This window comes from Ixodes scapularis, unplaced genomic scaffold (assembly GCF_016920785.2).
Source record: "Ixodes scapularis isolate PalLabHiFi unplaced genomic scaffold, ASM1692078v2 PGA_scaffold2__306_contigs__length_199485367, whole genome shotgun sequence".
Taxonomy (NCBI): domain Eukaryota; kingdom Metazoa; phylum Arthropoda; class Arachnida; order Ixodida; family Ixodidae; genus Ixodes; species Ixodes scapularis.
Window position 1 is genome coordinate 10,899,062 of NW_024609857.1, and position 121,896 is coordinate 11,020,957.

Sequence of the window (121,896 nt, forward strand, 5' to 3'; positions counted from 1 at the left end):
GGCATTCCTAGCTGAATTTTCCACCGACATTCAGCATATCAAGGGCGTCCCCAACATCCCCGCCGACACCGACAGTCGCGTCTCCGCAGTTCAGTACGGCGTGTGTGACCTTAGACAACTCCCTAATCTACAGGAGAGTGACGAATAGCTCCGTAACCTTCGGACTTCCCCAACCTCCTCTCTCCATCTTGAGGACGTTTACTTCTCCGACTTGGGCACAAACATCGTTTGCGACGTCGACCCTGTGACCGGACGGAAACGGCCTTATCTGCCCTTACCACCTCGGCTTCAGATCTTCAACAACCTTCATGCTCTCTCGCACCCAGGCATCCGCGCTTCTCAAGATCTAATCGCGGAACGATTTGTCTGGCCTGGCATGAACACTGATGTCCGCGCGTGGGCACGAGCATGCATTGCTTGTCAGCAGAGTAAGGTGTCCCGGCACACCATCACGCCTCTGGCAAAGTTTGCACTCCCCGACACGCGCTTTGCCACCCTTCACGTGGACCTCATCGGACCCCTACCGTCATCGCAGGGCTACCGGTACCTCCTAACAGTCATCGAAAGTTTCACGCGCTGGGCGGAGGCTTGTCCCATCAAGGACATCACTGCCGAGACTGTCGCCTCTGCGCTTCTGTCCACCTGGATCGCCCGCTTTGGAGTTCCCGCCGAAATCGTGACCGATCGCGGACGCCAATTCTAATCGGCCCTTTTCCGAAGCTTGACAACTCTTCTTGACATCGCTTACTTGAAGACCACAGCCTACCACCCGCAGGCAAATGGTTTGGTTGAGCGGTTTCATCGCCATCTCAAGGCCTCCCTCATGGCCCACGCCACACCAGATAAATGGGCGACGTCTCTACCCATCGTCCTCCTAGGGTTGCGCACAGCCATAAAGGAAGACCTCGGATGTGCCGCATCACATCTAGTTTATGGAACATCGCTGCGCCTCCCAGCTGAAATGGTCAGCCCTACCACTCCGATCCATGGTGGCCCCACGATGACTGCAGGATTGCCTTACGGTGAGGACTTAGCCCGTCTGTTCGGTGACGTGCGCGCTACACCGACGCGGACACGCCAGAGCAAGCCTCCTTTCTTCCATCGCGACCTGCACAGCAGTGGCTACGTGTCTTTGCGCGTCGACAGCGTCCGCCGTTCGCTCCAGCCACCTTACATTGGTCCCCACCTCGTCGTGGCACGTGGCGAAAAAACATTCACGCTGCGAGTTAATGGCCGCTGTCCGTTGACCGCCTCAAGCCGGCATTTGTTGAGAGCGATACGATCGCTCAGCCGGCTGATCTTCCCAGCGTGCAAGCCACTTCGAGCTCAACAGTAGCACCCGCGACTCGCATCAAACACTCCAGGACAGTTCACTGGGACGCCTCCGTCTCCAAAGATCTTCTTTTTTCAGTGGCGACAGCCACTGAGAAAAGAATAAGATTGCGTGCAAATAAAACAAGAGATGAGTTCGATTTTGGAATGCGTCAGACGTTGTCGCTTTTCGTTTGTCTTTTTCTACAGAATCACTCGGAATTAAAAACGAGCATCCTGTATTCCGCCGACGTCCACAAGCAGTTTAAAATACTTTATAAAAAGTAAAAACAGACAGACGGTTCTTCACTCTAAAAAATGTCTGTGCGTATACTTTCACGCACAACAGTCGGAGAACCAATCAGCGCAACTTACGGAGGCAGCTCAGCGAATGACGATGCCGAAACGTATGTTTAGACCAAAAAACGCACTCTGAGTTGTGACATTAAGCAATGCAAAACGTCATGCTTGCATTGCTTAATGTCACAACTCAGACTGAGTTTTTTGGTCTTAACATATGTTTCGGCATCGTCAATCGCCGAGTTGCCTCCGTAAGTTGCGGTGATTGGCTCTCCTAGTGGTGTGCGTGAAAGTAGACGCACATACATTTTTTAGAGTGTTGACGATCTTCATGTTGATGGTGCTTCTTACATGCTTACCGGCGGAAGGTATTCGTCCATTGGTCTGTATATTTTTAGCATACTTCGTTTTACATTAAATGAAGTCTGACCGCAATGGAGCCAATCATGCAGTTCCAGAAATGCATCGCCATGGCGTTCGTCGTCTTTGGTCGCCTGCCATCAAAAGCTAAACCAATTACGCCAAAAAATACACAGGATAACGCCGTATTCACTGTGTGTAATTGATTTAGCTGATGATAAGAAACGTACAAATACGACGAGCGCCAGAACGATTTATGTTTGCCGCTGCTTGATTACTTCCATCGGGTCGTAGCATGACGGAGTCGCGAAGTTGTTCTATCCGGCAGTTCACTTCAGCACTTAAATCTGCGCCTTCGGTCACGCTTTCTTGCGTATGTTTTGCCGCGAGATGGAGACGTGATGTTGCAGCTTACCAGGTACTACAAGAGGTCGTTCCTCATGTCTTCTACGCAAAAGGAAAAATTTACGGGGCTGCAGGGGATCGCACGAAAAGGTGAACCGTTTGCTCTTCAAACACGGAGCACTCGAGTGTCGCTGTCCCTCGAACTAAGACGTTCTCAAGAAGACGTTATCGCGGGGGTATTTCCGCATTATCGGGTGCAACGGCCCCGAAGTTTGAAAAACTGGCTGCTTCTTAGCGGCTCAACGATATAGCGACGGAACTCGCCGGTAGCTCCCGATATTCGCAACCTATAGACGCTTTCAAGCGGCTGTGCGTGTCCGGAACCATAACTGACCTTCAGTTTTTGTTCCCTCTTACCGCTCATTTACACCATACAACCGCGTTCGCAACCGCTTTGCGAACGCGGATCCGCTTCCAGTGTGAGTGAGCGGTTATTCCGTTCGCTTCACTTCATAGCAGGACAGGTAATTGCCATTTTAGGTGTTACTGTGTCCTTCTCCCCAGCATAAGCTGGGGAGAAGGACACAGATGAAGATGACATTAAGGTCGTCTAGGACGACCTCAATGTCATCTTCTAGGACGACTTCGACGACGACGCCTAGAGGACGATCCTCGAGGTCCTCCTTGAGGTCGTCCTAGATGTCGTCTTCTTGGCATCGTCCTAGACGTCGTGAAGATAACGGCTTCGCTGGTCCTCTATCTCCACGTGAAGTGGAAGGGCTCTACAAGTTTTGATCATTTTTCCCAAAAAGATTACCTGAAAACATCGCTTGCCTCGTCAAACGGTCCTTGTAAAATTCTAGAGAATTTCTCGGGAAGGTACTTGGCATTTGTTTCAAGTTCAAGCATTTTAATCGGCCCTTGAATTCAGAAATGCAAGACACGTACATATCGCAAGCGTTTGAAATCAGTCGTTTGTTATTTTTTGTATTTTATTTCTTAGAAAAAGCTATATCAGAAGACAAACAAAAATAACTGCCTCTCGTGCGGTATCTATACGCTACAAATTACAACACAGTTTAAACAAATAAAAAAAAAAACACACAACAGAATACACCTTATTATCTGACCATAAGTGAAACCACCCTCTATGTGTGCGGCAATCGAGTGTGCTTGCTTTTTATTTTACTTTAGTTTTTATGAGTACAATAACAATGAGTGAAAGAAACGTACATCCAGACATTAATGTGATCTCGATACTGAAAGTTCTCAACAAAATCCGTATTAAACCGAAGTAAATATGTGGTTTCTTCCAGGAAGCTACTAATTAGTTTCCTATTTTTCGAATATCATACGCCAAACAAGTTGAGTGTGAATGGGGCAAATAGAAAAGGCAGAAACAACGCAACAACATCAATTAAAAGTAGCCGTATACTTCACATCACTGAGAGTAAACAGACACTCGTTAATTTCTAACGTGAAACGTTCTTTGGCTAGGTGTTCGTCATTTCGTGAAGCCCGGATAAAAGCGTGGCCGCGAGGCTCGACACTGATTGGTTTGCCGGTGGGAGAGGAGGAGTGACGTGTTCGACGCTGATTGGTTAACGGGAGGTCATGTGACTAGGGGAGTAGTCGAGGAGGAGCACGATCCCCTGTGCGGACTGAGGGAAAGGAACCCGAGAGATGTGGCAGGCTCTGGAAGATCGCTAGGTTTATCAGCCCGATTAGCGGTACTATCACTCCAATTTTAAGAACTACTAGCCATAAAGTGCACACATGGCACGCGCTAAACTATCTGATGATGAGCGTCGTGAACGTAGGCGAATGGCGCCTGGAATCTCCGAGTATCACCAAACGTTTGTGATGTTAGAACGCTTCACGCATAAAACACAATTGCCTAGCAATTTGCCATACATTTTAATTCACACTCATTATCAACCGAAAAAAAAAAAAAAGTCAATGTTGCGTTTGCACGCGCACGAACGTCCAAGAGCTGACACTGATAATACGTTTTGCTCCACTGTTCGTTTCTGCAGACTCTGTGAAACGAATAGACTGCAAAAAAGCGATTGAATTCGCTCGGCGGCGTTCGCTCTATGGTCACCGAGAACTTAAGAAAGGCAGGGTGGGGCAAGTTCCGGACACCTTATGATTCCTCCGTAACCAATCGGATCGCGGCATTGACCGATAGGAACGCCGAAGAACCAATCACGAAGCAAGAGGCAGGAACATAGTAAGCCATGCTCTGCATTTCTTAGGCTCTCAGTGACTCTCAACTCGTCCTTAAAAACGACAACCGGTTGACCAATGAGACTTTTAGAGAAAGCCACTGACCGCAGTCTTCAAGTGAAACGCCTTCGCTCATTAATCGGGCGAATATTGATAACAAAAAACGAAGAAAAAAAACGTGTTAGGTTGTTATGTTTTATTTCGTAGTGAGTGGTCAATTAGTGGGTGATAAATAAAAATGAAAACGTAGAATACTGTTTTTTTTTCTAATAAAACAATAGTGCAATTAAAAGTGCTCAGTGATAACCAAAAGTGAAGTCGGTCACACAAATTATTTTTTCTTTTTTTTCTGTAAAAATGTCAAAAACGCCCCCTTGGTCAATTGTTGACGAACTTTGATAATTAATTACTGGCGATCTACTTGGGCTACATTAATATTTTTTATGTCCACGGAGAGCCCAAAACACTCGCTTTACAGATATTATAAAATGACTCGGTTTCGTAAATTATCCTTTGCGGAACGTTTACGTTAATATTATGCGAAACCCAAAACGTACCATTTTTGAAATCAATTTTCTCAAAACACCCAATTTTAAGTTTTTTTTTTATTTTTTGTTAAAATGTAGATATGATAGTTGTCTACACGAAAAGCAAGTCGAGAAAGTGTTTTTGTTTGTATGTTCCATATTTAAGCGTCAATATCGTACAAAAACGTGTTTTTACGACTCGCAATGGACTTGCGAATTGCGCGCCTTTACAAACAGTAAAATATTTTTTGCCCTTTTTCAGCGTTCCCACATAAAAATGAAATACAGTAGTTTCACCCTGTTCTATATATTGATTATTTAAACTTTATTATAGGCGGCAAGCTACATTGGAGGAGTTCAAAAGAGAAAGCAACACTTCTAAACAGACCAGCAGGCGTCGTAAATTTTTAATGTGTAGAAATCGGCCGGGGGACGTCGTATTGATTCGGGGCCTTCATTGGCCTGCATGAACGTCCCGCCCTTTCGGAACCAGCAGATGTACACGACCTTTCGCGCTCGTTGTGTTAGATAGGACGGCCCGTGACAGTAAAGCGAGTAGCGCACCCTGTGTCACGAGGAGTGAAATGGTACGAATATGTCGTTGACGTGGCGAACATCTCTCTCCGCGGAGATCCGATAGCACCGAAGGGTTATCTTTTTTGGAAACAGCAAAGCCCGGAGACTGACATTAAAAACGAGCGTGTTGGTAAATATACTTGTGTTTATTCTGCCCGGAGACTAGTTGGGTCGAAGTCAGCCTCCTTGTCAACTCTATAGCCGTTTGTGAAGAGTGGCCTTTTCCCGAGATGAAAAGTTAGCGCCGGCTGACGTGTTCTTTTGAAAAAGGGAAGGAGAAAGAGAAAGTTTGGGTAACTGCAGTAACTACCTCGAAAGCTCCTCTCCCGATATGAGGCTTGAGGCATGTTACGTCACGGTTACCTCTTCGCCGCATCGCTGCTCGAATCTATTCTTCACTTTGTTCCGCACAGCCACTGTTCCGCACAGCCGTCGTGGATGTGCGCAATAGAGCGAAGAACAAATTTGAGCATCATTTGGACACCGTCATCCTGCCAGGCTTCAGTGTCGTGGGACTAGACTCGGCATTGGTCAGTTAAGACTTTTTTTGTGTGTGTGTGTTTCTTTGCCCCGCTGAACTTTGTTTCTCGGGAGCGGTTTTGCTGAACGTTTTTTTTTTTAATGTTTTATGACTAACTGTTTGTTAGCATTGTTTAGTTGGGTTTATTTCGTCATGGCGTAGCGGCCTGACGGTGCTGTAGAGAGCGTGTTCGCACGCATTCGGTTGTGTCCCGTTTAGGGAATGCCCGGAGGAGTTGGTTTTTGTTCTTGCCATGTGCGGCTGAGGTTTTTCGTCTTTATTTAATCTTTGTTTCTTTGTCTTACCTTTACGTGTCGTCGACTTCTTTGTTTGACTCTCCCCCAGGCGTGGACCTATCGCCTTGCCACCGCTCGAACCTAAATCTTTTTCTTTTTTTTTAACACATTTTTTGTTAAGATGGGGGTTGGGTAATTTTATTCTTATTTATTTATTTTTATTCCCTACCCCTCTCCGTGACACTTCCCCGTGTGTTTTGGATCGTTTCTGTGTCATCACTTTTGTGTATTACGGAAGTGAAAGGCTATTCCCTGGTGATCTGTGCGATATGTGCGGTGAACAAACCCTAGCGTTTGGTTTCGGAAAGAATTGTATATAATATATCAATGATGGGGTGACTTTTTATGTCTTAGTAATATGAGAGCTAATAACTAGTCATGCTAGTTTACAGTCAAAGGTTTATAAATTGAAACAATACAACGGCTGCGCCTCTTCGATATTGAAGGTCAACTAGGCCTGCTGATTTGATTCGATATGTTTCTCGTGATTTCCTGCTCTTATCAAAACATAAATAACTATTCAATACCGCGAAATACGTTTATAATTAATTACAAACGCCGACAAAAATTCAAGAAAAGGTTTTCACAATTCATAGAAACGCACGGGTCGCTATGTCTGATTTAGGTCTTGCAAAACGAAGACGGCTTTTTTCCGATATTGAGGCTTAAATATAAAACATACAAACAAAATACACCCTTTCTCGACTTGATTTTCGAGTAGAAAACTACCATATCTACATTTAAAAAAAAAAAGAATTTTAAAAAATGTTTTTTTTTTGTTTTTAGAAAATCGATTTTAAAATTGGTACTTTTTGGTTTTCACATAACATTAACATAAACGTCCCGCAAAAGATATTGTATACAGGTGAGTCATTTTATATTATATATAAAGAGCGTGTTTTCGGCTCTCCGCAGACACAAAAAATATTGACGTAACCCAAGTAGATCGCCAGTATTTAATTGTCAAAGTTTGTCAAAAATTGACCGAAATGGCATTTTTGACATTTTTATAGAAAAAAAGCAAAACGCCTAAAACTATTTCATAGTATTAGAGCGTTTTAAACATTCTCACAGAGTGTTTGATAAAAGTTAATATAATGTGGACTGAAAATCCACGGCGAGAGATCGAGCGAAACATCCGACCCACGACGGATGTGAAAAACACTGCTTTCCGCCGCGGCCTCTTTGAATATTCGTAAGTCGAGAAGAAAAAACCCGACGGACTTGAGATTTGTGGCTACTGCGTTTTTAGAGACGACGCCATAACATATATTTTTTTAGCGAAATTAAAAATTCGACCCTTTTTGCCTGCACGATTTGAAATGAAAACACCCATTATATATAACATAGCATATAGCGATCAGTCAATTGCGGTTACTGAGTGCTCTGTTGTTATCTTCCCGAGCATACTGTAACTCTGTCAGGCACCTGAACGACCAACCTCGGTCGCGCGGATCTTGTAGAAATTAAGATTTCACTAAAAGGCGCAAAATAACGCCTTCGTGTTCCACCGCTAAAACGACATTCCTAAGGTGTAAAAAGCTCAAGGTTTCGTTTCGATCCGTAGGAGAGGGACTTGGGTGAAACAAAGACGAGAGGTTTGAGGGGCGTATTTTTTGGCCGGAGTCACACTGCTAATACTTAATTCATAAGACACTCTGCAGTCACTGTCCGAGGCCTTCCTTTTATCACATTGGTCATGCACAAACTGTTATTAGACATGTTCGAACATGCTTGGAAAACACTTCAGGCTGGAGTGAATACCGTTTTTTTGCTTGATGTTCGAGCAGTGTGTGACTACGGCTTTATGGTTTCTAGTCGAGACGGCATGGCTAGGATTATAAAATGGGAACGTTATGTGTAACAAGCATGGAAGAATGAAGCCACCGTGTTATGCCGTCAACACCGTCAAAGTTTACGGTGGGACGTCTCTCTTATGTCCGTCCATGAAAGCAGAAGAATACGACCGAAAGGCTCCGAACGTACTAAAACATTATAATGAACGTACTCCACCCCCCATCCCCCTTTCCCTTTAAAAAGGTTTTGCAGATGCCCAAAGTGTTTGTTGCCTCATCGCTGGCGAAAGACGAGCTCCTGAGGCTTGGCTCTCAGGGACAGTCCCAAGACTTCGTCGAAGACAAGTTTGGGACCGTTTGGCGGTGGCTCGACGTTGAAGTGCTGCAGGAGCGTGGTGAAGTAGATGAAGACCTCCAGGTTGGCGATCACCTCTCCCGGACAAGACCGCTTGCCTGCGATCAATCGTAAATACAAGTGCGGGAGATGGACTGGATTTGGATTGAACCTTGTTTTTAGAAAAAAATAAATAATATAAAAAAAGTTTTTTTTTTAAAGATAAGTAATTATGTATCTGTTTCATATTTTTGACGCTGACTCAAATCCTTCTATATGAAAAGAACCTGATCATTTCTTGCTCCACGTTCACACTGGCAGTCGAACCGCGTTCGCAAAGCGGTTGCGAACGCGGTTGCTTAAAGATTCAATGCGCTGTAAACTGAAGGAGAGAAAAGAGCACGTGGTGACGTCAGAACGCCGATCTCTGATTGGAATGATTAGTGGGTAGACCTAAAGCTAGCTAGCTGTCTTTGTCTTCACTGCACTCGTCGAACATGTTCGAATGCGACAGTCAAACGCCAGGCGGCGGCGTTCCGGGTTCTATAAGGCGTTCGACGAGTGCCGTGGAGGCAAAGGCATCTAGTTTCAGTTTTACCCACTCATCCTTCCAATCAGAGCTCGACATTCTGACGTCCGCGTGCTCTTGTCTCCTTCTCTCCCTAACTTTCTTGGCGCATACAATTTCGCGCGCGTTTGATTTTGAAAAAGAGAAGATCCGCTTCGCGCTTGCGATACGAGCGCCAGTGTGCATGCACCTTTAGCGAACGGAATCGTTCTGGTTCCGTAACTTTCGTAGCTTAAAAATTTTACAGAAATAAATGTGAATTTTTGTTTTCTGGATGTGCTTCGCTATGAAGAAAAACAGCCTCGCCCCCCCCCCCCCCCCCCCCCACACACACACACACACGCGAGCACACGCACAAACACAAACACACACACATGCACAAACACACAAACACATTTCCGATCGTCTACAGAGTGGCCAATGGAAGCGGCCAGCCTACTCACCGTACGAGAACGGGATGAAGCAGTCCGGCCTCACTGCCCGGGTGCCACCGTCCACGAGGAATCGCTCCGGCCGGAAGCACTCCGGGTCTCCCCAGAAGTCGGCGTCGTAGAACACGGACCAGAAGGATGCGATCACGATGCTGCCCTCAGGGATCACGAAACGGCCCACGGCAACGTCCTTGCTCGCACTGCACGCAGGAACACGTATACCAACTTGCGAAATCAGAGGCAAGGACAAGGACAAAAACAAGGAAATCGGAGGCAAGGACAAGATAATCAGAGGCAAGGACAATGACAAAGAAATCGGAGGCAAGGACAAGGTTATAAAATATTTAAAATGCTCAATGGGTGACCGATTTTTGCTTTTCAGATTTCAGATAAGCGGAAAACTGAACCCGCCATTTCCCGGGCACTAGTTTTGCAGCAAATCTCTTCCCCGTAAAAAAAAAAAAAAAAAAAAAAAAAGACAGGAAAAAGAGAAGCCATAGTCATTTGTACCATTTATATCACATTATTCCATATGAAGGAACAATATGACCCATTATATGCACTTTTCTTAATCAAGAACGCACAGGTCGATTTGACCTTTGACCATGGTTGTCTACGATGTATTCCCTGACAGATTGCACACAAGTGGCATTGTTTTCTCCAACCTGTCTTTAGTAATTTTCCAAATATTAATATTGCATAAAGTACATGTGGCGCGCACCACCGGAAATATGGTACGTGTTCTATGCTTATAATACGCGTATTATGTAAGACAGATATCGTCCTCACCCACTTAAACACGTAAAGTTTGCCAATAAAAGTACCTAATTCTTTTTTTGTATGGTTATTTTGTATGGCATTACGTGATATGGGTCACAGGGGGCGCAACTTTCTCAGGAAGGTTATTTTATTAACATAGTTATCGCCCGAATAGCACACATACAACGCTCTCCCATACGCAGCCTGAACTAGGCAGACTCAAATTTGGGGGCTTTACGTGCGAAACCAACGAAGGGCACCTGGCACGTCCCAGCGGAGGGCAGGAATTAATTTCAACCGCTCGGGGATCTTTTGACGAGCAACTGAAATCTCGGTTACCCCTTCTCCGCAAAAAGGCTGCGCGGTCTGCGGGCACTACGGCCGGGATTCGAACCCTCAACTAAGCAAACAGACGGAACGGGATCGAAACTTTTCATTTGAGTGACTATCGAGTTTTACAATAACGCACCCGAAAGCTTTGTGTATATGTAAAGAAATACTGTCGTTGCCTTGCTCCTATCCAAAACGCGATATGGATTTGGCGTATGCGGAGTAGCGACGACACTCTTTCCTCAATAAGTAGCTCACTAGCGCATCAGGTTGAGCGGGTTGACGGGCTTGCAGCGCATCACCTCCCACATGAAGGCCTGCGTGTAGGGCATCTTGTTGCGGTCGCTCCAGGCCACCTGGCGGTCGGTGCCGCCGACCACTTCGTCGATCTCCGCCTGGATCTTCTTCTGGCGTTCCGGGTACACGGCGCTCATGAGCAGCAGCCAGTCGATGGCTGCTCGTACCGTCTCGCTGCCAGCGCCGAAGAACGACGCCACGTTGCCCTTCAACAGGTTCCCTGAAAGGGCGCCACATCCCATTCATGAGGGCGCCACTCTTAAGGCCCGTTCACACTCTTGCGACCGAGTACGACTGAGAGAGACGAGATTTCTTACAACTTCTTAAATGTTTCTAGAATGAGGGAACACACTGACATTGTGGCGCCATCTATGCGGTGACCCTAGAACTGCATTTCACAAAAGCGAAGGTTTTGCGGGATTTCCGAGGTCAAATGTGCGTAATACCCATAGAAAGGCTCGTTTATAACATTGACAAAAGTTTTTCGAGCCAAGAAAGAAAGGATAATACGCGAGAAATAAAAAAAAAAATATGCCGGACCGCCGAGTTTACACTGCTTCCCAATAGATGGCGCCAGTGTGTTCTCTGGTTTAAGAAGTTTTAAGGAACCCAGGTTTAAGAGGTCGCAAGCAGTCGCAAGAGTGTGAACGGGCCTTTAGGATCTGTCTTGTATTCCTACGAACAAACGATGGCCATTGACAAGGTGAGGTCTCTATAGTTGGTGACAGGTTAAGATTGAATTGGAAGCTCCTCCCACTCTTTCCAGTTTAGCAGAGCGAACGCTGGAAAGGAGGCGACCTCCTCTCCAGCGTTCGCTCTGCTAAAGTAAAAAGGGTTCGCAGCAGTATCCTTTCCCCTAACTCTTAACCTGTCACCGACTATAGCGCGATCTTCCCAGCTTCGACATTGCTTCTGCGTCTCGTGCATCTCAAGCGCCCGCGAGCAGCCAAAGCACGGCGGAAGGCATGGAGTGTGGGCTGGAGGCCGGAGGTTCGAAAGAAACGCCTTGCCGTTCTCATTCTGTCAGTGACCATGAGAGTAGAAATTCAGAAATTTCTCAGTTTCTACCCACATAGTTTTCGATAGCTCACATGGTCTCTTTTGTAGCACGAACGTTTTGGTGCACAGACGTTTCGGTGCGTGAACATTTCGGTGCACGGACATTTCGGTGAATACACAATCAAAATACGATATTTTTTTTTCCAAAGACTTGTGAACCGCTAAAAAATGTGACCCCACGAAATAGCCGGATAGAAAAATTATCCTGAGGTAATATATTAATTTCAATATTACTTTTATACCAAACTTGGGTTACGGAAATGCACATAAACAAATGAGAAGTTCACAGTTTATTGATTTTTCTGTGGTTGCTGTCTGGTCATTTACATTTTGATGAGTTTCAATACCAGTTGTCTTTCGAAGCTTGCAACTCAGCAAATTACCGTTTTTTACTCACTAATGGCGAATCTTGCGGCGTGTTGACCGGGTCCCCCACAAGGTTATGCGAAACTAGTTTTATATATGGTTTATATAGTGACAGGAGTTTGTGTAAGTTTGGCTAGTGTTGCGTTTTTGAAAATTAACTCTAGAAAACCATATTTTAAATGTGGTTTCATTTAACTACTGGCACCAAATATTTGGCCAGTAACCCTACTTTTTAATTGTACAAACTTGATCATTGCCTTGTTCTACACTCAGCCATGGTTTCAGGTTCGCACTTTTAATGATAATAAAAAATATGTATACGTTTTTGTGCTACTTTGTAGTTCTTAGAGTTATGTGGCCACACCAGAAAAAACAAAAACAGAAAAAAAATGTGAGCCGAGAACGTTGCTTGAAAGTTAAAAGTTGCTCTCAATGGGAAAGTTGCAAGCCGTTAAAACAAAAAAAAAAAGAGTAAAATACAGAGACAGATATAGAAATTTAATTGTAATACTAAAATAAATTCAAGGCACATAATTACGCCGAAATGTCCGTGCACCGAAAAGCCCGTGAACGGAAAAGGCCATACACTGAAATGTCCCAAAAGTCCATGCACCCAAAAAATCACACCGAAACGCCCTGCACCGAAATGTCCTTCGCCGAATCGTCCGAATCCCAGACACTAGATGCCCATTGGGGCTGACTACCTTGCCGTTGACTAAACAAACACTCAACACACTCACTTTCAGTACGCTTTTGCGAGCGTGCGGTTTTATAACTTCGGGACTCTCGTCCATCTCTCGCTTCCGTTATAGATGGAGGTTTTTTTATTGCATTCGAGGCGAATGACGCGTGACTCCGAAGACAACGCGCAGCAAATGTGGTCCGAATCGGGTTGCGCCGTGTCACTCCCACAGTCACCGACAACTTAAAAAAAATGCAGGGCGCGGCCCCCGAATCCCGACCATCTCATCCTTGCTCAGCAGTCAATGAGATTGCGGCATTAAGCGCGAAACACATGTACGACGAAACCGTCCGATCCAACTTCCGACCACGCAATACGACGGCCGAAGGCGTGGGTCTTCAACGTTCTCCGATGCTACGAAAACCCTCGCCCTCCAAGGTCATTCCGGCAGTCCGCACCTCAGATCGGAAGGTTTCGTCGTACATGTGTTTCGCGCTTTAGTCGACGAAAACGCCCAGGAACCAATCCCGAAGCAGGACGTGCAAACGTATACTTCCCCATGCTCTGCGTTTCTCACTACATCTCAGTGACTACAGTTGCCGTCGTGTTTTTACCAATTGTACTCTGAAGGCTATGAATGGCTATAGGGGCTACTCGAATTCGAGACACTATTCGTACATACTTTTTTTTTCATTTAAGGCAAACAATACAGTTGCGCGGTTTTGTTCTCCGCGCAATGTTTTTTTGTTTCACCTTCACGAGTAATCCACACCCTATACGTATCGAGTATGCTCATTAATAAAATAAAACACGCCTAGCGACACCTCATCAAACTTCAGTGGCACGTTGTACGCCATAACTTATCATCTTATTGTTATGAGTACGTTCGACTAGTGAGTTAATCCAGCCTCTGAAAAGGGCTGTAACGAAACGTTTCCCTTTGCATCGCACGTGCAAATTAATCTATAACTTGTCATTGTTCAGTTTAGGAATCGACATAATGAGACTTAGAAATCACTAAATGATTATCCAAACGGCTGCTTATATATCAAAAGTAAAAAAAAAAAATATTAGAAAAGCATGTATCTTTTCATACTATAAGATATATATATATATATATATATATATATATATATATATATATATATATATATATATATATATATATATATATATATATATAACGGGCATGGTGGCGGGAGGCCGAAGGCGTGGGTATAAAACTGAGAAGAAAAAAAACCCTTAGTGAAAAACAGCAACAACGGACGATGTCGTCCGTTGTTGCTGTTTTTCACTAAGGGTTTTTTTTCTTCTCAGTTATATATATATATATATATATATATATATATATATATATATATATATATATATATATATATATATATATATATATATATATATTCATATATATATATTCATATAAAGGCAACGTACTTGTGAATGTTTTCTGGTCGCCTTCCTGATTCCTCATTTCGAAGATAAATCCATCGATGTAGTCCCGTACTACGCCATCTTGGCACCTTTCGTGATGGAAGTCAATCTCTGACCTGCGCAAAAGAAATCCTAGGGTTATGCCAAAATAAACAATACCTGTCATGTCGACAGAAAACGCCCGGGCATAACTTTGCGTGCACGTTTCACTTGCTAATTTCCAATTACTGATTGATAATCTAGATACGTAAGGTGTTGCTTCCAGTTCAGTGTCAACCAATCAACCAGTCAGATATGTTCAATTATTGAGAGGCAAGCAGAGGAACCTCAGAGTATAAGCTATTTTAAACCTACATTCCTTGAGAAATCGCTTACTCTATATTTAAAACACACACATGTTTTTTTATATTAGTGCCTGTGCATTTTAAGAAGTGCTTGAGCGGCAGTAGTGGTTGTATTGGTTTTATTTAAAGGGTCACTAGCAACCCCATCAGTGACATTTTTTTTATTTGCTTATGGGTTTAAGGGAATGGGGGGGGGGGGGGGGGGGTGTAACTATCGAGATTCTTGTATAGCGAAAAAAAGTTTAGGCGTGAAATGTGAATGCGTTGAACTATAAATACTTTAGGATGTAAGTAGGTTAAAAGCTGAATGCGAAATATGGCAAGATGTAAGTACGTTAAGATGTACGAGATATCAGTACGCTGGAATGTAAGTGCGTTAAGATGCAAGTGCGTCAAGATGTAGGTACGTTCAGATGTGAATACGTTAAGATGTGAGTTCCTTATAATATAAGTACGTTCAGGTGTAAGTACGTTAATATTAATGTACGCAGTTTGTGGAGACCCTTTGCCTTGGCCTCCACGGGCCCGATGCCGAAGCCCACATTCCCCGCTGGAGTGAACACTTGTTGACCCGATCATCGTCTCCAGTGCCGAAACCGACATTCTACAGCGCAGAGGACAGCATGCCCCAGTCGCCAACCGTCGAACATCCGTTGAGGTTCGTGTTACAGTACCGAGCCGAGATTTCTCGCCGCACAGGCGCCATGGCGCTCGCCCGCGACTGTGGCCTTAAATGGCCATGAGATCCTCGATCGGAGCTGGAGGGGGCCGGACACCATGGCGTCGGGCTGGTTATTTAAGGAGATAGTAGGTGGGGATCCGGACAGTTTTGACTTAAGAGTCTTCCCTGGGAGCCTTTATGGAGAGCCTCGATTTGACGGTCTCCGGTTAGAGTCTTTGTTAGGGGAGGCCTCACTAAGGGAGCCGAGAAGCTGCTGCAGCACCCGGAGGGAAACAGTATTTGGGGCGACGGCATGTGAGTTGATAAAGTATTTTACTGAACTTGCTGTGGTGTGCCATTTCCTTGGGATTGACTGGAGCTTGACTTCATAGAATCGGGCGTAGTATAATGTGCAAAGGTCCCAGGAGTTCTACTCACTCGACAAAGTCCTCCCTGCGGGCCAGGGCATCTCGGAGCCTCTCGCAGGCGCCGAGTTTCAAGAAGACCATCAGGTTGCGCAGGCAGGGAAAGAAGTTGATGAAGGTGGTCTGGGCGGCTAGAGCCGGGACGATCTCGATCAGTTTGTCCAGGTAGATCCGGTCGGGATCCGAATACTCGAACCTCCGGCCAAACATCAGGGCCGAGATGATGTTGGACGTGCTGGGCGTCAGTAGGGTTGCAGGACACACGGGCTGGTTCTTCTTATCGCGAAACTCCTGGAGCAGATGGCCCACTTCGTCCTGTGCTTTGGAGGCCAGGAGTTCGGACGTGGAGCCAGACGGGTTTGAAAGCCAACCTACACCGTAACCCCCCCTTTCCTTTGCCCAAGTGCGTGAGCGGTTAGAAACAGATGCCAAAGTTTCAGAACTAACATTCTTCTTATTCATAAGTAGGGTTCGGAGTTTTCGGTTTAAACCGATAAAAACCGACAAAAGTACGCCGAATCCAATTTCGGAAATTCGGTTTTAACCGAAAAAGGTCAGTTTTTAGGTTCGGCATTTTCGATCTAAACCGATAAAAACCGATAAACGTCCGTCGAATCCATGTGACAAAATTCAGTTTTAACCGGAAAAGGTCACTTTGACCTTCCGGTCGTACCGCAGAGCCGTGGCGAAAAAGTGGAGACAGTAGGGAATTGTAGTAGTCCGTTTCCGCAGCCCGCTAAGCACCCTGATAGCGCTCCGTAATCTGCCACAAGACCTTGAACTATGCAGAGAAGGCTGGCGACGCGCATGCGCAGCTGCGGCGTTTTCTTCGGGGATACCGCAGAGCCGTGGCGAAAAAGGGAAACGACAGTGTCTATCGAAACGTGTCCGAATGAATGGGATACACGGATGCCATCACGACGTTTTGGTTTAATGTGCCCATCATCGATCGGAACGTGAAGTCCGAAATGCCCCATGACTTCGCTATGTACGAGCGTGTTTTCAAACTGGTTGTAAGGAAGACTGACTTGATGCAAGCTCTGCATGTTTTGTTGTACTTCAAAACGTCGCACTGTGTCTCTTTTGGTGGTCACAATTGGTTGATTGGCTGATTTTGGCTCAGGCAGCGCTTCATCTCCTTCAGCCTGCCAGTGTCCAGTGTTAGCGTTGGGCATTCTCGAAGCTCGGGGTCATATTAGCAGGGAAGAAAGAGTGCGCATCAACAAGGAGAACCTGGAGAAGTACAGGTGTGTGTGTACTAAAATAAGATTACATAATCCTGATGTACAGAGGGTGAAGTTCCACGATTTTGGGCATAAGCTTCATATTTGACTTGTTTGTACTTCTGTGTTTTTTCTTGCTTTTTTTTTACAGTTGCAGACATTTTCCAAATAAAGTGTCCCTTTCTTTTTAATGTATCTGTGCCATTATTCTTTCAGTGATCACAAATATCAGAGCTACAAGGATTATCTGATCCGGTGTCCGTTGGTGTTTATTTTATATTCACCGAAAAAAGTCGATAAACTTTTGTGGGCATAAATATACGCCGAAAAATACCGAAAATTGAATTTTAAAATAAGCACCGAAAAAAGTACGCCGAATTTTGAAAAAATAGAAACCGAAAACGCGAAACCCTATTCATAAGTTAAAGGTGCTTTTTTGATAATATCGATTCCGTCGGCCGTTATTTTCCCATAGAATAATTAAGAAAATCACTTATAGACCAATACGCGGCTTTGACGTCACGCCTCTGCGGTGGCGCTGTTGTCGCCACGGCGCATGCGCAGAAGCTTCCCCTCACGCATATCTGGTTTCTTCACTCGCGCAATGCCCACACCGGGTGTGGGGAAAAGCGGGCTTGTTTGTAAACAGTGTGTAGGTCTATAACGTCAGAATAGTTCTGAAGCCTTGGCATATGGTTCGGACCGCTAGACCTTTGGGCGGGGAATGACGTACACTGATGCGCAGTCAATTTATTCTTATTTTTTTCATTTGCGGTAAAAACAATTTTTTGGTGCGGTATTTTTACAAAGTTTTACAGTTTTTCAGGAAAAAAAAACACCTTAATTTTCACCTTTACCTTGAATGTTGCCTTCCATTTTAAGGACAGACTTTATTTTACCTGAAACACACATGTGACTTCGGTGGCTAACCGCAAGCGTGAAGTACGAGCGAGTTCCAATAAACCATACAACCGGGCCCCATCTTCGCTGATCGTTTTCACGTCTGAATCGTCTTACGAATCTATTTCTCGAGAAATTATAATTTAATTTTTCAGAAGCATGTGCACCCATCGTATACGTAAGATAATTCGAACCTGTAGCGTGGTACACTTTAAACAAATTACAAGCTCGCTGATTTTCCCGTGCTATTGTCCGGGTATCAAACACCAAGTCCTAGTGCTTGGTCTCCCCCCCCCCCCCCCCCCGAATGACGAATAAACAAACGCGCTTTCACACGCACATTAAATATGTAATCAACCATCTTTCACATATTGCTGGCTTGACTCTGTAGGTCAGTACGTATGCCTCACGTGAATATGCCTTTCCATGGCCTGGGTTGCGATGCCCAACTTCTTGAAGAGTCGGAGCGAGAACCTTCGTTGCTCCTTCCACAGTGGTCCATTCAGGACGGCCAAACCTGCGACGTATATAAGGACAGTAAAATTAGCTGAAAACAGGAATGCTATCCGCAGCTCTCAATAATTCGATCAATTTGAAAATGAACAAATATATTCGGCGTTACGTAAAAAGGATTAAAAAGCTATATTCTGAATCTGAAGACGTAAAGGACCTAATGAATATTTAGCACGAAAAAAAAAAAAAGGAACCTGCCGGTAAAAACGACACATACACTAAAATGTGTAGTGTCTCGTATGTGTCGTTTTTACTCGCAGTCTCAAAATTTTTGTCATGCTAAGTTATGTTCGATCGTTTCGCAATAATTCAATACTCAAACGTCTCAAATATATAAAGTCCATTTAATAAATATGTAATATAGTGATACAGCGAAACCCGTTTAGAACGAACCCGCGTACAGCGAATTATTGACGATATCGAACTCACGAAAAATTTAAATAAAAACGCATGTAAAAAGTATGTTTTATAACGAACAACACATTGGTTATATCGAACTTTTCACCCCCGGGAAGGCTTCCAAAAACGCGAAAACAATCGTCTTCTAGCCTGTCCCGTCCCCCAAAAAAGAAGTAGGAAAAAACGAAAATTCCAAAAGCTCGAGTTGCGAACAAAATTGAGCGAAGAGAAGTGACTCAGAAGAGGAAAAGGCTAAAAAAAAATTTAAAAAATACAGTTTGCACGCACGCACAGAAAGAAAAAAAACTTTCCATCCCAAAGCGTTTGACCACGAAGAGAAGCGACTAAAAAAAAAAAATAAAATAAAAAACAAAACTGCGCGGCATGCAAAAAAAAAAAAAAAAAAACTTTTTAGCACGTTGTTAGAAGGCGGAATGAAGAGATGAGAAAAAAAAGAGTAGCTCTCGCCTTACAACGAACTCATCGTAAAAATTCGTTGTAAATGTTTTTTTTTTTTTTTTTGCTATATCGAACTATTTGCCATATCGAACTGATCGTAGCGCTTCCTGCTGTTCGTTATAAAAGGTTTTGACGTAGATATATAGTGTTACCCTGAGATGGATCTGAAGGAAGAAGAATGAACGAAGTCAATACTATTAAGAAATCAAATTATGGCTGAAAGCTTTCGTTTAATTCTATATTCTTACCAGTCAAAAATGTCTCGCTCCTGCGGTATCAAAGAGTATTGTCGTTTTGAGGTCTAGGTACAAAAAAAGATCACTTTTGAAATGTATATTTTAAATAGGAAAAAATGACTACATTTATTATACTTATTTCTTCGCTTTTCACAGTACTTCAACACTGCCTTTAAAACCATCTTGATGTTCAAAGTCATCCCAGAGACTTCAAAGTTTTATATCGAATAAACAAAAAAAATCCTGAAGTACATAAATCAGCTGAACTGAACCTCGCAACGCTCACTCGCAGACACTCATTCGATACAATATCATTCCTTTTTAACTATATCAGTCAAAGGCAAATAGTTCAATCACTTTGCAGTAAACATTGAAAGACTGAAACATTAAAATCGTTTAATAAACAAAAGAACAACGTTGCCGCAAGATGCGCAGGTTTTGTGTGCAGGTGGAAGAGATTCGAAGCACTATCCCCATCATCTCTCTCGCGATCAACGCAATCATTTAAACACGATGCCTGATCGCTTCCTCCCTTCACCCCCCTGTCTATCGTACCTCAAGCTGATTGAATTCCTACCCTGGGACTCTTTGTGAACCATGAAAGGGAACTCGACCGGCCTGTTGAGTAGACTGTCCTGGCTCAAGGCTTCCTTGATGCAGGTGAAGTCGCACAGGAACACCACGTATCGGCTGCCCAACGTGACCCTGCAAGATTTGCCGAAACAATGTACAGCGTCTTTCCCCCACAAAATGTACAACGATTTTTTTATCAAAAAATAACTTCACAAAAAGAAAAAATGAACTCTTGCAAAGTTTTTTCACCGAAAAATTAAACGACGCATCGCTGTACCGTCCAAATGTTGCGCTAGCGGTTCGAACCGAATGCCAAATTTTCAGAACTAACCTTTATTATATTCAAAAGTTATAAGGGATTTCCTGAAAAGTTGGTTTGGGAAATGAAGCCTGTACTTATAATTTTTGAATAAGATGATGATTAGTTTTGAAACCCTGGCATCTGATTCGGACATCTAGAGCTACACTTGGGCGATTCGACAACGCGCAATCTATCTTAAAAAAAAGAAGAATTATTTTTTTTTTCAGGGAAGGTGGAGGCTACTTTTTTTTACCATAAGACCAGAGATGGCAAAAGTACTTTCAAGAAGTAATTAAATAACGTAACTATTTACTTTTTTAAAACAGAGAAGATATAATTAAGTGAAATTGCAAATTACCCTAGACAAAATGTAATGACATTACATTACAATTACTTTACAAAAGTGATAAAATTACTTTGACATTACTTTTCAATACCTTGAGGCAGTAATTCGTGCTAATGTTATTCATAGTATATATACCCGAACTCCGATTTTTTTGTTTACACCGTAGCGTGCCTCATGTGCCTCAACGTGAACCCTACTGAACAGTCGTTCCGCTGGCACACACGACGGAAGTGTTAAACAGGATGAATAACTTCTTCTTTAGATGTGACTCAAAGACAGGCGACTCGTCGGTTTCGCTGCTCATTAAACGGTGAAGGTCTTTAGCTAAAGGAAATGGTAATACGATTCTGTCTTTCTAATTTTGACGAAGTTATATTCCGTGTCAGTAGCTTATGCCTGGCCATGGAAGCACGTTTTTATGAAAAGTCGTCATGTGAAAGGTTTCCTTTCCGACTCGGACGTAGTCTAATCCTTTGCTCCCAAGTGCACTACCCTAGGAAAAAAGCAATTTGTATGAGAAATTTCTTGTGTCTAATAAACACATATGAGTCATAAAAGATATATAAGAACATATAAGAACCAAAAAGATTCATATAAGAACTATATAAGAACTTATAAGATATATAAGAACTATATAAGAACCATATAAGATATATCATAACATATAAGAACATATATAAGACTAGGTTGCTTACGTATTTTACTGAACGTTTACAACTACTCATTTGCTTTGCTGACTTCTTCTTTCATCCACTCATGACTTGCCCCTCAAACGTTGGCCGGCAGCAGGGATGGGCAAAATACATGCAAATATGTATCGAAATACAAATACAAAATACTTCGTCAAAAATGTATTTAATTACAAATCTAATTACGTTTCCAAAAAAGCATTTAAGTACAAGATACAAATACAACCAAATGTATTTGGTCTCCTCCAAATACTTTTCCAAATACATTCCTCAAAATTTGCGTCAGCGACTTCAGGTCACCTCCAACGGGTTTCTGGGTTTCTCATTTTAATTTTGCATCGCACACTCGGGAGTGAGTATGCGAGGCTCTAGGAACGCAATAGAAATATAATCACAAAAAAAGAATGTAATCAGCTTGGACGTAGTAGGTGAAAAGAGTACAGAACTTCAAGCAGCTTTTTTTTGTCGATTATATCTTGGTATAGACCAACAAAGAACCGAGACGACCAAGACGCGCAGCATTAGTTAGATAATTTTCTTTTGTTGCAACTCGCACCAGTTACGAACCTGGACGACCCGCGCATTTAGAATGTTCCAGCATCACAAGTTGTCACAGGCACTTATTTAGCCAGTCTGCCTGTGAACGTCGATTTTGTCACTATTCTTGCCCTGGACTAGCACCGTAATCACAAAGTCACTAAACGCCTGTGCTTGATTCAGAGACACTGCATTCGGTGCAGAACGTAGTTTTCTTCCTGCTCTGGACAGTGACAATAAATTTGAGGGATGTATTTTCGCCCACAAAATTGTATTTAATTACAATTGTATTTGAAATACCCAAGTTTTAGTATTTAAATACACACGTCAAATACATTACCCAATTTGTAATTAAATACAAATGCAAAATACACAAAGTATTTGAAATGCGTATTTCAAATACTTGTATTTGAAATACTGCCCATCCCTGGCCGGCAGTATCTTTAAAGTAAATAAAATAATATAAGAAACTTTTAAGAAACTTCTTACAAGTTTCTTATATGGTTCTTGCATGTTCTGATATATCTTATTTGGTTCTTATATGCTTCTTATATGGTTATTATATGATATTATATATCTTGTATGATTCATATGTATTTATTGGACACAAACAGTTCTCATACAAATCAAATTTTTCAATAGGGTAGTTGCGTACCCGCGCTTTCCTCCCGAAGAGTATTGTTCTAACACGCCTGAAGAGGCCTAGTTATGGCGCGTTGTCACACAAAGGATCTGGGTGTTTGCTGGGTCACGGCTGATTGATTCCGAGAGGCCCTGGCTGGTCAGATGCGACGCCAGTTGAGGAAAAGGATGGCCCGCGAGCTTCGTACTTTCCCAACAACCGGGTAACGAATCTGATGGATGCTTATTATCGGCGAAACTCCCCAAGGAAAGACAGAGAGGCGTACCGCGAGCGGCACCTGCTTTACTCGCTTCCCGTATTTGCCGACTAAAACCGTCTTTACTTGCCAAGGCTACGCGCCGAACGTTCCGAGGCCTTGACAAGGCATTTGGAATTAACTATACAGGGTGTTTCAGAGAACGCAGGCCAAATCGCTCCTGCAAAAACTACTTTTCACAACGAAAAGAGGCTTTTGGCGTTTTGGTCCTGCGCCAGGGGCCCATTTAAGAAAATTATCGAAGTCCCGGATAATTAACTTGTTAATTATTTTTGCGTAATTAACTTTTTTAATATTGTGTTTAAGGGCGTGGTTTAAATTACAAAATTGCTCAGCATCAGCGAAAACTACTAAATGAATAAATTGCAGAACGATAGAAGGCACGCGAAGCATTTTACGGCTTTCTGAAAAACCGCACAAATTCGACGGGTGTTTACGTTTCGGTTTGTTATCGGAGCGCATCTCCGCCCCGACGGCACCGCGCCCCGCGAAGAGATAGTGCAACCAACCTCTGCTGCGCTGTCATCGCGCGACGCAGCAGAGTCTGGTTGCACTATCGCTCCACGGGGCGCGGTGCTGCCGGGGCCGAGATGCGCTCCGATAACAAATCGAAACTTCAAAACCCGTCGAATTTGTGCGGTTTTTCAGAAAGCCGTAAAATGCTTCACGTGCCTTCTGTCGGTTCAGTGCTTTTCGATGATGCTGAGGAATTTTCTAATTTGAGCCATGCCCTTAAACACAATATTAAAAAAGTTAATTAGGCAAAAATAATTAACAAGTTAATTATCCCGGACTTTAATCATTTTCTTAAATGGGCCCCTGGCCCAGGACCACAACGCCACAAGCCTTTTTACGTTGCGATGAGTAGTTTTCGCAGGAGCGATTTCGCCTGCGTTCTCTGAAACACCCTGTATATTACAGTCGCTTGTTGTTTTCGGTGGTCGAAACTTGCGGTTTAACCTAGCTTGGCGAAAGAGCAAGAGGGCTGGGGATCTGCGTGTCCTGTCCTCTCAGGTTTTAAAAGGTGTCGACCTCACTGGTGATGTGCCCATCGCATAGGCTGTTCACCCCTAAGCTGACAGTGCGGTGGGAGCTACGTGCTCGTTGAACCACTCGAACGTCTATCTTTTGCCCCGTTACCACACTCTCGTTCATACCCACGCGTAGGTAAGGGGTCAGGTGATGAAAGGAAGGTTATTGATCGGTTCCGATGAGCTCGTAGCTCCTGCCGCGCTGTCAGCTTAGGGCTGAACGAAGAAAAGTACCCTCATGATGGCGTCGGTTCTGATGACGTGGCTCCTTGAATCTATCTTATCCGGAGTTCGTCAGCGGTGGCCTTCCGGTGGTGTCTCCACACGAAAGCTGTTTTCCATCACCTTCGCCTTTCGAGCCTGCCTTTGTGCGTCCGTTGTGTTCCTCGTACGAGGCTTTGCGCTCAGATGGCGGTTGTTTATTAAGGCGAAAGCCTTATATGTCTCATCGTTCAGTCGACCTTCAAAGTCCAGGAGCGAAAACACGTCGGCGACATGAAAGGTACCTAAAGTCCGTGGTCAGGAAGCGCGCTGTCTTCGGAGGTTCGCTATCACGTTTACATCGGCGCTTGGGCTTTCACCTTCAAGCCGTCTTAGGGATGACATAAGATACCCTGTGAATTTTTTACTCTAATGTCTTTTTGACGATTTTAATCATGCAAAATAAAATTTATTTTTTCTTTCTCTAAACTCGCAGACGAACCCTCTTATAAGAAATTTAAAAAGTAATGAGTAACTTTCTCGAAATTACTGCCTCAAATTAATTTATTATATTACTAAATTATCAGCCTAGAAAAGTAATTACATTACTCATTCCCACAAAAATTAATTTAATTTCTGTAATTTCATTACAGTAATGCCTTTACTGCCATCTCTGCAGAAAACATATCTCGCGAATATACGAAAAAAAAATCACCGAGCAATTATTAACAGTATGAAGCGGTTAATTGTTTTGCCACGAAGGCAACGACAAGAGAAAGCGCCTTTTTACAATGTTATCTTATCGTGCGCATTTTGGTTACAAGTATCTGTACCAACACAGCCAGTCTCCGGCGCTATTGGAGGAAAGACCGCCTGCTGTAAGCACCACCAGGGTTGAGCAGAAATACACTAAAATGTATTTGGAAATACAAACACAGGGATACATTAAAATATTATCTAAAATACTGATACTAAAATGTACCTGTAAAAATGTATCGCGATATGTATCCGAAATACATCTTAAATAAAGGCAAAAAGTATTTGGAAATACAAATACAGGAATACATTTTAGGAAGGGCAGAAATACAAATACAGAAATATTTATACTGCTATACATTTTTCAAATTTGTTTGAGACGCCAACTAAGATGAAGCTTGAAGTTTGAAGTGGAAGTTTTTCATCCCGAAATTACTTTCCCATAGGCTTGGCACTTTGCCTTGAATGTAGTGGTTTTGGACGGCGAGGAGTCTTTAATGGGCTCAAAAAAACGTTCCATCAAAGACTGACTGCGGTCCCTTCCCTGGAATCCTGTTTGTCTGACGAGGGATGCGAAAAGATTTCGACCTCTAAATAAACTCGATGTCACCCAAAATCCCATCAAAACGTCACAACGCCCCCAATAAGGATGCCCCTGTCAACATTGATCCCATGACGTCACGGTGGAATGAACTGGTATTCTTTATCTGTAGTTGTGGCCTTGAACCAGGCACGTGGCCAGGAGGGAAGGAGGGGGCGGGCATGGGGCCCGGCCCTTCTCCTCGTTCCCGAAATCTTCCATTTTACTGGAGCCTCCTCTCCTCCCTCCCCCTCATACAGCATTTGTTCATGGACTCCTTCGAGATGAAATGGGGAAGGGGGTTCTTCTTTGTCGTGCCTAGATGAGGTTAATCCAAAGCACAGTCATCTATGCCGCGGCAAACCCTGGCCGCAACAATCCGTACACAGGAAACCAGGTACTCTCGACAGCTCGACTGTCAAAACGTCGCCGAGGGCATTGACATTCTAATGCTTTTGTATCTTCTAAAGAGTGTAATACTCAGGCTCACTTTGTAGTGTGAAAATATCTTAGTTTGCATTTCACTTCGTGCAAGCGTAACCCGCCGAAGGCCTTACCAGCTGTTTGAGGCACAATAAAACATAGATCGTGCAATTCTTAATTTTTTTTAGATGTTTAGGGGTAAAAAGAAAGTGTGCAACATTGGTGCAACGTAAACGAGTGACGCACGGGCGGACAGAACGACATTTTTTACGTAAAAAAACAACTCAATAATTTTAGCTTTTTCGGAAACATTTTTGATTACTTGTAATGACAGAAAAAATGAAAGCCCCTTTGAACTCACTGTAACATCGAATTAGAGCGCAGCTCTTGTGGAGGAGGAGGAGAAAAGGGTACTAAGGAGAGCGCATACCCCTCCTGCATCCGTTTCACCTCCTCATCCTGCTTGCTACTCCTCCCTCCGAGTGGCGTCGGCGTCGCCGTCGCCGCCAGCATAACTGTGAGGTCAGGTGACCTCACGGGGGTCACGTGATGTCACCGATGGTCACATAACGTCACCGGGGTCACGTGACTTCAGGGGGTCACGTGACCTCCCCGCGGTCACGTGACCTCACGGGAGTCACGTGACGTCACCGGGGTCACGTGACCTCAACGGGGTCACGTGACGTCACGGTGGTCACGTGACCTCCCGGGGTTCACGTGAGCTCACGGGAGTCACGTGACGTCACGGGGGTAATGTGACCTCACGGGGGTGATCACGTGACCTCACGGGTGTCACGTGACCTCACGGAGTCATGTGACGTCTCCGGGGTCACGTGACCTCAGGGGGTCATCGACATCGTCATCGTCAACCGGTGGTTACGCCGACGGCGACGGCGACGGCGACGGCGACGGCGACGGCGACGCCGCTCAAGCCGGAAACGGGCGTCTAAGAGCTGCGCTCTAAAAGGTAATTGAACTACAGCGGACGTCATCGCTGAAAAAAAACTGTTACATTAAAATGAGATTGATAACGTGTAATCAGTTACTCGTAATTGTTACGCAAAAGTCTGCGTTTGTATGATGTATGAGCTCACGGCTTAAAGCGGTACTGCGACAATTTTCTGAGCTGCCGCAACGAACTATATTTCGTGCAACCCCGGTCTGTACCCTTTAAAGTATGATATTTAACATCGCGAAATTCAGAATAGTTGTGGTGAAATATACCCGCGCTTCTTAGTGCCGTGACGTCAGTGGCAGGCAGGCTCGCCAGTCAAGCAGGCAATCTATAAAACTTGACTATGCCGAGCATTTATTTTGTGTTGCTCCGCAGGCGCTAGAGCGAACTTCCAAATCATTAATTTTACACCACTAAACTGCTTGCCATTTAGTCGGGGACAGATCCTACCGTTCAAAAAGTGGACCCCTGCTTGACGCTGGCGTCAATCCTTCGTTGTTGCCAGTAAAGAATTTCAGTATGAAAAACACGATGAGGACTAATGTTGTAAATTCTATATTTTCGCGAAAAAAAAATGAAAGTTGTTTACAACTAACTCCCTGTAACGCCGAATTAGAGCGCAGCTCTTGAGGAGGAGGAGGGAAGGGTACTGAGGGGAACAGTACTGAGGGGTCCCGTGACCTGGGGGTAGCGTGGTCTTGGGGGGAGGGGTCACGTGGCCTGGGCGGGGTGTCAGGTGACCCTGGGGGGGGGGGGGTCACGTGGTCTCGGGGGAGGGGGAGTCACGTGACCCCCGGGGGGGGGGGGGGGGCTCGCGCGGTGCATTATGGGAAATTTACCCATAATGCACCGCGCGGTTACGCCGACGGCGACGAAGACGGCGACGCCGCTCAAGCCGGAAACGGGCGCATAAGAGCTGCGTTATAAAAACATTATTTTAGCCTAATATTTGGGATACTATTCCAACGATATATATTGGCGTCTTTAGGAAATTTCCAGAGAAATCGGGGACCATGGAGAAAACGCCGGAGTTCCCCATTTTAGTATTAATGCAATATACCAACTGCCATCATTCATTTCTGCGGTACCTCAGGTAAGCTTCGTCAACATATTGTCGCAGGCGCGTCTATACAGCTTTCCAATGATTCTGAATTCACAACCCAGAGTGTGATTTTCACAGCTCAGCACGCACGATTTCATGGCTTCGGAAATCATGCAAAACACGCATGATATGTCTGAACGCTGAAAATGGCACCTGGAATGGTCAAAATCTTTGGACGGCGCATTCATTCAGCGTGGCACTCACCCAAACACGGGCCCGTACTTGTCCTTGAGCGCTTCCACTCCGCGATGGCCGTTCTTGGGCATGAACGGCAGGTAACCGACGAAGGGGAGGCCGTAAGGTCCCGGCGGCAGACCCTTCTTGAGGTTCCTCTTCAGCTGTTCCCAGAAGTACTGGACAAGAAGGACCCCGAGTCCCGCGACGCATCCCGCAGCCAGACACTTCCAGACGATGTCCATCATGACTCGCTTTCACTCTTCAGTGAGACCCCCAGGACCGTGGTGCGTCTGACTCCCTGCAGCTGTGTCAGTGGACGACCAAGATTATATCGGGCCAGCGACTGCGAAGCAGGAAAATAAGCGCGTCGTATACTGCGCAACGGAGGGCTCACCTCGAGATGATTGGACTTCGCCAATAGGAGCAAATGACCCTGCTTTCCCAAGCGCAGTGACAGCCTTCTCGATAAAGTGCTTCTGACGAAGTTTGCATGATAGAAGTGGACAATCGTATCTACAAAGCACATTGGTTTTACCTAAAGAAGGGCAAAAAGTACAAGGACGAGGAAGTAAACAGACAAGAGCGCACTCTCAACTGGTTTCTATCTGTGAAAACAATCATATATATAGCTTCGAACTAACACATACTCCCTCCTAACTTTTGTTTAACCCCCGTAACCTGCCGTTACGGGAGTTAAACAGAACTTTGAAGAGAGTATGTGTCAGTTCGAAGCTATATGTATTTGATCGTTTTCACAAATAAAAACGTTGCGAGTGCGCTCTCGTCTGTTTACTTCCTCGTCCTTGTATTTTTCGTGCTTCTTTTGGGTGATCACGAACCAACTGGCCCAAATTGCTGCCTTATTGGTTTTACGTTTGTTTTTTGCGTCACTGTGCCGTGCAATTCTACATAAGTGTGCCTCGATTTTTTTTTGCGTAACCATTACTGTTTTCTTTTTTTTTTTTTTACGACAAGCTATTGAAAGGCTGTAGATTTTCCTGTTTTCACCGGAGCACACCGGCAAGCATTCGTCATTGTCAAAAGAATAAAAATGCCTAAAACTGAAAAACACCGATAAACAGCCAGTGTCGTTAAAAATACAAACTCAATAAAAAAAACAAGCAGCACCGATTTTTAGATATTTTTGCTCAAGTTAGAATTTTTATGTCAAAACTCTCGTCATCTTGAACTTGAACTCATAGTTTTTATCTGATATTCTCACCAATAATAAACCGCTTGAGCCTCCGTTTGAAAAAGACCACCAGAATACACCGATGCATGAAATATAAACACCAGAAACATCTGCCGATTTCTTTGATGTATAATCACCCGTGGAAAATGTATGGCGCACAGCAATAATAATAATAATAATAATAATAATAATAATAATAATAATAATATTCAATCAGTCTTTATTGTACAGTGCACAGGAACAACCCTGAAGTCTTAATGCTGGTACACTGGTGGATAAAAAAAACAAAACATTGTTCACATCTCCGCAGAAAAGAAGATACATTTTTAAGCACAGTGCTAGACCGTAAAGGGGTAATTAGTAGAATAATATTAAAACGAGGCAGTCGCAGTAGACACGGAACATGAGACCGACGAGTGCACCACCTGAAAGCACGCATGGAGATGGCGATATTCAGTCATAAAAGAGCCATTCAGCAATGCTCATCCTGCACGGGGAAGTTTTTAATAGAAAAAACGAACGTGCTGTAGTATAAATGGAAAATATCAAGTTTTTCAGAGTTATGATTCAAACGCTGTGCCATTCTAACAAATTGGGTTTACCGGACTGAACGTTCCAGAAACATAAAAGATAACAGAAGATGAGTAGGCACACGTGGGACCCTAACGCACAGCTCAGATAACAGGCTTGGAGAATTGATGAGTCCATGCAGCGTTTTAAACAAAAATAGTAAGTCCGCGTTCTCCCGACGACGGTGCAGGCTAAGCAAACCAACACGCTCTAACGCAGACTCGTATGTTAAACAGTGAACATCCTCCTTTATGTAGCGATGTTTAAAGAGAGAAACAAACTTGTTTACAGTATGGGCTAGGTTCCCTAGGATCGTGTCCGGTATGTCGACACAAACCTACCTGGAGAGCTACCGCCATCTATAGGCGACGGCGGCAAGCACACAACCAGTATGGTTTCTGCCGTCGCTCGTAGATGGCGGCAACTTTTTCAGCTATCATAGAGGAACTGATAGTTGGGCGCGTTGGTGGGAATTGTTCGTAGGAAACAGGGCGAAAAACAAAATACGACGACGAAGGACACGTAACGAGCAACGCTGGTAACGAGCGCAGCGCTCGTCACGTTTGTTTCTTCGTCCTCGTCTGTTTTGCGCGCTGTTTCTTACGCTCTTATCAGTTTCGGTTTGAACTCACGATGGGTCGGCCGCGAGCCCTTTCGGGGAAAGGAGACAGGCTGCGCAGCAGCGCGAATGGGTCCGCAACCGCCGCAAAGCCGCTGTCGCCTCGACTTCCACTGCGTCCAGCGCTTCAGATTCCCTTGGCAAAGAACATATCGCTCGCCTAGAAATCCGCCGCCGAGAACAGAACCAGCGATGTAAAGGGCGCCTGCGGGCCAACACCACGGACGATGATCGTGCCACGGAGGCCAAGCGCAAGCGCGAGGCCTGGCGACGACTGCACTCCACGCCGGCTGAACAGTTCCCGGGTGCGACGGCGAGGTTCCGGAGGGAGTTCGTGGAGAACCCGTTTGGCGTCACGTGTGCCTTGTGCGACCCATCGGCTTTTGCCGATGGGGCGAAAGCCGATGGGTGGAAAACGCGGCGGCGAGCCGTTTTGGTCCAGAACCTATTTCTGCCGCCGAACGAGGCGTTTCGCTGACCGGAAGTGACATTCTTGCGCAGCGCGACGCTGCCTACGTCACGAGTACGCGTTCTTCCGGGAGGAGCGACGCCCGGGAGAGAGAGCCGAGGCGGGAACTTTTGCGCCTTCTCGTCATATTTGACGAGATGTTACGGGAACCGCTGCCGCAGCTGGCGCCGCCGCCGCCGCTCGAGGGAAATAGATGTAAACGCAACCCGCTCGTCGCCGCCGCCGCCGGGAGCGGATCCGCTCCCGCGGCAGCGGATTTCTTCTCAGGTGTAAACCTACCATAAGAGCTGCGCTCTAAAGGAACGACTTGGTTTATGGTGGAACACACATCTTCTTTACTCTGTAAAGGACATCATCTTGGGGATCGACAGAAAAGTGACTCGGGTAAAACCGAATAGGAAAAATGCTTTCAATTATCGCTGCTGATAGTTCCTTGCGTGTTACACTAAATAAATATTCTATTGAGAAACGTGTGTTCAAGAATGCAATCGTGCCCGCAACCTCTTTTAGGAAGCCCCAAGGTCTTTCCTGAAAGGAATCATCACTGGATACAATTAAATAATTTAAGCCTGTGGCCAGTCGTAACTGAAGAACGGTATTGGGAAAGGGATGGTCGGAATTCTTAACGAAAAAAAAAAACGGGATACTAATTGCCGAACAAATAGATGACACAGATTCAGTCCACCTGCCTCAAGGGGAAAAAAAGAGGTTGTTCCTTTTGAGAGGCTCCCACGACGAACGCCAATAAATGTCGCAAACATTCGATGTAATTTTAGGGTGTTTTTACGCGCACAATGCATCACCTGAAGTACTATCACGAACAATGCGGAGGGCAAGTTCGTCTGCTTCTTGCGCAGGGGGTAGCGGTGACGTCAGAACGCCGAGCCCTGATTGGCTGATCGCGACCCCCTATCTGAGCGTCGTCTGCTCCTTTGCAACGTCGTCTGCTCGCAACGTCGTCTCCGTCTGTCTTACCTTTCCGGCGACTTTCGGAAGCGCAGAGGCCAGATTCACGAAACGATCTTACGCCAAAATTGTGCGTAAGACAAAAATTCGTATTCACGAAACGAAATTTTCGTAAGTTTTGCGCAGGTTACGACGAAATCCTACGGCACCTCTGAAGCTGTCTTACGCACTTCTTACGATCAAATCAGCATGGCCGACAGCGTCGCGGTCGCGACGACCCACGGACGTTTATTTTCTACCTGCGCTTTTGACGCGTCCCGACTTCAAGCAGCAAGAAAAAATTAAGAAGTACTTGAAACAGACCACGACGAACAAGAACGCTGGATCCACAAACACCCAGGAAAAGCTCCAACGGCCTCGATTCCACCGAACGCGACCAAACGAGCTGGGCAGTTAGGCCTATCGGGCGCTCCGCGACTCGGCGACCGTCTGCCCACGACCGGCTGGCGTGCTGAATGGAATATGCCCGCACGACCCTTGTGAACCCTTCCCGTATTATACTTTGATCGCTGACCTCAATTTTACATTAAAAGGTCAATTTTTTCCTCTTGTTATCTCCTTGCTTCCCGAGGCAACGGTGACTCTCGCCGGTGAAAAAGCGGTGAATCTCCGACAGACGCAGGAAAGGTAAAGCAGCCATCGCTTTGACTAGCAGACGTAAAGCAGACGACGTTAACTGCGCCAACCCGCCGACGCCGTTAAAGAGTGAGGGGTCTCGTCGCACACGAATGGAGGGAAAAAGTATTTGGGAGAAACTTGCGGACACTAACACGCTCACTCTCGGTTCTAAGCAAACAAACCTCGGCGCCCCGGGACACCTCACCAGTGAGTCCTTTGACTTCCCTCATTGATGCGCGTCTGCTAGTTTTAGACAAAAACAACGTACCGCTCGAGTTATTTCGTCTGCCCTCTCTTAAAGGCGAAGTCGAGTTCGCTCCGAAAGTCGCAGGAAAGGTAAGACAGGCGCAGACGACGTTGCGAGCAGACGACGTTGCAAAGGAGCAGACGATGCTGAGATAGGGGGACGCGATCAGCCAATCAAGGCTCGGCGTTCTGACGTCGCCGCTACTTCCTTTATCATGCGCAGAAGACGAAGTGAGCCCACTTACGAGGCGTATATGAGTGCGACCACCGCTCCGCGTGGCCCGAGGGGAGGAAGTTGCCGAGTGGGCTAACGCGTCTCAGCTCGGAGCGTGGAGCGAAAGCTTGCGCTGGGAACCTCCTGGGTTCGACCCCCGCCGCCCCCGCCCGTTTCGATCTGGATGAGTTTCGTACCGGCACGCGTTCGTGTGATCACTACTGCCTGATGCACGTTAAAAATCCCAGGTTAGCGGTTGTACCGCACTGGCCAAATTTCTCATCAACAGCTAAGAGACCGATTACCCGTTGAGGCGCATCTCCATCAAGGCTGTATAAACATAAAGAGCAAGCCAATTTTTTTTTTTTTTTTCGCATGGCCCGGGGTATTATCAGTGCCCCCTAGCGATTGCTCTTTGAAGTATAAGTGCACATTGCGGTCGAGACATATCGTCTCTAGCGATCGCCGCACCACTTTGCACTTCCGGGTCATCTGCTAGCGAAAAACGGTCGGCGAAACCGCGAAGCTGTTTACCAATGACGAAGCGCATTTTTCGCTAGCAACGTGCGCCAGCAGAAATAACTTGTATAAGTAGATTATCCAAATTACTCCGATAACAATACCCGATGCTTCTGCGACGCCTTTAAGCATACATCATATTATCGGAGGTATCAAAACAATAAACTAAGACTGCCTATATTACTTCCTTCGCGTGATTCTTGCGAGAGAAAAGGACCACCAACGCGCACAGGCAAAAAGATAGCGCGGTACGAGCGTGGGTGATAACTTTCATCATGAAAAACAGCGCGAAAGAAAAAAACGACGGGGACGTTTTGTGCGTTTCTTTTACGTCATCGTCGTTTTTCTGCGCTGTTTACCGTGATAAAGGGTATCACTCACGCTCGCACCGCGCTAACATCTTGCCTCTGCGCATTGGTGGTCCCTTTGCTCTCTCAAAACTCACGCGAATGAAATAATAGACAGTTTTAGTTCATTGTATTGATGCCTCCGACAACAATATTATGCATGCTTAAAGGCATCGGTCAAGTATCGGGTATTGTTATCAGAGTAATGGGAATAATCCACGAAAACATACTAATCAAATGGATGACCCTAAAAATATCTATCTAAGTTATTCCTGCTGGCGCACGTTGCTAGCAAAAAAAATGCACTTCGTCATTGGTGAATCGTTTCGCAACTTCGCCGACCGTTTTTCGCTAGCAGACGGCCCGGAAGAGAAGAGTAGCGCGGCGATCGCTAGAGACGATATGTCTCGACCGCAATTATTTCAAAGAGCAATCGCCAGGGGGCACTCATAGTACCGCGGGCCACGCGGAGCGGTGTTCGCACTCATATTGATCGTGACAGTACATACATTAGCTTAGACACTAGGAACATGTTGCACACATTTGCCCTGGTGAGCATGGAGATGTCACGTCCTTTTCATGCTTCAACTTTCCTCCTCAGCGAGGCTTCCGTTGACGTCCAGTAGGATGAGCCACTCCTTCGCATGTCGTGACCGTGTACGGCTACAAGTGCCCACCCGTACCGGAGCACCTACCGAGGTTGAACGTGGTGGAGGAGCGACTAGTGCGCCTCGAAGTCCGTTCGTGAACCTTCTGTGGTTGACGTGGAATAGCAAAGACAACCGGGGACGGTATACGGTTGTCACATGACTAATTACCCAATCGCACCTTAACCCTTACATTTATAAATACTTCCTTTCCACCATAGCACAGCTTCGCTGGTCTTCCTTTTTTACGAAAGTGGAAAGGCTGAAAATTTTTCCAAATTATGAAAAGGAGAAGATCCAGGCTGGCGTAATAAGTTCCATTATTAGCGACCATTTGCCCATGTTCACGTTCGTCGACAAGGAACAAGACATGCAGATGGGACGATACTATACCATTTCAAAACTTTACACCAGTTACGCTGGATGGGTTTAGAAAAAAAAATAATTTCCTCAAATTTGGATGATATATTCAACGCAGTCGACTTAGATACTGCTTATAACATGTGTAAAGAAACATTCAAACAAATCTACGATGATTGTTTTCCAAATAAGACTGTGAAACCAGCCAGAAGGGGAAGGAAACCGTGGATGACCTCGGTACTTTTTGAAAGGGCACGTAGAAATTTTAAACTTTTTGAAAAATTTCGCGCAACTCGTGATCTAATGGTCCTAGCACATACAAAGTAATATAGACACAAATTGACTAAATAAATTCTCACAGAATTTATTTAGAATTTATTCTCAAAAACAGTCTGACTGTACGTATGGGGGCACAAGGCTGTACGACTGTACGTATGGGAGTACAAAGCTGTCAAACTGCAAGCTGTAGTGTGCTTTATTCTGAAATCCTTTCTTCTTTTTTTCACGGGGAAACGCGGAAAGGGGCGAAGGGGGGGGGGGGGGGGGGGGTGTCCCCTTACGAGGGATCCGCGAGGCGCACTTGGACCAGCAAAGAGCCGCAAGCGGCTCGCGAGCCGCGGTTTGGCCACCCCTGGTTTTGACCCTTTCAAAGCTGTAAATAAAAAAGATTTAGGAAACTACCGCCCTATATTCATACTGCTAATGTTCCCAAAAAGTAAAAAAAAAAAAAATTATACATACTTGTACTGTGAATTTTTGCGATGCGCTCTTCCTTATTACGGAATGCCAATTCGGCTTCCGGAAGCATATATTAACCGAAACAGCATTACTGACTCAAAAATAATTTATGCTTTAAAACTTTGAATACAATGTTTGGATGCTAGGAATATTTTTAGATATCAGTAAAGCATTAATTGTATTAAATATTTTATTCTGCTTGATAAAATGTTTGCATATGACATCCGCGATCTTCCATTTGACGTTATTAGATCATACTCACAAAATCATTGACAGTTTGTTGAAATTGGTAAGTATAAATCATCTCATTTAAATATCACATCTGGAGTTCCGCAAGGTAACCTCCTTAGACCACTTTTTTTTTTTGTTATACATTAACCATAATGTAAAAATTGATTGCAGTTGCAAATATGTTTTCTATGTGGCTGACACGAGCATATTATTTCGGACACACGCGAGGATAGTTTTATAAACAAAACTACTGCCTTTCTTTTCAAACTAAAAGCGTGAGCTGATATTAACGGCTTGCATATTAAAGTAATGAAAACCAAAGCTGTCATGTTCCACCTATGCGGTTTAAATAAGAAATTTTGTAGCCCCCTTCATTTCGGGACTTCATATATGGAGTTTGTAAAAAGCATTAAAACAGAGTAATTTTTTTTTAGATATGTTATAGAGTAATTATATAAAATATATTGATTTTAAGTGAAGTAAATATGCAGGCATTTTAAGCAAATACAGACTTGTTCTCTCAACAAGTGTAAAAAAGGTTCCGTACAACGCAGTGTCTAGCGTCACGTTCGACGGAACGCGAAAAAAAAATTTAAGTTACTTCCGACGTAACTTTACCCCAAGTTTTCCAGTTACGTCGGACGGACGTAACTTTAATTTTTATTTTGGGTTTCTTCGGACGTAACACTAGAGACTGCCTTTATATAATTCGTTGATTTATTCTCATTTGTGTTATTGCAACCTAGTTTGGGGTAAGACATCCTTTCCAAATATTAATACAATACAGATACTACGAGAAAACTTAATAAGCAATATCAAACGCTTCTTACACTCATTCAATACACGCGTCATTTAAATTATACAAAATAATTGGCCAGCACCAAAACATGGACGCTATGATTTTTTTTTCAACTTTCAGATTTAAAAGAAAAAAGTCAATACTACTCATCCAGACATTACCCTCGTTAACAAATTACTAAGTCTAGAACTAATTATAGAATGCAGACTAGTTCACACTTTGCCTTTCTTGCTAAACGAATATTTCAAGCACAACGTAGACATAACCGAACTCGTCAAGCTACATTTCTGCAGCTTTTTTTATCCGCCCCCTATTCACCCCATGTAATTGTGGTGCAAGCTACAATCGTATCGTATCGTATCCGTGAAAGATATATGGCAACCCCGGCTTGGCGTACCTCAAGTCAGCCGAATTTGGTGACATGTTTTGACATGTGTCTGCTATGAGAGCTTCCAGGTCCCAAAAAGGTGGTGTCATCGCTGACGGTGCTTTAAGATGAAGCGGCACTCCCTAACCCCCACCCCAGGCTCCTGGTCGTTGTATATAGGAGCGAGAATGGGTAGAGTTGAGAGGTAGAAAGGCAACAGATCTCCCGTTAAGGGAATGTCGAGACACACAATAACCTCCTGACGACAACATTCTAATGGTTCCTCAAAACTTAATCCAGGAACTCCCCCAGCAATGCCACTTCTGACTTCTTGAGCACGCCTACCCTTTAGATTTACTTCACTTAGAAGAAATATTTTTATCTGATTATTTCATAACATATTATCAAAAAAAAAAAAAAAATGACTCCGTTTTGATGCTACTTACAAACTTAATGTATAAATGTCCGAAATGAAGGGGGCTACAAAGTTTCTTATTTAAAACACGTACAAGGAACGTGACAGCTTTGTTTTTATTACATTAATATGGCCGCTCGCGAAGGTGGCTAATAGGCAGCGTGGCCGTGGCCTAATGGTTATCGTGCTTTCCTTCCATGCTAAGAGCCAGGGTTCGATTCCTGGGAGCTACGTGCCTTTTATATTCTTGCAATTTCGTGTTCCGGTAAATTCAAGAATCCTGTTGCTTGTTCGAGGTACGAATGTTCTACGCGCCAAACCTTCTACGCCGATTCTTCCAGCATCCCACGCCCGTGCATAAGGCTCCGCGTGCCGAGGTGCGGTCGGTCTCGCCCCAGCGTTCAACTCTGCTGTTACGCCGACTTCGACGCCCGCGACGCTCTGCTGTTTTCTTCTGTTCCCTTTTTATTCTTGGGCACAAGTTCGCCCCATTAAACGTTTCAGCTTCCCCAGTTATTCTTTGTTTCATCGCCTGTTCATTCGTGACAAATGAAAGTCGTTAATCTCAGCTCACGCTTTAAGTTTGAAAAGAAAGGCATTAGCTTTGTTTATAAAACTACCGTCACGTGTGTCCGAAAAAAATATGTTCGTGTCATCCGCATAGATAACATATTTGAAACGGGAGTCAATTTTTACAATATCATTAATGTATACCAAAAACAAAATAAGAGGTTGTTTAACGATGCTACCTTGCGGAACTCCAGATGTAATATTTAAATGAGATGATTTATGCTTATAAATTTGAACAAACGATGTTGTATGATCTAATAAGTTCAAATGGAAGATTGCGGATGCCCTATGCGAACATTTTATCAAGCACAATGAAATAATTAATACATTCAAATGCTGCACTAAAGTCTAAAAATATTCCTGGTATCAAAACTTTACCTTCGAAGTTCTGAAGTATCAATTATTTTTCAGTCAGTAATGCTGTTTCGGTTGATTATGCATCCGGAAGCCGAATAGGCATGCCGTAATAGGGGAGTGTTTATCGATACAATTCAAAGTACGAGTGTGAATAATTTTTTTTAAACTTTTCGGAAACACTAGCAGTATGGATGTAGGGCGGTAGTTTCCTAATTTGTTTTTATTTCCAGCTTTGAAAAGGGCTAGAAGTAAATTCAATCACTCGTTGCATTTTTTAGGGAAAACACCACAAGACAATGCAAAGTTGCTGATGTACGTTAGACATGGTGCAATAACTCCAACCAAATAATTTACCGGTTTAATTTGTAATTCACCTGAATCACTGTTGTTAAGACTCGATATTGAAGAAGGGACTTCAGCTTCACCTGCAGGGTAGAGGGATAGTGAGTCCGGTATCTGCAATATGTTATTTGACGCCTCAGTGTTATAACTGCTGCTACAAAATTCTTATACAAAATTTGAGAACATTCCTAAGGAGCATCGAAAAGATATTTTTGCATGATGTTGACGAGTGTGCCAGGGTTCTGTGAATAACGTTTTCACATTCTCGACCTATCTGCACAACATCTGCGGACAAAATCGACAATCCTCCCATAATCTTGAGCTGTATCAGAGAAACATCTGCCCTCTAAGTGTTGCGGTTATGAGTGCGTCTGTACAATCTACTCACTGCAGCGTTTACTGGAGATAGCGAACGATAAATCCCTCGATGGAGCCAACAATCCTTTCAGATAACTCTGATATCTTTCGTTTGTCTGACAGGTAATCATGGTCCAAAAGAATGTCATCCTCATTCATGTACACCCGTGAGCGATATGAAGGTGAAGAGCCCCCTCTCGTTCTTGACGCTCCTGCAAATTTTGGAAGAAACTCTGTTCCAGAAGAGGGCTAGAACGCAAAGTTTAGACCCCAAGCCACATACCATTTGAGACGTTCAGAGTTAATATAGCTTTAGGGAGCCGTAAAACAGGCAAGAAACCAAGTAAGGTGTTCACCTTCATATTGCCGGCAGGTGTACGTTTGGAACTCTCCGCGAAACTTCTTCGAAAAGTATACCAGTTTATGACGTCAAGATAATTTTGTTGTACTGAGCCGCTTGCATGGAGAATCTTACCGACGTTCAAGAGGGGGCCAGTTGCTGGAAGTTACATCACGCACTTCATTTAACACAATTCATTCACATTTCATTTAGCTCTTAAAAGCACAGGCAAACTATCTTGAGGTTGGGTTGTTGTTGCATCCTGCACTAAACCTAATAGCCTAAAAAAAAAGAGAAAAAAGCTCCAGGTGTTTTGGTTACTTTTTGTGGGTTGGAAAGTACTTAAGCAATGACGTTTTGTTTTAGTAGATCAGGGGTCGGCAACCCGCGGCCCGCAAGGCGATATCATGCGGCCCTCGAAATGCTACCAGAAAAGACCCCCTGCCCCCCTCCCCCAGCACACACACACTCTCCAGGACCAATGGCGCAAGAAGTATAATTGGTAGCAAATGTGGTGTAATTGAGCGCATTAATTTCTGAATGGCACACCCGGGGGTTAGTTCATTATTCACGTTCATCTATCGGCAATTGTTGTGCATCAGGGTCATGCATCGGGAATCAATAATTAAAGTATGTCGTATCTGGCATAAATGTCGTCCGTATTCACGACTTGTATAATGCATCGTTCATTTCAACAATTTCGTTGCACACAGAGGCTCACTATGGGGCTGTCCAGTACTACACAAAAACAGCAAGAGCTTTGCTATTTTCGTTTTTAGCTTCGTAATAACGTCCTCGCAGAGCCTTGTTTTTCCTGATTGGGTGTGCGACTTGACATTGTTTTGTAGCGTGAGCTACGCTGGCCGAGGTTGAGCAGTTTCGCGTGGCTGTCAAAGAGCCATGCTGCGCAAGCGCGAGGAGCAGTGACGTCACACTGTGCACAGCTGGCGCGCGCTCCGCCGCCGCCGCGCGCGCCTCACCGGTCTGCGCATGCGCGAGGAGCAGTGACGTCACACGACACGCAGCTGGCGCGCCGGAGCCGCCGCCGCCGCGCACTCCGCCGCCACCGCGCGCGCCTCGCAGGTCTGCGCATTCCAGAGGAGTGACGTCATAGCCGCGGCAGACGCACTGGCGCCGCCGCATTCCCAGCTGTGCGCCACCGTTGCGCAGTAGCCAAGTCTGACGCTGCACCGGAGCCGCTTGATAGCGCCTTTCATTTTGTGCGCATAAGCTCACGCTACGTATATCCTGGCAAAGCCGAGCTAAGCCAACGCAATTTTTTTTAACTGATTTCTCACACCCCGGAAAGACATTCGCATTTTCTAAATTTTATTCTCAAGATAGACCTCGGCCAAGCTAAGGAGGATTATGCGACGAAATTCACTGATCATTTAATCCCCAAAGAGATAATGGGTTGTAGGATGTATTTCCAGTGAACGACTTCGTTAAGGTTTACTCTGGCCTTCCTGAATCAAAGTGTTCACATCTGCGAAAGCCGCAGCAGCTTTTTGCAGTGCATTATACATCGGCGAAGATATTTAGATGGATACCGCAAAGGCAACCAATCATGTGTTTGCGAATGACCCAGAACCACCTCCAAAATGTTTTACGGCTTTCAGTTAGTAGCTTTAGTGTGAATGTTTGTTTCGGCAAGCAATATGGAATACCAAAAATTTTACTGAGAGGGGGCTGAGAAATTGAAAGTTACGTGTGCCTAAATCTAGAAAAAGTTTGTACGTAACATTCACCTTGGGGGACTATTTTTTTTATTAATTTGCACCTTTCCCCTCCCCCTTTTAATGCGCAAGTAGAGAGCCACGTTGCTCTCCACCTACGCATACCACCAGGAAGTAACCAAGTGGAAGTTCACGTGGCCATTAATTCAAACGACCATAAGAACAAACGCCTCTTTCGCAGCAGGCAGCGAGTCATTGTTATTCTCTTCACCCAAATCAACGTTTTTTTCTCTTTTTTTTGCCCGTTTCATTCAACGCGACGTCTCACCGCCATCGCATCCACTAACAAACTGCATAAAGTCGGATACCCAGCTGCTGCATTTTGTGAAACTTTCATCTGCAGAGCTGTGTGGGCTTCTTTTGAAAAGCCTGCGGATCTATCTATGGTATGATACAATTTTTTCTACGGTCCTTGGATGCGGTAGGCATGTATCGAAGGCTTGTCAAGCACATTTGCAGGATTTACACGAATAAAGGTGCAAAGAGAGAGCAAACGCCTGCAGTTCTCGGTAAAAGGAGACCGTTTGTGGTTCCTCAGTCATCCTTGCAGCTTGACGTTTCAACAGGTCTTTGTTTGCTCCATCGAAGCTCCCAAGCAGTGAAAGGTTTTATCACTCACGATGCGATTCTTTGCAAGGTCACTAATGACGTCTTGTAACTGAGTAATTTTTTTCGTTAGACGTCACTGGGATTGTTGAAAAGCTTTAATTCTCTTCTTGCTGGCTGTTTGTAGATTGCAGTAGCGCGTAACCTCCCTCGGCAAAAAGGCTTTCACAAGAGTGTCGTGAACAGGTTGTGCCTCTAAAGATGCAGAGTTTTGTTACACTTCCATTATATTATTACTGTTCCAGAATGCAGCAAGTTGTTTCTGATATGGTTAAGCGTATACTTTTGGCTCGAAGCTTATGCCGCAGTTTCGCGGTGCATGTAATCGCGATAAATAATTGCCAGAGGCCTTTACACAGGCTTGCTCTTTCTTTTTTTGTTTTCTAAAACTTTTCACGCGATATTAAACCGACGGAAATTTTATTGCTTTAAAGATTCTATAACTGTATGCTGTACACTTTCCACCGGCGATTGTTTCTAGTGTTCATATTTATATGCTTCGGTGTATTCTGGTAATCTGTTTCGGACGGAGGCTAAACGGTTTATTATTGGTGAAAAGATCCGATTAAAACTATGAGTTCAAGTTGACGATGAGGCGAGTTTTGACAAAAACTATTCTAACTTGGTCAGAAATATCCACAAATCGTTTTTTTTTTTAATTTTTAAATCGAGTTTGTATGTTTAACAACAACGGCTGTTTTTTTAGTTTTAGCCAATTTTATACTTTTGACACCAACAGATGTCTACCGGTGTTTTCGGGTTAAAACAGGAAAGTCTACAGCCTATTTAATAGCTTGTCGCCAGAAAACAAAGATTGATGGTTACAAAAAAAAAAAAAAAATCGAGGCACACTCATGTAGAATCGCACGGCACATCGACACAAAAAACAAACGTAAAATCAATGTGCTTTATGACCGAATATACGATTGTCCACTTCAATTAATACATCCAAACTTCGTCAGAAGCACTTTATCGAGAAGATTGTCGCCGCTTGCGGGAAAGCAGGGTCATTTGCTGCTATTGGCGACGTCCAACTATCTCAAGGGGAGCGCTCCCTTGCCCAGCACATGCCGCGCTTATTTTGATATTTCGCAGCCGATATAATCTTGGTCGTCCAGCGACGCCGTTGCAGGGAGACAGACACACCCCGGTCCTGAGGGCGTCACTGAAGAGTGGAAACGAGTCATGCTGGACATCGTCTGGAAGTGTCTGGCCACGGGATGTGTCGCAGGACTCGGTGTCCTGCTGGTTCAGTACATTTGGGACCAGCTGAAGAGGAACTTCAAGAAGGGTCTGCCGCCGGGACCTTACGGCCTCCCCTTCGTCGGTTACCTGCCGTTCATGCCCAAGCACGGCCATCGCGGAGTGGAAGCCCTCAAGGATAAATACGGGACCGTGTTCGGGTGAGTGCCCCGCCGAATGACTGCACCACCCAAAAATGTTGACCATTTCAGGAAAGGACAGCAGGTCGGTGCCCTTATAAGTCTTGAGGCGTATGACACGTGTTTTGCATCATTTCCGAAGCCATGAACGCTTGCTGGCTGAGCTGTAAAAATCGCACTCTGGGTTGTGAATTGAGAATCATCGGAAATGCGAATAGACGCGCTTGCGAGACTATGTTGATGAAACTTACCTGTGATACCATAAATGAAAGATGGCAGTTGACATATTGCAGGAATAGTTCTTAAATGGGTACTCCGGTGTTTTTTTCAAGGTCTCCAATTTGTCTGAAAATTTCCTAAACAAATCAATATGCATTGCTGAAATAGTATCGCAAATATTAGGCCAGAATAATTTGTTTTTATCGAAGTTATCGCATTTACAGTTTTAGTGCTCATCGTGTCTTCCGAACTGAACGTTTCTACTGGCACCGACGAATTGACGCCAGTGACAAGGAGGGGTTCCTTTTTTGAACTGTAGGATTTGTTCGCCAATGATAACAAGCAGCATGATTGTGTCAAGTTAAGGATTTGGAACTTCGCTCCAGCACTCGCGCAGCAGCACGAAATAAATGCTCGGCATTGTCAAGTTTTAGAGATTACCTGCTTGACTGGCGAGCCTGCCCGCCACTGGCGCTATGGCATTAAGAAGTGCGGGTATATTTCACAATAATGATCCTAAATTGCGTGATATCAAATAGGATACTTTAAAGAGTAAAGACCGCGGATTCACAAAATATGGTACGTCGGGGTAGCTCAAAACAATTGCCGGAGTACCGCTTTAAGCCGTGGGCTCGTGCATCATACAAAAGCAGACTCGTGCGTAAGGATTACAAGTAACTGATTACTTGTAATAAATGACATCTTTTGTAACTTTTCAACGCTTCAGTTTTTTGCCTGAGTTTACGTTCGCTGTAATTCAATTACTATTCTTCTGTATCCTTACAAGTAATCAAATATTTTCTGAAAGAGCTAAAATTATTGAGTTACTTTTGTACGTAAAACATCGAGCTGTCTGCCCATGCCTCACTCGTCTATGTTGTACCAACGTTGGACACTTTGTCTTACCCCTAAACAACTATAAAAAAATTAAAGACATTTACAATTTTCTGAAATGCCGAATTAGAGCGCAGCTCTTGAGGAGGAGAGGGGGAAGATATGAAGGGAGGGTATGCCCCTCCTCGCCCTCCGTACCCTCCGTACCCTCCCCTCCTCCTCTCCTGTGCCTCTCCCATTTAGCGGAAAATTATCGATCGATTTGCCGCTAAATTTAGCGGAAAATATTTTATGCTAAATTTAGCGGAAAATGTTTCCCGGGTTGAATGGCGCCGCGTGTGACGTCACGAGGCTAAAATTTGAAACATGTCTGCTTCATATACATATGTATGCTTCGAACATATCTGCGGACAGTTTTTGTGTTACTAGTGTGACAGGCCCGTCACACAAGGAGGAACCGCGCCTTTAACAGTGACAGCAGACGAACCGCGCTTCCGAGAATTTGGTACGCAATTACCTTAATAACCTCAGCCCCCTTTTCGGAGATCTCGCTGCCTGAATATCCATCGAGAAGGAAGATCCAACGAGCCGAAAGATCCAATTAGTCACGTGACAGGCGAGCAGGTATATCCATCGAGACAGAATGTCCAATTGAGACGGAATGTCCAACAAGTATGAATATCCAACGCGACGGAAGATGCAACCAGGCCTGAATGTCCGTCGCGACTGAATATCCAACGATACGAATATCCAACCAGGTCTGAATGTCCACTGAGATTGGATGTCCAATGTGTTATGTATATTTTATTTTTGTAGTTTTTCGATCATATTGCTCCCAAATAAATAATCATAAGCCAGGCCCTTTTTTTACTGGCACATTTTTGTATCCCATGTGAAAGGGCTTGCTGGAATTCTCTAAAAATATATTTATCAGTGTAAAGATCACATTCACAAGATACGTGAGCTCCGTGCCAGGATGGAATGGGAAATAGTTTTTTTTTCTTCTTCTGGTGTAATTATTTTTTGGTCAAAAACTCGTTGTACGCTTCTTTTTTTTTTTGGGGGGGGGGGGGGGGGGACACGCTGTACATTGTTTCGACGAATCCTGCAGGGTCACGTTGGGCAGCCGATACGTGGTGTTCCTGTGCGACTTCTGCTCCATCAAGGAAGCCCTGAGCCAGGACAGTCTGCTCAACAGGCCGGACGAGTTTCCTTTCAAGGTTCACAAAGAATTCCAGGGTAAAGATTCATTCTGCCTGAGGTAGGATAGACAGAGGCTAGGGTGGGAGTTTTTTCTAGCCGGTCATACTCTGAGCTGCTGCCAACAGAAGGGGACGTAGAGACGAAGCGATGAGCGATGAGGCATCATGCTCAAATGATTGCGTTGGTCATGAAAGAGATGATGGGGATAGTGCTGGGTGAATTTATTCCACCTGCACACAAAACAAGCGTTCCTTACGGCAACGTTGGGAACCGATAAGGCAGCTAGAAAAATGCGTGCTGTCTTTGCATTGTTCTTTTGTTTTTTGAACGATTGTAGTCCTTCAGTCCTTCAATGCTTACTTCAAAGTAATTGACCTCTTTGTCTTTGATTGGTATAGTTAAAAATGAATAATATTTTATATAATGAGTGTCTGCGAGTAAGGGTTGCAAGCTCCAGTAAAACTTCGAAGTCTCTGGGATAACTTTAAACATCAAAATGGTTTCAAGGACATTGTTGAAGCACTTTGAAAACAGTAAAAATAAAGAGAATAGTGTAGTAATTTTTTTTTCCTATTTAAATGATGCATTTCAAAAGTGCTCAACTTGTTTGTACATAGACCTTAAAAACAACATTACTCTTTTACACCGCTGGAATGAGACATTATTGAGAGGTAAGATTGCATCTTTAAAAGCAAGCTTTAAGTCATAGTTTGATTACTTCCTCGTATTAACTTTCTTTAATCTTCTTCTTTCAGATCCATCTCAGGGTAACGATCGATCACTGTATTGCATATTTATTAATTTGACTGCATAAGTTTGCGACGAATCAGTATTGAATTATTGGGAAACGATCAAACATAACTTAACATGAAATAATTCCGAGACTGGGAGTAAAAAGGACACATTCGACACACTACACATTTTAGTGTATGTGCCGTTTTTACCGGCAGGTTCCTTTTTTCGTGCTAAATAATCATTAAGTCCTTTGCGCTTTGAGATTCAGAACATATCATTTTAATCATGTTTACGTAACGCCAAATATGTTTTCTTTTTTCAAGTTGTCCAGTTTATTGAGAGATCCGGGTAGCATTCCTGTTTCCAACCAATTTTACGCTCTTACGTCGTAGGTTTGATGATCTTGAACGGACCAGTGTGGAAGGAGCAACGAAGGTTCTCGCTCCGACTCTTCAAGAACTTGGGTATCGCAACCCAGGCCATGGAAAGGCATATTCACGTAAGGGATACGTACTGTACAGACTTCGGAGTGGTGTAGCTTACGGCTTACCCCAAAAGGGAATGCCACGCACTCAGTCCCAGAGAAAACTCCAAGAGATAATCACTGTACCAGAAATGCTAATTTAGTAGGGAATTTTAGCAAACCGTTACCGTGTTTTACGTACCGCACTACTGGAGCCTTTGAAGCATGATTTAAAGCATGCCTCAAAAAGTTGTCTCTAAGAACGAAAAAAAAAAAGTTTTCGCTGGACTGTTAAGTTAGCAGTATGTGAAAGATCGTAGAATCGTAGATTACATATTTGTTGTGCGTGTGAAAGCACTTTTGTTTATTCGCCATTCGCCGAGCACTAGGACTTGGTGTTTGGTACTCGGACAACTGCCCATAAAATGCGGCGAGCATGCAACTTGTTTAGAGCGCACCAGGCTACAGGTTTGAATTATCTTGCAAGTAAATACAATTAAAAAAAAAAGAAAAATTGTCTTTAAGACGACCCAGATGTAAAAACGATCTGCGAAGATGGGGCCTGGTTGTATGATTTATTTGAACTCGCTCGTACTTCACGCTTGCGGTTAGCCACTGAAGTCACATGTGTTTCAGGTAAAATAAAATCTGTCCTTATCGAAGACAACTTTCAAGGCATACGTTGTACATGAAGAGGTTCTTGTATTCCTGAAAAAAGTGTAAAGCTTTGCGAAAACACCCCTCTAAACTTTTGTTTTAACGAAAAAAGAAAACAAAAACTGCGCATTGGTGTACTCTTATTCTCCGCCCAAACGTCTAGCGGTCATAACCACATGCCAAGGTTCCAGAACTAACAGTGTTCTTATTCAGACGTTATAAGGGATTTTCTTAAATATTCAATGGGGAAATGACGGCCGGCGGAATTGAAATTACCAAAAAATCACCTTTGACTTTTGACTAAGACGACTGTTAGTTCTGAATCTTTGGCATCTGTTTTGAACCGCTAGAGCACTTGAGTGCAGGTTGAGGCGTTCGGCAAAATCCAGTTTATTTAAAGCAAAAAAAAAAACAATAATGGGAAAGGGGGGGCGGCACATTCTAGATTGGCTTTCGAACCCGTCTGGTTCCACGTTTGAGCTCCCGGCTTCCAAAACGCAGGACGAAGTGGGCCATCTGCTCCAGGAGTTCCGCGACAAGAAGAGCAAGCCCGTGCTCCCGATGACTCTGCTGACGCCCAGCACTTCTAACATTATCTCGGCCCTGGTGTTCGGCCGGAGGTTCGAGTACTCAGACCCTGAGCGGATCTACCTAGACAAACTGATTGAGATAATCCCGGCTCTGGCCGCCCAGACCTCCTTCATCAACTTCTTTCCCTGGCTGCGCAACTTGATGGTCTTCTTCAAACTCGGCGCCTGCGAGATGCTCCGAGACGCCCTGGTCCGCAGAGAGGATTTCGTTGAGTGAGTAGAACTTGTGGGATCTTTTCACCTTATACTACGGCCGATTCGATCAAGCCACGATTTAGTCGTTACCAAGGAAGTCACACAACAGAGCAAGCTCAGTCAAGCACCTTATCAACTCACATGACGTCGCCCTAAGTCTTGTTCTCCTCCGGTGGCGTCTGCAGATGAACCGCTCCCTTCATGAGGGCTCCCCCAACAAAGACTCCAACCGGAGACCATGAAATCGAGACTCTCCGCAAAAACTACCAATTAAGATTCTCAAGTCAAAAAAGTCCGGACACCCCCCCCCCCCCCCCCCCCCCCCCCGACCCCCTTGTCTCGCGCCCCCTCCCGCTCCAATCGCGGATCTCAAGCCCGCATTAGGTAACGGTCACGGTCGAGCGCCACAGCGCCTGTGTGGCGAGAAATCTCGGCTCGGTACTCGAGAAGTGCACATATCTCACATGGTTCTTTGGTTCACACTAAGCTGGAAGCAACACCTTACGTCTCTAGATTTTCGATGAGTAATTGGAAATGAGTAAGTGAAACGCTCACGCAAAGTTGTGCCCGGGCGTTGCAGCTTTTGTCGACATGACAGGCATTGATTGTTTTGGCATAACTTTATAATTTTTATTTGCGTAGGTCAAAGATTGACTTCCACGACGAAACGTACCAGGATGGCGTAGTACGGGACTACATCGATGGATTCATCTACGAAATGAAGAAGCAGGAAGGCGACCAGAAAGCATTCACAAGTACGCTGCCCTTTCCTTTCATATATATATATATATATATATATATATATATATGTAGCCGTCGCAACAAAGTTTGTATTAAAAACTCCGACAAACGCGGTCCATTGTTTTATATTTACCCTACTTGACCTAGACCTACGTTTCAAGCCTGGTAGGCCCTTCGTCAGTCTGTGAATGACCTACCAAGCTTGAACCGTTTCTCTCTGCATACACAGCTCGTGTTTGGCGACCTTCTTGATCTAGAAAACTATCTCCTCTTTAAGGGCAACTATGTTTTGAATGTATTACTCTCAGTGTCTTCTTTCCCTCCCCGTTGCTGTTTATATATATATATATCTATATATATATATATATAAAGAGAGAGAGATAGATATATATGTGTGTTCTTCATCTAGTAGTATGCAAAGGTTCCTGTCAAGACCTTGCGTTTCTAATAAAAAAATATTTATTTTATTTTTTATATATAAGCAGCAATTTCGATAATCATTTAGTGACTTCTAGGTCTCATTATAACGATTCCTAAACTGAAATATGACAAGATCTAGAATACTTTGCCCGTCCGATGCACAGGGAAACGTTTCGTTATAGCCATTTTCAGAGGCTGGATTAACGCACTAGTCGGACGTACTCACAACAATAAGATGGTAAGTTATGCCGTACAACGTGCCACTGAAGTTTGATGAGGTGTCGCTAAGCCTCTTCTTTTTTAATAATGAACAGACTCGATATATTTTAGTCGTGGCAGTGAAACAAAAAACATTACTCGTAAAACAAAACAGAGCAACTGTATTTTTTGCCTTGAAGAAAAGGTGGCCAGCGAAGCTGTAGAGCACCACAACACAGGATTAACCAAGAGACACACAAAAGCACTTCACCAACAGTTGATTTAAAGTATATATACATCATTCTGAAGCGGTAGAGATGAGTGTTTTATGGTCACTATGATATATACAAGCTTACTTGTGCCAGCTAAACACACGCGACTCTGCGATACGTTTTATCCTGACAAGCAGATTGAAGGGTCACCAATGCATGGACTCTAACTTTTTTGTAATAGCCTTGGGCAGTACGATTTCTTTTCCATGCCTTATTTTACTTTGAATACCAAGTTGTGTCTGTAATTTGTTTTATTATGACTGATGTGTCACTCCTGTATTTCACGTCCTTGCATGTTCAACTCATTCTGACTTTTATGTGCACAAATATCAAAGCCTTCATGGTGTTTCGGCACGCAGTGAATACCAATACCAACTACCAATACACAATAGGTTACATTGCAACTTCGGTGAGAGTATTCGCTAAAGTTAAATATATACATATAATGCTTTACGTATATAAAAGCTGCTTAGTCCATATGTGTAAAGCAGTGAGGTCACCCGATTCGAGAGGGAGAAGGCCCAGTGTTCTCATATGTATCTCCATTATCACACGTTTTGACTTCTTTTCTTACCAAGATGCGTTTCGAGGTGACCGAGCGTAAATGGATTTTGATATATTGGAGCGCTTTCGCATGCAATTTAATTTCTGCACACGGATACCAAAAGTGCATGGAACCTTAGCCATATACAGCTTCGCTGTGAAAAAATTAAAGCCGTTTACAACTCCCTGTAACGCCGAATTAGAGCGCAGCTCTTGAGGAGGAGGAGGGAAGGGTACTGGGGGGTCAGTTGACCTCCGAAGGGGGAGGGGGGTCACGTGACCTGAGGGGTCACGTGACGATGACGTCATCAGTGATGATGACGATGACGTCATCGGCATCCGCATCGTCATCATCATCATCACTGATGACGTCACTGATGACGTCATCGTCACGTGACCCCCCCCCCCCTAGGTCCTCCCGAAGGAACCCGAGGTCCTCCCGAGGTCCTCTTGAAGGAGCCTGAGGTGCTCCCGAGGTCCTCCCGAAGGAACCCGAGGTCCTCCCGAGGTACTCCCGGAGGAACCCGAGGTCCTTCCGAGGTCCTCCCGAAGGAACCCGAGGTCCTCCCGAAGTCCTCCCGAAGGAACCCGAGGTCCTCCCGAAGGAACCCGAGGTCCTTCGGGAGGACCTCGGGTTCCTTCGGGAAAATTTACCCATAATTAGGGATGTCGCGAACCAGCCGAGGTTCGATTTCGAAAGGTTTCGCTACTTTCAAAGCGAACTGAGGTTCGAATCGAAAAATTTCGATATTTTCGTACCGACCGAGGTTCGAATTCGAAAAATTCGCAACCTTCGATCACAGTGGAGTTTCGAATTCGAAAAGTTCGAAGCTTTCACGGTTTATAAAATTTCGGGTTCGAATATTTCGAATGTTTTTTACCTGAGGTTCAATAAATTCGAAGTTTTCGAACTTTCCGAACTTGAAAATTTGAGATATTTGAATATTTCGAATTTCCTCGGATCTGAAATTCGAAAATCGAATATTTTGAAATTCTTTGGATATAAAATTCGAAAAATCCGAACACTTCGAATTGGTATAAACATAAAGTTTGACAAATTCGAATATTTCTAACTTATTTCTACATAAAGTTTGAAAAGTTCGAATGCTTCGATTCTCTTTTAACGCTAAATTTTTAAAAAATCGAAGGTTTTGAATTTCTTTTAGGTCCAAGTTTTCAAAGTTCGAAGTCCGGTTTTCATGTTCCTCCACAATTTCAGTTTCAAATAATGTTTTCACGACTCACTGTTTTTCACAAAATCAGGTTTAGAAAAGATAGAGTGTGATATTTAGACTCTGCGAAGTTGGGTCAGGCAATTAAATGAGACGACGAGTGTCCCGGATGTGCTGAAATATTTGCTAGTGCAGATGCAGAGTGACGTGTGACCATAGATCAGTAATTGTGACCGCCAGCGCTGGGGGGGGGGGGGGGGGGGAGGAGGGAGGGAGGGAGGGGGAGAGGGGAGGGGGGGGTTAGGGTCTTTAGCGTGCATCACACAGTAGTAATCACACGAACGCACTGTTTTACGGTACTCATCCAGTTCGAAACGTCCAGGGGCGGGCAGGAGGTTGAAGCTCAGAAAAACCTTGAAGCGACGTGGCAAACTACCTCCCTACCCCTTGCAGGCTGGTAGTAATCCGATCGAACACCGCCCGAGTGACGCTGACATGTAGTAAATTAAGTTTGTAATTGTCCTGGAGGTTTATTTTCCGGGACGGAGGAAACGCCTCGCAAAAAAGCACAGAAGCCGACACACCTCGAGGTCGAGGAGCGTTCTACCATACAAGTGGCGTCGGAAGAAGAAAAACGGGAGGGGGGCTGCATCCCCCCTTTCCCCCTTCCAGATATTTTGGACTGTTAAAGAAAACAATTCGGGGAATGAGGGCGTGGTCGAGGTTATTTTAATCTGAAATTATTTATGCATACGTATAGCTACTGTCGCTCTTCACTGCATAAAAGATCGAGTAGAGCGTCATTCTCTAAAACTCGTTGTCAGAAGGCACTATTTGTCACATGCTTAGTGGTTCGGAAGTTCTCAGCTATGTCTTTTCGACCTGAATAACTGTGCCATTGATAAAAAGAAATTAAAAAAATAAACATAACAATAAATGCGGGGGTAAAAAGCTGAAGAAAAACAAATTATCAAGAATTCGCCGGAAGTGTTGTATTCTTGCATATTCAAAAGCTCAGAACTTCGAAACAAGTTTCTCCTACCAAAATGTGTGCAGGCTAAAAGAAACACGTCCCAAGAACGTGAAGCGAAAAAACAAATGTTTATTTTTTAATGACGTGCTGAACTTAACAATATCAGATATCTTCTCCCATGAGTTAATTTAATCCTGAACGTGAAAAAACAATAAATACATTATTTTGTATTCTGCAGATGGCAATGATACGTACTGTGTGTAGTGTTAATTTAAATGCGATACCTCAAACAACTTATACGAAAAAAAATACCAAGTTTAGGGCATAACTACCCATAGATACATGGTTGGACATTTCTGCGAAACTTATCTTAAATAACAATAATCACATCTTAAGACGACTCTTACCTACGCTATACATAGATCACGCTAAAAAAAGTTTAACATCTCTACCATAAATAGCTTCGGCTATAGCGCGCTTCAAATATGGCACAAACGACAATCGTCGAAAAACTGTCGTCCTTCCTCGCCCCTTTGAGAATTTATTTCTTTAAAACTGAGCCCGCCAAAACACTGAAATAAACGGCATTGTCTTTCGTAAGGAACGCAGCACCGCATGCAAAAATTCGAGAAAAAAAAGTGAAAGTCGTTTACCACTCGCTGTAACGCCGAATTGGAGCGCAGCTCTTGAGGAGGAGGAGGGGAGAGTACTGAGGGCCACGTGTTCTCGGGGGGGGGGGGGTCACGTGACCCCCCCCCCCCCCCGAGGGCACGTGACCTTGGTGGGGTCACGTGGGAGCAAACACGTGCCCCCTCAGAGGTCACGTGACCTCGGGGGGGGGGGGGGGGGGTCACGTGACCTGCGGAGTCACGTGACCCCCGGGTCACGTGACCAAAATTTTTCCGCCAGATTTAGCGGGGAAATTTTTTCCGCTAGATTTAGCGGGGGAAGTTTTCCGCTAGATTTAGCGGGGAAATTTTTTCCGCTAGATTTAGCGGGGAAATTTTTTCCGCTAGATTTAGCGGGGAAATTTTTTCCGCTAGATTTAGCGCGGAAATTTTTTCCGCTAGACTTAGCGGGGAAATTTTTTCCGCTAGATTTAGCGGGGAAAGTTTTCCGCTAGATTTAGCGGGGAAATGTTTTCCGCTAGATTTAGCGGGGAAATTTTTTCCGCTAGATTCGACGGGGAAATTTTTCCGCTAGATTTAGCGGGGAAATTTTTTCCGCTAGATTTAGCGGGGAAATTTTTTGCGCTAGATTTAGCGGGGAAATTTTTTCCGCTAGATTTAGCGGGGAAATTTTTTCCGCTAGATTTAGCGGGGAAATTTTTTCCGCTAGATTTAGCGGTGAAATTGTTTCCGCTAGATTTAGCGGGGAAATTTTTTCCGCTAGATTTAGCGGGGAAATTTTTTCCGCTAGATTTAGCGGGGAAATTTTTTCCGATAGATTTAGCGGTGAAATTGTTTCCGCTAGATTTAGCGGGGAAATTTTTTCCGCTAGATTTAGCGGGGAAATTTTTTCCGCTAGATTTAGCGGGGAAATTTACCCATAATGCACCGCGCGGTTACGCCGACGGCGACGCCGACGGCGACGCCAACGGCGACAGCGACGGCGACGGCGACGGCGACGCCGCTCAAGCCGGAAACGGGCCCCTAAGAGCTGCACTCTAAAACGAATTACGAAGGTACCTCACTACTTGAATTCAAATGAAACCGTCCGCCGGTCTTTCGAAGTTCGAAGAACGTCGAACTTTTACCCTAAAAGTTCGAAGTTCGTAGAACTTTTGACATGTCAGGATTGGAAAATTCGAAACTTTTCTAATTCTCTTGATAAATAAGTTTGAAAGTTCGAAAATAATCGAATTCCTTAGCGTAGGAAATCGAAAGTTCGAAAAGCTTCGAATTTTTTAGTGCACTAAATTTGAAAGTTCGAAAATCATCGAATATTTTGGTATAACAAGTTCGAAAGTTCGACAAGCATCGAATTTTGCAGCGTAATAAGCTCGAAAGTTCGAAAAGGATTAATTTTTTAGCGTCATAAGTTCGACGGTTCGAGAAGCGTCGAACTTCTTAGTTTAACAAGTCGACTTCCGTCGAATTTTACTATATAGAAAGTTCGAAAATTCGAAATCTTCCAAACATTTCGCACCCGATAGTCGAAACTTCGATTCGAAAAAAATGAAAGCCGCTTACAACTCCCTGTAACGCCGAATTAGAGCGCAGCTCTTGAGGAGGAGGAGGGAAGGGCACTGGGGGGGGGTTAAACTAACCAGGGGGGGGTCACGTTACCTTGGGGGTCACGTGACCCCCAATGCCGATGATGTCATCACTGACGTCACTGATGACGTCATCAGTGACGATGACGATGCGGGTACCGATGACGTCATTAGTGACGTCACTGATGACTTCACCAGTGACGATGACGATGACGATGCGAATGTCGGTGACGTCATCAGTGACGTCGCTGATGACGTCATCAGTGATGATGACGATGACGATGCGGATGCCGGTGACGACATCAGTGACGTCACTGATGACGTCATCAGTGATGATGACGATGACAATGCGGATGTCGGTGACGTCATCAGTGATGATGACGATGACGATGTGGATGCCGGTGACGTCATCAGTGATGATGACGATGACGATGCGGATGCCGGTGACGTCATCAGGGATGATGACGATGACGATGTGGATGCCGGTGACGTCATCAGTGATGATGACGATGACGATGTGGATGCCGGTGACGTCATCAGTGATGATGACGATGACGATGCGGATGCCGGTGACGTCATCAGTGATGACGATGACGATGTGGATGCCGGTGACGTCATCAGTGATGATGACGATGACGATGTGGATGCCGGTGACGTCATCAGTGATGATGACGATGACGATGTGGATGCCGGTGACGTCATCAGTGACGATGACGTCATCGGGGGGTCACGCGACATCGGCGGGGGTCACGTGACCTCGAGGAGGGGGCCACGTGACTTCGGGGGGTCACGTGACCCCCCACGAGGTCACGTGACCTTGGTGGGGGGCTCGCGCGGTGCATTATGGGACATTTCCCATGATGCACCGCGCGGTTACGCCGACGGCGACGGCGACGGCGACGGCGACGCCGACGCCGACGGCGACGCCGCTCAAGCCGGAAACGGGCCCCTAAGAGCTGCGCTCTAAAAAGTTCGCGGCATCCCTACGCATAATGCACCGCGCGGTTACGCCAACGGCGACGGCGACGGCGACGGCGACGCTGCTCAAGCCGGAAACGGGCGCCTAAGAGCTGCGCTCTAAAAAGTATGTACGAATAGTGGCTCGAATTTAAGTAGCATCTATAGCCATTCGTAGCCTTCAGAGTATAATTGGTAAAGACACGACGACAACTGTAGTCACTGAGATGTAGCAAGAAACGCAGAGCATGCACTCTAAAAAAAGCCCGTGCGTCTACTTTCCCGCACAACACTCGGAGAGCCAATCACCGTAACTTACGGAGGCAGCTCAGCGAATGACGATGCCGAAACATATGTTTAGACCAAAAAACGCAGACTGAGTTGTGACATTAAGCAATGCAAGCGTGACGTTTTGCATTGCTTAATGCCACAACTGCGTTTTTTGGTCTAAACATATGTTTCGGCATCGTCATTCGCTGAGCCGCCTCCGTAAGTTGCGGTGATTGGCTCTCCGAGTGTTGTGCGGGAAAGTAGACGCACGGGCTTTTTTTAGAGTGTGGGGAAGTATACGTTCGCACGTCTTGATTCGGGGTTGGTTCCTAGGCGTTTACGTCGACTAATGCACCAGTCTGATTGGCTGCTGAGCGATAATAAGATCCTCGGGATTCGCGACTCCCTGCGTTTCTTTAAGTTGTCGGTAACTAGGGGAATGACAAGGCGCTGCCCAAATCGGACCACATTTTCTCCGCATTGCCTTGCCAGTCGAAATTCGTTTCCCTCCAATGCTATAAAAAATCTCCATTTACAACGGAAGCGAAGATATAAAAGCGCACGTCCGGAAAAGCATAGTGAAAGTAAGTGTGTCGAGAGTTTGTTTAGTTAACGGGAAGGTACTCAGCCCCAATGGGCGTCTGTTGTGTATACGGAGCGCAAGTTCGTCTGCTTCTTTTCCAGGGGTTGTGGTTACGTCAGAACGCCCAGCTCTGATTGGCTCCGATTGGGAGGATTGTGGGTAGACCTCAACGCTAGCTGCCTTGAGGTCTACCCACTATCCTTTCATGAGAGCCAATCGGAGCTCTGTGTTCTGACGTCACCACAACCCCTGCAGAGGAAGCAGACGACCTTGCCCTCCGCATAAATGTTTTCTATCCGGCGACAAAAAAGACTATGTGACTGTAGAAAATTATGTGAATAGAAACAGAAATTTCTCAAATTCTACCCTCATGGTCACTGACAGAGTGAGGACGGCAAGGCGTTTTTTTTTTTTTTTTCGAGCCTCCAGCCTCCAGCCTACACTTCATGCCTTCCGCCGTGCTTTGGCTGCTCGTGCGTGCTCGAGGTGCACGAGACGCCGAAGCAATGCCGAAGCCAGGAGGGTCGCGCTGGAGCCCTCACCTTGTCAGCGACCTGCGTTTCTTCGTGGAAGCACAAAATAGACTCTAACAGCCTTGCTCTCATGAGTGGGATGTGGCATCCTTCCAGGGAACGTCTTGAAAGGCAACGTGGCGTCGTTCTTCGGCGCCGGCAGCGAGACGGTGCGAGCCGCCCTCGACTGGCTGCTGCTCATGAGCGCCGTGTACCCGGAACGCCAGAAGAAGATCCAAGCGGAGATCGACGAAGTGGTCGGAGGAACCGACCGACAGGTGGCCTGGAGCGACCGCAACAAGATGCCCTACACGCAGGCCTTCACGTGGGAGGTGATGCGCTGCAAGCCCGTCAACCCGCTCAACCTGATGCGCTAGTGAGTCGCACACTTAACCACAGCGAGTTACTGAGGAAAGAGCGTCGTCGCTACTCCGCATACGGCAAACCCATATCGCGTTTTGGATTAAAGCATGGCGACGACAGTGTTTTTTGAGTATACGCAAAGCTTTTGCATGCGTCATTCTAAAACTCGATAGTCACTCGAATGAAAAGTTTCAGTTCCGTTTCGTTTGTTTGCTTAGTTGAGGGTTCGCATCCCGGCCGTAGTGCCCGCAATCCGCGTAGGCTTATTGCCGAGCAGGGGTAACCGAGATTTCGGTTACTCGTCAAAAAATGCCCTAGTGGTTGAACCCTGAGGGTCTAGTGGTGGTTCATGCCCTCTGCTAGGACGTGCCAGATGCCCTTCATTGATTTGGCACGTTAAGCCCCCCAAATTTGATTTTGGTTAGTTGAGGCCGGGTAACGTATATCGGGTTATGTGTACTATTTAGGCGATAACTATGTTAATAAAATAACCCTTCTTAAAAAAAGAACCCCAATGATTCATAATACCATGTAATACCATATGAAAGAACCAGAAAAAAAATTAAGGTAGCTTTATTTCATTTCATTAAATTTCATTTATCCCCAGAGCACGAAGCATTACAGAGGGAGAATGGGGGAACAATGAGTCGCCAGTAAAAAAACTTACGTGGGAAAATTTAAAACAATCAGTAAGGATGCTTATCAACGCCGTTTTGAAATGAGCACTGTCAAAAATTTAAACAATGGGGGCGGAAAGGTGGTTCCATTCATGGTATGTACATGATACAAAAGAATGGTAAAAAGCATTGCAGTTTGAGTGAGGGATGCCAACTTTATGTTGATGATTGACTCGTGATGAAACATAAAAAGGAAAGTCAAAAAGTCTTTTCGCAGTGTAACGTTACTGTAATAAATTTTGTGAAATAGGAGATGTGGAAGTGAAAGGTTAACCTTCATTTACTATATACTTGCCGTTCGGTGATAGAGGAAATGAAACGTACTGATCTGTTTCGTAGGGCTTCAAGTGATGCAATTAATGAAGATTGACCAGGGTCCCAAATAGCTGGTGCATACTCTAGCTTTGGTCGTACGAGTGTTTCGTACAGTATCACCTTTAATGATTGGGGTGCCAATGACAAGTTTCTCTTCAAGTATCCCAGCATGCGATTTGCATTGTTAGCTATGTTATCTATGTGATGTTTCCATGTTAGATCAGATGTGATACGTACACCAAGGTACTTATACTCCGAGACCGACCGCAATGCAATTCCTTTAATATTAGAATCTGCAGGTACTGCTGTATATCTGGATATGCGCATAGATTTACATTTAGTTAAGTTTTATTGCATTGACCATGATTTTCACCAAAGTGACACTGCATTAATATCATTTTGTAACTGTCCTGATTCTAGGTTATTTCTTACTTCGTTGTATAGGACGCAGTCATCAGCAAATAGTGATATATTGGATGAAATATGAGATGGTAAGTCATTGATATAGATTAAAAATAGCAAAGGTCCTAAGGCTGAACCTTGTGGTACTCCTGAAGTGACAGAAACTAAAGTTGAACTAGAGTCATTGATGGAAACCAACTGTTTGCGATTATTCAAGAAAGAATGTATCCAGGTGAGACCTTTAGGGTCGATATTTAGTCTACTGAGTTTTAATAGAAGTAGTTTGCGAGATACTTTATCAAACGCTTTTGAAAAATCTAATAAGATGCAATCTATACTTGACCTCCGGTCAAGTATAGTGTGATGGTCATGTGTTAACGATGCAAGCTGTGTTTCGCATGAGAATGATTTCCGAAAGCCATGTTGGAAATGGGCAAAAGAAGAGTTTGAATCTAATAAATTTACCAAATGGAAATAAATTATATGGTCAATAATTTTGCATGGGACACGTGTCAATGCTATAGGGCGAAAGTTTAGAGGACAATGTTTAACACCTCCCTTGTGAACAGGAACCACCCTGGCGACCTTCCAATCATCAGGTAAAACACCGAACTGTAGGGATTGAATAAATATAGCAGAGACAGCAAAATTGACGTATACGTCTTCGTGTTTCTTAGGAACTTTGTATGAATATCGTCGATTCCTGCTGATGATGGAAGTTTGAGGGAATCAATCATTTTAACAATGCGTTAAGGATCAACTGCTTGCGGATACATTGGCAGGTACTCATAAGATATACAGTCAAAGGTAGGAGAGCTTGAAGGAACCGAGAAACAACTTACAGATACGTCATTGAGAATATTAGCGTAATCCACACTAGCAATGAGACTATACTATCATCGGCCTTCAATGACCCTGGAGTTTTACTGTCTCCTTTCGTGAGATTCCAAAACTGCTTTAGATTATTTATTAACATAGACGGTAAAGTTTAGTGAAAAAATATATTTTGGGTTGATCTAAAACAGTTTTGTATGAATCAGCAGCAGTGTAATAAGCGAGCCGTCGTCGACCAGTCAAATCTTTTTTCGAGCACGAAATAAACATTTCTTCTTCTTACGCAAGCTATTGAGCGCTCTATTAAACCATGGCACATCTGAATTGGAATACACCTTTCTCGGAGGAATACGCAAATTTAAAAGCCGACCAAGTTCCATGGGTAAGTTCCAATTATCATTAACAAAACGCTCATGAAAGCAGGGTAAGAAAGTTTCCATAAAAGTGCCCATCCTTATTAACTGCCTCAAAGTTAGCTTTACCGAAGTCTCCTACACTGTTGAAGATATTTGGTACAGCCGCCGACAGAATTTTTATTTTAAAATGTAATAGGCAATGATCACTTAGCGGACTTAACACGTTTAATTAGGTAAGGACGATATGCCTTACCTAATACGCGTATTTTAAGCATAACACACAATTAAAGTATTTTCGGTGCTGTGCGCCACATCTACTTAATATATATATATATATATATATATATATATATATATATATATATATATATATATATATATATATACATATATATATATATATATATATATATATATATATATTTATTTGTAAAATTATTAAAGGCAGGGTGAAGAAAACATTGACAGTTGTGTGCAATCTGACAGGGAATACATTGTAGACAACCATGGTCGAACGTCAAACCTACTTGTGCGTTCTTCATTACAAAAAACTCTTTTAATGGGTCATACTGTTCCTTCATATGGAATAATGTGATATAGGTCGTATAAATGAGTATGTCTTCTTTTGTATTTTTTCCACGGGGAATAAAAGTGTTGCAATACGACCAACTCTAGAATACGCTTCTTTAATTTGGGATCCTTTTAGAGCCCATCAGATAACTAAACTTAAAAAAATACAAAGAATGGCATCCAGATTTATATTGTCGAGATATCAAACAAGAGAATCGGTGCCGGAAATGCTTAACGGCCTAAACCTTCCAGAGCTCTGTGACTCTAGAAAAATAGCTCGCCTAATATTTTTTATACGCTAAAATATTTTCATTTTAATTTTAATACTGACCCTTAGATAGCTGCTCGGCAAAGCAGGCCCCTCAGGGGCAACCACTTGAACCAATAGCAACTATGTACAACAAGTAATGATACCCACATAAATACTCCTTTTTTCCAAGACCTATGTCAGGCTGGAACGGCCTACATCAAGAATTAACAACAGCAAATACACTAATTTTATTGAAAAATGACTATTAAACCTTTTTGATAAAAATTAGCCCGCCCACTAGTGTATCATATTCACGTAAAATCATTAGATTTCTTCTTTTTTTTTTCTGTGTGATTATATTCTATGCATCCTTGTTTGGTGACTTTTTGAAGATTTATGAATTCAGTGTCGAGCGCTGTGTATTTTTATAAATGTATCAAACACTTGTCCCACTTTTTTTGTTTTTCGTGTGTGTGTAGGGACGTTTTTTGTGTATTCACGTATGTTTCACGTGTATGTTTTACACTGTTGTTGTCTTAGTGTCGGCGTTTCGTTTATTTTATCAAATGTATTCTCATGCTTTGTGCACTCCTGTAACAACCCTAGCAAGCTAACATTACGCATAAAAAAAAGACGAATGCTCGAGAAAGGGCAGGTTCAGTTTTCCGCTTATCTGAAAAGCAAAACTCGGTCAGCCATTGAGAATTTTAAATACATAAGCTTATCCTTGACTCTGTTATCCTTGTCCTTGTCCTTGTTCTTACCTCCGATTTCGCAAGTGCAGTGCAAGCAAGGACGTTGTCGTGGGCGGTTTCGTGATTCCTGAGGGCAGCGTCGTGATCGCATCCTTCTGGTCCGTGTTCTACGACGCCAAGTTCTGGGGTGACCCGGAGTGCTTCCGGCCGGAGCGGTTCCTCGTGGACGGTGGCACCCGGGCAGTGAAGCCGGACTGCTTCATCCCGTTCTCGTACGGTGAGTCCTCGGCTGTCCGCTTCCATTGGCCACTCTGTAGGCGATCGGAAATGTGTTCGTGTGTGTGTTTGTGTGTTTGTGCATGTGTGTGTGTTTGTGTTTGTGCGTGTGCGTGTGTGTGTACGTCCGCGTGCGTTTCCTTCTAGCGCAGCCCATCCAGAAAACACAAATTCACATTTGATTTCTGTAAACTTTTCAAGCTACGAAACTTTCGAAAACAGAACAATTTCGTTCGATATAGGTGCGTTTACACGGGCGTTCGAATGGCAAGCGCGAAGCGGATCTTCTCGTTTTCAAATTCAAACGCACGTGAAATTGTATGCGCCAAGAAAGCGAGGGAGAGGAGGAGACAAGAGGAGGTCAGAATGTCGAGCACGAATTGGAAGGATTATTGGGTAGACCTCAAGCTAGCAGCCTTTGGTGCTCCGGAGCGCGAGAGTTTGGCGCTCCTTTCACTCAACGGGCAGGAGTGCCATGCACCGGAGACTGACACTGGAGAGCTCTTCCTGCACCGAGAATTTCTCGGAGCGCGACTGACTTCTTCGCGCTCCGTGATGGATGATGGGGGGGGGGGAGGCCGCCCATGACAAAATGCTGTATGAGGGCGAGGGGGGAGAGGAGGTCCCAGCAAAATGGAAGATTTTTGGGGGGGGGGGGGGGGGGCCGGGCCCTATGGGCCTTCCCCCTGGCTACGTGCCTGGTCTGCGTAGACGCTGAGCCGCAGCATGCTGAGCTTTTCGTTCGTTTTCGTCCATGTCAGAAAGAGAATGTGTGGTATGGAACGTGGTTGTATACGCATTTGAGCATTTGACCGCAGCGCCCTCTCGTCTATAAACGTTGAGCCAATGCATGCAAAGTTTAACGCGATGATCTACGCATTTGACCGCAGCGCCCTCTCCTGTATAGACGTTGAGCGGCTACATGCAACGTTTCATCCATGACATCCCCAGCTCTTGAGTTACTACCACATCTCAGAGCCCCCTACTCGTCCCGCAGTCGTGGCCGAGTGGTTAAGGCGATGGACTAGAAATCCATTGAGGTCTCCCCGCAAGAGGTTCGAATCTTGTCGACTGCGCAAATATATATATATATATTTTTTTTTAAGAAGACAGCTGGGATGGCAATCGATGTGAGCACGGACGCCGGACAAGGCTAGACCGTAAGGAACTTCGCCTACGTGCTATTGAACGACGGTATGCCGGTATCGGCGTAGCTTCCGTCTGCGAGATGGAACCACGGAATCTCTGACAAATTTGAGGGTTTCCTTCGTCGACGAGAGGGTTCAAGATTGTTGTCTTTAATTTAAATAGGATAAACATGCGTGCTCAATGATTGGATCGGCCAAGGCGACTTTCTACCTATGTGCATGAAGCGAGTGTTCAAACCTTCTAGGAATATTAAAAGCGTTCGTAGAAACTTCATAACGCCGAAGTCTTTTTTGCTTAAGACTCTGCCGTTCCACACGGGCCTAATTCATTTATGTTCGAAAGAATTTCGGCTTATGTCCCCCGTATCCAGGAGAAGCCTGTTTCGTCATAACCATGCGGTCGCAAGGAGCTTGTGTGGCTCGTCGATAGTTTCGGGCCGTGTTTCAAAACTTACTCGATCTAACTCTATAGAGAGTTTTCGAAAAACTACCCGCGTCCAGCGTTCGTTTATTTTTTATGACACGTGACCATAAAGTGCCAGGGTAACTCGGATTCATTCGAGTATATATCTATAGGTTTGGAACGCAGCCTCGGTGTGTCGCGCTCCTGTGCTCCTTGCGTCGTTTAGTTGCTGTGTTCGGAGTATAACCACCGAATTCAGAAACCTCACTCAAACTACGCTCAAACTGAAGGGCCCCTCCACTTCCTCGAGGAAGGCGCGAGGGCCGGCGCTGGCCAATCGCGGCCACCTGTCCGTCATCGCGATTGGCGAGCGCCGGCCCTTGCGCCTTCCTCGAGGAAGTGGAGGGGCCCTTCAGTTTGTGTGTAGTTTGAGTGAGGTTTCTGAATTCGGCGGTAAAACTCGGAGCGTCGGAGTAGGATTAAAGGAGCGCGGACTTAACGCGCCCTTTGTCTCCAGTGCACTCGTCGACCGCTTTAGAACCCGGATCAGAGGCGTCCGGCGTTTGACTCTTGCGTTCCAACGCGTCCGACGAGTGCAGTGGAGACAAGGGCAGGTAGGCTTAGGTCTACCCCAGTAATCCCTCCAATCAGAGCTCGGCGTTCTGCCGTCTCCTCTGCGCTCTCGTCCAATCCTCTCCCTCAGTTTCTGGGCGCATTGAATCTTTAAGCAATCGCGTTCGCAACCGCATTGCGAACGCGGTTCGACTGCGAGTGCGAACGCGGTGCAAGAAATGTTCACGTTATCTTCCCGAAGGAAAAATCGATCAATGTAACCCTGTTTGGCAGTCAATGTTTTCTAGTGGACCGCTGACTGTGCCTGACTGTACGTCAAGCATGTCTGATTGGCCAACAAGTTACTCTGACCGACAGTCAAACTCCAGTCAGACTCTGCTTGTCGGCTTTCTGATGGTTTCCTGGTGGCAGTCGGCCGCCGCGAAATTCCATCAGGATGTCTTGGTGGCGATTCTGACTGTACATCGATTGTCTCTGATTGTACGTCAGAAAGCTTTGACGTGCAGACAGACGTACGGTCAAAGGACGTAAAGCTCGTTCGGACACCACTATTTCGTCAAATCTATGAATACGAAAAGTAATCTATGCACGAGAAAACGATTTCGGGACGTGAGCCCATAAAACCGCTGACGTTAGATATTTGACACGCAACCGACCGACAACCTTGATCAGAAGCCCGCCGAAGCGTCGAAAACGACACTTCGCTTCGCCCATAGAGGCTTCGCCGCTTCGCCGAGCTTTCATGAACGATCGCTCTCGACTCGTTTTGTTTGCCCGCTTGCTCCAACCTGTCGATCCTGCCAGGGTTCTACAATGACCTATGTTTTAGTAGAATTTCTACCCGACAAGACCCAGCCTGTTGTGAGTTCCGACGATGTAAGGGACTTTAGCGGTGTAGTTCTGAGCACGTCGCTCGCTCTGGGAGGCAACCAGCGGCCTCGCAGCTCTGAGAACGATCGCGACGCCAGGCTGTTCGCTGCCGACGAAGTGTCCGCCAGCGTGGAGGAGCCCCTACTGAGCCCCGAAGGAGACCAGCCTTTCGTCCTACCCGTCGACAGGCAAGCGACGCTAAACCCCAAGCTTCTCTAAGCGGTTTCATCTGGGCTAGGGAATAACAAGCATGGCGTCCGCACGCACGTTTTCGCGGCTCCGCTTCTGCCTTATTTTTGTTGCGCTAGTCAAGCTACGTCTAGACGACTTCACGGGCCTCGAGACTCATGAGCGTTCCAGGCATCCCCTGACCCGTCTGCAGACCTACCCACCCCTCTCCAGCTGGGTTGCCGTTGGGGCTACGCCGTCGCTTAGGCCTAACCGGCCGGGCTACTCGCCGGATCGCCGTCGGTCCTCCACCGCTGGCTTCACGATGCACACTCCTCGTCACCACATCGTCTGGTGCCTGCTTCTCGCAGGCGATATCGCTCCCAACCCGGGTCCGCAGCAAACTATTTGCGCCTGTTGCACGAAGCGGGTACGGGACAACCAAGCCGCTCTCTGTTGTGACACTTGTGAGGGGTGGTTTCACCGCGGCTGCGTCCACATGTCGCTGGGACAATACCGCCGACTGGGCTCCTGCAGCGATCCGTGGTTGTGCATGGTGTGTTCGCTGCCGCACTTCTCGGACGATTATTTCGACGTCCCTAGCAAAGCTCCAAGCCCCCTTTTACCGTCGCCAACCCCCGACATCGCGGACGGCCGTCGGGTCGGTGCCGGAAACCAGACCCATCCTTCTGGTGTCAACAAGGGGTTGACGCTATGGTACACTAACTGCCGTAGTGTCAAAAACAAGATTTTCGACCTCCAAGCCACTGTCGCATCACTCGCACGTCCTGCCGTCATCCTCCTAACGGAAACTTGGCTCGATCCCGGGGTCCACGACAGCGAGCTCTTCGATCCCTCTTACACGGTGTTCCGGAAGGACAGACACGGGAAGGGTGGTGGTGTACTCATCGCAACACCGTCCAGTCTCTGCGTTAATCGCAGGGAGGATCTCGAGTCCTCTGACCTCGAAGCTGTCTTCGTGGAGGTGTTCCTCCCGCGTGGGACTGTTCTGCTTGCTTGTGTGTACTGCCCACCCAATCGCCGCGAAGAATCGTACTCACTCTTGGACGCTTCGCTCTCTCGCGTGAGATTCGAGTGCTACAAGGATGTCGTTCTCCTTGGCGACTTCAACTCCCATATTGACTGGTGGAGCCGCCAAGAACCTTATCCTAGCGACCTCACCGATGATATCCTCCTTGACGTCACATCTGCTGTGGGCCTCCAACAGGTGTGCCGCTCTGCCACCTACCAAGCCCAGCTTGCGCAGGGCCGTGCCCCATCATTTCTCGATCTGGTTTTTACCACAGACATCACTCGGATGCTCTCCTGTGACGTGTATCCTGGCCTGTCCGGGAGCGACCACCAAGCAATAGAGGTTGAGTATGCCACTTGTCTCCCTCGAAAAGGCCGGTTCGCACGGACTCTGTGGAACTTTTATCGGACCGACCATGCCCATATGGCTAAGTTAGCCCATCTTGCACCCTGGTGTCTTACCACTGGGGACGATTGCGCTGACAACTACGAACTCTGGTGCGACTTTGTTGGCGCCATCCAGAAAGAATGCGTGCCCTGCTCGCGTAGTTCCACGCGAAGGAAGAGGTCCCCTTGGATCACCCCCGAAATCAGGAAAATGGCTGGCCAGAAACGAGCCCTCTTCAAACGTGCCGCTCGTACACAGTGCCAGATTTCACTTCAGAGTGCTAAAGATTTGCAGCGCTCAATCAAGTCTGCCATCTCTCGTGCTCACAGTGCTTACGCCCACACCATCTCTATGAAGGCAAAAAAGGACCCTAAGCTGTTCTGGCAGTATTTCAATGGGCTTCAGTCTAGCCGACAGCGTCCCTGTTTCTCCAGAGACCATCACCCCATCACGTCCCCCAGGGACGTAGCCCAACTCTTCGCTTCACAGTTCTCCTCTGCTTTCAGCCACAACTCCTCTACTCCAGATCCCGACCTTCTTGTGCAGACTATCGAAGCTTCCACCTCCCAACCTGTAACCTGCCTTCCAAATTTGTGCTTGTCTCTCGACGACCTGCATGAAGCTGCCCGACTGATCCGGCCCTCCCACTGTGCTGGGCCTGACCTGCTCGCCCCTACTTTCATCAAGTCCCTATTCCCTTACCTATCTTTCTCCTTGCTCTCACTTTCCCAATCCTTTCTCGACCACTCCTACGTGCCCTCCGCGTGGAAGAAGGCCCTTGTGACACCAGTTCACAAGGGTAAAGGGAAACCTCTCAACGACCCTTCCAGCTACAGGCCCATCTCTATTACTTCTATCCTCTGCCGCACTTTCGAACGCACCATCAACCAGCACCTTCTTCGCTTTCTGGACAACAACGGCCTTCTTTCTGCCTCCCAGCATGGTTTTAGGCCCAACCGAAGCTGTGAGTCAGCTCTCGCTACTATTGTTCACCACATAAGCAATAACCTGGATAACCGTTCCCCAACTGATATCATTCAACTAGACCTGTGCAACGCCTTTGATTCCCTCGACCACTCTATCCTCCTCCAGAAAATTGCACAATCCGGTATTCGTGGCCCCCTGCTGCTTTGGCTGAGCCGCTTTCTTATCGGTCGCTCCCACCGTGTATTGTTTCATGGGAAGGCCTCCGATGAGTTCGCTGTCACCTCAGGGTGTTATGAATGGCCCCCGGACCATGTTCACAATGTCTACATCTGGCCGTTTGTTTTCGTCGAGCGCCTCCCGCGGGTTCAAGGTCATCTGACTCAGCGAGCCTGGCGCAAGCATCGCTTCGGAAGCACGCCTGCCCCGCGGACGCACCAGACGGGCGCCGTGATATAGCCAGACTTTGCCGTGTACACACGTCTGGATATAGCATCCGAAGAGGGAAAACAACATCTCAGGTTTCACACCAGGGCACGATCCGGGGCGATGAAATCATCAGGACGCCTTCATTCAACGCGTAGACACGAAGAGTCGAATGTCGGCACGTCACGTCTCGGCCCCGGACGGTGTTTTGACCAGCTGCGTGAATTCCAACGAGCCGGTGTTTTGGTGAGACTCTCGGCGCCGTCTAGACCGACGGTGAAGTGTTTACGGCGGCTCAGTGTGCGTAATAATGGAATGTGGGGCGGTGTTTCAACGAGACACCTTTCTGTGATTGGCCGACTATCCGCCGATGTAGGGGTCCCTACCTAGGGACCTAGGGAGAACCAAGTGTTTAAAATGAGCGAACTTTGACAAGCAAATATCTTCTCTGGTCTTGAACCAACTGTACATCATGTAAATAAACAGTGTACATTTCGAGAGAGATCGCGGCTCATCGTTGTCCCTGCTGAGCTCCAGCCCAGTGCCTGGCTCGAGTCGCCCCTCCACCACCACGGACCCCGCTCGGTCAAAACAACTGGTTGGCAGCGGTGGAGATGGTCTCACGAGCATCGGACATTGGAGGTCGGTGAGTGTTCATTTCGTTCGGGAAATCGCCAAGTGTCGTTCCTTAACTAGGAATTTGTCAGTGACGTTTTGGCGAACTTAGGGGGCTACTATAGAAGAGTGTTTGATAACAATTCTCAGTAGAGAGATAACCCGAGCGTGAGTGGCATTCATGGCAGGCATGGAGTGGGAAAAATTAAAGAAACCGGAATTGTTCCAGCTTTCAGAGGAATTGGGACTTCAAGTAGCAAAAACTACCAAAAAGCAGCAGCTCATTGATAAGATTCGTGCATTAGGTTTTGAAAATGAGGAGATCTTGGAGAGCTGGGAAGAGGTCGAGAAAAGAGCGATCAATAGACAACGGGAGCTCGATTTTCAACAGCAGCAACTCGATTTCAATAAGCGGGAACAGGACTTGAAAGAAAAGGAGATCGAGATTGAGCGTCAAAAACTTGAGGTGGAGCAAAAGAAACTCGACAGCGGGCAGGCTAGCTCGGAGCGCTCCAGTCAAGGGAAAGTCGAGGGTTTCAAAATGTCGAAGCTTATGCAGCCTTTCAAAGTAGAAGAGGACATTGGTCTCTTTCTGGTGAACTTTGAGCGTACCTGCGAGAAAATGGGTTTCGGGCGAGAAACTTGGCCGCAAAGACTGCTGACGCTCCTCCCGTGTGAGGCCGCGGACGTGGTCGCGCGATTGAGCAGGGAGGACGCCGAAGAGTACGGAAAGGTAAAGGCGAGCCTGCTCCGCAAGTACCGCCTCACAACAGAGGCCTTTCGCCAGCGATTCCGTACCATGCGAAAGAAACCAGAGCAGGGATATCCGGAGCTCGCATATGACCTGCGTGCAAATCTGATTGAGTGGCTAAAAAGCGCGGACGTTTACGGGCAGCACGATAAGGTTGTAGAATGCGTGGCCCTCGAGCAGTTCTACCGTTGCCTCCCAGACGCTGTGAGGTTCTGGCTGCAGGACAAGCCTGACGTGAACACCGTCGAGAGGGCGGGGGAGCTGGCCGAGGAGTACGCTTCACGCAGAAAAGCGGGAGAGGAGCGCCCGCTCAAGAGGGAAGCTAGAGGAGAGCCTAATAAGCCCTATGGAACCGGCAAATGGCATGCGGCAAAGGCCGGCAAAGACAGCTATGGGGAAAGTAGGCGACACGGAGGAAAGTCTCCAAACGAGGACGGCTCTAAAGAGCCCAGGTTCAATGAGAAGGGAAAGCCCGAGGAAAAAAAGGCGTTTGAAAAACGCAAGCCGCTTGTATGCTATAACTGCCAAGAAAGTGGCCATATCGCGGCGGGTTGCCGGAAACCAAAAGTCGTCTTTCATTACGCCGATGACGATGAGAACATGAGGCTTCTGGAGCCCTACGTGCATGACATGAGAGTAAATGGAAGGCCTTGCCGCGTTCTTCGCGACAGCGCGGCAACCATAGATGTAATGCACCCGTCATTGGTTAGGCCCGGGGACTACACGGGGGAGTGTGCCTGGATTAAGCAGGCAGTCGAAGACCAGAAAGTCTGCCTCCCCATTGCTCGCGTCAGTGTAGAGGGTCCCTTTGGGAAACTAGAGACCGAAGCAGCTGTTTCTCGGAATTTGTCGCTTAGTTGCCCGTATTTGTTTTCGAACAAATCAGATCAGATACTGCGGAAGAGGGGCCTCGTTTTTAGCGAAAGGGCAGTGCAGGCACTCACGAGGGCAAAAGCGCGCCAAATAGCCGCAGAGGTAGTGAGTCGGGGAGAGGAGGAAGTGTCACCGAGGTGTAGATCGACCTCGGACGGTCCGTCTCCCTCCGACAAAGAGGAGATTACTTCTGCCAACAAAACTGAAACGATGCCGACGCAACGCGGAGGCGCGGCCAAAGAACCCCCGGAAAGCCAAAACACGGAGGGGGTAGACGGAGACGCTGGGGCGGACTGCGAAACGGGGGACGACAGGGGGCTTCTGCTTTCCCCTTCCTCGCGTAGTTTTCAGACCTTGCTTCAGGTAGACCGAGAGGTTCTGATGCAGCAACAAAAGAGTGATCCGAGCCTTACTGTACTGTACGACACCGCGAAAGAGGGAATCAGTAAGCGGAACATCTCGTATCAGATGAGGGCCGGAGTACTCTATCGCCTTTACAAAGATCGTAAAGGAAGGAACCTCGACCAATTGGTCGTGCCTCAGAAGTACCGCTCGGATCTCTTGGAGTTGTGTCACGGGAGCTCTTGGTCGGGCCACCTTGGCATAAAGAAAACCAAAGACAGGCTGCTTCAGGAATACTACTGGCCAGGATGTTTTCGCGACGCGGAAAACTTCGTAAGATCATGTGACACGTGCCAGCGGGTAGGGAAGCCACATGATAAGAAAAAAGCACCGATGAGGCTCGTCCCGCTGATCACTGAGCCTTTTCGCCGGCTGGTCATAGACACAGTGGGTCCACTGCCCACGAGCAAATCGGGGTACAGGTATGTGCTCACTCTACTGTGCCCCGCAACAAAGTTCCCGGAGGCATGTCCTCTGAAAGAGTTGAGTTCGGCGGAGATAGTGGACGCCTTACTGTCTGTCTTTGCGCGAATCGGATTTCCCGCTGAAATTCAATCGGACCAGGGCAGCGTGTTCACTAGCGCTCTCACGGGCACTTTCTTGGAGAAATGTGGCATTCGCGTGGTCCACAGTTCAGTGTACCACCCCCAATCAAACTCTGTAGAGAAATGGCATTCCGTCTTTAAGCGAGTTCTTCGCGCTTTGATCTTCGAGCAGAAAACAGATTGGGAGGCTTGTCTGCCGGCCACCATGTTTGCCCTGCGCACCGTGCCACACGAGGCCACGGGTTTCAGCCCGGCCGAGCTCGTGTATGGGCGTTCGCTGCGCTCACCATTGCGCATGCTTCGCGAATCATGGGAGGGCCACGGGGAAGACCCGACGGTGGTGGAGTATGTGCTAAAGCTGCTAGATCGCTTGTATGAGACGCAGGAAGTAGTAGAGGCAAACATGCAGAGGGCGCAACTCAAGGCGAAACTCTACTATGACAAGGGGGCCAGGTCCCGAAAGTTTGAAGTTGGAGATCAGGTATTGTTGCTGAGAGCTTCAAAGAAAAACAAATTGGAGGTGCAATGGGAAGGCCCAGCCAAAGTGCTCCAAAAACTCTCTGACACGAACTACGCTGTAGACTCAGGAGGGACGAGAAAGAAGGTAACGATTTACCACTCTAACTTGATGAAACCCTACGTGGGGAGGAAAGAGAAGGTTAGCCTTGCTTGGAACACACCGGAGGAAGTTCCCACGGATATTCCTAGATGGGAGGGGAAACGGGGACTGTACGATGTAGATACGGTAGTGGCCAAGGCAGTAAAAACTGAAGTTCTTACTGAAGATGAGGTGAGCGACCTGCGCGATGTGATCGAGGAGTTCGATAAAGTGTTTTCCGATCGACCTGGTCGTACTGATCTGGTGTGCCATGACATCGAACTCACAGACGGCACCCCAGTTCGATCGAAAGCATACAGGGTCTCTCCAAGACAACGTGACATACTAGCCGAAGAGATCAGACGCATGCTTGAGCTCGGAGTTATAGAGGCCGCCGAAAGTGACTACACTTCTCCCCTCATACTCGTGGAAGTGCCGGGTAAAGATCCTCGCCCGTGCATCGATTATCGGAGACTAAATGCGATCACCAGAGACCAAACGTACCCCATCCCAAACATAGAGGAGAGGGTAGAGCGTGTAAGTGCAGCCAGGTACATTTCCACATTGGATCTGATTCGCGGGTATTGGCAGGTACCCCTGACGGAACGGGCAAGCCGCTATGCGGCATTTATTTCACCACTCGGAACGTTCCGTCCGCTGATGCTCAGTTTCGGGCTTAAGAACGCCCCATTTTGTTTTTCAAAACTCATGGACAGCGTCCTTCGCGGGATGGAGGGGTTCGCACTGCCATATCTCGACGACATCGCGATCTTTTCGGAAACGTGGCAAGAACACGTTTCGCACTTACGTCAAGTGTTTGGTAGGCTACGTGAAGCGGGCCTTACGGTAAAAGCCGAAAAATGTCAGCTGGGGCGTGCTGAGGTGACCTACTTAGGTCACGTCATTGGACAAGGGCGTCGACGACCCTCGGAAATCAAGGTAGCGGCCGTAGACGGTTTCCCGAGACCCGAAACAAAAACGCAGATCCGCTCGTTTTTAGGCCTGACGGGATACTACCAGCGATATATCGCAAATTATTCTCAGACAGCTAGCCCACTCACGGATGCTCTCAGAAAGCATGAGCCCAACAAGGTCATCTGGGACGAGAAAATGGAGCAGGCTTTCCGGAACCTAAAGACCGCGCTCACGCGGCGACCGGTGCTAAAAGCACCTGACTATGCTCAGCCATTTTTCGTCCAGTGCGACGCGAGCGACCGGGGACTGGGTGTGGTTTTGTGCCAGAAAATCAAGGACGAGGAGCACCCCATCCTCTACGCGAGCCGCAAGCTAACCACAAGGGAGGAGGCGTATAGCGCCTCTGAAAAGGAGTGTGCTTGTTTGGTCTGGGCCGCGCAAAAGTTGTCCTGTTACCTGGCAGGTGCCATGTTCACCTTCGAAACGGACCACTGTCCTCTGACATGGCTGCAGCAGATGTCACCCAAAAACGGACGGCTCCTGCGGTGGAGTTTAGCGTTGCAGGAATTTAACTTCCGCGTAACTTACAAGCCAGGAAAGCTGAATTCTAACGCCGACACCCTAAGTCGCATGTACTAAAACCGTTCTTGAAAAAGCTTGTAGAGTTTTCCAGTGATTGTATAGATTTTGAATTTTTGGCCTTGCTTCGAATGCCATCCGCACTCGTCAGATAGAAAAGTGGAGCTAAGCTTATATCAGTTAAGATATGTAAGATGCGTTTGGGGCTTTTCTTTCCCTTTTCTCGGTAATACCGTTTTGTACAGCTTCAGAGCGTTTTGCATGCAAGCCAAGTTTTGTTCTTCTAACACGTTTGTTCAGTATAGGAGACGCGGTGTTACTTCAGTAATAGTTGGTGGCTTTATTTTCACGGGAGTCCGGTTTTACTACGTTTTATTGTACCTTAACCTGATATTTTATGGAGGCTGGTTTCTCGTAAGGAAGTTATAGTTCAGTATTGTCCTACCTTGATCGTGACGCACTCACGTTAGAGAAATATATTAGTGACAATGTTCTTTTTTTCACTTGGCGAATTTCCGGGCGGGGTGGACGCTCGCTTGCTTCCCGTGTTTCGTGTTTTGTGATTCCGAGAGTCGCAAGCTAACCACGTGGTGGAAAAGTGACCCAAGTTGCAGCGCAAGAGCTGGGATCTCAGGAGACAGCACCAGTTCTACGGCTTTCGGCAGAGCAGCTGCAGACCGCTCAACCTCTAGACCGTCTCCCCGTCGGCGGAGAGCTGTTATGAATGGCCCCCGGACCATGTTCACAATGTCTACATCTGGCCGTTTGTTTTCGTCGAGCGCCTCCCGCGGGTTCAAGGTCATCTGACTCAGCGAGCCTGGCGCAAGCATCGCTTCGGAAGCACGCCTGCCCCGCGGACGCACCAGACGGGCGCCGTGATATAGCCAGACTTTGCCGTGTACACACGTCTGGATATAGCATCCGAAGAGGGAAAACAACATCTCAGGTTTCACACCAGGGCACGATCCGGGGCGATGAAATCATCAGGACGCCTTCATTCAACGCGTAGACACGAAGAGTCGAATGTCGGCACGTCACGTCTCGGCCCCGGACGGTGTTTTGACCAGCTGCGTGAATTCCAACGAGCCGGTGTTTTGGTGAGACTCTCGGCGCCGTCTAGACCGACGGTGAAGTGTTTACGGCGGCTCAGTGTGCGTAATAATGGAATGTGGGGCGGTGTTTCAACGAGACACCTTTCTGTGATTGGCCGACTATCCGCCGATGTAGGGGTCCCTACCTAGGGACCTAGGGAGAACCAAGTGTTTAAAATGAGCGAACTTTGACAAGCAAATATCTTCTCTGGTCTTGAACCAACTGTACATCATGTAAATAAACAGTGTACATTTCGAGAGAGATCGCTGCTCATCGTTGTCCCTGCTGAGCTCCAGCCCAGTGCCTGGCTCGAGTCGCCCCTCCACCACCACGGACCCCGCTCGGTCAAAACAAGGGGTACCCCAAGGCTCAGTACTGGGGCCCACATTATTCCTCTTGTATGTGAACGACATGCCTTCATCGCAAGAGTGTCTGCTGGTGCAATATACAGACGACATCACCATTCTGGCCCCAGCAGACGTACCCTCCTCCACGCCGGGTGTCCAGAGTCTCCTGGACCAGATTGACTGCTGGGCAAGAACGAACTGCCTCTCAATTAGCTTCCACAAAAGTGCTGCAATGCGAGTCTCCAACAGCCGTTCCACCGTTCCTCCTGCATACTACTTGTCAGGCTCTCCCATTCCTAGTGTTCAGTCTCTCCCAATCCTTGGGGTTGTGTTCAGTTCAACTCTGGACTTCTCACCTCAGATTGCAGACACTGTGTCCAGGGCCCGGCGGACTCTTTGCTTTGTCACACGTGTCTCAAGGAACTGGGGACATGAAACTTTCCGCGCTCTCTACACTGCCTTAGTCCTGCCTCGTCTGGAATACTGCTGCTCCGTGTGGGGACCCTTCCAGGCTCACCTCATCGACAGGCTGGAGGGCGTGCAGCGCCGGGCTACTCGAAAACTTCATACTCGGATGTTGGGCCGGCAAGTTCCTGTGCCGCCATATGAAGCTCGCCTTAGGGCCCTTGGGTGGCAAAGCCTCTGCCACCGCCGGACAGTGGCTCGGGTTGGGCTCCTTTGTAGGTTGCTCGACGGGTCCATGAGTGATACCCACCTCCACTCATGCATCAGGATCGGGAAGCGATCCGGGCAGCCAGAACTCCTGCACGCCCGAACAGTGCGCCACTCGCACTCCGTACTCCCGGCCGCCCTCAGAGACTTTCTTGCGGCTCCCCTGTCGATTCGATCTCCACTCCCCAACAACCGTGACGAGTCCGCTGCCTTGCGCCGTGCATTTTCGCGGTCAAAGCACCTAAACTGATTCTACGCCATGATCATTGTTCGGTATCATTTTGTTTTTATTCGTTCTCTGTTATTGTTGTTTGTTTTGTTATTTCATGCCCCGGGTGGTTGGCTGACAGGCACTCTAGTGTACGGGCTCTCGCCTTTCTGTCATCGCCTCGCAAGCCACCCGGTGTTACATTGCTCTTGCAAATAAAGATTATTATTATTATTATTATTATTATTAAGGTGTACCAGGTCTACTGGGCTGGTGACGCGCGAACAAAAGGATCGTTCTACGACGCGAAAGTACTCTACATGGCAGGTGAGTAGAACTGAAGTACGGCGAGTGATGTACGAGTGCTTTGCCTAACATGCTGACGGCTTAACTGCATTTGCAGCCGAAGCATCTCGTATAAAACGATTAGTGAAATCGAGTTTCGAAAACGGTTCCATAGCATAGCGTGGGGAGGAAGAAGAAGTGATTGTGAGTAGAAGCCCTTTTCTTCCTGTCTGCGATTTATTTCAATAACAGGGGCCCGGGGCTCTCCCGGGTTACCCTGTTCGCCTAAACGGCACTGTAAGGTGGCCAAGTCACCTACAAGTGGAAAGATGAGCTCCATCGGGAGCAGTACGACGGCATTAGATGGCCGGGTTTACAAGACGACATCGGAATCTTCCGACTACAAGGTTATACTTCCAAGACTACCGCAAGGTATGCTCGTCACCAACTCACTATTCTTACATGCTGACATCACCGGAAGGCCGTACAAGGCAAGCGACTTTAAGGACGCAATATTTTCCATCGTTGATCGGAAGGACGTCCTGGGCTTAGGCCAGTATCAAATGAGCCACGTATGGATGGTGACCTTCGGAAATGCTGCAGCAAAGCTCAAGATCAAAGCTTACGAAGAGTTCATTATCAAAGGAAAAAAGTGCATAATAATCGATCCATGCAAAGAAGAGATCAAGATGAAGCTCTTATGGCTGCCCATTCCTATGCCAGACTCCGAAGTGAGGAAGGTTCTAGAGCCGTTCGGGACAGTCAAGGACATGAGGAGAGAAACGTGGAGATTTTCAGGACTCGAGGATCTCCAAACAACAACCCGAGAAGTGACCCTCGTCCTGAAGCAGGACCTCACGGTGGACAAGATTCCACACCTCTTGAACGTGTACGGGTCCAATACGCTCGTCGTCATCCCTGGAAGACCACCGCTCTGCCTGAGGTGCAAAGGAATCGGGCACATCCGCCGGCAATGTTGCACTCCTCGCTGCACGCAGTGCTGGAGATTTGGTCACACAAATGACGAATGCGTAGTGACGTACGCCTCAAAGCTCCAGGGAAACGCAACACCGGACGCTGATCATAGCGAACATATCATGGACGTGGAGGAAATGTTCAATGAGGAAGTCGGACGGACGCAAACGGGCGATGATTTAGCAATCCAGAACAACGACCCTCCTTGCAGCCTCAACGAAAGCCCAACGGAGGAACAAAGGTGCAACGAAAGCACCTCCCCAACACCGCAAGAAGAACCTAGAGAAGCTACTGCAAGCAAAGGGAAAGGGCTGCGAAAGCAATCCCTGCAAAACACGAAGGTGGCAGAGACCAAGAAGGAAGAACACCATTGCAAAAGAGCCAAGGTTGACACCAGCGAGAATTTGACGGGAGAACCGGAAGCAATGAATGTCCTGCTGGACTCCACCGAGCCGCAAATACGGCTGGAACCCAAAGAACAGCGGGTGAAACCCAAATTCGAAGACCGAAAAACAACCTCCCCGGCAGCTTCCGAACTTGACCCAAAGCATGTATAGGAATCCCCTCACGACCACCCAGATAAGTCCCTTCACAATTTCCACCATAAATGTGCGAGGGATAAATTCGAGGAAAAAACAATACCAACTTTTTCGTTTTGTACAAAAATATGACAGCGACATTGTGACCCTGCAGGAAACAAAAGTATCCGAACAAAACACCTTATTTTCGGGATGCAGTTTGTGGAAGGATTTCTACGATCTGTTTCACTGCCCTGCTGTTGATTACTCTGCAGGGTGTGCAATTCTGTTTAAGAAAGAACTAAAGTACAAAATGTGTAGTATTCTCGAAGGGGCTGACAGTGGTCGTCTAATGGTAGCTAACATTATTTTGCAAGACCAGCCCTGGCGCATAATTGTTGTGTATGCATACAATAACGCAGCGCAAAGGGAAAGCCTTTTCTGTCAGGCTCGAATTCACGCCAACACAAGATTTAACGTGATTCTGCTTGGGGACTTCAATTGTGTAATAAATAAGAAAGATAGAGTTCCATCCCTAACCATCGTAGATCCAAGCGCTGAAGCCTTAAAAGCATTGGTTCAAGACTGCGACCTGATAGATTCAGCAACAGATCACGCACTCTGTTTTACACACTTTCAAGGGTCTTCCCATGCACGTTTAGATGGAATATATGTATCTGGGTCAGTTAATACTGCACTAAGTAACTACAACGTGATCCCTGCATTCTTCTCTGATCACTGCATGGTGCAAGTGCGTGTAGGTGTAAAAACACCGCAGAGAAATAGAAAACAACCGTCTTGGTCCCTTTGGAAACTGAACGAAAGGCTCCTTGAAAATGACGACTTTATAAAAGGTGTGGAATCAGCACTAGAGGTACTTGAATGCACCAAAGAAGGCTGGTGTCAAAAATGGGAATCTTTTAAATTGGAGATAAGAAAAATAGCAATAGAAATATCATCAATTGTTGCGTATCATGAAAAAATAAGAGAAAGGCGTCTGAACAATGACATCCTTTACCTGTACCGTTTGGAGTGCCAAGAGCCTGGAAAATACAAGGATGAAGTAAAGAATATAAGAACACAAATTAAAGAACACGATAAAATACGCTATGAAGGTGCTGGTGTAAGAACGCGTACTTTGCAATTAATAGAAGGAGAACAACCAACAAAAAGATTCCTTAACGTGGAGAGAGAATATATCAAGAAGAAACGGATAATGACATTAAACGAAAATGGTCGCGCACTGAACGATGAAAAGGAAATAGAAGATGCCTTTGTTTCGCACTACGAGAATTTATTTGCTGCAAGACCACATTCTGTACCAACCCAAATGAAGGACTCCCTCTTATTAGAGCTACCAAAACTTGAACCAGATATGACTAAGATTCTAAATACTCCTATTGACGTGGCTGAAGTCGAACTGAATATAAGAGAAATGAAGTCTAGAAAGGCCCCAGGACCAGACGGTTTACCGACCAGTTTTTACAAAAAATGGAGCAAGAAACTATCACCCATACTCTTAAACGTTTTTGAGGAATCATACCGACACGAATGCTTACCTCCATCGTTTCGGAAGGCACACACAGTACTGATACCGAAGTCTAGAGATCTAGACAAGACTCAACGAGTAGACGGTTATCGACCAATAAGCTTACTAAACAACGACTATAAAATTTTTGCAAGGGTACTCGCCGGACGCTTACAAAGCGTGATAACGTTTTTGGTTGGAGACCATCAGACGTGTTCCATCAAAGGGCGGAATATACAAACAAACCTCCACATCGTCCGGTCCATAATAGAGATATGCCAACGAACACCAGAATCAGTGGCTATTCTACAACTTGATCTGGCTAAGGCCTTCGATCAAGTTCAACACTCGTTTCTTTTCGATGTACTCGCACATATGCAAGTAGGAGAAAACGTCATACGTGGAATCAAACTTTGTTATACTGGAATCTCAACGAAATTGATTGTTAACGGAGCTCTTACAAAATCCATACAAGTACAACGCTCGGTTAGACAAGGATGTCCTATGTCACCACTTCTTTTTGACCTCTATCTCGAGCCCCTCTGCAAATACATCATAAACGATAGCAAGGTTCAAGGTTTTCGCCTTCACAGCTGCGAAATCAAGCTTCTTGCCTACGCTGACGACCTTGTGCTGGTATGTTCCAACAAGCCCAGCATAAAAAACGCGATGCTATGCGTTTCTAACTACTGTGCCGTGTCTGGTGCGTCAGTAAACAAGGAGAAAAGCTGTGGCTCGTGGTGCGGGGAATGGGGATCGACACCATCTACATTTGAGGACATACTATGGTCTACAACGAAGCCAAAGCTCTTAGGAGTCCCTTTAAGCGCAATGGATAATCCCAAGCCTATGTGGGACACAGTAACAAAAAATGTTAAAACAGCTGCCAATATGTGGAGTTTAAGATATCTATCTACTTTTGGAAGAGTTGCTGTATGCAACATTTTCCTCTTGTCAAAACTTATGTATCTTCTGCAGGTTATACATTGCTCAAGGACGACGGTCAATCTTTTGAACAGAATATTGGCTACGTTTATTTGGAGGTCACCATACGAGCCAATGAGGAGGTCAAACTTGTTTCGAGGAATTCACGACGGAGGACTTGGTTTAGGTCATATTTTTGTTAGGCAGCTAACTGCCAGATGGAAATTTTTTGCACAGGAACAGCATCCTTTTTTAGAATTGTGCAAGCATTTCTTCTTAGCGAAATATATGGCAACACCAGGTGATGATTCAACAACCACATGTGCTTTAATATCATTAAGAGGATTTTATAAGGAAGTAGCGGACACATTGGAATTTCTAAGAACAAGGTTTGACCAAGCCTTTTTAGCCTCGTGCACTAAAAAGAAGCTAACCAAACATCTGCTAGTTTCATTGTTCCCAGATCCTGTATTTCGTGTTTTTCCTTATGGGCCTCCACTAAATTGCAAACCGGATGTTTTAAAAAGGGTTAAACTAATGCCGATACCACCGAAGTGTAAAACTTTCTTTTATCGATTTCACTCTCGTACCACAACTGTAAAGGAGTGGCTCGACCTACGCGGGATGGAAACATACGGTAGCACTAATTGTAGACTTTGCAAAGTTACCGAAACGTTCACCCATGCCTTTATTCTTTGTGTCGACGCTGTATTCTTTTGGGATGTTTTCAAACGGACGCTGAAAAAAGACTTTGAAGTGGAAGAGACGAATCTTCGCTACTTGCATTTCGCCGAACACCTCGATACCATTCAAGACATTTTAGTAGTTCTAGGTCTTTACAGTTTGTGGAAAACGCGTAAAGTGGATAATGAAGCAGGTGTCGCAAAGCCATCCTGGGTAAATTTTAAAAATATTGCCATTCAAGTAGGTCAGGGCATATTGGCACGCTGTGATGAAAATGATGAATGGAAAGACGTCGTAAAAAATCTTAGTCGTTCTCCTGATATTATATAATCGACGACAGCACCAGTCGACCAAGAAAGTGTCATTGACACCTTCCTTTTTGAGATGAGCATTGTGGTTTTGTAAATTTCTATTGTATAATGTGACGAGAATGAAACGCACTGCTTGTATGTAACGAAAAAGTAACGCATTGCATGTATATATTGTAACGCATCGCTTGTATATAATCAAACGGAAATGTAGAGCTCTACCTGTATATAGTGTAACGCAAGAATGTAAATTATAGTTTTAAACATGCTGTAAATAAACGTCTGAGAGAAAAAAAAAAAAAAAAGTTCCATAGCATAGCGGTTAGGATCTGCGATTTGTACGCAAGTGGTCGCGGGTTCGAATCCGCGGGTGTCCTGCTTTTTTTTTTTTCTTTTTTTTTTTCTCGAACATTTTGTTTTATCGAGACATTTGGCGATATTTATGAGTGCGTATAGCTTTACTCTTATATAAATGCTGCCCTTGTTGATGAAATTCCCTTGGCAGTGGGTGTCAGACGTCATCTGATGGACCATCAGATGAAGTCTGATGGTCCATCACGTTCCACCAAGGCTGCTGACTGGCAGTCAGTGTCCCAAATTACGTACCTTGATGGAATTTTCAATAGGGTTTCTATACAAAGAGTTTAGTCAGCGACAAATATATATATTCAGATATATATATTTCTTTATCGTTTCTTTTCCCCTTTCTAGAAGCAACTTTTTTTTTTTTTAATCTCCGTCAAAAAACGAAGTTGGATAAAATCGAAGCCAACTCCCGTAATTCACTTGGCGATTGATCGCAGGCAAGCGGTCTTGTCCGGGAGATGTGATCGCCAACGTGGAGGTCTTCATCTACTTCACCACGCTCCTGCAGCACTTCAACGTCGAGCCACCGCCAAACGGTCCCAGACTTGTGGTCGACGAAGTCTTGGGGCTAACCCTGAGGCCCAAGCCTCAGGAGCTCGTTTTTTGCCCGCGATGACGCAACACTATGGGCGTCTACAGAACCTTTGTAAAGAGAAGAAGGGGGTTGGGGGTGGGGGAGTACGGGCTTTTCATTGTTTTAGTGGGATCGGAGCCCTGTGGTCGTGTTTACTCTGGTTTCATGGACCGGCATTAGAGTAACGCCCGACTGTCAACTTTGACGCTGTTGGTTGTATAACACTATGACTTCACTGTTCCTTGCTTGTTACACATACCGTTCCCAGTTTATAATCCTAGTCATGCCGTCTCGAGTAGAAACCATAAAGCCGTAGTCACACACTGCCCATATATCATACAAAAGGCACGGTGTTCCCTGTAGACACGATGAAAGAATTTATGCGGTCACGTCTCAGACGTCTTTGAAGCATGTTCTAATATGTCTGAGGACAGTTTGTGTATGATCAATGTCGTACAAAGAAGGCCTCGGACATGGATTGCAGGGTGTCTTATGAATTACGTATTAGCAGTGTGACCCCGGCCGAAGAGTCCGCCCTCAAACCCCTCGTCTTTGTTTCACCCAAGTCCTTCTCCTAGGGATCGAAACAAAACGTTGAGCTTTTTACACCTTAGGAATGTCGCCTTAGCGGTGGAACACGAAGGCGTTATTTTTCGCCGTTTAGTGAACCTTATTTTCTACAGGATTGCCCGACCGAGGTTGGTTGCTCAGGTGCCTGATAGAGGTACAGTGTGCTCGGAGAGAAAACAACGGAGCACCCAGTAACCGCATTTGACCGATCGCTGTATTAATTGTTTTATATTAGCGGAACAAGTAGAAGAAGTAAGATTAAACAGTGCTGCGGCCACACATAGCGAATCGCGCCATCAGGTCCCGCTTGGCGCAACAAACGGTACGAATATGGCCCGATTTCCAGGGTGCTATTTTCGCAGCAGCGACGCTGGGCACTACAGCGTCCACCTTTCTTTTTCTGCAGCACACGTGACGTCGTAATCGCGAACACGCAAGTAAAATCTTACCACGTAAATCAGGCACAAAACGACGTTATTAAATCTGCAACGTTATTCGCATGCATGACTAAAACAAACCACTTAAAAAAAAGTACAACTTGTCAGACTTATTTTATTTCTGGTGACGACTAAGAACTTTCAATCCCACTATTTTTTGTTAAAAATATACTAGTGCCTTTTTTCATATATATTTATCAACAACTATTTGACACTTACTAGAAAATAAAACATAAAGCAAGCCAACACGTATTTTTGTTTCTTTTCACATAAATAATCGCAACTCCACGCAAACATTCCACCCTATAGAAATGGCTCATATCGCTTTAGGGGGTCAAAATACGGTCATACCCAAATTATCACGTCAAACCGACGCCGCATTCCCGATTAAAACCAATATTAAAAACGTTCTACCGGCTTGGTTAGCGGCCAGACAGCGGGTGAGCATTGCTGGCATCGAGCATATAACTGATCTCTCCATGACAATTGCTGGATCGCGCATCCTCGCTGTTCGCTGCAGCGCGAAGGCGGTCACCGGACGGCCATCTTGCATGGTATATTTTTGTCGTTTTAGTAGCGTTTCGCTGCGTTTTTCCAGCGTGCTAAAGACACATTTTCTCCTCGTTCGTCGTCATTCGCCGAAGAAGTTTTTTAAGACTCTGTGTGTACCGTTGAGACTTGCCGTTATGAACACGTGGAATTTTTTTACGAAAGCGCAGTGGTGCAGGAAAAAGGCACAACTCGTCGAAAGCAAGTTTCGCCGGTCTGGCGACGCGTTCAAAGCTTCCTTGGCATGCCGAAGTGCCGTGTCTCTGTGCCGAAAGACTAAAATAATCCCTGGAGAGAACAAGAGGGACAAAGGACAAACACAAATATCCAAACACAGCTAGGTGACTGGTGAGCGACCGAAAAAATCCGCCTGGTCCGGGTATCGAACCCGGGACCTCTCCATTGCTGGTGGAGCGCTCTACCAACTGAGCTAACCAAGGGTTAGCCGTCAGTAGAGCAAACGGGTTTTATTAGCTGCCACCAGTCTAACACCAACAAGGGTAAAACTTGCAATTTACGGTTATGATTATAATGCAATTGAATGCAAAGGTGCAAGCGAGCTGGACAAGAATGACGAAAATAATCCCTGGAGAAGGGGATTATTTTCGTCCCTTGTATATATATATATATATATATATATATATATATATATATATATATATATATATATATATATATATATAACGTTTTGTGGAGAGCCTGCTGCTGGTTTTTGTGTCCTGTGTTGGGGCGAGGGAAGGCGGCGTGTTATTGTTGCAGTGTCATGCGCGAAAGAACAAAGACAAGATTCACGAAACGATCTTACGCTAAAAATGTGCGTACGCCAACAGCTCCGGAGCAGTCTTTTTATCGGGTGATCCAAGGAGCGGCCAGGCTCTTTAAATCAAACGAAAAATTCGGTTTCTTAGCCTATCGCGTTCTGATTTTGTACAGCGTTGGCCACAGGTGGTGCATTTTTTCTATAAAATTTGCAAAGAGCGAGCTTACCTGAGGAAAAAGTAAAAAAAGAAAAAGTCTTAACTCCTATGGAAACGCAGCGAAGCCACCGGTCTTCAAACCATAGGGTGCCCAATGGCGGACCGGTGCAGAAAAGTCAACACTTTTCTTCACCGGTGCAGGAGGTGCAAGTAAATCGAACGCAGCGTCTGCCTCACTCCTAGGTGAAGGGCTCGTACCCGTTGCGTTCGAAAACCTACCCGCGTCCAGCATTGCTGTATCTGTCTTGTCACGTGACTTGATCCGCCGGAATGCCTCGGATCCATTCAAGTAAGATTGAAAAGCAGCCCCAGAGGGCCCATCTACTGACCGTGATCTGGACAATCTTATCTGGCCCACCTCTGGGCGCAGCCATCTCAGCGTCACGTGATCACTTGTGGGGGGCCGCGAGGCCCTGCCACGTTATTTAAAGTGAGGACATAGAACGAGACAAGCGAACGACGTGTCTGCCTGTGATGGCAGCTTCAGAGCATTCTCTTGCACGCGCTCTCCGAGGCGCGTGCGCGTGCTGCGCCTCGAGCCATCTCTTTTATTTTGATGAGAAGAAAGGGTCTGTGGGTGGCGTTGCAGCCTACACACTAATGTGGCAAACAGGCAAGGTGGCGGCAACCGGGGGGGTGCCATTTTTGGCCGCTGGTTTAGCGCTCTAAGTTTACTCGAGCTCGTTGGTCGCAATGAGCATAAAACAGGGGAAGCACCCAGCGTTAACATTGGAAGAATGAAAAGACGTCGGAGAGCAGCTGGACTAATTCTACTTGCTGGCTGATCAGATCGTGGACGCCATGAAGCGTGCAGTCTTCTGCCACGCATGTAAACCCTCCGATTGCTGCGGCGCATGCCACAAATCGCAAGCGAGAAACCCCAGACTTCCGGGCTCCAGAGACGGCAAAGGTTCGCCACATTGACAAACACGACCCACACAAGGCATGAAACGGTTCATCAATACGAAGTCACAACCCTGGCGCAGGGAAGACATCTCCGAGTACAGCTAGAATATGTTGCGCACGACGCAAGTAGCTATAAATTTGAACATGCCGTTTCTGTGGCGGAAAGGGACAGACCATACATGCATGCCGTCAGTAATTAGCCAAATAAAAGCACCACGCTCCGGAAGTGGGATCCAGTCATCGTCTGAAATGATACAGGTCAAAGGCAGAACCTTAACTTCATTAAACCTGGGTAGAAATTGTAGAAGTTAACTAAATGAACTTCCCATCTGCATAGAAGTTGACACTACAACTGCTTGGTCCATAATTGTTCTAAAGGGAATGTGTCCCTCATCTTTAAATGGCAGCATGGACTTAAACGTAAATCGCTTTCCAGACGTATTCACAACGCAAGTTGGTGGTCCAGGGAAGTGTCAATTTTTCCATGCGGTTCAAAGGAAAGGAGCGGGAGCCATCGCTGCTGATCGTGAAAAGACTTGGGGCATTGCAGCAAGCCTGTTTGAAAGGAACCGGTCCCAAGTGTTCAATAAGCTACGTGATGCATGAGTAACAGACCTTTCGGAGATATATATGTGGTGCCCCCAGCGTGTATACTTTATGCATAGCGACGTGTTGAAGTACGGCACGAGGAATTATCAGAAAGCGAAGACGAAGTTAACGTTGGTTTAGCAGTTCGTGAGTTCAGAACGCGGAGAACGCAGAAGGAAAGCAAAACAGAGGGTGTAATTACCTTTTTTTATAGCTCACTGATATTTTTTTGCACATTCTGAGCTTGTAATGATAAGAAAGAGTGAATTGCGCTACTACCACGATATGCGAAGCGTTCGAGCCGGCACCCGAGCGTAGATCCGAAGAGAGCCACAATTTCCCTCGTTGCAAGGTCTCTTGGGATTTTCGGGAAAGGTCTATTGCACGTTCCGAGAGAGAGAGAGAGAGAGAAAGAGGAAGGGGAGGCACTTTACGAAGACGACAAATTGAAGCACTCTTTTGTCTAGGCTTGAGAAAGGACGGTCTTGCTCTTGTCCACCGTCTAACACAACACCATGCACTACTATTCGGGGTGTCCTTCAACTAGCCGAGTCACTCCCACAGACTCAAGGACTGTCAAAAGACTTTTCAAGGGTCTTCGAGTAAGGACTTGGGAGACCCACGTACACTTTTGCAATAAATACAAACTTCAAACCCAAGTACCAGAAGCCTCGATTTGTTCCTTTGGCACTTGAGCCAATGGAACTGATGATTGTTGCATGATGGTTTCGTTTCTACCGGTTTTTTGGCCCAGTCTAATATATGTGAATGTAACGTAGCAGATATGTGAATATATACCCATGCTAAAACTGTGAAAGTAGGCTCTCTGAGCTTCATACATCTGCCAAGTTACATTTACATTTTAGCTGGCGTAGTGTGTTGCTCACTAGTCTACAAATAGCAGGACTCATTTTCTATGAAGCAGCAAGGTCTGGCCAGAATCGCAGTCGTGCGACCTCACTGAAATATCAAGCAAGTGTGCTTGTAGAATTCGCTTGTGTAAACTTGAAAAAAAAGGAAACAAAGGAGGTTTTAGTGGTTTTTTGTAGCCTCAAAGTCTGAACCTTCACCACAACTATAGTTTGTCTCACATTCCGAGGAAGCCAAGTTGGAGCTACGAGCACACGCGTGTTACCCTAAACAGAGCTTCCACTGAACAAGCGTGTATGCTTTGCAGGGATGCCAAAAGCCCGGAGCTCGCCCTTCCTTGTAGCTCCTGCTATTCTCCCACTTAAAGTGAGACGGAGAACAGGCAGGAGGTAACTTGCTTACTTGCTAGCCTCAACGCCATCGGCGCAGGCACGAGGACAAATGTGCCGGCGCCTGGAGTCCAGCTTGCCTCGCCTGCATGCCCTGAACGAGGACAGCACAACGTACCTCTGGATCCTGCGGGGTCTCGAGGTACGTGTTGGACCGTGTGCCCAATGGCAATGGCGCCACCTGCCTCATGATGAGCCTCAAGGCTTCTGCGGCAGGACGAAGGCGCTGGAGACGCCAGATCCGGGGTCAGCCTACGAGCTTTGCCCGACGTGGGCCAGGGCTGACTAGGGGCTCGGAAAGGGTGGCAGCTTGTGTAGAGGCCAAGAAGGAGGCCCCATTACCCACATAATGTGCAGGACAATGTGCAACTCACATTTACAACTCCCTGTAACGCCGAATCAGAGTGCAGCCCTTGGGGAGGAAGAGGGAAGGGTACTGAAAGGGGGGGGGGGGGGGGTCACGTGACCTAGGGGGGTTACGTGACTTCGGGGGGGGGGGGGGTCACGTGACTTCGGGGAGGGGGATCACGTGACTTCAGAGAGGGGGGTCACGTAACCTCGGGGAGGGGGGTCACGTGGTCCCCCTCCCCGAGGTCACCGAAGGTACCTGAGGTCCACCCGAAGGAACCCGAGGTCTTCCCGAGGTCCTCCCGAAGGAACCCGAGGTCCTATCGAGGTTCTCCCGACGTCTTTGGGGGGGGGGGGGGGGGGGGGGGGGGGGCTCGCGGTAACGCCGACGCCGCTCAAGCCGGAAGCAGGCGCCTAAGAGCTGCGCTCTAAAAGAAGTAATCTTAGATTCCGTACGATCGTCAAGATGTGACTGTCGTCGACTGTGACGAAATAGAGTAGGAGAAGACGAGAATTTAGCCGCCAGCAGTGTTTGAAACTTCACCTACTCAGGCTTCGCCCATCGAAATCCCAGTTCACTTGGTTAGCGTTAGCAAAGATGCCGGTGAGAGTCTAGCCTCAATACCAGTGACTGGGCTTGAAAACGGTCTGTTGCCTCTGGGGTCGAGTGTTTCTTGGAAAGGTGTATTGAGCTAGCTTGTCTAAGCATATCTCCTGCCACATGATGTCGGCAGGAGACATTTCCTAGAACCGACAAATGCGGTGCTGCTCTTTAGCAGAGTTCGGAGCTTCGTATCGGTCCGTCCCTTTTTTCCCCTCGCTCTAGGTTTACCATCCCTGTAACTACGTGAATTCTTCACTGAAGCTACTAATTTAGGAAAATAAAGCATGTATAAAAGGTAGATACAATGCAACAGCATAACCACAGAATAATTCAGTCATTCATAAAATCAGTTATCACGCTCAAGCTTCTAAAAAAATCTGCTCGATAAAAAATGGTAGTACTTCACTAATCACGATGAAAGCACGAAGAGTAAATCAACACTTGGTGATTTCTTTTATTCACACTCATTATCAACAACACCAAACATCAAAGATTTCTCGAAGAGCCGACGTTGCGTTCGCACACGCGAGAAAGTCCAGGAGCTGACACAGCCAATACGTTTTACTGCACTGTTGGTTTCTGGACTACACATTAGAAGAAATGCGACCCGCCGGAGGTAGGGGGGGGGGGGGGGGGGGGGGGGCTTAATTTTATGCAGAACACGAAGCAACGAATCCCGCCGAACAATACCACGATCTCAGCGGATGAAAGAGTTCAGAATAGGATTAGACACTCAGACGCAATGAGCATTACCCCTGCGTATCATAAGCTGGCAGTAAATATAAGTGTGTTCCCCGGTCCTGAAAATGTCGATTAACTGTCCAATTAGACATTTGGAAGGAGCCATGAAAAGCAGTCCAATGCCTTAACTTTCTAAACCGGCGAATATTTATTTAAAAAAAAAAAGCGTTTGATTTCTCGATGTTTTGTTTCATATATAAATGTCACACGGTTGTTAAAAAATAAAAATAAATTAAAGGTAAAATAGTAACTCTTATAGAAAATAGCAGGATTTAACTTAAAAAAGCTTCATGATCTCCGAAAAAATAAATCGCTTTGAGGATAGTTTTTTTTTTTTTTTTTTCTTATATCCATGTCTGCGAATAGTGTTGCAAATTGAGTAGTGTCATATTACTCGTAGCGTTCGCAGCGCCAAGCGACTCGTGATTTGCCATGAGTGGTCGCAGTACTATTGCATTTTACTTCTACTAATCCTAACACGCAAAAAAAAGGAGGTTAGAATAAGGCAATTGGTTAATTAAATGCGGCTATTGAGTGGCCCATTGTTTTTACCCAGAGCTCATTGTACCTCTGTTAGGCACTTGAACGACCAACCCCAATCGGACAGACCCTGTAAAAAATTTGGTTTCCTGAAAGGCACCATCGCCTCCGTGTGCCATTTTGAAAAATCGCAGATCGTAGAAAGCTGCATTTTTTGTTTCTACCAACGAGAGAAGGACTTCGGTGAGTCGAAGGATGGACGGGGCCTCATCGCGGGCGAACGATTAGCTCCTGAGGCTTGGGCCTCAGGGATATGCCGAGGACTTCGTCAAACACCAGGTCCGGGCCGTTGGGCGGTGCCTCTACGTTGAAGTGCTGGAGGATCGTGGTGAAGTAGATGAAGACCTCCATGTTGGCGATCACCTCCCCCGGACAAGAACGCTTGCCTGCGAGCAATCGCAAATAAAAACACGGGGTGAAGTTCTAGCTGTTACCTGTGTGGGCTCTGCCCTACCGAGCCAACGAGACACAAACAGCGCTTGTTAGCTACCTTTTGTTTGAAGTTTGGACACTGTGCCGAAGCATAAAAATAGTCTTAATGTGTCTTGATTTACAAGCCGAAATTCAGAGCATGTTATTTTTTTTATCATTACGTCGTATTGTACTTTTAATAAACACATAAACGCACACACACATACATGTGCACACACACATACGCAGTCACGCACGAGCAGGCACGCATGCATGCACGCAGGCACGCACACGCGACAACATAGATGTGTATGACTTTTCCGACCGCCTACTGAGTGGCCCCTTTGGAAACGACTAAGTTGCGGACTCACCGTAGGAGAACGGGATGAAGCGGTCCGGCTTCACTGCCCGGGCGCCACCGTCCACGAGGAATCGCTCCGGCCGGAAGCACTCCGGGTCCCCCCAGGACTGGGCGTCGTAGAACACGGACCAGATGGATCCGATCACGATGCTGCCCTCAGGGATCACGAAACGGCCCACGGTAACGTCCTTGCTCGCACTGCACGCGAGAAGACGTGCGAGAACTCGCGAAATCAGAAACTAGGTTGCGCGTCGCCCAACCGAAATCTCAGTTACGCGTCGCCTTCTCTGCCTTCGGCCGGGATTCGAACCCTCAACTATGCGAACAGGCGGTATGGCGTTGGAACTTTTATATTTTAGTGACTCGCAAGTTTTACAGTAGCGCATGTAAAAAGCTTTGCCTTTACGAAAAGAAATAGCGACAATTCCACCTTCTAATTACGCCTATTCCCTCGCGTACGCTACTCTATAAATCCCTATGGTTAAGTGTGCGACTCACTAGCGCATCAGGCTGAGCGGGTTGACGGGCTTGCAGCGCATCACCTCCCACATGAAGGCCTGCGTGTAGGGCATCTTGTTGCGGTCGCTCCAGGCCACCTGGCGGTCGGTGCCGCCGACCACTTCGTCGATTTCCGCCTGGATCTTCTTCTGGCGTTCCGGGTACACGGCGCTCATGAGCAGCAGCCAGTCGATGGCGGCTCGCACTGTCTCGCTGCCGGCGCCGAAGAACGACGCCACGTTGCCCTTCAGCAGGTTCCCTGAAAGGGCGCCACATCCCATTCATGAGGGGAGCGCTTTTAGAGTCTATCTTGTACTCCTACGAAGAAACGATGGTCGCTGACAAGGCGAGGACTCCAGCGCGATCCTCCTACCTTCGACAATGCTTCGGCGTTCGTGCACCTCAAGCGCGCGCGAGCAGCCAAAGCACGGCGGAAGGTATGAAGCGTTAGCTGGAGGCCAGACGCTCGAAAGACATTTCTGGCCGTTCTCATTCTGTTAGGAACTATACAATAATAAAAATTTGATTTTTTAAAATTTTTTTAATGTTTTCTTTATTTCGTTGTATATATATATTTTTTTACTTTCTTAGTTCCTAGCTACGAAGTTTTCTAGTCCCATAGTGTCTTTTGTCACCGCATGAAGCACATGTATAGACGCCAGACGTACGCCCATTAGGGCGCTGACTTTACTTTCCGTTGACTAAACAAACACCCGACACTTCCTTTTACTGTTTTTGAGGGTATGCGCTTTTATAACTTCGCGACTCTCGTCCATCTCTCGCTTTCATGCAGAGATGGCTATATTACTTTCAAAAGGTAATAAAATTACATTACTAATTACTTTCAAAAGTGCAAAAATTTAACTAAGTTACATTACAAATGACATTACATTTAAATTACTTTCCAAAAAATGAAATGACTGTGACATTACTTTTGAATACCTTGAGGCACTAATTCTTGCTCATTTTATCTACAGTATATGTACCAAAACTCAGTTCTGTTTACAGCTTAACAGCCTTATGAGCCTCAAAGTGAACCATGGTGAACAGTCATTTTGCTGGCGCACGCGACATAAGTGAATGAATGAATTAATTAAATAATTTAGTTTTCTGACAAAGCAGCAACATAGGCCATAGTGCGCCAAACACAGGGTGGGTAAATATCGCAAGACTAAAGGTTACGCGAGACTAAAGTGGATCAAAATATCAAATATCACTTAAAGAAAATATTAATGTTTCCTAAAAAGTTAAAAACTTGTGTGTACGGAGTTACAGGCTCGTCTCCAAGCAAGAGTGCCAAGTGGAAAGGTATCTGTCTTCTGAAAAAGATAGGAAAGTAGGAGCGGCGTTCATTATTAAATTGGGGGTACACTAAAAGGATGTGAAGTGCACATAAGGTTTCTGAGCAGTAGTCGCACATCGGTGGGTCGTCGTTCCTTAAAAGGTAGCTGTGAGTCAAGTGTGTGTGGCCTATCAGTCGACATAAGATGACCTCATAGAACCTTTCCCGATGTCTGGCGCTGCGCCATTCACTTAAAACAGGTTTAACTCTATGTAGCTTATTGTGAGGATTAGAGTTTCACTCTACTTGCCAGGAATCTTTTACTTTATTTCGTAGTGTAATTCTAGAGTCTATCACTGAGAGGGTGTGAATTTCAATGGACCTGTTTACAAAGGCACCTGCGGCTCGGTCGGCTTCCTCATTGCCGTGTATTCCTATATGGCTAGGAACCCAGCAAAAGTGAATAGTGATGTTTTGCTTTATAGCGTTTGTTACTTTAGCATGAAGCAGAGAAACGAGGGACTGTTTCCAGGATGTTGCAGAGTTAAGGGCAAGGAGGGAACTGAGCGAATCTGTAAATATCACAGATAATCTGTATTTTTGTTTGATTATTTCGTCTACCATCAATAAGAGTTCATGAAGCTAAGCAGTAAACACAGATGCATTGGCATTAATTCGTCTAACACGTTAAAGGGGCTGCCCAACCACAGCGCAGCCAGAACCTTTCGTCCCATCAGTAAAAAAACTTTTGTCCGTCTCGTAACGACTAGCACTCTCAATAAATTTTTGTTTTGTTACACTAGCGGTGGCCACTTTCTTGATGTATTTTGTGAAAGAAAGGTCGCATGTTATAGCTAGGTCACGCGACATAAGTGTTAAACATGATAAATAGCTTATTCTTTAGATGTGACTCAAATAGAGTCGACTCACCGGTTTCGCTCTTCATTCAACGGCGAAGGTGCTTAGTTAAATGGTGTTATGTTTCCGTCTTACTGATTTAGAAGAAGTTATAGTCCGTGTCAGTGTGTAAAGTAGGGCCATGGGGGCTCGTTCTAAGAAGGAGTCGTCTCGTGAAACGTTTTACTTCTGCCTCGGACGCAATCTCTTCCTATTGTCCCAAGAGCACTAGTTGACGTACTTCCCGGTCGCTCTTCTGAAGTATAGTATTGCGCCAATACAACCGAAGAGCCCTAGTTATCGCGCGTTGTCACACAAGGAAAGGGATGGCACGAGCTACCTAAAATGTGTACTTTACTTCCCCAACAAAGGAGTGGCAATATCTGCTCGTAGGGTTATTATTAGGGCTGCGCAATTGATTGATTAACCTACCGATTAACCCATTACTGCTTTTACCGCGATTAATTTTTTTTAACCGGTTAATAGGCGAAGTTTAGACGAACCAAAAGAAAGTAAAAAATTAAACGTGGACGAGAACACCCGTGTGAAGGGCAAACTTTAGGTGAAATATTTACCCAACGTAAACTGTAAGGACAAGATTTGTAGCCCCGGACAAGTGCAGAAGATTCCCGGCTACTGCAACGCCGTTCGGGAGTCCGTTTAGCCAATGAAAAGAGGTCGTCCTTGCCATAGGATATCAACGAACCTCTTTTGCCTCATGCAGCTGAAGTAATGATCTACGAGTCTTTGAAGATGTCTAGACTACACATTGAGGTTGATTCAGAATCGAAATTGTATACTGCATTGTTTATTCCAGTAGCAAAGTTTGCTTAAAAATATTATGCCGGGAAATGAACGTTACCGATTAATCGATGAATTTATCGATAAAAGGGTGCCGATTAATTGGGTTACAATTTTTAATCGACACCCAGCTCTACTTATGACCATATAAACTTCCCAAGGAAAGGCAGCGAGGCATACAGCGAATGAAATCTGTCGAGTAATTCGTACGAGTATTTGCGCTCAGATGGCCGTTATTGATTTGCTCTGATGTCGCTTTCACCACATTTTATCATGCCATATAATTGTTCTCTCTTTTTTTTAAAGCACGCAAACGAACTATCTCATTTAAGACAAAAGTAATTTTGAAAGTAATGAGTAATTTTCTCGAAATTACTGCCTGAAAGTAATTCATTACATTACTAACTTACCAGCCTAGAAGAGTAATTAATTACATTAGTAATTACCGCTAAAATAATTTAATTACTATATTTTATTACAGTAATCTCATTACTGCCATCTCTTTTTCCGTTGTAGATGCGAGACATTTTATTGCATTTGAGGGAAATAACGCGACTCGGAAGACAATGCCGACCAAATTGAACAAGGTGCGCCCAAAATGTGCCTCCAATCCAGCAACCCCATGTGTCATTCCCATCCATAATCACCGAGAGCTTGAGAAACGCGGGGCGGGGTGAGGTCCGAGTATCTCATTATCGCTCAGCAGCCAATCAGATAGCGGCAATAGTCGACGAGAACGCCGGAGAACCAATCACGAAGCAAGGCCTGCGGACACCCACGCCCTGCGTTGCTTACTACGTGTCTGTGACTGCGACTGTCATCGTGTCTTTACCTTGCACTCTGAAGGCTAAGGACGACTAGGTGCTACTCAAATTCGAGCCATTATTGGCACTTCTTTCTTTAATTCAAACAATACAGCTGCAACGTTCCGTTTCCAAAGTCATGTTTTTTTGTTGTTTTCTCACTGTCACGAGTAATAAACACTTTAAAAATATCACGTCTGCTCATTAAAGGGACACTGCAATAAAAAAATAAGTATTTTTTCCCAAAAGGAACGCTTGAAATAAAATAAAAAACTTTGCAACAAAACAAACATTTTTTTTTTTAGGGGGGAGGGGGGGGGGCGGTATTAACGCCGAGACGCAATTGAGGTGCAGAGTGTTGATGTCGCAGCCCGCCAAGATCCGTCCCGTGCTTACAAGGTGCTTACATCTCTCGTTGACTGGAGACGTGGATTGACGTGTGAAAGTTTGGTTGTAAGTTTGTATCTCTGCGCCGTAATAGTATTTTAATGGACTATTTTTTTTAATAAAATGTCTAAATGGGCCAGTTGATACTACATGGGAAATAAGCACCGAAGGGACACGGACCAAGAGTAGAATAAGAGTGCGCCTTGTGTCGTTGCTATTCTACTCTTTGTCCGTGTTCCTTCGGCGCCTATTTCCCATGACTTATTTTTTGTTATGTTTGAGAAGCAACTCGTCAAGATAGAGTGATGTTTGTTTTCAAATTTCTTCTGAGATTGCTTCAGCCGCTTTGGTTAGAAAAGCTAACAAAGATGGCTGCCGGCGTCTGCGGAGTGCTGAACGAGCGTAGCTCGTTGAGATGTGAATTTGTATGAGTGCGGGTCGTTCTGAGTTCACAGAGGTGCTTAGAGGAAGATCTCATCAACCGACATAGTCTGCAGCAAAAACTATCGCAAGTACGCACCTTCGAAAGCGCTGTGCGGATGCATGCTTTCTTAGCAGGACTGGCCTAAGCCTGTAGCGCCCCACATTAACTATTTTGATTGGTCCTGCTTGATTTCTTTCTTTGCGCGTTCTGATGCTGAATAAAGATGTTGGTTCCCGTAAAAGTGACCCCGCTGCTCTGTGAATCGTGCAACCGTCGTGATTGCGACCATTGTTTCAATACAGAAAAGGTACATACACAGGTAATCATTTGCGAGCCCAATTGGCTGGAGGCAATCGGGAGTTTGGCACGCATCAAGTTAGACCAAATTAGATATGTTCCCGTCATTTCGCTTCAAAAAGGCAAGTATAGCTCTCAAGGTTTGCAGCGCACCTGGCCTGCCAAAGTGAATAATTTTAGGTCATGTTTTATTCGCGCGTCATGACGCTCTCTCACCTTCCACGCAGATGCCATGCGAAAAAGAAAATAAGAGCATAAAAGTTGAAATAAGAAAATGTTCATCTCGCTGCTTCTTTTTTTTTTAGTCCCCTCGGTCGCTTTCTACCGCACGTCAACAGACGCTGACTGACGCTTGCATTGAACCGTCGCTCGTGCGTGATGGAATGCTAGAGCGCCGCTTTTATGGTCGAGTCTTGCGAGCGTTGTAAAATATTTTAGACGAGGGCGGAATAGCAGACGAACGAAGGAGAAAACAGACGCTGACAGGCAACGTTTATGTCCGCGGCCTTCGTGCATGGCAGACGACGACAGATTGTGATGGAATAGCAGACGATGCCCCTGGGCTGCCGCGCGTCTGCTAGTACAACTAGCAGGCGTTGTCAGGCGACAGACTACACACCGGATGTTTTGAAAGCAAGACACCAGGCTTGTTAGCATGTTTAGTCGAGCAGCCAAGCCAATCCAGTAGTAATGGGCGGGGCAACTGATTTGTGGGCGGTGCTTAGAGCGGGCCGTGAACTCCACCCAAACTGCATCTGACGGTGCAAATACTGCGCGAAAATTATTCTTATCGTAGAAAAATTACAAAAACAAACAAACAACAAACGCGTCCTGTCTATGCTCTTTTTAAAAAATCTTTTTTATTGCTGTTTTTTTTAAATAAAAGAGACGACGCGTAGTAACCAGCTCATCAAACTTCAGTAGTTCGTTACGTCATACCTTTATTTTTACGTTTGAATAGTGAGTAAATCCAGCCTCTAAAAAGGGCTGTAACTATAAATATTTCCTAGTGCGTCGGATGCGTAAATTAATTTAGGTACTGTGATGATTTAGTTTAGAAATCGATATAATGAGACCAGGTAAGAAAAAGACTATCAAAGTGGCTGCCTATATCTCAGAGCTCAAATAATGTTTTTTTTCTTTTAAACCAGAAACGTAATGCTTTATCAGGAAGTTATTGGCACTACTAGATGAAAAACATATATTTATCTATATAAATAAACAAATAAATAACAAAAAAATGTAACGTACTTGTGAACGTTTTATGGTCGCCATCTTGATTTCTCATTTCGTAGATGAATCCGTCGATGTAGTCCCGTACAACGCCGTCCTGGTACGTTTCGTGATGAAAGTCAATCTTTGACCTACGCAGATCAAATTCTACAATTATGTCAAAAACACGAGTGCATCATTGCGTCGACGAGCGATGCAACAGCCGAACATAACTTTGTGTGGGCGTTTTACTTACCAACTCCCAATTACTAATGGAAGACCTAGACACCTCAGGCGTTGCTTCCAGTTAGTGTCAATCAAGCAACCCAATTAGACCTGTGCATTCCTTGAGAGGCAGAGAGAAGAACCCACTACCATTCAGAGTATATGCTGGTTTAAACCGGCGTTCCTTAAGAAATCATTTAATTACATACTCAGCGACGTTTTCTTTTTACTGCCTGTGTTTTTTCAGGAGTGTCTGAGTGTAGGCAGAAGTGGTCAATTAGTATTTTTTAAAGAGCCACTGACACCTCCAAAATGTATGCTTTTTATTGACTCAGAAGCTTCAGGGGATTATAAGCTATAACCAAAAAAATATTGCCTCGCGAAAGAACGTTTGGGCGAGAGATGTAGGTGTAAGATACAAGTACGTGTAAATATGTTAAGATATAAGTACGTTAAGATATAGGTACATTAAGATGGCAGTACGCTCAAAAGTAAGTACGTTAAAATATAGATACATCAAGATGTAAGTACATTAAGATGTAAATACGTTAAGTGTAAGTACGTTAAGATGTAAATACATTGACATGTCAGTATGCTAAAATGTATGTCAAAATATAACTACGGTAAGATGCAAGTACGTTGGGATGCAAGTTTGTTGAAATGTAAATACGACAAGTAGTACGTATGTTCAGGTGTAAGTATGTTAAGATGCAAGTACTCTGGGGTGTAAGTACTCTGGAATGTATCTTAATATGAAAGCACGTCAAGATGTAAGCATGTTACGATGTAAGTACATCAAGATGTAAGTATGTTCATATGTAAGTACGACAAGATGTAAGTACGACAAGATGTAAGTACGACAAGATTTAAATACTACAAGATGTAAGTATGACACGATGTAAGTACGACACGATGTAAGTACGACAAGATGTAAGTACGACAAGATGTAAGTGCAACAAGATTTAAGTACGACAAGATGTAAGTGCAACAAGATTTAAGTACGACAAGATGTAAGTACGACAAGATGTAAGTACGACGGTATGTATGACAAGATGTAAATACGACAAGATGTAAATACGACAAGATGTAAATACGACAAGATGTAAGTATGTCAAGATGTATGTCAAGATGTAAGTATGTCAAGATGTAAGTATGTCAAGATGTAAGTATGTCAAGATGTAAGTATGTCAAGATGTAAGTATGTCAAGATGTAAGTATGTCAAGATGTAAGTCAAGATTTAAGTGCCTTAAGATGTAAGCTCGTCAAGGTGTAAGTATGTCAAGATGTAGGTATGTTGGTATATAAGTTTGGTAATATGTAAATATGTCAAGATATAAGTACGCTAGTATGTAAGTATGCTGGGATGTATATATGTTAATATGTGTGTACGTCAAGAGGTAAGTATGTTTAGATTTAACTACATTGGGGTGTAAGTTTGCTAAAGTAAGTACATTAGGTGTAAGTGCATTAAAATAAAAATATGTAGTTCTACTTACTCGGCAAAATCCTCCCTGCGGACCAGGGCGTCTCGGAGCATCTCGCACGCGCCGAGTTTGAAGAATACCATCAGGTTTCGAAGCCAGGGAAAGAAGTTGATGAAGGAGATCTGGGCGGCCAGAGCCGGGATGATCTCGATCAGTTTGTCCAGGTAGATCCGCTCAGGGTCCGAGTACTCGAACCTCCTGCCGAACACCAGGGCCGAGATGATGTTGGACGTGCTGGGCGTCAGCAGGGTTGTTGGGGCCACGGGCTCGTTTTTCTTGTCGCGGAACTCCTGGAGCAGGTGACCCACTTCGTCCTGTGGTTTGGAGGCCGAGAGTTCAGACGTGGAACCAGACGGCTTCGAGACCCAATCTAAAACGTATTCCCAGTTCTCTCTCTCTCTCTCTCTCCTCTCTCTCTCTCTCTCTCTCTCTCCCCCCCCCCCCCCCGGAAAAGAGAACAACAAAAAACAGCAAAAAATCGTTTTTTTTTTTGTTTTTTTTTTTTATAATGCAAAACTTAACGACGCATCATTGAACGCCTCAACCTCCACCAAATACGGTAGAGGTTCGAACAAGATGCTAGAGTTTCACAAGAAACAGACATGGTACCGGCGTGTCACTACTGCATGGTGCACGTTAGAGGGCTAGTGGTTGTACTGCACTGGCTAAATTGCTCATCTACAGCTGAGGAGGTTAATGAGCCGATTAGGGCTCATTAACTTCCGGATGTGTAAACATACACAAAAAACACAAAGAAGTGATTTATTAAATATTTCAATGAGAAAATGGGGCCCCTTCTTGATAACTGGTGCCATTCGGCTCCATCTTTTCGAGAGCCACCATTTTTCCATTGAAAATATTAGAAAATCACCTAAAAAGTTTGAATAAGAACATATTTATTTATTTATTTATTTATTTATTTATTTATTTATTTTTTGCTGCAAAATGTTATGGACATTTTTTTGAGGGGGTCATTTTGTGTTTCATTTTTGCAAAACCTTTAACATTTTTTATAAAAAAGGAAAACCCATCACTTATGACGTATTCATCGAAAGGTGTCTTCCACATTTCTTATTTTACCGGAGACACATGCCACTTCAGAGGCTAACCATAAGCGTGCAGAATAGCGAGTTCTAAAAAATCATACCACCGGTCCTCATAATTTTTTATCGTTTTCACGCAGTCTTAAAAAAACAATTTTTTGAGGAATTATAATTTTCTTGCACGGAAGCACGTGCAACCATCGCATACGCAAGGTAATTCAAACCTCTAGCTTGGTACGTTCTAGGGCTTGGCGAGCGACGAAAAAGCAAAAGCCTTTTCACATACAAATAAAAAAAAACACGTAATTTACAATGTTATACATCTTTTTTCTTTTATTTCCCAGCAAAAAAAGTAAAAGTTCGTCAATATATGAGCGTTCACCGTACGCTGATTGGCTCTATAAGAGTGCTCTCTGGGAAAGTAAGAACACATACATTTCCTAACAACCTGGATTGGATGTGTGGCATTCTTGTTTGGAGTGAGCGCTAATCTACACCATTCTGAAGTCTAGGTCAGTACGCATGCCTCACATGAATATGTCTTTCCATGGCCTGGGTTGCGATACCCAAGTTCTTGAAGAGCCGCAGTGAGAACCGTCGTTGCTCCTTCCACAGTGGTCCGTTCAGCACAATCAAACCTACGACGCAAGGGGCGTAAAATTAGTTGGAAACAAGGATGCTACCCGCAGCTCTTGATAAACTGGACCACTTAAAAAATGTTCGGCTTTACGTATAAAAAATGAGCATGTTCGATCGTTTCGCAATAAAACAACGCTCAAATGTTCCAAACTAATAGAGTCAAGTTAATAAAAATGTAATATAATGATATTTACACAGAGATGGGTCTGAAGGAACAACGATGAAAAAAGTCAATAATAGGAAGTAATCAAAATTTTTTTTGCTGAAAGGTAGCGTCTAAAGCTGTAAAATTACTCCTCAATATTGTAACTTTCCAGCGGTATAAAATATTATTTTTGTTTTTAAGGTTTGCGTATAAGAACGTTGACCACTTTTGAAATGCATATGCTAACTAGGATTGAAAAAAAAGACCGAACTTATTATACTTATTTCTTCGGTTTTGCAATACTTGAATATTTCACTTAACACAATTTTGGTGTTCAAAGCCACCGCAGAAGCTTTAAAGATTACATCTTAAGAAAATAAGAAAAAAACAGAAGCACGCAAATTAGCAAAACTGAACCTCGCAACTCTCACTCGGATACGCTCATTACGTACAATAATATTTAGTTTTAACTATACCAACCAAAGACAAGCAGGTAAATTGCTTTGAAGTAAGCATTAAAAGACTGAAACATTAAAATCTTTCAACAAACAAAAGAGCAATGCAAAGGCGGCACGCATTCAGCTTTCTAGCCGACTTCTAGGTTCCCAACGTTACCTCGAAAAACGTCTCACGCCTCCAAGTGTTTTATGTGCAGGTGGAAGAGACTCGAAGCACAATTCCCATCATCTCTTTCACGACCAACGCAATCATATCAGCGTGCTGCCTTAACGCTTTTTCACTGCGTCTCCTTCTGTTGGCAGTAAATCAGAGTATGACCGGCTAGGACAAGCGCCCAGCCGAGCCTCTCTGTCTATCTTACCTCAAGCAGAATGAATTCCTACCCTGGGACTCTTTGTGAACCATGAAAGGAAACTCTTCCGGCCTGTTCAGCAGACTATCCTGGCTCAGGGCTTCCTTGATGGAGCCGAAGTCGCACAGGAACACCACGTATCGGCTGCCCAACGTGACCCTGCAAGGTTCGCCGAAGGAATGTACAGCCTTTCCCTCCAAAACACAAATTTGCGAGGTTTCTTTCACCACAAAAATGAACGACGCATCGCCCAACGCTCAGCTTCTACACATATGTTGAAGCTAGCTTTTTCAACCAGATGCCGAAGTTTGAGAACTGACCGCTGTCTTGCAAAAAAGTTATGTGACTTTCAAAACATTTCAATGGAAAAATGGAGCCCTTCTTGGAAAATGACGCCATTAAGCACCATGCATGGGAGGGGGCTCTGTCAGCCGCCATTTTACCGTTAAAAACTAAAAAAAAAAAAGTTTTTTTTTTTTTTTTTAAAGTAAGATAACGGTTAGTTTTGAAACTTTGGCATCTGGTTCTGACCGCCAGCTCTACATTTGGGCGCGGCGATTCGTAGTTTAAGTTTTCGTTTAAAAAATGAACAAAACGAAAACAAACCGGAAAAGAGAGAGTGAGAAACTGAATTAAGGTAGTGGAGAGATTGGCAGCCCTAAAAACGGCGCCGGCAACTCATAAAACAAAAAGAAAAACACTTATTTTTTGGTTTGGGGGGAGGGGGGCTTTTTGTACCACCATCGTCATCACCGTCGTCATCTTGCATGTACATACTCGTCGCATTATCATGTTCATTAGACGCGGCACCGTCTGCCTCCATGGTACGGGCTGCTGCCTTTCCGCGGTGCCACGGCTTTCCAGAACCAAATAAAGATGTTATTATATTAAAATTGCATTACTATTATAACACATATATCTAGGAAATACGCGAAGAAAACAAAATTCACAGCAGAATTATCAACGGTATGGGTGCGGAGCGGACACTTGTATGACCACGAAGGTAGAACTAGAGAAAGTGCCTTTTTCCAGTGATATCTTATCGTGCGCATTTTGGTAACAAGTACGTACGCTAACATAGCTTGTCTCCAACGCTATCTGTTAGCAAAGGCCGCCTCTTGTGATCACGCTACGCGAAACCAAAGACAGCTATAGTACTTCGTTGCACCTTGAGACCAGAGGCAGGCGATGCTAAGAGCTGATAAGACCAATCAATCAGACAGCGTCAAAAGGGCACCATCATGGTGTTCGTCATGTCTCTATGAGTGGTCTGTCATCGCTGAACCAATGATAGAAAAAAAAAAAAAAGGCCCAGTGACTTGCTCTTTTGACGCTGCCCGCCTCGTTCATGCGGAATGGGGTTGTGGGGAAGAAGCGCGCCTTCCCGCATAAAAAAACTGTGAGAATGTGATGTCCGCGTCTGTGTGAGACCCTGCGCTCTTTCTTCGCGTTAGAATAGTTGATACTACGTCTTCCTAGCAATGCCTTACTACTTTAGTGGCCCGAGCGAAATTAACGAGGTTCGTTACACTGCGAAACTTCGCGTAATTAATGGGACGTGCGGCGATTCATTCCGCCTGAACGGCGCAGAATATCCGCTAAAGCCCGATTCACGTGATGAGATTCTGCTCGCTGTTCCCAGTCGCAATGTCTCCCGGGTATACACAAGTGTGGACGGTATCTGCGATGCTCGACGTTGATACTGATAATCTCAAGCTGATTTGGACCAAGTGAATCGGGCATAGCCAGTCGGTGATGGCCACTGGTAAGAATGATCAACATCTCCTTGTATCTAAACATACTGTTCACACGAGCCTTCTTACCCTAAACAACCATCAAAGTTAAGTATTTTGAGGGTTGCACTTACTTACTTAACGCAAAACGGGGTCAACGTGTGGTCTGCGGTGGTCTGTCGTTCGAACAAGCAAACGACAGTTTGAACAAGCATACGAATTTGAACGAGCAGACGACAGTTTTAACGATCAGACGGCCTTCTGAACGTGAAGTCACATTTAACATGGTCCGCGGGTGATCCGAAGAAATCTACAGTTTTCCTTCGCTCATATTGAAAGAAAACAAATAATTCTGACGATCTCAAGCATACGTGAATTCAACCCAAAGTGCTTAGAGCACAAGCAATAGTGTACCGCCAGTGTCTCCGTTTTTCTTTTTCACAGCACCTATCCACGTTATCGCATGAACCGAGCATGCAGAAAACACACGAAAACTGGCCTTTACAGCTTCCCGGCTTTTTTCGTAGAGCCCTAGTCGCGGCGCTTCAACAAAAATGCTTGTTTTAGTTTGGTTTCTCCCAAAACAAGACAGGAATGCCCGTTCCGCATGGCGACTTCCGCCAATAACACCAGACCGGAAGTGCGGCCGAAGCGCCACCACCGCGGCATGACGTAACAAAGTTGAGTTGGCGCATACGGAATAAGTGGCGCTAACACTTGAAGCACCCTCTTTTGAGTTCTCCAAGCTTGAATGGACCCTCGCGCTTTGGGGCCCGGGGGGATTTATCCAGAATCGTTAACCTGGGAGGATGTTTTTTGGGGTAATTGCCCCAGGTTTGTGTACGAAATTATTGTTCGTGTGTGTGTGTGGGAGGGCGGGGAGAAGGTGTATAAAGCGTTGTTAGCCCCGGCCAGTCAGAGGTTGTGTTAAGGATGCCGGGGAGTTAATTCTTGCTTAGTTCTTCGGCGCTCTTATCTGAAAACGCCGCAGCCTTATGCGCCGAGAAACTGAGGGATACGAGGAAATGAGAAAGCGAGGGTACATGAAAATACCGATTGTTGACTGGAAGGATTAGTGGGTAGACCTAAAGCTAGCTTCCTTTGTCTCCACTGCATTCGTCGAACGGGTTCGATTGTGAAAGCCAAACGCCGGCGTTCCGCGTTCTACGCGTTCGACGAGAGCAGTGGAGACAAAGGAAGCTAGCTTTAGGTCTACTCACTAATCCTTCCAACCGGAGCTCGTCGTTCTGCCGTCTCCTCCGCGCTCTCGTCTCCTCCTCTCCCTCACTTTTTAGGCGCATTGGCTCCGTGCAATTAAATGAGATGCTCTGCATTCGTGACACGCCCTGTGTTTCTTATACTGTCGCTTACTATAAGAACTGGCATCACAAAAAGTATTTACTGTTACCCCTTCTTTTCCCTTTTTTTTTTTGTGTAGGCCAAAGTTCCACATGTACGTGGGGCTCGTTTCAGGAAAACACGAAATCGACCAGCCTATAGTGACCTCGGACAGAGCTGCATTTTATCCAGATTCAACTTACATACCCGATCATTCGGTAATGTTGACGTAGAGGAGCAGAGGGAGTGCCATTTCACATAGTCGGGTTCAGGCTCCGCGAAAGGCACCTCAGGAATTTGTCGTTGAGTGTTTTTACTGATGTAAAGATTTCTTTTCCCGGGTTCATAATCTTTGCTTTTGAACACAGATGAAAACTTACGAAAAAAAGAGGTAACATTTCTCAAAGTTACACCAAAATGGCTCTTTCAGTCGAATGTAGAAATATATATATATATATATTATTTATTCATTTATTTATTTATTTATTTATTTTACCCTCAGGCCAAGGGCGTTACAGAGGAGAGTGCGTCTTAAAAAAAACACAAAAAAAATACACAAAAGCAAAACGGCAGGAGGACTATAGTTGTGTGAAGCAATACCATGTTAGTCAAGGCATTTCTAAAACTCTTACTGTCCACGATTTCGGCAACATCCATGAGAAGGTGATTCCAATACAAAGAGGTGCTGGGAATAAAGGAATGATGATATGCGTTAGTTATGCAGCATGGAATGCCAACTTTGAATCTATGATCGTTCCGTGCTGAAAGATAATGTGTTTTGTTAGTAGCCTTTGCTTGAGAGATGAATTATGATGATATATTTTGTGGAACAAACACAAGCGAGACACTTTTCTGTACATAGAAAGATTAGGCAAGGATAAGCTGGTTTTCATTACGTTTACGCTGGCGGTACTATGGCAATTAGAAAGAATAAAGCGGGAAGCACGATTTTGTACGGATTCCAATTCAGAAATGAGCGATTCAAGACCCGGGGTCTCAGATAGACGCAGCATATTCAAGCTTACTCCGAACAAGGGTTTTGTAAAGAATGAGTTTCAATGACATAGGCGCGAGAAAAAAAGTTTATTTTAAGGTAACCAAGCATGCGATTAGCATTGTTAACGATATGTTCAATATAAGCTTTCGAGGATAAATCACAAGTTATGTGCACACCCAGATACTTATAGGATGGCACATACTCAAGTGGAACGTTATCAATAAAGCAAACAAGTCTTGTTGTGTTAAGACGAGACACACGCATGTATTTACATTTAGCAGTATTTAATTGCATGCACCACAAGCTACGTCAGAGATAGAGTTAGCATCAGACTTAAGGAGAGATATGTCAGAGTCATTAATAACTTCACGATAAATAACACAGTTATATGCAAACAGACTGACAGATGAACATACATTGTTACGTAGGTCGTTAATATAGATAAGAAATAAGAGGGGTACCAGAACAGAGCCCTGGGGAACACTTGAAGTGACTGGTGAAGGTTGGGAATTTCCATCATTGATAGTTACAAACTGCGATCGATTAGTAAGAAACGAGCGTAGCCGTGCAACGACGTTAGGGTCTAAATGAAGTTTGATAAGCTTTTGAATAACGAGGGAGTGAGGGACCTTGTCGAAGGCTTCAGAAAAATCTAGGAAAGTACAGTCTGCCTGAGAGCCGCGGTCAAGAATGGAATGAAGGTCATGGGTAAAACAAGAGCTGAGTCTCACAAGAAAATGATATCTGGAAGCCATGTTGAGCATTACAGGAGTAAGAGTTAGACTCTTAAATTACTCTGTCTCACGTTCCCTTTCTTTGAAAATTTGGTGCAGCTAAAAAAAAACACACCATCATCATCATCATCATTTATTTTCCTTGAGGGCCCCAGGGGGCATTATACAAGGGAGTGAACACAATAAAAACATCAACAAAAATAGTTAATAAAAACACGCTGTAACCTATACTTGTATATCAGAAAGAAAGAGGTTAACGGCTGCAGCAAACTTGTTAGTGTCAGTCATGTTTACAATGAGGTCAGGTAATTAGTTCCAATCGTCAAAAGCAGATGGTAAAGTCGACATTTTATAAGAGACAGATGATGAAGTAATTGAGCGCAGTTTACATGAGTGGTCAAAACGAGGAAAAATACGGTAGGGAGGTGATAGTAGAGAATCTTTTAGATAGTTGTTGTGGTAAAAGATTTTGTGAAGAAGGGTGATACGTGACACCCTTCGACGTAAAGAAAGTAAGGCAAGGTTAGCTGATTTGCGTGATCCTGATATGCTAGTGTATGGGGAGTAGTCAGAGTAAATAAAACGAAGACCTCTGTTTTGAACGGATTCAAGGTTGTTAGTTAGATATGATTGCCATGGTGATCATATGGATGAAGCAAATTCAAGTTTAGATCTGACCAAGGTCGTATAAGCTAGTAGTTTTACTGAAGGTGTAGCTAGTCTGAGGTTACGGCGAAGAAATCCGAGAGTACGGTCAGCATCGGCAGTGACAGCATTTCTGTGAGTAGTCCATGACAGATCAGAGGTCAGGTGAACGCCTAGGTATTTATATGAGGAACAGGTAGCTACTGGGATAGTGGAAAGGTAATAAGAAAAGGATGAAACATGTGAACTGCGGGTGAATGATAGAGATTTGCATTTATTAAAGTTTAAAGTTATTTGCCATTTGTGGCACCACTGAGTTATAAGTGCGAGGTCATTCTGCAAAATTTGATTATCGTGGTTTGAATTAATAGGTCTATAAATTACACAGTCGTCGGCGAACAGATGTAATGAAGAGGAGGTGTTGAGGTAGAGATCATTAATGTATATTAAAAATAAAAGGGGGCCAAGAACGGTTCCCTGGGGGACGCCGGAGGATACAGTGCAGGCGGTAGATTTGGTGTTGTTAATAGATGAGTACTGGGTACGATTAGTGAGGAATTCGGAGATCCATTCGACGACTGAGGGATGGATATTAATATTTCTAAGTTTCAGTAAGAGACGTTGATGAGGGACCCTGTCAAATGCCTTGGAGAAATCAATAAATATGGCGTCAGTTTGCTTATTAGAATCAAAGTTTGAGTAAACGTCAGTAAGAAAAGCTGTTAGTTCCGTTTCGCATGAGTATGACTTGCGAAAGCCGTGCTGATGCTCGAAAAAAAGGCTGTGGGAGTCTAGAAAGTTTACTATGTTAGAATAGAATATATGCTCTAAGAGTTTAGACGACAAACTGGTGAGCGAGATCGGGCGATAGTTGTTGATTAGTTGGCGGTCACCTGCTTTGTAAACGGGGATGACGTTAGCGATTTTCCTATCGCATGGAATTTCAGAAAGCAAGAGTGGCCGAGTAACTGCGGGATTAGCGCCGAAGTCTGGTGTCTCTCTTTGTCCCGAAGCTCAAGGAGATTTGACCCTATGAAAGAAAGGGCTAGTCCCCGCTTCTCCCCGCTTCTCCCCAACGTAGGAACTCTCGCCTACTTCAGGAGGTGTAAACACTGGATCCTCTCAAAGGAGGCAACAAAACGCAGCACCTGCTATGAAACTCATCTGGTGCTGCGGTAGTTTGTGCTGTACTCGAAGAATCGCGTGCTAAAGGGCAACGCAAAGATTACCTTTTTGCCGTTGCCTTTCCTCACAGAACTTAGAATATGCAGAGCTTCAAAGATTCAAAGATTCAAAGATCGTTCGAGGAACCTATAGTAATTCCCTCAGCGTTTTTATATAAAAAAATGATAAACAAGCGGTGTTGGGAAGTACTCTATGTACATGGAGCTTAAAGTACTACTGTTTAGAAAAACTGCACTTTGCTTGAAGTAAATTTTCTGAACATGTACTTGTATTTTACGTGGAAAGTAAAACTTCCGACTTCAAAGTGCATACCCCGAAGTTGTAAAAAAAAAAAATGGCGTATCTTCGTGGGAAAGCACGCTCTTTCAAGACGTCATCTGGTCATTTCTCTGAGTGAAGTAATGGCGGCTATAAGACCGATACAAATAAGTGGCTTATAAGTTGATTCTGTCAAATAGCTCGTCAGTGAGAGTAAAACTACTACTCTGTGGCGACTTGACTTTATACAATATTTGCTGCCATTCCCGTAAAAAAACTGATGAACCTCTGATTACCTCTGGAGCCATGCGTAACAGTTAAAAAAAACACTGAGAATGAAAGGGCATCATGAAACATTTTGTTAAAAGCGCTGGTACTTTACCTTGAAATATATTGTATTTATATACGTTACTTCAAGTACATTGCACCCGGTGTACTTACTACTTTACTTGAAGTATATAACATCTAATTTACTTAGTACATTACGCAACACTGCAAACAAGCAAACACTGTTTAAAAATCAAGCTGAGGCAGTGCTAAACCTCAAAATCGAAATGACACATTTGCAGTACATCATTGACCGAACAAACAAGAGAGAACAAAACAATCTGGCACGCAGTAGCAGAACAAGCTATTAAAGTATTTCTTTGAAAAAAAAAAAAAAAAAAAAACAGCACGATTGATATTTGGCTAGCAAAATTTCACTAAAGGATCAAAGCCTATGTACTTTGTTTTTACCATAACAAAAACATTTAAAAGTAACTTCAAAGTAACTTCAAAAGTAATTCGCTACTTTTTTACGGTAATTAGTAATTTTCTCAATTAGCTTCCATTTGAGTAATTTCTACTCTACTCAAATTACTTTTGAGGTAAATACTCAGTAACTTATCTTAATTACTTTTTTTAGTAACTTGTACATGTCTGATATATATATATATATATATAGACAAAGAAAATATAGCGTAGGATGCCGAAGACTATAAAGTAATAAAGTCGCACTTCGAAACGTTGTTGGAGTTTTAAAGCATTTAGTGAATCGACGTTTCGGCCTGAGACAGGCCTTCTTTATATATATATATATATATATATATATATATATATATATATATATATATATATATATATATATATATATATATATATTGTATTCTTTCTTGTGGCTGTTGTACTAAACTAATAAATTCAAAAATCTATGCGCGCAGTTTGGGGGAGGGGGGGGGGGGGGGGGGTTCCGTTTCCGTATATTTTACTGTGAGCGACGGATACTACTGAAATAAAGATGCGGGCTTTTAATTCCAGTCTTGCGATAAAAGAAGACACTTCATTCTCAAGGCCAAAACAGCGTCACGTGAATCTGTGGCTCCATTTCTTTGTTTTAATACAGGGCATTTTATTTCTTATTAATTCTCAGGTAACAGGTTTGTCTTTTATGAGGTGGCGCTTGCCAGGATACCCTTGCATTCCTCCCCACATCTTGACGCAGCAAGTGGAGCGTCGATTTTTCTTACTTTCTAGTTCGCTATTTAATTTAAGCATATAAAAACACAAAAACCGTGTCATAAAAAAAACGGAAGTTTAAACGTCTGCCTTTGTCACTATGCTCGTTTTCACCTCAAAAACCGTAATAAAAAAATAAAAAAAAAGTCCGTCTCTTTTAAAATGGAAGCTTGGGGGTGTCGGTGAGGCATGATTACCTAAAACGTACAGCGAAACAGAAGGGACGTGTAGCGTAAACTAATCTACATACCGTAAACATGCTAAAAAAATGAAAAACGTTTACAACTCCCTGTAATGCCGAATCAGAGCGCAGCTCTTGAGAAGGAGGAGGGGAGTACGGAGGGGACGGTATGCCCCTCCTCCTCCTTCCTCCCTCTCCTCCTCTCTCCCGCGCGGTGCATTATGGAAAACGTCCCATAATGCAACGCGCGCGTCACCGCGGTGCATTTGGTGCATTATGGGACGTTTCCCATAATGCACCGCGCAGTGCCGAAACATCACCGAGCCGAGACGTCCGCGGGGTGCATCATCGGAAACGTCCCATAATGCACCACGGTGATGTTTCGGCACGGTGACGTTTTGGCAGGATGCCGAAACGCCGCTTCCGAGACGTCACCGATGACCCTCGTGACGTCTCGAGAGACGTCACGACCAACGTTATTCGATTACCTCAGTTGTGGAACTCCCGCGGAGGGGGGTACCCCTCCTCACTCACTTCAATCCGCCAAGCGTCGTTCGAAGCGCCATCTATATTTTCGTTTCATAACTATGCGTTCCGAAGAGCCCAGCTGAAGCGCCAAATGGCGATCACAACGCCGCCATTTACCCTGCAGCGGTCGCTCGAGGAACAGCACCTTACATCTATTTTGGCTTCAATCGGCCAGGAGCCGAAACAGATACAGTGGAAAGGGTTACAGAGATACCACACCCGACTCCCCCGCGGACGCGCCGCGAATTCTCCCCGAAGTTAATATGAGCCTAGGTCGGGACGCGCTACCTGAAATTATCACTGAGGCATAGTTGTATGAAAAATATATTATTGTGCCGCAAAACCTAGCAAACTACAGATTTTAGAAAACATCACGCGCCCCCCATTTTGTACTAAACTCCAATAAAAGGTACTACAAAGAGAGTTTTTTTTTCGTTGGTTTTTACGTTTCTAGTAACGTTGAAAGGTACGTCTCCTGATTCAGTTACCAAAGCAGCCGTCTGGCGGCGCGTCGAGCGACGCTCGGCGAGTCGTGGTGAGTGAGGGGGAGTACTGTTCGTGCATGCGGCGTCTATGAGCAGTTCCGTAACTGAGCTAACCTAATAACGTTGGTTACGACGGTCCCGCGCGTTGCATTATGGGACGTTTCCCATAATGCACCGCGTGGTTACGGCGACACCGCTAAAGCCGGAAACGGGCGCCTAAGAGCTGCGCTCTAAAAATCACGCGTGGCTTTTTTCGACCTTAAAAACGCGATCAAACACCGCGACACGCCACTTTTCCTAAACATCTTGGATGTTTGGTCGCGTTTCTGATGGGCCTCGAGATGGAAGCGTGGAAGCGTGCGTTCGTTTATCCATGGTTCTCTATGAGTCACGTGGTGATTCCCTCTGTTCACAATGCCAGTGGAGACAAAGCATCCACACTAATGGCACAGAGCCCGGGCAAGGGTACAGAGCACGAGCCCTTAGCAGTTGAGTAGTGCGCGAGCGCTGCACAGTCGCCTCTCATGGCCTCGGCCTCCGCGTGCGCAGCATTCATTTTGCTCCAAGTAAGTGTAAAACAAAGCGTACTCCTGCTTTTCACCACACGATCGAATCTCGAGGCGAATAGGATGCTTAGTTAGATTGAGTTGGCGCTATATCAAAACTATCTAAAAAATAAAAACGCAGTTAACGTTATAGTTACTAAGGTCCGTTAAAGTGAATTCGGCGTGATCCCATTTTTTTTTTCTATTTTTTCTACACGTGATTGGTTTAGTTGGTGGTAACAAACGCACAAAGACAAGGAGAATTGTGACAACGCACTTTTGGCGGGGCTTGATTGGCGGCATCGGATCGTAGTTTTGACTGCGTTATGTCTTAACCAGAAAAATTGAGTATAACTGAACTTTAATTGGAGAAAAAAAAACATACATGCCTTCTTATCACAATGATGGCGCAACGTGTTTGAATTTCTGGTGTGATCGGTGCAATGACGGAGAGCTGGTGCATCTGGTATCACTAGAGAACTTAACATTAAAACCCTAAAAAAATATAAAAAGTCTCCTTCTGTAAAGTTTTTTTTTTATCATGATCTGTCATTGTAGCGCATTATTTGTAGGGAAAGAACGAGCGGGTTGGTATGGATAGTAAACTTGAGGAAGGAAACGAGAAAGGACGGACAAACACAAACTTCCTTTTCTTTTCTTTTTTTTCTTTTTTCTGGACTTATTCCCGGGCGCTTTTAAGCCGTGGTCCCACTGCTCATACATCATACAAGAGACATCTGTGGACACTGTCTGAATCGTGTTGGATAAAACTGTTTGCAGACATGTTGGAAGCGTATGAAGCAAGCGTGGTACCTCGAACTTGAGGTGCGTTGTATATGAGCAGTGCGACCGGGCAGTGCTGCGATATACAGACTACACACCTATCTTTCGATTCTATCGTACTAAATAAAGGTGTCGTCAATATTGTACCGCGGGAGCGTAATATGGAACTTTCCAATCGCGCCATATGCACGAAGGCCGGAAATAGCGCTGGCCTGCGGCCCTTTCCCGGGACAATCTCTAATTAGAAAGTCTTTGGACGGTGCTATCATACAGCGGGGCACTCACCCAAACACGGTCCCGTACTTGTCCTTGAGCGCTTCCACTCCACGATGGCCGTCCTTGGGCATGAACGGCAGGTAACCGACGAAGGGGAGGCCGTAAGGTCCCGGTGGCAGGCCCTTCTTGAAGTTCCTCTTCAGCTGGTCCCAAATGTACTGAACCAGCAGGACCCCGAGTCCCGCGACGCATCCCGTTGCCAGACACTTCCAGACGATGTCCAGCATGGCTCGCTTTCACTCCTCAGTCCCTCACTGAGGACCGTGGAGAGTCTGTCTCCCTGCAGCGGCGTCGGTGGACGACCAAGATTATGTCGGGTCAGCGACAGCCAAACACGAAAATAAACATCGCCCGCGCGAAAGAGCGCTCGCGCGGCAAGGCCGGCTTCCGAGCGCCCTTGAGATAACTGAAAGGCGCCAATAGGAGCAAATGACCCTGCTTTCCTGCGCGCAGCGACAGTTTTCTCGATAAAAGTGCTTCCGACGAAGTTTGCATGTACTGATCGAAGATCGTATCTTCGACCGTAAAACCCATTTGCTTTACCTTTGTCTTTTGTCTCGCAGTCGATGGGCCGCGCGATTCTACTAGAGTGTGCCTCGTTTTCTTTGTGTGTAGCCATAAATGTCTGTCTTCTGACGACAAGAGCTCCCAATAGACTTTCCGGTTTAAACCAAAAAACACTGGTAATCATTCGTCCGCTTTTCAAAGTACAAAAATGGCTAACACCGAAAAACACAGAAAAACAACCCTTGTTCTTAGGCATACAAACTCGATTAAAACGGAATAACGCAGCTTTATTGAAGTTACTGCTCCAGTTATCACTTTTTGTCAAAAACCCTCCCCCCCTCTTAGGCTTGAGCTTTTAGTTTTTCGTGCGATGTTTTCACTCATTATAAACCGTTTTTAGCATCCGTTCAAAACAGGTTGCCAAAATACACAGATATATAAAATATAAATAGACAGGCAAAAAAGATTCGCCGATTTTTGTTGTAAATAAACGCAAGAAAATATACGGAGAGCAAGTCGGCCGCTTCTTGCGCAGGAGTTGCGATGACGTCAAAACGCAGCCAGAAAACGTAAAAGAAAAAGCGAACGTTCTTAAAGGCCTCTGGAGATTATTTATCGCAATTGCATTCAACGCGGAACTGCGGCATGGCCTTCGGGCGAATATACGCGTAATCATACCACAAATAACTTGATCCTTTGTGATATGGCGCGTAGTACGTCGGTGGCACCCACCACGTGGAAAACAAAAAGTAAAAACAAAACAAAAACAAGAGTAAAGTGGATGCCGGAGACGTGCTTCCTCTTATCCACTTCCTGATTCGCGCGATATTGACCTGTAGCTCTCAAGTTTCAAGCAGCGCCCATGGCGAGCAAAATCGATTATTTTTAGGTCGCGTTTCCGTTGTGTGTCGCGTTGCGCTTTTTTTTAAACGCTACGTAGGTTCCCGTAGACAGACGCTAAGTAACGCTGCGAGACGCTAGTTTTACGCCTCTGCATCCTGCATGATTGAACTTATTGTTGGAATGATTAGTCGAACGCGTTCGAATGCGAGAGCCAAACGCCGGATGTCTGCGTTCCGTTTTCTAAAACGTTCCAATGCAAAAGTCAAACGTTGGATGCAGGCGTTTTGTGTTGTAACGCATTCTACGAGTGCAGTGGAGATGAAGGCGTGTTTCAATGTTCAGAACATTGAAAAAAAATTATTCATCAGGGTTTTGTGAAGCGTGTTGAAATCTTCTTAATGAGGTTTCTCATTAACAAGTTTTTAGCATGCTTCATTGCATACAAGCATGCACAAAGCTGGTATAATTTGTCTAAGGTAAAATGATATCCTAATAAGGTCCACTGCTTCGACTTGATTTAAATAAATGTTTCTTATAGCTGTGCATGGAAGTGGAAGTTAGATTTTAATCCTAAGTTGTGGTCCTGGAGAAAAGACTGACCGATGCTGCCAGAGTGTTTTCCGAAAGCCAAGAAAATTAATCAACACTCTTGGACAATATGAACTACTTGCGGCGCAACATAGGACACAAACTAATAAATGAGTTAGGTGTGGAAGCAGTTTTCAACACTTTCTATCAATTCTCTGTACATGGTGTACATTGGCATCTCTGCCTAACAGGGCAGAATGTTTAGTTAGGAGACATTGTCTCTTGCCACTTTCGTTGCGAAGGATATAGCCCCAAAGATTGCATACCACGGGCCATAAGTGCCAACTCAAAAATCATATCTTCAAAAAACCATACCCAAGATCACGCTCGGTGACGGTGTAAATTGTGTTTTGTATGTGAATTTGCCTGAGGACCTTCAAACCAAACAACCTGCCGAGAAAAATGTGTCACTTGAAAAATCGAGAACACTGCTGCTGTTACAAAGAAGCAAGAATGCGCCAGTGTTTTTAAAAAAACGTTTCTGCACTTAATTAAGTCACGCAATCCACTGCTTGAGCAGGCACTCTAAATCAAATTTGAGATAAAGTGAAATGAACGCCAGCCTTTTACTTACTCCCCGAAATGGTCCTACTGCGGTTCCTTTATTAGTATGCATGTATCAATTACATTTTTGGATCTCTCTGGCCTATATTTCGTGAATTGCTCCACCTTCTTTGTTGTTCGGTTTCTTCAATGTTATTAGCGCGGGTGCTCCTTGATTACAGGTGTCGAATGAGGTTTGTTTCGCGATAAAATGTAAAGCGCGCTAGAAATAAGGACGAAAAAGAGAGGACACATACGGACAGGCAAGCGCTATAGCAAAATGATTCGTTGGCCTCGGTGGTTAAACAATACGAAAATAAAAAGCTAAATTCTTTTTTTGTTGGCCTAGTTGGTTAAACATTACGAAAATAAAACGCGAAAGACAAGGACAAGAGGGAGACTACACAGGACCTGTGTAGTGTCCCTCTTGTCCCCGTCTTTCGCGCTCTTTATTTTCGACAAGCGCTTCATGGCAGCTGGGCTTTAACTAAAACTTGAGACAACACCCTTCCCCTGCTGCACATGCGCCATGTTTTATTTGTGTCAGAAATAATTATCTTTGTACACTTCTTTTTGTAGGTGCCACTGGAGAGCTACAAGCCACTGCACCCTACAGTTACACTAACCTTGAAGGGACCTTCATTTTTGCTGGCAGCGAAGCTGAGGTTGTTCGACTTTTGACTGTCACTCTGGAGCTCGCCCTAATTTTGTGTCTTCTCACGTATTGCATCAGGAACCTTGAATACCCGTATGCGTTTTCGAAAATGCTTACTCCTACAAATAATGACTGTGCCGGGCGGGCCTGTGCCTAATCGGGTCATTCGAAGGCGTTAAAAGTGCCTATTGGCACTGTTGCAAAAGGACGTTTCCGGATGAAAGGTCAAAGGCTGAGTGATACATTTTGTTTGCCTTTAGAAATAACCAACGATTATCCTACGCGAGAAACATTTTTTATGCAATAGCTTTGCCCCTTTTTGGCTGTTTTATTGTAAAGATTTAAAATTCGTTTGTCCCTGTTGCCAGTAAGGCCTTTATTATATGTTCTGAGCTGACTTTACCAATAAAACTGTTCACTATTCATCTTTTTTTGCAATGTGATTCATAATTTTGGCGGAAAGGCCCAGGAAGCTGTAGAGTACAAGTTTGATAGGTAATGATTGTTGCATTTGCTGTCATGTTTTGAATACCTTCTTTATTAAAGATCTTCACTATTCAATTCAGAGTAATACATTTAGAGAAAAAATATAACATTTTCTGTGACGCCACAAATTATGGTGAAAGTTTGGTAAAACACTACTTCGAGAAATATGTTTTTTTTTTTGTTTTTTTTTTGACAAAGCTGATTTATTATTTAGGGGCTGTGTTATAAGTATATTTTTTTTCAAATGAGGTCTGAATTATGCTTAAAAAAAACAGTCAATTAAAATCGAGGGAGCTTTGTCAAGATAGCCTATTTTTGTAAAGCATTATGTCATCAAAGTTTCACCATATATTTATGTGTTGTGGAAGAAAAATAATTATGTAACCTTTCAGTTTGTTGCACCGTTTAAAGGTTACAACTAATGGTAAACAGTAAAAGCATACAATGTAACCTCTAAAACATCTGAACCGTGTATACCTGTACTAAAGGTTGCAGCGCTGTAGGTTACAATGTACCTTATAAAATAAAGGTATACTAAAATTTGAAAACGTGAACCTATAGCAAGGGTTACTGAGCTTAGAGTGTACCCCTAAACCGTTGCAACCAAAGCTCGGGGTTCTTCCGCCCAAGCGCTCTCTCCTCTCCTCGTCTCCCTCTCGACGGATACGTGTTCTAATTTACCGTTTCTGCAGTAAATATCCGCACGACAAGAGAAGATTGGTAATGAGCGGAGAGAAGAGGACAAAAGATATTCCTAGAAGAGTGTCGAAACAGGCATACGCGTGTGTGTGTGTGTGTGTGCATCCGTGCGTGGTCGCGTGTGTGTGTATGTGCAGTTCGTCTGTGTACGCGTGTGCGTACATTACGTGAGCGTGTGTGTCTGCGCGTTTTTCCGCAAACAAAATAGATAAACGAAAAAAATATAGACAATTGTCTGCTTGTCTTTTGATCTCTCTTTATTTTAGAATAGTTTCTATTAGCTGATTTTCTGAAAACGCGCTTTCTACGTGACTTGTGCGCTTTCTTATTAGACGCGACCGCCGGCCATATGGCTCACTTTCCGTCAAAAGTGAAGGCGGGATGCTTCGAGAAGTCTCGCATAAAAGCAATACCTTTTGTTTAGCTGTAATGTTACAGCCAATATTAATACTTTTTAATGGTAAATTTACACGAGCCTCCCCCAAACTTTTCAGTAACTATTGCAGTCTCGCATCTGCAAAAAAAAAAAAATATCTGAAATTTATTATTTTGTTTCTTAAAGGCAAATTAGTAGAAAAAAATGTTCCGGAAACGTACGAAAACACGATCGGACGGATCAAACCACTCTCTTTCCGGTAAGGGCCGAAGTAGGTTCTCCCCATGCGTAATTTTTATAATATAAGCATTTTTCAGATCCTCAGATCTACGCTCTGTCGCCTAACGGAAGTATCCTTCTGGTTCGACGGGGAACTCGAGGGAGACACGGGGGGGGGGGGGGGGGGGGGTGAAAACCGCACCACGGCCTCCTACAAGGCCGGATCACGGAGTTTCACACGTCACGTATTGGAGGCCGGCGCGGGACACAGGCACGAGTGCGTGCCGCGTCAGCGTTCGGCTGAGACTTGCCACCAATCAGTGAGGACGTGTCTCCAACCTGTGCCTGCGATTGCCTTCGGTATGTAAAGTAAAACTCTGGACTTTTTTTTACGTATACTTCATAGCCGACGTTCAGGGCCTATAGAGCTAATTAAGTAACGCCGAAAACACGACGGCACAGTGTTCGCTGTCTTGGCGAGCTTATCCACTGGCTCATCCGAGCAAGCACAAAAGGTACGCAATGACTCTGCGTTTCGGTTCGTGTGTATGCGTATGCGTTCGTGTCTTTTCTAGGTTTTGACAGAGCTCCGACTTAAGACGAAACGAGGCGTAGGATTCGTTGGTCATAGTCCCAAGTCCAACTACGGTTGGAAAAGCGTGGTCTGAACGGCGCCGGCTCGGGCCAGGAAGCGAGTGTGGTCAAGGTTCGCTCGCATTTCTCGCGAACGCCGGGAGATGGCGGAGCGTGTAAGCGGTCGACGAAAGCCAATCAAAGAGCCGTCTTTATTTACGCACACGTTTACAAGGTCACCGCCGCGCATGGCCGCGCATGCGCGAAGGACCCAGACCGACAACGCTGCCACCGGAAGACGCGCGAAGCTCGAGCAATCTTTTTGCGTATAGGCTGGCCTTGTTCAAATACCTCAATCTCCTTCCCCCGTTGTCTGAACAATATCGAGTCACAAGCAGAGATGAGGATCGTGAGTTTTGAGTGGCCAGCAAACAAAAGACCGGTATAATCTACGTGCCTTGACAAGCGAATTTCGAAAACAAGCCTCAGTCGAAGTGAAAAAATAAAATAGTAATGGCAATTGTTTCATAAAAGTAATAAATTTTCTGTTACCCCCCCTTCCATTTTACAACAGCAAGTTTACTAGAAAATGTATAGTAGAAATAAAGAATTACTTTTACAAAAAAAAAAAAAAAAAGATAAAACCTGCGCGGCGATAAACGAAGTTTGGCAAAGAAAGTCCAGCAGAAGATTTTCAAGAGACATAATGAAACGCCAAATCATCTATTAATGACGGTTTTATGAATAAGTAACCAGTTATAGTCTAAATTTACACAATGATAGATCCAAGTTACAACTTAGCTCGCTGAATGCACGAAACGTAAGTAAATTGGCATTCTTTCTTCGCTGTTGCTTGCATAGAACCTGCGCGACGTCGGTAGCTTAGAAGACATCTTGTAAATCCTGAGATGGGGAACGATAAAAAAACGGACGGCCCAACAACCCAACGGACGACCCAACAACAGAGCGATGCTGTTTCTGAAAAATAGAACCCGGTGGTGCGGCAGGTTCATTAAAAAAAAAAAAAAAAAAACACGTCAGGAATCTGTAGTACGTGATTTTCATTCCGAATATCGTTTTGAAGCTTGATAGCGCTAATTTGAAAACAGGTTCTGGCGATAGAAAGATATTGATTACACACGTGGAATATATCGGTAGAAATCAAGAACTTTTGAGAAATAGAGCTACGTGGTATAGATAGAAGGGATCTAAAATTTGTTTCAAATGACTATAATGAAAATGTTGATATCCTTGAACGTGTGTCAAAATAAAAGTACCAACCATTTTGTCCTATTACCAGCACTCAAAGTATCGATAAATTCACCTGGGACCATTTTGTCCGGGTTGGCACTTGGGACCTTTTTATCCGGGACTATTTTGTCCAGGACCATTTTGTCCGGGACCATTTTGACCGGGATCATCCTGACCGGGACCATTTTGTCCTACACACGTTCGTCTGCGTACGCGTGTGCGTGCAGTACGTGTGCGTGTGTGTCTGCGTGTTTTTCCACAAAAAAAAAATAGCCTAAATGAAAAAATATAGACAGTTGTTTTCTTGTCTTTTGATCACTCTTTATTTTAGAATAGTTTCTATAAGCTGATTTTCTGAAAACGCGCTTTCGACGTGACTTGTGCGCTTTCTGATCAGACGCGGCAAAAAAAAAAAAAACTTAGCTTTACTATCATGTTTTTTAAACGCAAATTAGTATTAAAAAATGCTTCGGAAACGCACGGAAACACGCACGCACGGATCAAATCACTCTCTTACTCTCTCACAGCTTAGAAGCTCACGCACACACATACTCCAGTATGGTCGACTAAAAAGCAGTCCTAAATATCCCCAATAGAGAGACACCATATCCATTGAAGGAAAGTTGAACAACATCGCGCACACTCCCGCTAACGGGCGCGACTTTAGTTAGCGAAACAAAGAAATGTTACACAGAACGACTCAACTGAACGGACGGCATGAGAGCTATTCCAAAATACGACACACCAACCTGCCTACGGCGATACAGATTGACGGATGTTTCAATCCAGAAAGGTCCAAACGACGATCAGCTTGGTCCTCGGGCGCAGCCACAGCAAACAGGTCGCGCAACTGGCATATGCGCAACTACGTGGGGGGGTCTTGCCCATCGCGTCCGAGGGGTGGTCGCCCTAAGGTTTAGACCACGTGAGGATCAAAATCTAGTATCCGAAAACAAACAACTTATCGGCCAGAGCCCGAGGCAACGAGCTCGGGAACCTATCGCGGGGTCACCACTTCATTATCCGAACGAAGACGGGAGATCGGCAAGCGTCCTTCCAGGTTGTTTGCGGTAAACAACGCGAAGGACCTATTCAGTGAGGTTATCGCATTTCGGCCAGTTGTCAGAGGGGAAACCAGCCTGCGAGACGAGGGACCTTGCCGGATGTTCCAGCTAGGGCGCCGACAAAAGCGCCGAGGAAATCGAGATTTCATGTCGCGCTTTATTCTTAGTATTTTTTTTAAGGAAGCGGCAAAAAGTTGTTGTTTTGGCAAACTCAGATACACCCAATTTCTGCATGAGTCTGTAGCTGTATGTCGCTTTATTATACTCGGTTATATATTCTCTAAACATGGTATCTGATGACAGTTGCGGAACGTCGTAATTTATTTCTGTTGTGGTTAGTGGAAATTCAGGATTATTGGTTTAGGTATTCAATGGTCAGTGCTCTCATTCAACGTTTTACCACATAAAAAAAGTGGTTAGTGGTCGAAAACTAAACACGTGCGCATTTGCCGCCTGTTCAACTTGGAAACACCCAACCAAATGATCCTGAATGAGAAACCCCGGTAAGTGAGACCGGTTAAACATTATATCCAAACTCGCAAAGCTTTTTAGGTGATACGTCATTTAGTGAGGTCAGCCAGAGGCTATGGGTCACGCATACATCTTATTTTGTTTCAGAAGGAAGAGCGCCGTTTTGATACAACGTTTCTTTCGAGTCATATCAAGCTGTCCAACATGCTTACTCTTGAATGTCGCCAATGTTCTTTGCAGATTCTTCCTGAACGCCAACACCAACTCCCACTCAGTACAGACTTGTGCCTATCTTAAATACTCTACTCACGATGCTGTATTTGAAATAATTTTGCTAATATTTTGGTATCTTGCAAATGCATTTAGTCTGGAGTATTTGTTACTCTATGGTATCGACATTTCTCACTATCTCAGCATCTCAAATACATTCTGCAAACTTGAAAAAAAAAATAATCCGCCATTACAATTTACAGAACTATGGATCGTCAGATTCCACGGCAAAGCTGAACTGATTGCAAAACTTGGAGTCAAGCGACCGAACACAAAACATGAAACAAGGCACGAGCACTACGCAGCCTCCAAATGCCAACAAAACACCAAATGGATAGCCCCAAGTACACCCGCCTATGTGTCCTCTTGTTCTCTTTTTTGTTTTAAGCTGTCTTTGAATGGCACATTAGGCTTGGAGCTAGCAAGGTGCTGGTGACGTCATCTGGATTTTAGACTTGGACCCCACTTTTTTTCTGGAGCTAGAGTAGTTCCATCAGCGGAAGATTGTGGCACCAACTCTCTGTAGGATCACAATGAACCGTTTTCGAAACTCGCAGTTTCAGGGGTATTGAAAATGCGCGAACACGTTTTTATGCGAGCACAGACTCTCCCTCGGCAAAAGAAGCTAGATCCTGCTGGCTTTACTGAGCTGCAGTGACATAAATTGTGCTTCCCCAAACCTCCTTGTGTGCCTACTGTGGCTTAAAGGGGAACTCCGGCGATATTTTGAGGAACCCCAACTAACCATATATTCGAAATCGCCGTCCATTACTCTTTTCGGTATGCTATTTAGTATCGCGAAATTCAGAATAGTTATTGTGAAATCGGCAAATGAAAACGACGCCAAAACGAAGATTTGAATATACCCGCGCTTTTCATTGCCCTGACGTCACGGTTGGGCTGGATTGCGGTTCGAGCGGGCAGTCTAAATATGAACTATGCAGAGCATTTGTATCGTGCTGCTGCGCGGGAGCTGGAGCGACCTTCCAAAGCATTCATTTGACACCATGAAACTGTTTGTAATCAGATGTGAAAAAAGTCTACAGCCCAAAGAGTGAACTCCTACCCAACCATGACGTCACTTTTTCAATGTTGCCCGTAGAGCTTTTCACTTTGAAAAACACGATGAGGTCCAAAATTGTAAATTCTGTAACTGCACGAAAAAAAGTTATTTTGTCCAAATATTTGGGTTACTAGTTCAGCGATGTTTATTGGTGTGTCTAGCAAGCTTTTAGGCAAATCGGGGACTATGAAGAAAACGGCGGAGTACCCCTTTAACACTTTCTCTAAAGCTTGTTCAAAAGTGCTTCTTTCATCACCTTCAAAATGCACGCGATGCTTCGTCCTCAAAATTCGTAAAACCAGTTTTCCGCCAGGTGGAGTCATTTATAAATATTCTAATTCTAAAATCTTGATTATCTTAACCTCAGTGCGTCAAGAATGGCTTGATCTTGTGCAGAAGGGGGCAGAAAAAAAGGGTTTAAAAACGCT

The 121,896-nt window shown here is 45.2% G+C and overlaps 3 protein-coding genes and 1 non-coding gene across 5 annotated transcripts; 1 reads left to right on the plus strand and 3 right to left on the minus strand.

The window, feature by feature from the left end:
• Positions 1–8,489: 8,489 nt before the first annotated feature.
• Positions 8,490–28,569, minus strand: LOC8031257 (cytochrome P450 2J6-like). The gene is made up of 8 exons (XM_029995725.3): positions 28,275–28,569; positions 20,255–20,382; positions 18,481–18,587; positions 15,961–16,262; positions 14,521–14,633; positions 10,941–11,199; positions 9,606–9,793; positions 8,490–8,713 (listed from the first exon to the last, which is right to left on the minus strand). Exons 1-8 carry the CDS (start codon positions 28,490–28,492, stop codon positions 8,535–8,537), a joined length of 1,494 nt encoding a protein of 497 aa, XP_029851585.2. The 5' UTR covers positions 28,493–28,569; the 3' UTR covers positions 8,490–8,534.
• A 14,423-nt stretch (positions 28,570–42,992) lies between these two features.
• Positions 42,993–81,590, plus strand: LOC8032986 (cytochrome P450 2J4-like). Its single transcript, XM_029995709.2, has 8 exons — positions 42,993–43,275; positions 45,419–45,546; positions 46,638–46,744; positions 47,867–48,168; positions 48,793–48,905; positions 57,124–57,382; positions 61,558–61,745; positions 81,299–81,590. The coding sequence occupies exons 1-8, from the start codon at positions 43,058–43,060 to the stop codon at positions 81,475–81,477; spliced, it is 1,494 nt and encodes a 497-aa protein (XP_029851569.2). The 5' UTR covers positions 42,993–43,057; the 3' UTR covers positions 81,478–81,590.
• A 1,768-nt stretch (positions 81,591–83,358) lies between these two features.
• On the minus strand, positions 83,359–83,431 carry Trnaa-agc. The gene has a single exon. It is a non-coding gene; the product is annotated as a tRNA-Ala (tRNA).
• Positions 83,432–88,103: 4,672 nt separating this feature from the next.
• On the minus strand, positions 88,104–119,410 carry LOC115333144 (cytochrome P450 2J4). Of its 2 annotated transcripts, XM_040207951.3 has the most exons (9): positions 119,350–119,410; positions 111,870–112,140; positions 100,707–100,834; positions 99,612–99,718; positions 98,050–98,351; positions 96,367–96,479; positions 90,225–90,483; positions 89,737–89,924; positions 88,104–89,340 (listed from the first exon to the last, which is right to left on the minus strand). In XM_040207951.3, exons 2-9 carry the CDS (start codon positions 112,085–112,087, stop codon positions 89,162–89,164), a joined length of 1,494 nt encoding a protein of 497 aa, XP_040063885.1. In that variant the 5' UTR covers positions 112,088–112,140; positions 119,350–119,410; the 3' UTR covers positions 88,104–89,161. The 2 variants fall into 2 exon arrangements, with proteins under 2 accessions (XP_040063885.1, XP_029851587.2); XM_029995727.3 differs by lacking the exon at positions 119,350–119,410 and having other exon boundaries at positions 111,870–112,271.
• Positions 119,411–121,896: the final 2,486 nt, after the last annotated feature.

What these genes read in the sequence shown, in the direction of transcription:
- LOC8031257 (XM_029995725.3), bottom strand. Translation starts at nt 28,492, where the DNA reads ATGATGGACATCGTCTGGAAGTGTCTGGCTGCGGGATGCGTCGCGGGA. An exon ending in AAGTACGGGCCCGTGTTTGG is followed by an intron (nt 20,383 to 28,274) that starts GTGAGTGCCACG and finishes CAAATCTTGCAG; the next exon opens with GGTCACGTTGGGCAGCCGAT. An exon ending in CTTCATCCCGTTCTCGTACG is followed by an intron (nt 8,714 to 9,605) that starts GTGAGTAGGCTG and finishes GATTGATCGCAG; the next exon opens with GCAAGCGGTCTTGTCCGGGA.
- LOC8032986 (XM_029995709.2), top strand. Translation starts at nt 43,058, where the DNA reads ATGCTGGACATCGTCTGGAAGTGTCTGGCCACGGGATGTGTCGCAGGA. An exon ending in AAATACGGGACCGTGTTCGG is followed by an intron (nt 43,276 to 45,418) that starts GTGAGTGCCCCG and finishes CGAATCCTGCAG; the next exon opens with GGTCACGTTGGGCAGCCGAT. An exon ending in CCATGGAAAGGCATATTCAC is followed by an intron (nt 46,745 to 47,866) that starts GTAAGGGATACG and finishes TCCAAAACGCAG; the next exon opens with GACGAAGTGGGCCATCTGCT.
- LOC115333144 (XM_040207951.3), bottom strand. Translation starts at nt 112,087, where the DNA reads ATGCTGGACATCGTCTGGAAGTGTCTGGCAACGGGATGCGTCGCGGGA. An exon ending in CCATGGAAAGACATATTCAT is followed by an intron (nt 98,352 to 99,611) that starts GTGAGGCATGCG and finishes TCCAAACCACAG; the next exon opens with GACGAAGTGGGTCACCTGCT. An exon ending in CGACCATAAAACGTTCACAA is followed by an intron (nt 90,484 to 96,366) that starts GTACGTTACATT and finishes GCGCCCTTTCAG; the next exon opens with GGAACCTGCTGAAGGGCAAC.